Here is a 144,179-nt window from a genome sequence, read left to right as displayed (position 1 = left end):
CTTTTTCTTCCTCTGGTTCTGTTTCCTGTGACAAAAGCCCCACTTTGGGCTAGGCACTATCTCTCACTGCGTTTTCTAATTCATTACTACATTTTGGAACTTTCTAGGGACGACTGAGAATGAGACATTGTTGTACTCTGAACAACAAACACAGAGTAATTGAAAGCTAAAGCCTCAGCTCCCTTTCCAAAACGGTGTGAGTTTCTGCCTAGCTCTACAGAGGTTTCTCCCCACAGCTGCTCTAGGAATGCAGCTCCAAAACTGCACTGCTCAGATGGATAAAAACCTCCAACTATCAGTCTGAATATATCTGCAGCCATTTTATACACCTTTGTTCTTTATCTCAAACACTTCTTTTTCCTCTTCAGTATTTGCTCACTGTTGTGACTGTAAGTCACGTCTCCTCTCTGCCTTCGTTTTGTTACATTAAATGTGAGGAGAGCGGAGGAAAGGTGTGCCAGAAGCAAAGTGACCACGTGTTTGTGCAGAGCTTTGCACGGTTATGTTGTGCAATGCCTGGCACAGTTGTTCTGTTGTGATTCAGGGCTCCTTGGGCCGACTTTGTTGCGGAGGGCATAGCAGTGACCCTCTGGAGGATGATGCCAGCTTTATTCTGGATGGACACCATTATTCGTTCAATTGCATTGCAAAGCTTTAATACAAGAATTCTAGCAATTGATTATTTTTGTCAGTATTTTCAAAGAAATGAAGTAATGAAATGTACAGTATGTTTCAGTTTGCAATGATCATTTTGATGTTCCATTTGCAATGGAAATGAGCGTATAACATATTCATGTGTACAGATAAGGAAAATGACAAACATTAACAACCCTTGTTCTATTCATTTATAATATCCAGCAAAAAAAAAATCCATCCTGCCATAGTTTTTAGTTTTGTTTTAGCGGCAGAATGCAAAACTAAAAATATGAATTAATAGATAAAATAAGCTTAATTACTTTCTAAGTAAGTTTTACCTGAAAATGACTGTAATCCAAACCACAAATTCTTTGTAAATATATCTACTAAAAATAGGTAATTCCATGCCAATTTTATCTTCATACATTGCTTTATATGTGCTGTGTGATAAAATTGCCTATGGAATCGAGTAAATGCATGTGTATGTGTGTACACTTAAATTCTTGTGGTCAAGCAGCATCTGATCTGCAGCTCTCTGTCTGTTTAAGCAGACTGTGGTGTTTGCCTTATCAGTGTCAGTCAGTTTAATCGCCACTAAAAATAAATATTTTGCTCTTACAGATATAAAACCGCATGCTGAAGATAAATCATTGCAGCTTGCCTACCTTAAAATTTTAGACACAACCTGAAGCTGCAGCTCTTTTCTCCTCTCATCTCAATGGGATGCTAACCTAACACTCACAATTTTAAGGAAGATTGTTTTGAGCAGAAACAAATTGTCCTGACAGTATCACTTCATGGGGTGACATTAAGGCACATTGGGCCTGGGGTTAACAACTTACACCGGGGTCTGGAAAACCAGAGTGAAAGAACACATGGAGAAAGGAAAATAGGCACTAAGTTCTGGATGGTCCAAGTGGCTGGCTGAAGCAGTTTGGCAGCAGACATCTCAGAGCTTGCAAGGCAGCTCGCTGCTAGCTGCCTTCCTGCTGCAGCACTCCTGCCAGATCCTGGAGGAATTGTTAGCTGTGACTGTGAAGATTTCCTTCACTCCTCTTTTGCTGAGGTATCTAGAGAGACTGAGCTGATAGTTGCTGAACACTAAAGGAAAGCAATACCTGTTCTTCTCCATTGTCTGCAGCAGAAGGTGCATGTGCCAGAGAAAATGAGTCACCTCCTAGGAGTTGGGGGGGGGTCATAACACGGCTGGTTGGGGCATCTGGCGAGCTCTGCGAGCATGATCGCCATGCCACAGGTGGAACTGCTGCATGGTCAGAGGCTGCCTGCTGTGACCATCAGGAGCATCATCGTGTCCTGATGGTCCTTGCGGCCACGATAATTAATGTGGGTTCTCAAGGAGAGATGGAGACATCAGAGATTGGTCTTGGGGAGCCACTGCCAGTCAGGCTCCCGTTGGCTCCCATCACTGTGATGTGTGTTAAAAAATATTGTATGATTCAAAATTATACCTGTAAAACCTACAAGTAGAAAATTACTGTGTGCATTTATCTTTAATAACAACCTTGTGCATATTTATAGTACTAGTTTAGTAGAACGTGTTATACTAGTTTATTTCCCAGTCTGTTTTAAATGATATTATTCATTAGTAGTCATGAAGTGGTATGACATATTTTTTATGTTGCGTGTTTGTCACAAAGGTTCTTAATACCTTTTCATAATGAAAGGGGATAAATGCACGCATAGAATATTTGAAATTGTGCTTGTATGAGCATGGAACGTTGTCTTAGGGTATTAAATTAGCATTTGGTGCTGCTCTGTTTTGTATGCATTTCCAGCAACTGTTTCAGCTAGAAATCACTATAATACACCTATATTCTGCTTCCTCAATTCAATATGTCATTTAAATCCTGCCCATAGTGTGTCTTATAAATATAAATATGCAACTGAATTTAATTTTAAGCATACAACATATTATTTTCCTTCTAATTAAAGTGTGATATTGCAATGTGGTAGCTGCCTAGGGCAAACAGGACGCAGCACTTTGCCAAACCTGAAGGAATACAGGTGCTGGCTGAGAGCTGGCAGGGGAATGGGCATCAGGGCTGCAGTGGCTCCAGTGCCTGTGGGCTTGCCCGAGTGCCTGTGCCCTGCTGTCTTCTGGTCCTTCTGCCACTGTACTCAACAGCACAGCCACTGTCCTGATCCCCACTGCCTGCAGGGCCCTGAAGTTGGCTGACTGCAGCCAGACCCTGGCAGCTCTGGGATGGCAGGGATGGCTGGCTGCAGCAGTTCAGGAGTTCCTGTTGCGTGCTTTGTGGATTAAGCAAAACAACACACATCAGCCTTCTGTATAATGATTCAAAAACTGTTAATGGCCATTTTCAGAACTGTAGCAACAGCCAAACCCTTGAAAAGAGGAAGTTTTCATTGAAACAGCTTTCATTTTAAATATTGAAATTTGGTATAGTATAGAGTACGAAATAAGTTTTGAAAGGAAGCTGATGATTAAGAAGAAATGCAGTGGGCATTTAATAAATGGAGGAACCGCAAGATAATTAACTGGCATGCATAAAGATTCATGCTTTATACCAAAATTTTAATTTTGCACATAAATGTGCCTGATGTAGGCAGCATTTAATCACCTAGCTGACAGGAGTAACTACTTTCATTTAACCTTGACTGAAGATCATGAATTCTAACAGGTTTAATTGGATACATCATTTAACAGAATGAACAGAGCAAATTTTTCTCAATTCATAGGTTCTGATTGACATGCACCAGCAATAAGGCGTTGCACAATTAAAGCTGATCTGTATTCCTGGCCTGGGCAGCAATTGCCATAGTGATGTGACACTGTTTGATCACTGTGGCACTGAAACTATACTGAATTTCCCCTTGTTTTGAAAAGGGCAATGCTTTAAAAAAAGAGAGAGAGAGAAAGAAATTTTGGCACTTTAATTTTATTTTTTTTTTCACATTAATCACATTTACATGCACAAACTGTAAGGGAAGGAACTTGTCTTGTTATCAGTAACTCAGGGGAAAGAAGGAAAAATGGTATCTTTTTATCCATTTAGCACATTATTTATGGAAAGTCACAAACGTAGCTCATCCATTAGGCTGCAGGCCGCTCTGAGCTCCCACCTGGGCAGGGAGCAGAGCTGCACAGCCCCCCTGCCCAGGCCCATGCCCACCACAAACACCATGCCAAAGGAGGGGAATGAGGCAAGGTGTTCACATTGCAAATGAGCTAGAAGGAGATGGAGGGAAGGAGTGGTACCCAGCAGTGAGCAGCGTGTGTTTCCTGGCATGCACTGTTTCATATGACAAAGCCTTGAAAATAATTATGGAGGAGCGGACAGAGTCAGCCTCACAACATGGCTCCTGCCCAGCTGCACTCTGCCACTGTTGGCTCCCACAGGTCATGGTTTTGCCCAGTATGAACTGAAATTGTTCTTTCCCTGTTTAACCACATACATATTGGTTTTTATGTCTTGGTTGTCTACTTATCACAGAATTGTATCACAGAATTGTAGGGGTTGGAAGGGACCTCCAGAGATCATCGAGTCCAACCCCCCTGCCAAAGCAGGTTATATTTCACCCCAGATAACTAATTTTTATTTTATCCTTTTAGAAGGCAAAAAGCTGTTGAACAGTGAACGGGGAGCAGGGCACTGTGCTGTGTTTCAGTGAGAAGTCATTTCTGGTTCCTTGGGACCTGCTGAAGCAGCACCAGGTAGGTTTTGCTGCCTGCCCAGGAGCTGCAGCAGCCTCACTTGGTGCAGCAAGTCACTTTTTTCGCCCTTCTTTCTCTCTCCATTCCCTTGGATTTAGTGCCAGGCCCTTGATCTCTCTTTTTGTCCACTTGTCAGTCATCATTTGTGTATAGGTAGTGTAAATACACAGCAGCAAGTTTTGTGGGAGCGTGTTGCTGTGGAAGACCAAGATCTTAGGGGAAACTGGGATTCTGATGGGCCTAAGGACCTTTAACACCCGGAAGACTTTGGTCATTTTTGAGACCTTTAAAATTCAGTTATTTATAATATCTTTCTCTGTCTGAGGTCTTTCTGGTGTGACTCATTGTACAAAGCAGAGGTATTTGCCAGAGTAATTTATCACACGCTAACATTTTTAATAGTTTCAGGTAAATGGCTGGACCATGGTGCAGCCTCCATAGGCTGAAACGTGACACAGCACACCTGTGGTGGGCACAAGCCCTACCTCCCTGCTCTGCACAGGCTGTGCCTTCTGCAAGGGCTGTTTCGGGGCTGCTTAGAAATGGTTGTTCTGCCATTCACTGTTCTTCCAAACCACCTCAACGAAACAACTATCTGCCCCATCACCTAGCTCCTTCCTTGTCCCCAAGGCCAGGCACTCTGAGGAGGTACTCAGTATTACTCTGGGGAAAAGCACAGGGAGTCCCCAGGATAGCGCTGAGGGCAGTCAGGTGGCACAGGCACCTGCTGCTCAGGAAGGCCACCGTTCCCCATCCATTTTGTTGGCTGCGTGCTCTCTCTACACATACACACTTTTGCTGTGTGGGAGCCTTTGCAGCTGCCCCACACTGTATGTCACTGCCCAGCCACCCATGCTGCACTCCCTCATGCTCCTCCTGGGGACAATGTGGGTTGTAACCCAGTGGGACTGTGTGCATGCCTCAGTGCTACAATGCAGTGGGTGAGGGGCTGCCTGCTGGGGTATGGGGATTTCAGGCTGCTTTTAGTAAGGCTCACTGCACTTGGAAACCAGTCTAATTGAAAGTCAGCAAAGGACACAGACTTGTGCATTTGCAAGTGTTTTATCTATCAATCATCTTTAAAATTTCTATTCTCTTCAGTTTCCAAACAGACATCTTTGCAGAGAGCTTTTGATCACCTATACACAGCAAATATAGCTGTAGTAGGAAATACATTTTGCTACATTTCAAAATTCTGTGGGAGAAGGCGGCATTTCTTTTTTACTGATTGATACAAGATTAAGTTTGCAGTTTCGTTTTTAATGGTGCTGTGAAGAAGCAAGGGACATTAGAGGACCAGCCATGATTTTCCAGAGCTTTTCCCAAATCTGCCTTCAGAGCATGACCTAGACAAAAGCTCGAAGAGCGGTTGATGTTTACACATTTCTTAAACTGCGTAATTTAACTTCCAGAAATATAAAATGGGACAGCAGAAATATTTTTATGTGTCCTTACAATGCCCAAGTTGTTTCTCACTGTTTTTATTTGAAGGAACTAGACATAATTCTGGCTGCCTTAACCACTGCCTTTGAGAGCTACAGCTGAGAAAAGCCGCTGCCAGGAAGAAGTGAATAGAACTAACAAGGCTATTGAGCTGGCCAACAGATTAGTGAAAGGTCTGAGGTGAGGTCCTACAGGGCAGGCTAATGAAGCAGCCTACAGAAAGCACTTCTTTGTTATACACTACTGATCTGGCAATAACAGAGGCACTTAGCAAAGAACCTGATGAGCTGAAAAAATTATGTCATTATCATTCATTTTTTTCATAATAGAAACATGTTTTTGACCTTTGCATTTTCTTACATTTTGCCTCATTGTGGTATGTATTAACTGTAAGATTACCTGGTAACTAACCTATCCAACAACATTATGAGAAGAGAAATAGTCAATCAGAGATATTGACAATGAAGACAATTTATTAAATAGAATGACTGTATTTGCAACGATTAAACAATGCTAATGATACTGACCTGGGTTGAGATACACAGAATATAACACAATTTGCACTACTTAGTTAAGCAATATGATAATTCTCTAATTATCTCTCCAAGATTTGCAATGGGTATTCCAGGAGAGAATAAACAATGGCAAAGCCATGATTTATCAAAAATCCATTTTGTCTGTTGATCCAAGCTGGCTCAAGGGAATCTGTAGCACTGATGGATTTTTCATTTATCATTTGGCTCCTGATGAGGCTGCTTTTTGTACACATGCACACATATTTTTTAAAGATACTTTATTTTATTGTAACATTCATTTAGGAACTCTCTTGCGGTGCCTCTCCACCATGATAGGTGTGCTCTGCTACCGGGTACTTCCGAGCTGAGTTTGATAACCAAACATGTAACCAGCAAAAATAGAAGATCCATTTGTTATTAAGCAAAATTACATGGCTGAGCGTGGCTAGTAGAACTTAAAATATAAAACAGTGCTTAGAGTTATTTCCTGAATCAATAGAAAGGATTTATTGACTGAAGGGGAGGGAGGGCACTGCAGAAGGCCCATTGTTTCTGTTTTAAGAAGCAAGATGAATGCATTTAAAATGTTAACATCCTGGCTGAAAGTGTAATGTATTTTAGTGATTAATAATGCCTGTAAAATTAAATCATGTACCTAATACAGAATAATAAAATAAATAACATAGCAGACCTGTTTAAAATGCGATGATAAATGATTGTTCTAAGGCGGCTGATAATAATATTTTCTTCCACCTAACAGATCATATTGTTTGGTTCTACCATGTCCCTCCTGCTGTGGCTGACAAGTGCTGGAATAGCATACATATAGAGATGAAAGGGAAAGCATGTGTACGTTGGGGGGAGGCATAATGAAAAATAATCTAAAGGAGGAAACAGAGATGAAAGGAGAGAAGGAAAGTTGAGCCACTCACTAGATGAAGACGGTAAAATGAATTTTAATGCACAGCCCTTCAGCTGGTGCCTCCCAGAGCAGCAGCCCCATGGAGGTGGCCAGCTTGGCAGTCTGGCGATGGGAGAGTGAACTCATGGAGAAAATCTGTTTTGTTCCAGTTTTTGGTAAGCAACAGGTTGCTGTTTACCATTAGCAAACCACCACATTAATACCACCAGTAGTGGTTTCTTTGCCATATTTTTTTCCTGAAAAAACACTCTCCTATTTCCCTGGCTCTGGGGCTGTCATTGTCATGAGGAGAATTGCTCAAGATGTAAGAAAATATAATTTTCACAACATTCCTTATAGTAATTAAATAAGCAAAATTTCTTCATGAATACATTCGTAGCATGACAATGTTAACAAACATCCAAATGTAAAATGCTTTCCTCTAATTCTTAAGGAAAGCATTGCCCAAACAGCAGAGGAACTGAGTGACAGTCTCTAGCCAGAGCCCAGGAAAACCTTGCACTGAGTGTCATGCCCAGTCTTTCGCTGCCTTTATGGCATGAAAAATCCTGCCCCAAAGTAGAAACTCTGTTCGCCTGCCTTCCTGCTGAGCCCTGGCACACAAGCGCTGTTTTGGGGTGTCGCAGGAGTAGTTGTTACTCTGTACCAAGGAATTCTTTGTTTCTGACAGGTGCCAATTACACTGTGGACATCTGCCCTGGAGGCACTGAATCAAGCTGACAACTCATTTTATATCAATCAAACAACAACCACTTTCAATAATTTCCCATCCAGCTGGGACTGAATTTGCACAAGTGATCTCTGTGTTACAGACATTGCCAATCCACAGAGATATTCAGAACCATGATTATGTTCTGTTTTCCCAGAGAAACTCTCGCATCTGCACAAGAAAGCAACAACTTCTTCCACTATGCAAGAGGATGCTGACAACTCAACATTGGTCCCTGGCTGACAAACTCAACTTGCAACAGGCAACTCGTGGCAGAAGAATTTTTTTGGTGTCCTGCTAGCCACATGCAAATCCCTTCAGTTGATGTTATAATAGATGTGGATCCATAAGGTAACGCTGAAGTGTTCATTATTCTTTAGCCATAGTAGTCATTTTTTATTAACAATAGGTGAATGTGTTTTTAATCTTATTTTCTAGGTAGAAAATATGAGATGGGCGTATCAACAAAGCAGTATAAGGAGCAAGAGAAAACACAATGCAGGAACATATTTGATTGCAATTTTTAATTCTTCTGAGAACTCACTTTTAAAGTGGCATTGGCATGAGCCACAGCCTGTGGGTGCTTCACTCAAAAAGCACGGTGATAAGGGAGGGCTTGCATGTAATACCTTCCTCACAGCCCTGTATTTTTTTTTAAACACACAGCTAATCAGAAAACTTCTTGCAGCTGTTCCACTCCCTTTTTGACCTGTTAAACCACCATGTTGCTTATATGAACTTCCTTCAAATACTTTAATAGCACAGTATATTCGGAGGCAATGAATTGGTACAATATTCTTCGGGAAAGACCCAAAATGTGCCCCTTGCTATTGTTTGAAGTACATTTACTAGCTGACTGGAGCTAGAGGTGACAACTAACCCACAGACCTCAGGAATATGGTTAGCAAGCCAGAACAGTAGGCAGGCTCACCTTCTCCTTGTATTCTGTTGAGAGCTATGCCCTGCTGTTTGCATAAGGGGACTGGCTTTTATTATTCTATTCTGTTCCCACTACTGTGCACCAGGGCAGCACAAAGCAAGATTTAGTGCTTGGATATAGTATTTGCTTGCTGGCAATTGTTATAGCTAAGGCTTCACTGAGCCTTCCGTCTTAACCTGCTGTTCTCCCATGCTCATAATATTCTTTAAAAAAAAATTTCTTTTCATCTGAAATTTCTCATGCTTGTTATCAGCTGAAATATGGGGTGGTGGTTTTTTTTGGTGGGTTTTTTTTTTTTCTTTTTTCTTTTTGGAGAGACTGAATAAAATTCATTCATATTTGAAGTGTGCAAGGGGGGGGTGTAGGGAGAAAGGTCTCTTTTTTGCACATTCATAATTCACAAAAAAAGCTGCGCATTACAAGATGAAACTTACCAGGTGGCTAGCTTCAACTGCAGGATAGTCCTCATGCTAATTACAAAGAGAGAATGAAAGAAAAATGAAAGAGAAAAATTTTAAAAATGACACATATTGTGATTAACTCATTTGTTTTGTAGGTGTGTTGTATAAAAGTTCCACTGCTACCCACTTAGAGCAAGTTTAAAGTAACAATTTTGCTTAAGTTGCTATGAGCTACTATAATTACATAATACCAATGTTTTGTGCTGCAATTCCACTAAGAATCTCCCCATAGAAGCTGCATAAGCTTTTACTTATGCAAATGTAAGGCTCGCAGTGAAATCAGTGCAGAATCTTATGAATCATTAACTTCAACCAGAAAGCCAGGCTGGGGAGGTGGGGAATTGGCATGTGCCTCCATACTCTGTGTCTCTCTGCATGCTAAGCCGATACATAAAGTAACCCAGAGCTTTTGAATTTCATGCAGGAATCCTCATTTTTTTTTTTTAAACTTGATTTTTGAGTGAAGGGAGAAAAACAGTACTTTTCCACTGATGCTGCTCATTATCACAAAAATAAGTGCTTGAAAACTGAAACTTATCGCTAGGAATTTAAAACCCAGCTTTTATTTCTTCGGGTCCCAATCCAGTATCAGAAGCTCTAGAACCTTTCCTCACACAATGGATGATACAGTGCTTGCTAAACAGAACACTGAAGACAGTGCCTAGCAGACTGAGACCACAAAATAACCACTGACTTTACATATTGTCATTGCTGGCATATACTGACCACGCCTCAGCTCCAGGGCATCAAAGTTCAGATTTTAAAGTCAGATATTCTTTGAGCCAAAGAGGGAAAGGTCTAGTTGGTAGCCAGAAGCGCTAGTAAAAACATCTGTCAAGCTACCAAGGAAACTGGACAACTATTTTTTCCTGAGTTCTGGGTGTTGCACAGCATGTTTTCTTAATGCTCCAGAAACTATAACAGCTCTACTACAACTTACTTAAATCTCAACAAATAAAAAAAAAAAAAAAAAAAAGATACAGGGCGCTGGTGTTTTATCCCTTGTCTTTCTCCAGCCGTACACTGCTATGACTTATAGAGGAGCACATACTACAGCAGATATTTCTTGCCCTGTTTTGGTAGATAACTCAGAAGAAACTCTCAGTCCTATATTTGACCAGTACTAGCAAGTTAACATGTTCACAGTCATTTTTGACAGGCTTTGCTGCTTACCTTGTGGGCTATCTCACCAACTTGCAGGAATTCAAAGTATCTTCCTGTGAAAGCTCTCTTTCACCTCCGTGATATTTGGCTTAACTCCCAAGGATTGCAGCGCCCCAGCTGTGCTGAATCCAGCTGGATGTTCTCCATTTGATCCTTTCTTATTTACACCCTTGCATGCACTATAGTTCAGTGACTGCTATTTGAACACTCTTTTCTCTCTAGTTGAATAGTCCCCAACACATCACCTCCCTGATGTGTAATCACCCAGGAGACATAATCATTCACTCAGAATAAAAATAATTCTCCTACCGTTTGCTCCTTGCCTCCTTTCTGCTCTTTTCTCTGATTTATTACACTATATTCTTTATGGAAACATTTTGACATCCATCCCCTCTGTTCAAGTCTCATACCCACCCTTCAAGGGACTGCTTTGAACAGAATAAGGCCAGGATGAGTGGCTATCTCACATGCTCACTCACCCTTTCATTCCCATGTCATTTCCCCCACCTCCTCATTATATCCCTGAGCCTTTCCCCTCCTTCTAGTTCAGCTGTGCCTGTTGCTCCTCCTACAGCAACCAGCAGCCCTACCCTCCCTGCCCCCTCTACGAAATGACAGAAAACATCCCCCCCAGGCCTGTATCTGTGGCCCAGGGTCCTGGAACATCCCCTGTCCCCCCAGCACGTAGCCCCATATGGGCAACTGCAGGGCAGTGCTGACCCACGGCATAGGCAGAGAGCAGGGACTGTTAATGCAGTGTCATTGAATTCCTTCAGTTCCCACCTTCGCTGTTTAGCTAGACTGCAAGAAGTATTTAGTGAGCCGGAGCACTGAAATGATTGCTCTTTAAACTTAGTCAAAATTACTGTGAAATTCCTTAATTAAATAGTTCAAGCTGAGAGGCAAAACGCTTTCCAATTCAGGCATCACAGGGCCACTCACTGCCATACCTTCCTCCCGGTCTTTATTGCCACCTTCATTTTCTCCTGTTACTCAGTATGCTGCCCGTTGGTTTGCTTGTTACCAGGAGTGCCCCCCCCCCGACAGTCGACCCACCCTGCACTGACAAGCAGAAAGCTCTTTATGCTGAGTATTGATCTAGTGGATGCCCCAGCCTGGAGTGGAAGAGCATCTTTAATTTCTGACTCCCTTGGGGACATTTGATTCAAGAAGGATTTTCATAGTGTGCCTAGACTTGGTAAGTGGCTGCTATTCAGTAACTGCCGGTTGCAGCTCTGAATCTGAATGCATGCTGAGGCCTCGCGCTGCCTGTGGCAATAAGCTGTGCCCTGGGCGATGTGTTCCATGTGTTTCGGCAGAGGGCTGAGCCACAGGCACAGGATGTGCCCATATGGACTGTTGTGCTCTTGCGGTTCTAGGCACTGCTAGACCTTTTGCTATAGCTCCCAGAAAGCTTCCCACTTGCTGTCTAACTGGGACTTCTTTTAGACCTAAAGAACCTTAACCAGCTTCATTGTTTCTCAGGATGTGACAGGTCAGTTGGGAAACATTTGGAAATACCAGCTCAAGAACACTAGATGAGCATCTGATGGAGGCCACAGGCACAGCCCTGGCTGCGCTGTGCTGTCTGTGCTCAGCAGCCTGCGTCCTGCATGCAGCACTCTGCTCAGAGGGACACACAGCCCCACCTCATTCCTGCCATTATCATCCCAGGGAAACTTTCCCACAACCCAGGAGATCGCTCTAGACTCACAGCAGAGCTAGAATGCAAGTGCCTCACTGTTCCCGGAGGCCATTTGTCAGCCTGCACAATGACACCAGTGAGCAAGTCTTCTGAGTCTGTTAAACCTGGTTGTAAGCAGTGGATGCACACAGCAGATCAGTGGATGTTAGCATGCCCATGACAGGTATCCAATACTTGTGCAGACTTGAGAGGACACCACAAAATCAGCATACATTCGGTTTTTAAATTCACAAATGACTTCTATAATTACAGCATAATCCCATGCCTGAAACCATCGCATTCTGTGGTACCTGAAGCATTGCAAACAAATTTCTACTCTGGGCCTGAGGCCTCCTCCATCACATGCTGGTAGGACGAGCAGAAGGACACAAGGAGTCAGGGTCTGCTGCTGCAGGACATTGCCTTCAGCCACAGGTGAGGACTAATACACAAATCAAATAGCCCAGTAAAAGCAGGTACCATTTAAAGGTACAATACCATGCTACCATTCTGGATGTTCAATGTGCATTTGTTAGGGCTGAATAAGGAGTAGTTAGATAGCCTTTCTGTTGTAAACCTTGTACAGAATACACTTCATAATTTGACTTCTTTCTCTTTTTTCTAGAAATTGAACATGCAATTACTAAAAACTGTTCTTACAACAAAGTTTTAAGAAAGCAGAATATTTGAAAAAGAGGTATATGTTTTCTTTATTAATATGGTTTGATTTATCAATTTGTAAACTCACTGCTTCAGCATGAACTTGCAAGGCAGCTAAATTACTTTAGACTTAAGTTGACAGTGCATGAGGATGAATTGCTGATACTCTTTCTGGCTGCTGACAGCAATTTCCTACAGGATAGTCTCCTGGCTGAGAAGCTAATAAACAAGACTCACAGCAGCAGAGACAGAAATGAAGATGAACAAATGAGAATTAAATCAGCTACAATAATAATAATCTTAATGCTGATTTTCTCTCCTTCTGGTCTAAAACAAATATGCTTGTTTTTTCTAGACTGGTGTTTATTTTATTACCTGCATTTTTCAAATAGCTTATCTGTGGGAAAACAGAGTGTCTACTCACTAAGAGTCACAGTTATTCCACCTTGAGAAAAACAAAATGAGGCCTTTAAAATCATCATAAAACTCTTCAATTTATTTAGAGTAAAAGTGCAAAAGTGGAACTGAAGTGCTCTGCTTTGCGTACCATGTAAGAATAGCTTTGCTACGTTTTCCCACAGCTCCTTGCAGTGCTAATTTTTTAAAAACCTTATCGCTACTTTCATTATTCGCCAGAGCCCATTACTATATTGAGCTGCTGGCAACTGCTGTGTCGTGTACCTCAGAGAGCAACTAATGCACAGGCAGCGACAAAAGAAGGATTACAGCAGTGACGTTCAGGCGCACAGTGTGGACACCAGGCAGTCATTGCCAGCATGGAGAGGCCACAACTGACTGCGGTCACAACTCACCACTGAACGTGTACTTCTCTGCATGAGAGGTGGGGACATAAAACAGGTTAAAAAAGGGGATTTCCCAACTCCTGCTTCTCAGGATGTTCCTTCTTGCTATGGTGATGTACATCATCACGTATCTTGTGTAAACAGTCGCTGAACATCAAACCAGGAAGTGAATCTTAGAAATCATTGTGTTATTGAATAAGGAATCAAATCTAATTAAACTAAGATATTAATATACCCCTAACAGTAAACAAATGTTGTCAGGTGACATCAGTGGTACTTGCACACTTTTTCCATCTTCAGAGTGCTTTAAAAACATTCTCGTTTGTGCTCTATATCTCTCTGAAATTGAAAAACAAGGCTTTCTTCACTTAGGAGAGGAAACTGAATTCCAAGGACTTAACCAAAGAATACAGAAAGTCAGTATGCTCAAAATGTATGCTATCAATAACATCATTACATTGCTCTTATGGTTTTGCAGTTAGGTTGCAGGAATTTAATGGGCAGAGAGCTGAAAATTAGGACCCAGCTGGATGACACCTCCAGCTTCAGTCTCATTCTGCACTCTACATAAAGAATGGGGAAATGTTCTTGGAGGTTCAGGTAGTTACTATGAACTGTTCTGACTGAATGTCAGAGTGAGTAAGTAAGATGTTTCCAAAGAAACAAGTTAATTATGATCCAGATACTAACAGCATGCCTAGGTCTGCCTTCTCATGACATTACTATCACAAAGCCTTTAAATAACCTCAGACTCGCAACAAAAATTAGTGTTTGTGTTGCCATTTTAAGATTTTTTTACTTCAGTAAGTCTAAAGATTGCAAAGAAAGTATTGGAGAAGGAGGGGTTTGGAACTAGATGATCTTTAAGGTCTCTTCCAACTAAACCATTCTATGATTCATTAGGGCAATGTGGAGCTTAGATGAACTTCTAGAGAATTCCACAATAACTGCATTATTTTGTCAGAGAAACTATGGGAACTCAAATAAATCCCAGCTAGGGAATTTCCCTTTATCTTAGAAACCTACACATTTTAGACATATTGTTCCCTATTGCTGCATTTTGTGCAAGCATCTATATCAGCGAAGTAAAGGCTGGTAGCAATCCCACTGCTCACTTAGGACTGAACAACTGCACAAGAGACACAGGAAATCACCCCTTGATTTCTGAAGAGTTAAATTGCAGCTGCCAAACCCTGTCAAGATCCACTTGGAGTAGGATTTGGTGTCTAATGCATTTCTGCTGCTGGTTATTCTTTCTTAAACTTTCTTTTCCTCCAGGAAAGGCATACCTGCCTTCCAGCCGCTAATGAAAAAAGGGACAATTCTGAAATGTTTACTCACTTTTACACTGTGATTTTTACTAATGTCATGTAGGAGAGACAGAATTCTTCAGTTAACATAATTCAAAAGAGAAGGGGAGGAAAGGTGGAGAAAGTACGTAAAAAGGATTTATATTGCTTTTACAACTGAATTGTTTTCAGCATAATGTCACGTTCTTAGTGTGGGGAATTTTGCATGTGTCATGAGTCTACAGATGCTCTTGCACACTATGTGCAGCTGCACTGTTTGTCATGGGCAAATTTAATAGCAAGATGCTTGCTACGTGTTCTCTCTATTCTTAGTCCACAAAAACCACAGAGGGAAAAAACACTGCCTGCTAGTTTGCTTGCTTCCCCTCTTTACACAGTCTTTTCAAATATTTCAGAAACAAATTTGGAAACACCATCTTTCACACTAAATTCCATGACACCTGCAGTTGCAGCTCCACTGCCTTTGCTAGAGTGATTTTTAGACTGCTTTCTTTGTAATGTTTCTAATGGTAATGCAATCATTTTAAGCTCCTGAATTGGAACTGGGGAGATGTGAGGAAGAGTTTTTCATTTTAGTGTGGGGTTCTTCAAGAGTCAAATACTGCAAAAGGGAGAATACTTTCTGCCAAATATGACAATCCCCTGTTCTCACTGACTGCAGGGAAACTCAGACGCCCTCTGTGTCCGCACTCTGCAGAGCCAAATGCTGCCAGACATGTGCAAACTCAGATGAGCTCTGCTGCTCTTCTTATCTTAAATCGTCTTTGGAAATGTTCTTCTTTCTAAACTTGTCTGGTCTAAAGCCAGTGATGAGCATATCCTTGGATCCAGCTTCTTGCAAAACTATTCAGGCAGCAAAGCAACCTTTTCTAAAATTAAAAGAAAACAAAGTCTAAATTCTTCTCTTGCCTAGCCTATAATGTGCTGGTTAGCAGCAAGAGAAGAAAATGTAGAAAAGGCAGTGCTAGCAGAAATTTGGACTTTGCAGAAGGGAAACTCAAAGCTGAAACAGGAGCACATCCAACTGAACTGGCACAGCATAACGCTTGAGAAGAGGGTACAGCTGCAGAACAAGTTAAAAGCATTCCACTGTCAAGAAGCATGTGAACGAAAGTAGAAGCCATAAATGAAAATTACGAATTTAATTATGGTATCTCCTACAGTACAAGGCAGACACTGCCATACGGTGCTAGAGCAGAGCAGGCCAGGCGCTAGGCAGCGTGCCAGGAGAGGCCGAGGGAGCTGCGATTCCTCAGCCCTGAAAAGGCCGAGGGGATGGCAGGGATTTATTGCTGCCTAAAAATACATCATGGGAAGTCATAGAGAAATCAGAGCCAAATTTTTCTCAGAGGTGCACAAGGGCACGTGTTTAAAGAACATAAAAGCAAAGACAGTTCAACAAGGTACAAACATTTTTAGTGATGGAAAAATCAGAGTTCTTACATAAACTTGTGTACTACTGTATTGGAAATCTTTTGAAACATCCTGAACTTAGCACATGCTGCAAACACTACAGATATGTAAGCTATGTAATCGTGTACCAAGTTGCTGGAACAGTTCTTTTTGTACCAAGAGGGTGATCACATAATTTTGGAGATATATAAAATGAGTGTTTCTTGTAATAAAACTGTGCATCTGTGAACACAGACTATCGCAGAAAATGGAATATTCCAGTGAGACTTTCAGAAGAATGCTGGAAAAAATATTGAAATATGCAATATATATGTGAAGATATTAGTTTCCAGTCTTCACATGACTGCTTAGCTTGAAAGTTAACTATATATGATCATGGCACTTCTCCTTCTGCTTCTATGCAGTCTATAATCATATATGTGGGATCTAGCTGCGTTTGTATGCATTCCCAATTCCAGAAATTGTGAACTACCTCACAAACATTCCTCTGTGCATGTGTGTGAAGTTTCTATGTTAGATTGAAGTGTATGATTTTAATTATCCTACACCCTCACAGATTACACTATGGTCTCTCCCTGTCCCTGAAGGCATTCAAGGTCAAGCTGTACATAGCTCTGGGCAGCATGGTCTAGTGGTTGGCGACCTTGCACATAGCAGGGAGGTTGAAACTAGATGATTATTATGGTCCTTTTCAACCCAGGCCATTCTATGATTCTATGATTCTCTATAGCAGAAATGCTAAGTCAGGGCTTGAACTAGTGATTGAGCACCTGGTGGGTAAGCAGGGCCAACCGTGTTTTATGTTGATGTGACGGTACAGGGCCTTGGCAATTCTGTCTTGGCCTAAGTAGATTTTAAATTCTTTTGGCTGCATGTAGCTGTGAGGTACATGCAACTCGATTTGTTTCAATTTAACTTTAGTTTATAATAAAAACAAGTGGATTTTCCTTGTGAATTAAATTGCCTATGGCTCTACAGTAAGTCATGGAAATGCAAACACAGAGGATGCAAATCATAGTCTTTCAATCACAGTGAGCTTCTAGTGTTAAGAAAACATGTCAAATAAAATTCAAGAATACACCAGACCGAGGAAAAAAAGCTATCCCCCCACCCCTGAATATCATGCTTGTCCTGGTGATGACTCACCATATTCCCCCATTCCTTTTGAGAAATACTAAGATGTCAATCTTAAGACCCAAAGGCACACTGGAGGAGTAAGCACAACGCAAGAGAACAGGGAAATTTTGTCTAACAATTTCAACTCTATTTTATAACATCTTCCTGTATGGATTTGGTAATTTTTACTATCAGACTGTTGAAAACCTTAGACTAACAATAAATTAATAGGTCCATATATGCAGTATGTTCCCCTTTGCCAACAGGAAGGCTTTGAGTATAGTATCTGAAATAGACTGGAGGTGTTAAGATGAAGAGTTGGAAGGTAAAACAAGCACAGTAAGACGCCAAGGGTGAAGGACCCGACCACTGCCTAACGCCCCCGTGCACCACTGTGTGAAAGATAACAGCATGCCTTCACAGACCAGTACAGAAAGGATCTGCACAAACTCCATTTGTGGCTCTGTGTTTATGGCTCCTTCTGTACCTTGAAATGTTTACACAGCTGATTGCCTCTGCTTGGCCTCTGGAAACCTCCTCAGGCAATGGATGTTGGTCCGAAATGCTTCCTGCAAACAGAGCTTGCTGTCAGTCATTCCAGGCTGTGTTCTCATTGAGGACACAGAAGCAGGATTTCTCAGAAGCTGCTGTTGCTGGGGGCACCTCTGCAGGAACAGCTGATTTTCTCACTCACCATCCACACCCCAAATACTGGCAACTGCTTCTGCTTTCAAAGAAGCTCTTCATACCCCAAGTGCTGCTGCTGCATGTACATATTCCTTCTAGAGCAAGCTGAATGGGAAAAGCATTCTATAATGATCTCTGATTTAGCTTAAAGTGCCTTCTTTTCCTTCACTGCATTTTGTCTATGAGAAGTGTGCTGAGTCTTGTGCAGCTGTGTTCTTGCTCTTATTTGGCACAGACCTCTTCTGAGTTTTGCATCCATACCAAGAGTTTCCATCTTCTTTTTGAAAGGAGTGACAAATGGGTACAGAGCAGGGGAGCTCAAAGCCTGCAGGGATGTGAGTCAGGACAAGGAGAAAAATATTAAGCCAATGAAAAAAGCTGCCTTGGCTTCCAGTGCATGTGCTGTGAGCTGGAAAGTGAAAACCCAAATGGAGAATAGAAAAGGAGGACAAAAATTCATATTAAACTGCTGCCCTTTTTTGTTTTCAGAACACAAAATATCAGCTATACCAAGCCATAAATCTGCTGACCAGTGAATGCCTGCCCACTCTCCTTGTGGTTGCCTGCAAGTCACCTACAAGAGTGCTATGGAGGACATGCATGAGGTCTGCCTCAGGAAGGTGCTGAGCCCTTCTGCTCCTGCTCAGACCGGGATGCTCAGCATACTCAGCGCCACACCTGATTGCATCTTGGTCTTATTTATCGTATCTGGCAGCCATTTCCAACTTGGGAAAAACACATTAATTTTTAGTTAATTTTTTATGTAGAAATTAACTGGGGTTAAACCCATTTCCATTGTCAGACGTGCCATTCTTTAGAATAGATCTATGTTAAATCATGGATGTCTATGCGGAGTTCCCTTGGATTATTTGATCAAATTATGTACTTCAAAGTATGCTTCAAAAATGTCATCCCAGCGTAGGAGGAAAAGAAAGAAAATAAGGCAAAGAACTGAAGGGAAATTTGGAGAAATGAAATGTTGTCTCATGTATTTTGACAGTGTAGACATCAGTAGGTTTGCCAGACAGATCAGCTCCAGACTTCAGATACATCTTGAGGAATGCATGACTTGCACAAAAAAATCTAGTCTGAAACACAAGCTACTTGCTAGCCACTTTCTTGACTCTGTCCTCTTAAGCAATTTTTCTGAGTTTATTTACACTGTAACAGTCCATATTTCTCCCATGCCTGAGGTCCTCCCCTAGCCTTTGGAGAGCAAGCTGGGATCTGACAAAATGGACAAGTTCTGGTGATGAAAACACTTTAAGTAACATGGTGGGTAGGCAGCACCAGGAAAGGAGAAAAAGATGAGAAGATGAAGAAATGAGAAACATAAAATGATGGAGTATAGAAATCAAGAGAAAATACCACTGAAATGGTGAAAGAGCTGAGACTCTGAACATAGTGGTTAATCTTTACCTTGCTTTGCAAACATCGCCTTGTAGCTGCTTCACCGATGTCTGCTACTCCACCCATTACCTTCATTAGTAATAAACCAGGCATAACTGAGCATAACTGAGGGATCCACAGCTTCTTCGGCACCTGCAGGGAGTTAGGAAGAAAAGAAGTTTTCATTGTTTCTTTGGATCTCCAACTGACTTTGCAGGACTAGAAGGTGGAGGAGGAGGTTGATGTTGTGCTTTAAGTTAGAGAATACAGTAAATTTGACTATGAAGCATAAGATGCATTATACTTTAATACTGGTGGTCTAGCCTAACACAGCACACTCGATTTTGCATTATTTTGATGATATATTACAACACCAAGTAATAGAGACTGGTTTACTGAATTCAGTTTGGAATATCTAAACATCCTTCCTCTCGTTAGATTTTCTCTTTCTGACCCCAGCACCTAAATATCCTTCCATGTTCCACACCTTGACCACACGCCTCTCTACCAGGGAGCAGAATAATTCCAGGCAATTAAGGCACTTGCTCATATCCATTTTATCGGCAGATCTTGGACGTGCAAACAAAACATGCTGGATGGGGAAGACTTGCTCATGCTGTTAGTGCTTTAGATCACTTGATAATCTTTTTCCTGTGTTAGTTATTACTGAATGGGAATAAGATGCATGCATGTTAGGACTTGGAACAGATGGCACTTCTGTTGTGCAAGGAAGGAACAGGGGCAAAGGGGCAGCAAAGTTGAACCTCCCCCCTTCCCCGTCTCACCGGGATTCATTGTGTTGCCCTCCTGTTACAGTTGGCTGTGACTCTTTCTTGTTATAAAGAGATGTCAGAAGTTAGGGAGAGACAGATGATAACCTTAAATCCTTTGCTGCATTTTACCAGGATTCCTGGAAAAATAAAATAAAAGCTGGCTAAGGGAGTTGGAAAATGTCAGTTAAGCATTACACAAAGAAAGTGATATATTTGTTGACCTTTCCTTATCCTCCACCTTCTCCTCTAAGATGGATTTAGTAGTAGTGGGTGCTCTTCTGCTATGAGTGCTTTCTCAAAAATAATTTAGATGCTATTGTCTGTCTGCCACTTGGAAAACATCGCTGTTTCAATGAGACCCTGCTGCAAATGAAAAAGGAGGGGTTATTGAAATGCCTCCAAAAATGCAACACAATTTCATTCTTTTTCTTGTCCTCTGAAATGTGATGTGTTCTTGCCTTTATAGTCTTCTATTTATTTTTTTTTTTTTATTGTATTTTTGTATTCAGGGTCTTTTCATTCCTATCCTCCATTTTACAAATAGTGTGTGTGGTATTAAGAGCTGAAGGCAGAGATGAGAGGAGAAGTGTTTTGAACTGACTAATTTGCAGGCAAGAAATCAAGCTCTTGTAAGGTGGTCCCAGGGGTATCTTCGCCATGAACACTATTTGAAATGACATGTAATCTTGTGCATTTCAAAGGCAAAACATTTCCTATTCTAAAGTATCTTCATAAGCCAGGGTTGGTTTACCTGTTCCCAGAGAATAATAAATCACCAGAGACAAGGAAACTCCTTCCCTCCCCTCTCAACATTCCTGTTCTTTTTCAAAGGGGCAATTGCAGTCAATAGTTTATTTCTCTCCTATCTTTTGCTGTTCTGATGGCTTATAACTCTATGGTCGCTACCAGTATATAGCTGAATGCACTTCTGGATTAAATATCAACTAACAGTACAACCCTCTACAACACAGCAAATAATGGTGTAGAGCTCCCTTTTTGTTTTCTACAACAATGGAAAATTTACATCTGGCTATTACAGTCTTCTAAATTTTTAAGTCTTTCACCACATATCTTTGACCTGACAATTTCTTAACAGTAACTATTCCTCATCTAGAGAAATTTGAGTTCAGTTAACCTTGGAATATTGTGTTAATATCCTTTTTGAACACAATTTACTGGTTCTTGTCTTGTTGGCATAGTAAAGGCTTATACACAAAAATCTACATTTAATTCGTGAAAGTAGATATTTCAAAAGAGCCTCACATTCAGAATTTCTCCCTATGTTGGTGGAGGTTCAATTAATTGGTCTTTGCACCTTGACCATCTGGGAATTAAACAGGGACATCAGCTACAACTAAAATCCAAAGCTTTGGCAGAAATAAACACAGGTAAGTAAAGTATTAGAATTTTTTTCCATTAATTTCATGGCTATTCTGTCCAGTGCCCTTAGTTAGAAAAATAAAAAGAACTGAATGCTTAATAAACTCTCTAAATTGACGTTGACCACTATTTCATCAGCTAGCTGATCTTGTCACTCTGCATGGAGAGAAATTAGTGTGCAGCATGCCTTCAACCACTGAGCCATCACTATAATGAAGAAGATCCTACACAGTGTTTTTAAAAAATCAGGACCTGTGCTTATACTGATTTTCAGAATCCATATACTCATGCTGAAACATGCTGGCTCTATGTATTCTTCAACTGCAGATAACAAGAAATAGCTGTTGTGACTCAGACAGAGATACTGAAGGCTCCTAGAAAGAAGAAGCAGGAGTAGTGTGGTTACAATATGTCCTGAAAAGAGAAATTTCTGGAAGGATGAAAGGCAGAAAGTCCATTCCCAAACCTGATAATGACATGAGACAGCCGAGGGGCTGGCATGGCTGGGGCTGCCAGCTCACTTAGCAGCCTCAGCCCTCAGAAGGACAGGTTTTACATCGCGAGCGACCCTAATGTGCGTTGTACTTGGAGCTCTACCAAGTGTCAGTCAATCACGATAAAATATCATGCCCCAGAGGTAGGTCTTACACCTTACCTGTTGCTTTCCCTGAGGCTCTGTCAACTGTATTTCTTAATTTACAAGGTTTTTGTCCAAATGAAGCTTGGAGCATATTGAGTGACGAGGCATAGGGCAGCATCGGCAAAAAACTTTCTGAGAGGGTAGTGCTGCTCCCTGGCAGTGCATCTCCTGATCTGGTCCCCATGTCGACTATGAACCATGATATCAGACCCTATTACTAACAATCGTAAGGAAACACAGCATTGCCCATTAAAGAAATTTCTACCAAATTACTTAGTAGCGCTTGGTACTTGTGGTCTTTATTCTAACTACCACAAGCAGAGAAATGAGAGAGGCCTTTCCATTACCACTGAGTGCTGTCACATGTTAATGCACAGACGGTGTTACAGCTGGAACACACACTATCTCATGAAAGTTGCAGTGCTTGACTCCCACAGCTGCTGGGGAGAATCCTGCCCGCTTTCTGAAACAAGAGGTAGCTGTCTGCTCTTCTCCTTTTTGCTAGAGCAAGCTATCCACCTTGCTTAAGTGCGCTCGAGCAACAGATTTGACCCTACTGCTACACAAGCTGAGAACCTGCTACCCCTCCTTGTAGCAAACTACCTCTTTGTGTCAGCCTAAGGACTTTGTTTACTCCCTGCATGCTCTCTAGCTTCAGTGAGACACTGATCTCGTTTTTTCTTCAGATTAATCAGCCGTACATTTACAGCATATCCATTTCTGCATGCACTGAAACATTTATCTAGGCTATAGGTAGGGACACATTAGCAAGAATCAATTGCTCCACGTTCAGGTTGCTCTTCAGATACAGCAGCATTTTGCTGATACAGAACACCCAGCCAGAAAGCGATTCAATGTCCTAGCTCTGCTGGTTTATTGAAATTGTGTTTTTGAGGGGTATTTTTGTGTTACATTTAGTGCCTCATGTGCTGCATACCACTTACACAGGGTGTGTAGAATATGTGCTTGTTGGAACACTTCATTATCTGGCTGGAAGTAGTACAGTATATTGTTCTGTTTAGGGAACAAGTTTGAATTTACCATCGACTGGGGAGAAGTTCACAATGTATCATTGGGTCAAGGACAGGAAGCAGCAGCAGAAATAGCTATGGAAAAAGCATCAAAAGAAGGCCACTGGGTTATACTTCAAGTAAGTCAAAGCTCTTCATTACATCAGTGCTGCATTGCAGTGTTAAAAACCGAAGCTTTTCAAAATAATATGTGCCTAGATGAAAGAGTCCTAAATAGTGATTTAAAACTTCTTTTGTCTTCTCCACAAGAGAAGCACATAACTTCATAGTGAGGGCTGTTTATGTGAGGAGCACTGCATCTCACATAAAATATGAATTGCAGCTATCTTCTGCACAGGGACTCCGCTAACGTATTTTCCCAAGCACATGATATTTGATTTACTAATTTATTACCCATTAAAAAAAATCCTTCAGTAAATAAATGTGTAACAAAAAGAATTGTTACGCTGCATAATCAGATGAGTAGATACAAACAGGGAAGATTGCTGTCATTATGCAGTATATTGTGCTAAACAGATGCACATGATTTTTTTCAAATTTTGTGCAATATCAAACCGCTTCCTTATGGCTGGGTTTTCTTGTATCAATAAAACGTGTCGTATTTCAAATCAATAGCTCACTGGGAAGCCCATTTTCTCCTCCGTTCTCCCCCTCCTCCCTCCCCATCTCTGAATATTTATTTTGCAGCAAAGCGGTTTGGCACATTACAGAAATTACTGCAGGAGCCCACTGAAAGAAGGTACTTTGTGATCGGTCCAAGTGCAGGGAGCTGCCCCTTCTCCTGAAGAACATCTCGCTCAGGAGGGCATTCTGCAGCCCTCCTGCTAAACTAGCTGAGAAGGCACTGCCTGAAGTGCTGCCTGAGCATCGTGCTGCAGTGGATCCCTGGCCAGTCACACAGCAAAGAAATAAAACTTCAAAAACATGATTATTAAAACTTCTCACCACAAAGCCACTCAAAACAGTGAAGCCAGCAGCAGGATGACAAAGCAGAATGCATTCTATTTCCTAAAGATTGGTTTGCATATCCTAGAGTGAAAGAAAAACAAACAAACAAACAAAACAAAACAAAACAAAACAAAAAACACCAAAAAACAAAAAAACCAAACCACCAAGAAAATAGTTCTTTTAGTTCTAAAGCACCAAATACAGCCTCTGGTTAAAAGCACGTCTCTGTGCACAGGAAACAAAGAATTTACAGTCATCGCAGATAATTACTCTAGTGCAGAATAAGGCTTTATTTTGGGTTAGCCTGGTTTTAATTGGATCTTTCCTGCAATGCAAGACTGTGCTGCTGTGCCCCTGGAATGCTCACACGGTCTGAGGGTGCCCTGGGAAGGACCAAGTGGGGGAACCATGGGGTCATGTGTGAGGGGTTGGCCCCAGATGTCTGGATCATCTCACTGAGGGAGGAATGCATTGCCTGCTGGGTTTTTACATCTTCCTCTCTCCTCTTTCACCTTTGTTTTGGAAGGCTTTTAATAAAAACCATTTTTGTTACTGAGCCTTAAAGATACACATATGCAAGATACACATATGCGGTGATGACACGTGAGGTTACACCGACAGATGAAAGAATCAGGGGCTCTTTAGAGCACGTATCTGTGCTGCACTAACTGGAATTTAAAAAAACTCAACAATTACCAAAAAAGAAATTGTTTTTCGCTTGCCATTTCAACACCACGTTGGGAAAACCTCTGCAAAAATTAGGAAGGCTTTTCCTCTTCAATAGAATAAATTCTCTAAGCAACGCACACAGGTCAGAGCAGCCGGCCGAACGCGCTGAGCGAGAACGGTGTCGGGACGCGCTGCTAAACGCACAAAGAAACCCGCCGGCTGGAGCAGGGGCACGGCATCTTTGTCACCAACTTCTGCCGTCCCCTCCCTCAGCCCAGCTCCGCACCACCGTACCGCCGCAGCAGCCGCGCCTGCAGCCCCGTCCCGTCCCCACCCGCCGGAATGGGGCACGGCCGCCCCAGGCCGGTGGCGGAGGGGCCGGGGCCCGGGACGCGACCCGAGCGGCGGCGGCAGCGCGTTCCCGGAGCCAGAGCGCCCCCTGCCGGCGTCACGGGCCGAGGCGGGCGCCGCCCGGCTGGGCACCGAGCCGGTCCGAGCCCGGCTGGGCTGTCCCGCGGGGGAGTACTGCGGGGAGGCCCGGGAGCTCCGCGGGAGCCCTGCTCGTCTCGGCCGGCGCCGCCCAGTACCCGGCTGCCGCAGGGAAACCTTCAAGCAGGGCCTTTGCTCGCCCCTCCTGGCCTGGCAGCAGTGGGATCCCTGGTTATTCCCCCAGTGCTAGGACGCATCGTTGGAGCAATGCCAGCAAACGCCATTTTCTCCCAACCGGCACTTCTCGTCCAAAAGGCACCGGTGTGGCACGAGCAGGAACCAGCTCAGAGAAGCCACAGATTCGTGGAGGTGGCCGCAGCAGCTCGTGTCCGTGCCTGGAGCTGTGCCTGCAGAACACAGGGGCATTGAGTGGCCCGTGCTCTTGCTCATTTGTGGCCCCAACTGCACCACCTTCTTTGGGAAATTACATTTTAAATGCATTTAGCTATTCAGTAAATCAACCCCTAATGCACTGCAGCAGTGACCTCTGATCTCCCCTCAAAGAACTGAGACACTGTGTGATGCTGCCAGCATGGCTGTGGCACTGACTGAGTGCCCACAAGCAATAAAACTACTTTGGAATCACAGAATCACAGAATGGCCAGGGTTGGAAGGGACCTCAAGGATCATGAATCTCCAACCCCCCTGCCACATCAGGGCCACCAACCTCCACGTTTAATACTAGACCAAGAACAAGAAAAACGAGGCAGAACAGCCCTCTCCTTTCCAGCCCCACGGGGCCATTCGTGGCTACCACTGCCACATGCCTGCATTCAGAATTACACTGGATGGGGCCGGGAGGCAGGGTCAGCAGCAGCCAGCACACACATCCTTGCGGCACGGCCCACGGGTGCCTGACAGCCCCATCCCCACCAGAAGACACATCTGCCATCCCACCTCCTCCTTTCCCATCTGTCCCTCCTCCCTCTCTCCCCCAGCCCTGAGCAAGGCAGGTGCAGAACGCCGCAATACCATGCGGGCACCTGGTACGCACCCTGTACTTGGGGCAGTCAGGTGGGAAGGAAGGCCCTGCACTGCTCGGCCAGTCGCACCGGTGGGCAACCACCCGCCTTCCCTCGACCGCCGATGCCCGCAACAGCTCACCTGCCGCCAGCCCCACGTCCTGCATCCCCAGCTGCCGGAGCCCCCGCTGTGCAGAGAAGAAGCATCTGAGGAGGGAAAAGGAACAAAAGAGGGAGATCAGAAAGAAGCATAAAAGAAGGAAATGTGGTGAATAATAAAAACAAGAGGAGGAATTTTCCCGTGTTGGGGGGGGTGCTTTTTATAAAAGCTTTTTTTTTTTTTTTTTTCCTTCCCCCTCCAGTTTCTGCAAAAATTGTAACAATGCACGCACTCCTTTTCCCTTTCCCATCCCACACAAACCTGTTGTTATTTTACTTTCATCATTTCACTTTGTTCCGTCAGAAATGCTGAATCATAAAATGGGGGGTTTGTGAAAATGGTGTTTATCTTACAGGAAGGAGCCCCGCATGATTTTAAAGATCCCTGTGCTGCTGCTGTTATTATTATCATCATCATCCTCCTCGTGCATTTGGCAGGTTGAAAGGTATCTCAGAGCAGCAAGAACGCAGCAGTAATTTAACATCCCACAGCAGCACTTTAAAAGCATCAAATAACATTTTGAATTTTAAGTCAGTACAAGTGTAAATAAATGGAAGCACTCCCACATGTCTGTTGTTTTTAAACTCACAATGATCCTAAAATATTTGCCTCACGGCTCTGAGCTGCAACAGAATTTCAGCTCGCATATACACGTGCGTGTGATATTGAATTAAAGCATTTGTCATTCTTTTCCATAAAAGGCACAGTTTGGCTTTCGGCAAATCATTTGAAATAGAAATTATGATGATGATACCACAGCTCCATTTTATTTTACGGTAGTGTATTGATCGTCAAATAGACAATGTGTGTATTTTTGTAATAGTCTAAAAGAAGATATTCTGCCTTTTTATTCTACAGTCCTTATGCGATTACTCGCTTTCATTTCAATAAAGGACAGCATTTTGCAGAGATGCTACCATAAATTGCTTCATTTAATAAATTGCTACACAGAATAATAATGTTACACCAGAGAGCAGCACTTGGTAATTTGGAAGAAATAACATTTTTCTTTTAAAACATTTCTGTCTCTTTATTTTTGAATTAAAATCCTCTCTTGGCTATTTTCTGACTGAAGAATAATCTGATTATTAGCAAATTCTTTTTCTTGCAAGCATCGGAACTTGGGTGTGACATACAGAGGTTAATTAAAACGGGGAACAAATTAGATTAATTTCTATGGATATCAGAGTGATATAAAAGTCTTGTTCTCAGCAACGACTCCGTAACAGAATGATCTGATTTATGCCTAAGCAGGTTGCTATTCTGCCCGGTGAGGACAGCCACTGGTGTCGCAGTGATAGGGTTTTTATTATTTCTTTGACAGGTTGATAGGAAGTCAGTGCTTGCTTCTGGGTTTGCAGCCTTTTCAAACCTGGATTGCGAAGGTTGCCGTAAGAACAGGGATGAAAAGCTGCCTCCCCAAAGCCCCAGCCGTTACGGCCCACACCCCAACGCGGAGATTGCTTCTGCAGTAATAACTGCAGACAACCTGCTCCATACGCTATTAGGCTGCAATTCAGATACTTGGTCACTGGGAAGGAGTCTCCCAAGCTGAGGAAGACAAGGTCAGACACAACACAGAGCAGGCGGCACGCCTGTCACAAGATGGTGCGATCTCTCTGGTTTTATGGGGTTGGTTTGTCTGCATCTGTGGCCACAAATTTCAACAGAATTAGATACTTTAGATACCTGTTTAGTTTCGTTTTCTTTTTACAGTGATTTCAATTCAAAATTTGTAATGTGGGAAAATGATCTCTAGCATGCATGAGACATAAACACAGGTTATTTTATACTGCACAAAAAAGCTCTTGCTGGCGTGTTACAATGCATTAACAGGGCTGAGCCACCGACTGTCCTTTGTCAGGTTGCAAAATGCCACTATTTGCAAACTACAATGCAGTACTTGCTTCTCCTACACGGAGGTCTCCCACTTCTTCATCTCTCTCACACTGTGACATGAAGGAAGCAGAACTACTTACGCTACATGAAGTTAAGATGCACAAAGTTTAAACTTCCCATTAGCACAGAACTGGGTGCACAGTCGGTCCTTCCTCAAGGTGAGAGCAGACCTAAATGGTACAGTGAAAAAAAAACATTAAGGAGAAAGTAACATCAGATATTTTACCCAGACAGCAGCAGAATGTTACTTGAAATAAACCAAATTGTCTGCAAGAATACAAGGCTGGAACTGCTAATATATGAGGTAAAGCATTCTCTTCAAGAATTTAATTTGTGTCTGAAGATGCCATGAGGTGGGTAAAGCAAAGCACACGCATTTCTTCTTTCATTGACTTAAGATCCATGTTTTCATAAATCGCGTCCTCCAAACTTGTCTCCATGTGTCAAATGGTTTAATTTGTATGAATAAAGTTACTGCAGAAGTGCTTAGGAGATTGAAACTTTCTTTCTCTAGAACTTTGGAAGCAAAAAACAAGGCCCCCAATCATAGTGTTGCTCTGGTGTTTCAATGCAGAGCTGAAGGTAAGATGGGGATGCTCTCTGCTGCCATGTACAGCATGAGTTTGTACTCATGCAGGGCCAAACTTCCACAGTATCTAGCAGTCTCAAACAGCCAAATCTCAAACTGCTGTACTATCATTTAACATACATTCCAATCATGAAATTGGGCAAACAGCTTCCTACACGTCACCAGTGATTTGCAGAGACAATCACACTGCATGCACGCATAGCTGTGGTTAATGCATATGACTCCAGACTAGGCACAGAAAATAAGATTGTTTTTGAAGGGCTTTTTTTTTTTTTTTTTGGAGGTACCTCCTTTTTTTGCCACCTAAAATTACCTTCCTTTGGATCTCTAACTCAGAGTAATAAAACAGAGGCACTCAAATAGCCATTAGTGCAGGCAAGGCAGCAGAATGGTCACTCGATTGTGTGCACAATTTTCTGTGGGATATCTAAAAGCAAATCAGTCATTTGGCCCTTGATCATTTTCTCCTTGAACATATGCGTAGGTGGGTGCTTCTGTGCATGTGTGTATCAATTACTATATCATATAATTTCTTAATGCAATTAGAGTAGTATTAAGAAATACAGAAAGCCCAGAGCCTACACTCTTGCTTTTCTGACCATTTCCCCCTTTTAAAAAATAAATGACTCATGCCAGTTGCAAGAGCCAAGATATACTTTACACTTGACAATTTAGCTACCTTATGTGTTTTTACTGGAGAAAAAAAAAGCCCTCTATCATTTATCATGTCATCTTATCACAGTCTCTTTGTGAGACGCAAATAGCACACTAATGTTTTCTTTTGTTAGGGTGAGTTGGCAATCTCCTCAGAGATGGAGCAACTACAGACAGCTCTTTTTTTTTTTTTTTATAATCTTCCTGACACTTGGATGAGACTGGCTTATCCATCAACATACAGTTGCTCAGTGGTAAGTCACATGCCAACAGTCAATCAGTATGGATGGTGTTTCTTGTCCATCATGAAAAATAGAACAGAAACTAAAGATATTTTTTTTTTTGGCAAATACCTTACTGTCTTATGTAACCCAGAATAGCTTTATATCATAAACTGATACTACCATTGCTTTGAAAAGCAGAAAAAGCTTTGCATTTACCTCACCAATCACTGCAGAGTTTGAAAGATTTCTCTAAAATTTGCGTTCCTGCTTCTTCCTTGCTTTTTCCTCAAGCTGTGTGTGCTGATCAAATAGGTTTGGCAAGCATGGCAGCACGCTGTATCTCCTATTCAGAAGACTAAGCTTGGAATCTCAGGAGTGAGCACCAGCAGGAGAACCATCAACAGTGCAGCCTGCAGTACAAACAAAGAAAGAAGTTTTACAGCAAGTAACAGGGTCATCATATTCTGTTCATCTGGAACTTAATTTATTATATGCCCATCTATCTACTCTTGGTAGCTGCCTTGTAACTCCAAAAGTTAAAGAACAAACTGAAAAGCCATCCATCACCAGCAAATTAGTGATTCAGCTCACCTTGGGAGCTTCTGGGTAAGGCTAAGAGCCACTGGCTGCTGAAGTTTACCGGGGCTGAAGAGCTGACTGAAGAAGTTGTTCTGCTTAGCACAGAGATTGGTACTGTTAGAAGGCAGAGCAAGCTCATACTGTGGAGATCAGCTCAGACTCATGCAAGATCAAGAAAGGAGGAAGAAATCCTATTTGGCAGGAAGAAACACTGTGAGAAGTACCAGAGGTATGTTGCGGAAAAGATCAATCAAAGCTTCATGGAACGAAATGCTCTTTTAGCTTCCCTTGATGGAAAAATAAAGCACCATAGAGATCCTGTGATGTCTGTGATAAATGTATGTCCTGAAGATAGAAAGCGTTGCCAAGGGGACATAATGCAGTAATGCTAAATTACGAGCTGTTTTCATGAAGGACAACACAGCTGCTTTCTCTAAAAACAAAATGTATTGGGGGAGTCAAGCTGGACGTTATATTCATGTGTGGAAGAGAGAGGGTGAAAGTACCCGCTGATTGCATAAAAGCCATCTTGCAGAACTAGTAGGATTTGAGGTGACAGATTATCCTGTGCCATCATGTACAAAATGCAGTGAGTCACTAGGGAGCAAAAACATTGCCAGGACATGTTGTGTTCTGCAGCTGGGCTCTGATACAGCCTCCCTACTGGGATGGGAGGCAGATGGGGAGGAACAGAGGAGCAGGCGGGCAGGAGGAGGTCTGCTATCAGCACCAGGTCACACACAGCCATAGGCAGGGGACAGGCCAGCTCTGTTTGGCCACCCATCCTGTGGGCCTGGGAGATAAAAGGGGGAAAAAAAAAGCAAAATTTGGATTACCATCCACTTAAAATGACAGAAGGAATAGTTGTCCGTAACAGGAGCCGTGAGCTTCCCGCAGTGTAGGATGCCCTCTCTATACCACGCCGCTACACAGACTGCAAAGCATGAGGTGGCCTCAGGCACCTGACAGCCTTACCTCCCTGTCTCTTATATACCTACTTGGCATACCCCTGGCTGAGACATCAGAGACAAGCCTTGGATTTTTAAGCAGATGTCATTTCAAAGTAAGGCAAAGGAGTGAAGAGGTGAAGGGGAAAAAAAATTTAAATACATGCACAGTTTAAGCACTGTGGGCTCAAAAAATATGTCAGAAATAGCAGAAGTGAGTGATTAAATGCAGGATGCAATGTCAGATCACCTCATAACATCGGATCTTCAGTTTGCCTTCAGGATCCTTCTCCAGGTTTCTGAAATGAACACGGAATAAGAGTGTGGATGGAAGAGAAGGATGGGAATCCTGTATCACAGGTCATCCAGCTTTTGGAAACCTGCAAAAGCGCAACAGTGAGGATCTTAACAGAGGCAAATCTGTTAGGTTCTGTGCCGCTGCTGCATTGCCAGGCAATGGCTGGAGCAGGCTGAGGTGATGGCACAGTGCTGGAGGATTTCAAGGGAGACGTTACATGCAGAGGGGAAGAAGTGCCAAGGTTGTAAGCGATAAGGGACAGGGGAAGGGCAGGAAGTCATGCAATGTGTGAGCTGCCAGAACAGGGGATGCTCATTCTCCCTTTGGAATATATTCATAACACAGGCTTAGAAACTATTCCATGAAAGCTCAGGGTTATGGCACCAACTCCCTTGCAGGCTAGGAAAATGCACACATGAAAGGAGAAGGCCTTCAGGGTAAGAGGGTTTGTTATTTGGGTTTTTTAACTGACAGAATCCACCACTGACTTGTAAGGTGGGGAGGTATTAACTGCCGAGAAGAAGGAACAAAAGGCAGAGATTGCAATCCTGGTAGAAAAAGCAAGGAGCATAGCGAGTGGAGGTGGGCTGGTCTGGGGAAGGGGGGGGGAAAGATATTCATCGAGTGCTCTGAGATGAAACACGCTGTGTGTTCAGCAGAGGTGCCTGTCAGTCAAGTGGAAGAGCAATATTATGACATTCTCTCTTCCACAAGCAGCAAAGACCAAGATTTTTTTTCCTTGCAAAGCCAGCCAAGAAATTACCAAAACAGCTGTCTTAACAACCAAGGCTAACCAAGAGAGAACAAAAGAGCTCCAGATGCACACACACATCCCCCTGTCCATGTCCACCAGTCGTCTCTGATAAGCCAGCTTCTTTTTAAAGAAAGCTTCTTAAATTGGTCAGAAAATGGGTAGCAAATTATTTTGCTATTGTATAACTTGAAATGATGTAGGTTTCAGGGAGAAGTATGAAATGGATGTAACATACATGATATTTTCTGAGAGTACCATAAGCCTAATGTCTGTTGGACAGCAGAAAAGGGGTCAGATTTCTCCGGAAAGTGCCGCTCTCATCTCTTGAATACCCACTTGCCCTCTTGCAGGATACCTCTTGATGAGCAGCTGCTGCCAGGGCACTTTGAGATGCATGGGCTCAGGCTGCAGAGGGGCTGAGGAAGGCCCACGAACATGCAGTACTACTGCATTTGCTGCTGTACACTTATCAGCGCTTAATCAACAAATACAAGCACAGAGCTGTGCTAAAATCAAGAGAAGACTCTTTGATACGGAAAAACTTAACATGAGGAAGTTGCTTATTAAATAGGGGAATTTGTTGTTCATTGCTTATTAAACAGGGGAATTTGCTGCACTCAAAACACACAAAAAGGTGAAAAAGAACATTAATGTGTGCTGGGGCAAAAGTCTTGGCAAGAAGAAACATTTGCAAGCTTCAGAGTTGGTATTTGAATAAAGGAGAAGAGAATGAACCCAAAAATAAACTGCTTGATGGGCTGCTGGGCATAATCCTTCCCCCCACACAAACTGATTTTTGTGTTTTCTTACATCCAGATAAGATGGACTGATAGGACAACAAATAATATTTGACGCAAGTTATTAAAAACAACAACAACAACAAACCATCAAGTATCAAGAACAGCATTCAGAATGGGCTGAACTCTTTGAATTCAAAAGCAATCAGATAAGTGGCAAATATTAAGTCAACTCCCACCATTCATTTCAACTAGAAGACATTAGCTATTGAAAACAAAGCACTATAAGCCTTGTCATACAATTTCTATCCCAGTATGGAATGATACAAATTTAAACAACAAAACACAACAAAATCCAGAATGCCAGGCCAAAAATCCAGGTGAGAAGAAACCTTAAATCTTGCTGTCACACATCCACGTAATAGGTTTGCCACTGCTTGCTCAGGTCATTTTCTCTGCAGCTCTGATCTTTAGTAAATTGCTCCTAATCAGAAGTCTGCCCTTCCTCAGTTCTAGCCCAAGTTCCTAGCTGGCAACTCCTCAAGTTGCCATTAGTGTTTTGGAGCTTTCCTCACAAATTGCAGATGAGGGGCAGAATTTTCCACTGCTATGCTATCCTTTTGTATTTCCTTTTAATCCTTCTCCTACATGAGATAAATGTTTAGATGTTGCCTGCGCCAAAGTAAATATTTTAAAATGTATTATTGACTTGGGGAAGAAAGGAGGGCCGTGGTTGTCTGTGTTCCTGTAGCTTTGCGTTGCTGGATGGGTCCTGGAACAGCAGGCGCTGGGTCAGTGCGCACACGGCACACTGTGCCTCCAGGTCCTCCCCAGCAGCTGCCATTCCCCACCTTCTACTTGCTGTTTGCTGCAAAGCACTTTGAAGGCTGGAGCCACAGTGTTTCAGTGTTTGCTACATGGTACATTCTATTAGAGAGCACATTCACTGCAGGCTGACATCCTCAGGTGCAGATCATACAATGTGCCAGGACGCGTCGGCCGGGGGGAAAAAAGCTGTCACACATAGCAGGGCTACTGATATCGCTCAGTGTGTCACACCCCAGCAAAAAGATGACCAATATCAAAGCCAGGCAAGAATGATTTCTGTGTTTGAGACAAGTAGAATAAAATTTGTACTTTAACGAAATCGGTTTTTAGGAATACCTGACACAGGTTAATCCTCTATAAATATGTTCACAGAGTACATTAGACACCAGCCCGCCTACATGAAATGAATGCAGCACACACTCTGATGTATGACAGAGGAAGGATAAATGAGGGAACTCTTCTGCGTTTGATCTGGTTCTGCTCTGTAATTCAGAGATACTGGAGATGGGTGGTGAGTTTCTCATTGATCCCAAAAGAACCAATACCATTGAATCCTGTGAAATGTAAGCTTTGTAGAGGATCGGAGGCTATGCACGAAGGACACTGTAGCTTCAGGAGCACATTCTCTTCTCGGGAACGTATGTAACCAGCATTCAGAAATCATACACATCCTGGGGAAACAAGACCCCGCAGCTTAACAATAGCAAAACCGCACACCTAGCTCCGCAGGCAATTACAGCACACTCATTGCTGCGTCTGCATCCTGTTATCAAAGGCTAATAAATGAACCTGGGAACGAATATCTTGAGATTTTTGAAACAACGCTAAATTTGGCACTCGTCAGCATTTAAAAACGCAGCAAAGTGCAGTTACAGCATCAATCCAAGGCTGAGACATTTTAGACGGAAAGCACAGGGCTAGCATGGAGACGTGGCAATAAACGATTCTGTTCCCCCCCTCGCCCCCCATTCTTTCCAGCTTTTCAAATCACTTACACCAGTTCCCGCATTTCTGCACTGTATTTTACATACGGTGGAGGTGTTTAATGCACAGTTACTACACAATGGGGTTGTGAGTTTTAGTTAATGAAAGCTTTTAAAGGCACAATGAAATCCTCGGATGAAAGGCAACAAAGAAGTGTGAAGTATTATTACAGCCTAGACTAAGTTTTACTGAGAGCATTCTTACACACGATGGACACGGCATAAATATATATTACGGCTGGTAACTGCCCCGTAGATGCTAAGTCTCACTCCTGAGCCTGCTAGAGGCAAGGGGTGACACTCTCACAAGGCTTAATAACGGATCATGCTTTCATCCTTCTCCTACCCCCAGGAGCTAGAATGGACCTCTGCACAAATTCTGAATCCTTAATGAATAGCGTAACCATTCCACTGCCGTGCTGTTCGTTCAGCGTGGATATTGCATGCACAATTAGACTGCAAGCACTGCGCACCAAGATGGTACAGCATATACCTAGAGGCAGTGGCAAAAAGAGAAAGTACAGCAAGTGTCTCAGTGGTATGGTATAGTGGCATATGCTTATAGTATGCATTTTTCTGCTACACATAAAAGATGTAAGCACAGGGGCAGAAGTCTGCTCGTTTTTCCCTCAATGATTTTTGTTAAAATCCAGTAATTGCTTGTTCTTGTTAATATAAAGGAACAGGTAAGACCGTCTCTATCTTCCTAAAGTGAGAAAGGGCCATATGACACAATGTGGATGAATGCTGCAGCAATCCTTTTGGAAGAGATCTAGCATCAAAATAAACATTCGGCAGCTTACCAGGCTGAGAGAGGATGGGATCTGCTCATCTGAATGATGCTTTGATCTGTTATGATGGGTGTAAAATCTTCAGTTTGAAAAATACTGTTCTCCTGGGTCTGCAAGAGCTAACGTTGCTCTAAAAGCTACATCCCCTGATCAGCCGCCCTGTTTCACTGATCAGAGCCTATGTGATCTGCAGCCTCCTTTCTCTGCCTCTGCTCAGAGAAAAGATTGCAGCTTCATGTCAGTTATTTGCATGTTTTTCTTAACAGTGTACTCTCAGCAGCTTGATTTAACCTTACACATTCTGAAGATCACAAAAACCTGACAAATAACATTTAGATCGGCATCTAATATTTTCTAAGTATTAACAGGCACCTCTCACACACATCTCGTTTTCTACTCTTTTAGTAAACGTATTCTAACACTCTTAGCTTACCTGCTTTAAAAGGATGGGCACGTTGAACCAGCTGGCCTCTTCCCACTGCCATAGCTTTTCATGTTACATTCTGCTGTTCCAATTTCTGTATTTTCCCCGCACTTTGCAAGATGAAATGCAGAAGTTTAAAGTCTCATAATGTTTATGTGACAAAATCCTACTGCTAAGTACAGTATTACTGACGGATTAGTTTAGTGCAAGAGCATAATGTAATTTAATTATAGTAATAGTGCACAGCAACAATCTTACTACTTATGTCAGATTGTGAGACGTTCTCTATTAAAAGCTTCATCATTGTTACTTAGTTTTCAGGTTTAGTTCTACAGCATTTCCTCCCCACGCACATATTAAATTGATTTTATTGGTGTAGGCAAATTGCTTTCATTCTGCTACTGTAGGATTCTCTAAGAATTCACAATAACAACTTAAAAACCTGTTTTGCATCATGAGACAATAGCCAGCCTGTGAAAGCCTGTAGCTTTCCGGGTCCAAGTCCTCAAAATTGCACACCACTGTTTTAAAATAAAAATAAAATTTAAAAGCCCCCACCAAACAAACAAACAAGATAATTCCACCACTCTACCTTTTGTATTTACCTGAGAGCTTTTAAAATAGATTGATCTGAATTCTTGTGCCACCCATGAGAAGCTACCACGTTCATGTAAACTATTGCAGAGCAGGGCTGCATCATGATTTTCAGCCCACAGCTCCCACTGATTTTGGCTGGGGCTGACAGCACTTTCAGAAATCCAGCCCACAGTACCTTCTATTTCTAAAGTGCCTTCTATCTGGAGATCACCAGCGTTATTTTGTACCAGCGTTAATTTAGCCTCACGACAGCTCCAGAAAGACAGGATTATGCATCTCCATCCAGCACAGCTGTATGCAAAGTGAACATCTGTCCATCGCCAAATTCAGTTTAGCTAATAATAAAAAACCCACACTCTTCTCCTCTAGACAGGACCAGAATGCAAAGGAAAGCCTGAGGAGGATTTCCATGCTTTAAAAAGGGAGATAGAGACTGAGACGTGTGACAGCACTAGGGAAAGAGCCCAACACCCCAGCAGCCATGATATCACCTTCCTTGCCAAAAATGGAGGGTTTTTTTCCCTGCAGCAAGACTGCATTTGCTCTTTCGTGCTGATGTAACAGTGCAGACAGAGCAGGCTCTGCAGGTTTCTGATGATGCAGTTAGACAAGGTTAATTTCTGTCTGGCAGCAAGATGCTGGCTTGTCATAATTGCATTTAAGCCAAAGATCTCCTTGCCTTATTTTAATAACAGGCTAGGTGATGTTAACTAACTAAAGCACTGCAGCTCTTCCGAGAAGTTTTAAGACTCAGCTGCATGTATTTTTCAGCACATATGTTTATCAAGATGCAAGGCTATTACCACAAAGGGTCCAAGAACTGGCACTGCAACGCCCAGCTCTTAGCCAGAGGAACATATAGCTTCACAAAAGCCTCATCTCTGCACAGAACCTGGCAACACATTGCATGGAGCACCCAAATTTCAGCTTCTCTGAGAGGGCTGGGAAGTGACTAAAAGGCAGAGGGATGTTTCTCTCCCCTCTGGCTTCTCAATTGAAAGGATCTATACACCCAGTCATCCCTCTTCGTGCAACAGACCAGTGTAAGGAAGCAAAATTGTGCTGACTATCCATCCACTCCTTCAAGCCTTAAGATTATATAAAGAACAGTTTCTGTGCTATGAAAGGTTAAAATTCAATCTTTTTTCTACCTGATTGTGGATGGGTAGAACTGGAGACCAATCTTTTGAAGCAGACATTTGCCAAAAGCAGCCTATTTGCTGCTTTACAATCCTGAAGGCCACATCACCTGTACAGCACCTTTGCAAGCTACATATAGAAACATAATTATATGCCAATCCACTCGTGCATTAATTTTTGTTGCAGAACTATTTTTCTGGCTGTGCTCCCCTAGTACAGCAGCACCCTGTGCTCAGCAGAAACCCAGGCATTGCTAGAAGCAGCACCATTTCTACACCTTTATGCCTTGGTGCTATTCAGACTGTGGACGATTTGCTACCAAAAGCATTGTATTTCTTAAAGCTTTGTCTCAGAAGAAAAAAATCTGGGTCAAACTCTCCACATCAAAGCACGCTGGTGGAGGATTTCAATCTTTGTCTTAGCTCCGTGTCTTAGGTGACTGTTCTGAAGATTTGAGGGCACTAAAAAAGCATCACCTCTTTGCTGTATTGTTACAGAATTTCATGGAAAACAAGAAAATAAGAAAATGTTCCCAGCCTAAGATCTACCCAAGTAATTAGGTCACCCCAGCTGCTTTTGTAGATGAGGTGATGCACATATGACAAAGGAGTCTCTTTCCCCCATTGATGACATTGTTCCCCTGCCTATGCACAGAGACTTGGAAATGAACCTAGAGTTTAGTGTCTAGTTGAAGTGAAACTCCTGATCGTGAGCTTCTCTTTTCCCCCCCTTCCTACCATTCAGGTGCAGTGAACACCTTCCGCGCTGCTGTGAGCATGACTTCTAGCCTCCAGATCTCGCCCTCCCTCGTGTTGTCTGGATATCAGGTTTTTCAACCCCCAGTCCTTCCTCACAGGTAGGAAGCACATCACAACTCATTAGTAATTTACTGCTACAGTAATTTTTATAATTACTGCCAGGAGGCCTCATTAAATTTGATCTAATGAATAAATATTGTATTTTTCAACGTGATTACCAGAACAGCTTAAGCTGAGCGCCATAAACAATTATTTTCTTCAATACGTGGTATGTCAGTAAGTATTGATTTTTATTTTGTAAAGAATTTACTGCATTCCTATCTATGTCTAGTGAGTAATAAATAGCCAGCCCTCTGAAGCATCAATTGCCAGAGAGCAGATGGCAAAACAAAAATAGGAGGTATCTATTGCAAAAAAGTAGAAGAATGCATATTAGTGAAGACAAAGGTCTGGGAATGGCTGATGTGTGTCCCTTTCCCAGCCCTCAAGGAAACAGCCTGGGTTAAGCTATGGTCCTTCTGCTTTCTTTGCAAATCAGCTCTACAAGCTATAGGCTGTATTAGTAGGACAAAACAAAGCATCTTTATCTCAGAGAACTAACCTGGGAACAAACAGTAGTGCCCTGTGTTTCATTTGTTTTTAGATGCAGTTGATTATTTGAAATGAGTAGAAGAGAAATATACACTACATACTGAATATGAACCTACAGTACAAAGGAAACCTGTAAATTATCTTCTCAACATCAATTATGCCTGCTTCAGCAATTGCAGGTTTTAACATATAAACCTCTTTGAAATGTAAGAAGAGGCACAAACTGGCAGTATCTTAAGATACACATCAGAGGAGCTCAGCATCAGGACAAAAGCCTTGAAATATCCATCATCTGAGAGCATTTTCTGCACCTCCTATATGGTACCATTCTATATAGCTAATTCCAGAGCTCCTGGGTTACTTAAATAGCATTTTCTTCAAGTAAATTTCTCTACATTACCAAACAGCAGTGCTGCACTGTGCAGTCAGCTTTGGTTTTTAAGCAAGTCTTTCATTCAGGGTAAGAGCAAAAGGTGCGTAGGTAAACCCAAGGTCACTGAAGGCAATTGGTGTGACTAACAGGATCTATCCTTTTATTTTTAATAGACAGTTTCAAATTAGCTGTATTTTTTCTGCTTGTTGTCTAGTTTAAGAAAAGCTGGGGAAGCCTTGTGACTGTTAACTCTATTTTTTTCCCACTATCACCTTGCTGTGGTTAAGGTTTGATCTGCCTTCCACCAAATTTCACTAGAATAAATATGGTAATACAGTGTGGTTATGGACTTAGCAGTTTCTCACCAAAACAGCCTCACTGACTTTCACCAACATGCAGCTTTCTCCCCCTTCCCTCAGGGAACTAACTCTCCACAGGACCTTAACACTAGGTCCACCCTTGTTGCTGCTTCACTGCACAGTGTCTGTACATCGTGACAGCTAGCATTTGCTCTTTGACTCCCATTGGTACCCACATTGATAAGGTTGATGTGGTTTAAGTAGCCAGCAAATACAAGGAGAACATTGCTCTGATTCTGAAACGCACACAGAAAACGGTCATTGGTGTATTTAACTATGGGGAATAGTTGAGTCACTCACAAATCTGAGAATCCCTTTCACAAAACCCTTGTATCTCCTTGCATATCACACAGTGAGCCACAGCAGACAAGAAACAAGAGCACTCCAGCAAGGCTGACAGCTTCACTAGATGGCCAGCAGTCCAGCACGTTAAATGCATTGTGTGACCTCTATACAGAGAAAACCAGAAGCTAAACTTCAGGCAGGCTTAGTTAGTAAGTTAGCTAAGCCTGATACGTATTGAACCATTCATCTCATCTGTCACTTTTCCTCAGAACAAAAGGAACAGTTGCTAGACATTGCATTTTGGACCTTTTGGAAACTGGGAAATTGGAAAAAAAAAAAAAAAAAAAAAAATCAGAAGAAGCGGCACCTGATGGCTTGCAATACTTTCAACTACCTTTTTTTTTCCAGCTATAATGCAGAACCTAGTCTATGAAAACATACCTGATGCTTCTCATGACTAAGAAATAATCTGCTTGCGAGGAGAAAGGCGCCTTCAATCTGCGCTCAGAAGGTGAAAAGTAAAAGAGCATTAGTCTTGCTGTAGGGAAGTCTGCATGTCTTGATGGAAACCATCTGAAAACTTGGAATTACTTCTACAGGAAACTGGGATCATACCAAAGCAGGCCAGTACCTCACAACAAAACTCTGTGCTTGTTTCCAGTGCCAAAATTATAACATGACAACTTTTTCCACAAGAATTAAATGAAACCAGAAATAAAGGGGGAAGAAAAAGGCTTTAGAGTGCTAACTCTCTGCAGCAGGAGGCAGCCAGCATGGGCATTGAGTGCAGCACACTCATCCCTTCTCCCTGCTGAAAAGGACACAAAAAGAACTCTGGCTAAGCATTTATTTTTCTGCTAATGTGAAAGTTTTCTTTTAAAGAGGAAGCAGATTGAACGGCACACGAGAAAAGAATTTGACTCTGGCTTATTTCCAAAGGTTTTTTTTCCCCCTGATGATTCACTGTTATCAGTTGTGTTCACATTATAACCAGGCTCAAAAAGAAATACCCAAAAACCAAACCAACCCCACCCCCTACACCTAACAACAAAAAAAAACCGTGCCACAGAAGTGCTATGAAATAGGATCTTTCCCCACTGCTAAGTTCTGCTAATAAGCTATATGAGAAGAGCTCTTGCGTGATTCTCTTATGTTCATTCACCTTAGAGTGGTAACATAACTAAGCTTTTAGTTCTGGAGCTTCAGAACATGTCTAAAGATGGTGAGTCTTCATGCAACTACACCAGATGGTTGGCACTGGTTGGACTTGTTTGATCTCACCTATATGATTAAGTTGAAAATGTCTCCATATCTCTGAAACCTAAGGTATTAAGAGATAATTTTTAGTACACTCTGATTGTGGCTTTGTTTCCAAACAGGCTCCTGATTATATATTCAAGGAGAATATCTGAATTTTTATTTTTTTATTTATTTTTTTTTTTGTCAGAGCCTTCTTGTCCCCAGCCCTGGTGGCAGTCAGCTATGCTCACCCAGTTTATGTAACACTCACAAACATTGTGCCTATGAGGGAATTCAAACCAAAAGAAAGCAAGGCAAGGCCACCAGGAGTGCTGCTAGGACAGCTTTGTTACTCTGTATGCAATTACCAGAATATGAAGGTGCTTACTGAAGGATTCTGCTGCTTAAACCTCTTCATACAGCCTAGGGCACAATTTCCTTCTCCCTGTCTCCAACGATGTTAACATATAGATACAAAGCTAACATGAGCCCACATGCAGAGCCATAATCTAAGCAACACTTTGTTTCCAAGTTTTACCTAAAGACATACTCCAACAGGAAGATGAGCAGAGCTCAATCCAGCAGGATCTGCAGTTCAGCTGATGGAAGCTTTTCTGCTCCAAAAAGCCCTTCTGAAGTAGTGCTAATAAAGAAGCACCAATGCAATGCCCTCATACCTCATCCATGAGCATCCTGACCATATAGTGATTTAAAATTTTTCTTTTTAATTTTTAAACATAACCATCTGTCACCCTTGTTACTAGAGAATATTAAACTCCAGTCAGTAGAATGCCCATGCCAAGATCTTGTGTAGCATGACTATAGCTTTACCCTCCAGACATGCTTTTACACAAATTCAATATCCACAGCTAGTTACAAGCCACAGCAGCATTGCCATCCTGCCCTTACCTTGTAATTCTAGGACTCCTATCACTACCACTGACCATTACACCTTTGGGTTCAAACGTACAGTTCTCTTCCATTTGCCAACCCTCACTACAAAGCACAGGTGGGTTTTTTTTTATCTGTTCACTTGTTTTGGACCTCCACCTAGGAGTCCTAGGCTTAAATGGAGCAAGAACTACTCAAGTTCTCTTGTAACCTCTATAACTGAGTTATTCATGTATTTCTATATTGCCCAGAACTGCATGGGTGTTGGAGTTGGGATCCCACAAGACCAGCCAGCTAAAGCTTGACAGATAAAGCTCTATCTTGTTACTCACAATGATTTAGTTTCAAGGACAAGAACCTTAAAAAAGGGCAAGAAGTTTTTCCAAAACCCCCACAGTAGCTTCTGCTATCAGCCATGCAGGAGCTGCACTAGCAAAGAGCTGAGAAACAAACTGCTTTATGCCAGCAGAGGTCAGTGGGTGACTCCCTTGCTAAATGCATCAGATGCAGAAAACTACACCTTCACACTGCACATCACATAAGGTTTCAAAGCTAGCTGCACTCCCTCATCCTACAACAGCAACAGCCATTCTTCAACCAGATGCAAAGCTGGTTCCCAAAGCTAGTGTCTATTTTTAGTTTCCATTGCATTTCCCTACACAGATGTAACTGGTTAAGCAACAGACCTGCTTAGGAATGTACTGGGTTTTACTTTATCAGCCTGTGAAGCAACTCTTTAATGCTATTTCTGTAGCTTACTCACCATGAAAACATTTTGCTCTATAGGTAAGGAAGATAAAAATGCCTCTTTCAAACACTCCTTCTCTTCCCTTTTGAAGAGACTTAATATTTCATCGTAAGTTGCATAACTAGAGACTGCAAGGAACCAAATAAATATATATAAGAGAATCTTCTGAAAGCAAGAGAATTGGCCAGTTTCACTGGCAGACACTATATCACTGTAATAAGAAGTTGACTCATAAGCTATCTTTAGATTATATTCACACATTTAACATTAAACAGAAGCTATCCATCACTTTCAGTACCACTTCTCTCAGATTGTTACACAGGTACAAATGCCCCTTGCATCCATCCCCAAGAACACCCAAGGGAAAAAGAACGAAGTTCAAAGAGAATAATTTACTTATTAGTCCCTCCTAGCAATTATAAGATATTGTAACAGGTTTCAGGGAAAAAAAAAAAAAAAAAAAAAAAAGAAGCGATATCAGACCTAGATGAAGATCACCTGGCCCTAGAGCTGAGTAGTGAGGAAATAATTTAACTTGCACAGCATTTTTTAAGTGTTAAGTCATCCCACCTCACAAATGCGCTTTGTTCTGTTCTTCCTTCTACATGATTTCCTATTTCCAGGCATCTTTGTTTTCCAAACAATCTATCAGTTAGGTTTTTCTCTGCAAGAAGTATCTTAATTGCTGCCCATGGGCTGCAGATATAAACCACAGGCTCTCCATCAGGTTAATATCAACAGTACTGAAGTAACTGTAATAGAGAGGATTAGTAAAGAGATGAAGCGAGATGTGTCAAAATCATCATATAAACCTTAAATGTAACAGACTCCCCAAATTAAACACAAGTTTACTTTCATGTTACCAGCATGGTGAAGAAAGGCAAGCACCCACAGCCTTTAGCAAAAGTAATGCAATTGAGCACTTAACAAGTTCTTTGTGGGCAGCTCAAACACTGCTTCTCAGCAGCAATACAACAGTTCATCTGGAAAGCAGCAACGTTTTTTAAAAACAGTTCAGAGACAAGAATTCTAACTGAGAAAAAAGTTTTATTTTTAAAATAAAAACCTTCATACATAAATTTGTCAATGGGAAGAAATCTAAATACAGCAGTCTTCAGGATACAGAGCAAAGATTAGCTTTCAGCACAGTTCTTCCACACTCCAGCAATCAGAAGGGAAGCACAGCAATTAGAAAAAGAATCATTCTTATGTGTCAGAACATGTACTTCTAGAGTTCCTTCTTCAAGAGATGAACCTGGAAAACAGGGCACACTCCACCCAAGATTGCACATCTAGTCACACTATGGAAGCAGGAGATGGGAGATTCTCAACAGCACAGGTGATTTATAAACCAGATCTGCATGTCTGAGACAAATATATTCTGTTTGCAAGGTCCTCCTTCTCCCACACTGTTCTAATTCCCAGAAGGGTATAAAAAGGTACAAAAAGGTTCGTTACATACAGAGCGCAAATACTGTGTAAACAGAAGGGTCAGAAGCTGCATTTTGTTCTAGTGCTCAATAAACACAAGCTGACTCTTCCTACTACTCAACTGTGCATTACGTATAACACTGCATTCCTCCATGACCAAACTAAGCGCATGTATTCACCGTGGCTCTCCAGTTAGTTTTCATGTTGCCTTCTATTCTACAGCATTTAGAAGATGCTGTCCACACAACACCAGGTATTCTTCAGCTCAGTTCTTGCTGTACACGTGCTCCATTAATAACATCACACAAAATACCCTTCTACAGTCACACAGAGCCACAAATGAATAGAAGTATGGATGGATTGTTTAAGAGGAGACCACAGTGCCAGTGACATTTATAAGTGCTCACAAACTGCACGCATCTCCTCTTTTATTCATTTTTTAAAATCCTTTTCAATCAACTGTTCTTCCTCATCAAGTGGACATGCCACTTGAGAACATTATCCATGTTTGTGCTTCTCTATGCAAGCCAAGGAATAATTCATTTTAAGCTGGATTGTAGCTTAGAAAGCCTTTGCTTTCTATTTTTGCTCATAGGGAAAAGAAAACTGAATGACCATTTGTCACTGACCCTTCTCATGCTAACATTCAACAAGTCACCACACTTCACCCTCTTGCCGTTGGCCAATGACTACATCAGCTACTCCTCAACTTGGTTAATCCCCAGGCTGATTCGGCACAGAAGCATTACTGCAGTTGGCAGCAAGAGAAGGGAAAGGACAACTAAGAAGAGAATCCAAAAACCAGCAGAAATTTAGCAGAGGTCACTTCATGAGGCATACCCACATTCTCAGATCAGTCACCACTACATAAAGCGATGCTGGTGCAATAGAAGCTTCCAGCAGTGGCCTCCTCTTGTCTGAGAAAACACAAACACAAGAGCTTACCCCTTAATTGCTTCTGCTGCAATTTAAATCACTCAATCTCCTTCAAAATATCCAACGTGCACTTCAAGCGCTCTATAAACCTAAATGTTAATGCTTGGAGATGGCTCAACTGCAACCTTTAGACCTTCCTTTCTGAACTTATGAATGAATTGCTGCTTTGGATGATTGTTAGCTCTGTTTGATCATTTACGTTCAGTAAGAGTCAATCGCAGCAGAAGTTGGCCAGGAGTTAAGCACACACCTTTCCCCACTTGGTTCTGTGGGGAACAATGCCTTGAATGTTCTGAACATCCTTATCTTTTTGTCACCAACTTCAAAGCACAAATAAACCTGCAGTACAGATCAACGCATGAACAGAACTCCAATGGCTTAAAGCCCCATCTTCTTTCAGGATAAAAAAAGTTGCTGGCATAAAAGCAGGGACTGATGCTATCTCATACTTTGTTTTACAAAAGTTGTTTAAAAAGAAAGCAATGGCCCGCGGGCAAAGATCTCTATTAAACAGTTTCTCAAAGCACAATTTGCACAGCAATATGCTTTTCTTTTCTAAAAAAATCCAGAAGGGGAGGGAACCAAGCACTGGCTTTGTAATCTCACTTGATTAAACAATTCACTGGAGGTAACAATATGGCACTGGTGAAAGAGTATTCAAGTCAAAGGCAGCCACAGCTTCAGTCTTCCATTCCAAGTTCTTGCTTCAGACTGAAAGACAAGCAGAAACTCAAGTTAGTTTATAGCAAAACAGTTCAGAAATCCTTTAGACAAATTAGTGGAGATAATGACAACAAAGTTCAAGTTGAAAAGCAAGGAGTGGATATACCACTTACTTTGGCTAAGAACTAACAAGTCAGAAAAGTCTTGTGGAAAAAGAACAGACTCAAGAGACAATGTGGACTGATCTTGAGATATCTGAGCAACAGCTGAGAGCACTACTATCCCAGTTTTCAGCCACTATCCCACAGAGTAGAGCCACTTTACTGACACAATGGCATAATTACCCTTTCAAGTAGGCATGGACATTATCATAGCCGTGGTACTTGGCCAGATAGACCAGGACACCCGTAGCACATCTGCCATCTCTCTGTCTGCAGAAGCTACAATTGCATATTCCACGGCAAGGTGGGCACCTCCAGGTCTAGACAAAAGAAAAAAATAAAAACAGACAACATCCCCTTTAACTGAACTGCAGCATGAGGCACAATTCACAGTCATAGGTAAAAATAATCCAACTCTCCACTTAGTGATCACCAGTGCTGCAGAAGTTGTCTGGCTGGGATAGAAAAGTCCCAATTTCTCAGTCTGTAAGGTATTAAACTCTTCTTTACATGTAACCATAGGAAATACTCTACTCTGTTCAGCTCCTGAGCCATTTCCATAGTGCACAGCAGCAAGACTGTTTTCTCCTTGATACAATTCCCCTCCAGAGTACATTAAGCACTAATACGAAACTAAATAGTAAACATTATTCTGAATATACAAGAATATTCTGTCAGCTGCTCTGCTCTCCTAGTTTATTCCTGAAAATGAAACTGCAGAAATACTAACTACAAAGAGTTCTAGACAACAATGTTCTATCATTCAGTTTGACTCAAACTAAGACATGGTTTATTGGGCATGGTGGTGATGTGTTATGGTTAGACTAGATGATCTCAGAAGTCTTCTCCAACCTTCATGATTTTAAGTATACCTTATGTACTACAACACTGCAAGCAGTTCCCTTTCAAAGGCACTTTATCTATGAGCAGAAAGGTGCATCTGCTACTCAATTAACTTAAGGTCAGTATTAAAAGTTGACTTACTGGATCCAGCAATGCTGTTCTGACATCTTCCCCATACCTATTGCGGAGGCATGGCCCACAGAACTGGCCCCGTACTCCTACGCAATCAGGGTTACGACAGTTGGTCTTGGTGTCTATGGTTTTTTGACGACACTGATGACAGGTAGATCCCTGTAACACAGGGAAAGTAATTCAAGAAACAAAACATTAGAAGCAGCTCTCTAGCTGAGGGAATACAGCATTTAACAAGCAATCTCGCTGGCAGCTGGCAGCACTCATCCTGAAACAGAAAGCCACCTCACAAATTTGAATCAAGATTTTATCTTCTGTGCCTGTTAAAAAACACTCTCACAGACTGGTATCACCAAGTTACTACAGTTGATCCAAGAAGAGAACAAGTCCGCTGGCTTGGCAAACGCCACTCTGTTAACTCAGGGAAAGATGGCAGATGGTGTTCCAGAACCTCAGCCATTTTTCTCCCAGAAATCACACCCCTCCTTTCAGTGATAAGCAAGTCCACTCTATTTCACATCAGAGAGAGTAACAAATGATTTCACAAAGCATGCATTTCAGGAAGTTGGAATACACTTACCATGGTTCTGTTATACACTTTCTCTCTTGCAGATCCACAGATGTTACTCAGCTCTTCCTCTGTTATCTCCTCAACCGGTCGCACGATGTGTGGAAGAGCCATGGCACCACGGTGACCTCTCCTGGGAGTTTGGGCATCATGCTGGATAATGAAGACAACATTGGTAGGATGGGATTCAGCAAGAATTCTACACAAAGCAAGACTCTTCAAATCAGTGCCGAAGTCCCAAACATCCATTCCATATTTAAACGAGAGATAAATCTTTGCAAACACCTATGATGTGTATGCTGCTTTAGTATCTAAAGGATGACAGATCAAATGAAATGCCACTGGATTTTTCTCGCCTACAACTGGAGTAGAAGAGGAATTCATCTAGGATGATGTGCTCCGAATTAATTTTTATATTCTTGAAGGGATACAAAACCATCTTCAGTAGCAACTGAAGAACCAGAACCTCAGCATACCTCCAGATCTTCACCAGACATCTTCCTCCTTCTCACTAGGAGGTATCGGTCATCATCTTCCTCCTCTGGTAAAGGAGTAGGAGGGCCGTCAATCAGGGACCTGGATCTTGTGTGAGGCCGAGAACTTCGGTCTGGGTTCCTCCTCAATGCACTTCTGGGAAGTGAGCGCCTTGGAAGTCGTTTTGGGGTCTGGAAAAGTTTAAGAGAACCCAATGATACAACAACTTCTGTCCTCACAGTACAGGAATTCCCACACAGAACAGCAGAACCCATATCTATAGCAAGTTTCTGCTCTTACTGTTACTCACACAGCTTACAGGTAAATCAGCAGCAAAATCCATCACACTGCTAAATCGCTACCCTATTACTTTAAGGACCTAGTTAATCCAAAGGTCAGAGTCTTTTTTAAGGCTCTGAACTCAAACAAGATTCAGGCTTGAGCTTCAAAGCTTTGGCTGCCTTCCCTTATCTCTAGCCACTGTATAAATATCAGCATCTCGTTCAGTTTTATTGGCCTATGGAAACACTTAAGCCATTGTGAATTAATCTGATCCATTTTATACAGTGGAAAATCAGAAGAAAATTGCACAATGAGGATGTCCAGTTCAGTAAATGACAATTCTGAATTGGACTCTGAATTATGAGGTTTAATAAGCTTTGTAATCAAGAGTCCTGTATTGTAGTGCAATCATTCAAGGATCAGAAACCTTAAGGCAAATGCGTTAAATTTGTACTTACATTATTGGCCGTTGGCAGTGATCTTCTCCCATCGAAAATACCAGAAACATTTTGCAACTCAGCCATTAGTTTTGCAAGCTAGCAAAAGAAAGCAGAGCCTTAAGAGGGAGTTCACACACTATTACAGACTAGATTAGAGCAATTGGCTGGAATTACAATTACAGCAACCGCAGCCATTCTTTAACTTTTATGTCTCATTTTTATGTTCTAGTGACTACAGGTAATTTGAAAACACTCAAACTTAATAGACTTCAAGCCTAAACAAAGAATAGGCCTTAAACACACAGATTTTTTACTGAAAGACTTCTCTCAGATTTTCAAATACCAGTGAACATGAAGCATCTGATTCAAGTATTTGGAATGTAAATTCCTCTTAATGAATTCACATAACTCCCATTAGGGTTAATTTGAATAAACAAGGAGAGCCACCAAGAGTCAAGGGGAAGAGAGGGAAAGCAGGGGACAGGCTGAGTACTTGCCATCGCTTTGTTTTCCTTGATGTTTAAAGCTCTCTTTTCTAAAAACAGAGAGCCCTTTTCCTCAGAATCAGAGTCTGAATCTGGAGCAGGCATCGTATCTTCAGGAAGAGATTCCACCTCAGCCTTCCTCCTTCCTGATCTTCGAGGTGGAAACTTAATGGCTACTTTGAGAGGAACAGTGCATTTCCTCAGTCTCAGAGGTGCCTCTCTGTCAGCACTGACATTGTTTTCTGAATCAGATTCCAATTTCTGTTAACAAATCACAACAAACACATAAAACAGAATGAGTTGCTCTGCAATTAAATAGTCTGACTCCTACTTGTTCTCCTTACTGCTTTTTATAACTCAGACACGCATCTTCTCCCAGTCAGATGCCAACCTAGTTATTCCTCGGCAGGTTCTTAAGTTCTGACAGGAACTTATTAATGCCAAACGTGGTAACATTACATTTTTCACTACTCAATACTAATTCTCGGTATTTTTAAACAACAAACCTGCTCTTGCACTGCAGTTACAAAAAGCAGGATTCCATCATCTATCATTCCTTCTACACTGCACAAGTGCTACAGCATTCTCTGTTACACTGTGAGAGTGCGCATCCAACTGCACATCAGTGTAGGCAGATATTTTCCTCGGGTTTGCTAGGATCCATGAGCCAGGTTAACATTTTGTGCTAAAGAAACCAGAAGTGTTAGAGTCTAACAAAGAGCAACAAGCATCAAGGGCAATTCTACCAAGTAATAGGTTTTCCAGTCCATATGAGGACTTTACTCTGATCTTGCAAAGCTTAGGAGCTTAGGGGGATTTTAGGAGGACAAAAAAACAAAACAAAAAAACAAAAAAACAACAACAAAAAAACCCCACCAAACTATGTCTAGTTACATTTACTACATTAAATAAAGTCACATTTCTTTCTGACAACATTTGACTTGGAATCTGAAGCTGACATTTTTCAGTTATACCAAAGAATGTGAAAGGATTAAAGCTGCAAAGTGAGATCAGCCATCTTACCAAAGCGCTTTCAATTTTCTTTTCTGAAAAGCCACAGAAGGATTCATCATCAGAGGATTCGTGAAAGATTTTGGCCAGTTCTTTTCTAACATTCGACCTCAACGTGCGTTTCTGCAAAGAACAAAATACCCTTTACTTTAATTGGGCAAAAACAACTTGCATTTACAACCAAAATACAAGCAAATGGCTCTTTTTAATTAAAAAATAATAATAGTAAATGAATTTACAGGCAGTTTCAGAACTGCAGTTGCAACTACTAGGCACGTTCGTTTAGGTGATGTCTCAAAGGTTGCTCATCTGTTTCCAACACCTACCAGCTGGGAGCACAAGCAAGCAGTGATGTGGAATTACAGTACGTATCACAGATCTGTAACTGCTGTACAAAATAGAAGCAGCATTTATCACATGCCAACCTGCAGGTCTTCACTAACACTGCTCCTTCAGGTTTATTTGCTCCAGCCCTATACTCACTGTGTTAGCAAAGTTGTCAGAACCGAAACTGTCACAACTGTCATCAGAGGATGAGGACGTCTCCATGGGAATCAGCTTGGTATTTCGGAACGTGGTGAAGGTTCTCCTACCAGAGCAGCGGCGCTGCAAAAGAACAGTGCCAACCCCGTTATGGATGGGCAGCAGCCATAGTGCATGGCATTGGGCACATCCCTACGCTGCTGCCAGTGGGCTTACCCACTTCAGAATACACACCTCCCCCCAGCAGAACCAGCACCATTAAACAAAACATCCCCAGCGTTAAAGTGGGAACAGGTTCTGGTCTGATAGATTTCACATCCTTTTACAGGAGAGCTTAGCTTGCTCTTAACAAATAATTCTTTTAGCTCCACAGTGAAGCAGGAACATACACAAACATCATACGTGCCCCCACGCCTTACAGATGGGACTAGAAACGCGCACAAGAGCATCACGCCGAGATCTGCTTTGAGTAACGAGGTACTTTTAGCTTAAGACGAGCATTAAGCACACGGAGCACTGAAAGCACACCGCTCCAACAGCGATCAGCGCAGCTCTCCTCATAGAGTCCCACCACCGATCACAGCACACCGCGCACCACGGCCCGGCCAGGACCAACGAGCCGCGGGCCCGTTAGCACACAGAACGCGCCCCGGCCGCGCGCCACGCTAAAACAGAGGCCCTCAGCGAACCCCCTGCCCCGCAACCACGGGCTGCTTCCCCCGCAACAGCCCCAACGGCCTCCGGGACGGGAAGCGGGGGGAAAGCCGATCCTCTGCCCCAGCCCCGCGGCTGGGGATACCCACAGCCGCTGCCCGGAGGCCGCTCCTCCCGCCGAGCGTCCGGCACAACGCTTCCCCCCGCTCTAACCGGCCCCCGCGGGACAGCGCTCACCTGCGGGCGCTGCGGAGCCATGCTGACGGCGGGACGGGTGGCGGGAAATGAAGGTTCGCGCCAAAGCGGCGGGGGCAGAAAGGGGCGGAGCCCGGCGGCGCCTTTCCCGCGCTGCCGCCCGCGTCTTGGCAGATGAGTCCGACATACACGGAACCCAGCACCTCACGCCCCCTCCTCGCGCCCATCCGCGCACCCCGGCAGAGAGCATAGAGAGACTCTTCCGGAGTGCCCCAGAGGGCCCGGTGCGGGGGCCTCCTTTTTTTTTTCTCCGGGAGGTGCGGGGTTTGTGGAGCTGCAAGGACCTGATCGTGTGGCGCGAAAATCTCCTGGCCGGAACGCGGCGGGATGCGAGCGCTTGAGGGGCGGGGCCGGGGGTGCCCGCGTGGTCTGGAGCTGTGTTGTGCTTCCACTTGTAACTGCTGCTTTTTTCCCCACCGTTCTGGGAGAAGATAAACATAATTAAAAAATAAAAGACCGCCGCACAACTGCCGGTTTTCAAGGGCTGGGGAGAGGGGGCGAAGGGGTTCTCGTACGTGCCTTGTATCTCCGCGCAGGGAGGCGTGGAGCCCGCGGCCCTGCTGCCCCAGGGCTGACAGCTCCTGCGGGGAGCACAGCCTGCTTTGTGTAGGCGGCCGGCAGCATGCAGGGCTTGTGTGCCCTGCTGCCAACAGGTGGGGTGTTGCCTTAGGGGTGAAGCCTCCACGCCCTTGAGGGTACAGCAGTGCAGTGGGGTTTCAGAAAGGAGTTGGCTGTATTACTCCACAAACAGTTACTTGAAGCTGGGCCAGAGGAAAACAAACCTACAGTGACTGCAAACTGTTCTATGTAATGCTACAATCTCACGTTAAACCAAGCGCAGCCGTTACACACCACAACGTGCAGCCAGGATTTGGCAGCCAGGATCGGGTGAGGCCCTGAAAGCTGTGTGTGATTTGCAGCCCCGCTGCTTGCTGTAATCCTGCCTTTATCCTTTATCCTGCTCGGGTCCTCCCAGCAGCAGGCACGGCCCATGTCAGGCACGAGAGAAGCGGCCCCGCACACGCAGGCCCGCAGCCCAGCCCGGGCTGTGAATAGCTGAGGCACAATGGGCGCCAGCCCTGCTCAGGGTCTATGTTTTCTGTGGGCGAGTCTCCCCGTGCGAAAGCAGCTCCGCTTTCAGTCAGCCTGTAATTACAGCCTTACCTGCACAGAGCACAAAGCCGGGGGCGCTGCCCGGAATGGCCACCCAGGCAGCATCCAAGCAGCTGAAGACATATTCTAAGTAGCCACGGGCTCTGCTCCTTCCAGAAAAAAAATCACAAATACCATATGGTTTCTCAGTGGCAGCAGCTCTTGTTGACATTCTGAGCCTGGAGAGTCAGGATTTTACTAGAAAATAACCATCAATAACATGTAAAATGTTGTGGGGCTAGCCTGTGCTTCAGAGTGCAGCTTATTTCCCAATTAATGCTTCATGGAAACAGCGTTGTCCAAGCCACGTATGTAATCAGACAGCTTTAAAATGTATTGGCCCGAGCAGGGACTTTGCGGGGAAAGTGGCTGGGAGCTGGGAAAGCCGTTTGGCAGAGGGGCTGCAGCCCTGCTTGGTGAGACAGGGAAATAAATCGACGTGCTGAGCTCCTGCAGCCCCAAAAGGATGCTTGCTGTTACACACATGCAGGAGGATGGCTGCTTTTGTAGATTTACACCAAGACCTCTGCGTGCTTGCTGGACACCTCTGTCCCCTTGGCTTCTTGGTCCTCGTGTTCTACTCCTTCAGCAGAAGGGGAGAGTAGAGATTCTCGTGACCGCAGAGTACCTGTGGCACAAAGCAATAACACGTATCTTGGCTCCGCAGAAAAGAATAAGATTGCAGCCACTAATGACAGTAATTAAAAATTTCTCTAAGAGCTGTCCAATCACCTCTTCATCCGAGCAAATTATAGTGTGTTAGTAAAACCGTTAGTGCCACAAAATGAAGCTAAAAACGTCTTGCATTAAAATAATCAGGGCTCGATTTATGATGTAAATTGTAAATCGGTAACCTATAACATGCACTAATTGTTTTCCTCTCTTGTGAAAGGTGTGTTTCTGTAAAAGATCTGATCAGGCAAGTGCATTTGCTCAGCTGCTGCCCTGCAGTGGCTACTGCTCTGTACAGGATGCGTGAGGTGCACCACCAGCTCCCCTACCATTGGCTGCCACCCCGAGAAAGGAGGGTGGCTGCTTCTGTGGACTTCATTGTAATTGGACCTCCACATGTTTGCTGGACGTAGTTTTTTAGGAAGTGATTTTTCACCTTGGCATTGTGCTCTGAACTGGAATTTAGCATGGATAATTGGTTCATAGCCAAGGCCGCTGCTCCACAAAATACCTCCACAGTGCAATTAGTATTTTTTCCCCTTTTTTTCTCCGCAAGGAAAAAAATATTTTTTGCTTTTTAATTCATATCTCCTTGTGCTTTGCTGCAATTTCCTTGGTAGCACAGGCTGGGTGCAGACAGGTCCTGCCTGCTGAATTGAAGGTGGCCACGTCTGGTCCTATTTGACAGTGTGTTTCTTTGACCCAGACTGCTGAGGCCATAAAAATAGAAAGAATAAGAGAAAAGAAAGCCAAAGGAATAACTGCAGCCCAGCGAGAGGAAAAGTACATGTTGATAAATGCCTCTAGGAGCCTGCATTCATCAGTGCCCTTAGAGAACAGCTGAAATGTGGTCAGCTCTGACAGAAATCTTAATGATTATTCCAAGTACACATCGCAGCGAATCGTTTGGAGCCTAGGGCATTGTGATGCACATTATGGAGCGTAATTACAACACTCATTTGAGTATCCTGTAGCCATTCTACAAAATGCATTGAAAAAAAAGGTTGATAAAAAACCTGGCTGCTGTTGATATGCAGAGACCACTTTTGAAAGCTCGAGATCCCAGCCCTTTCACTCTTGGGCTTCGATTTATATTTCCCTTTGAAAACAAGAATAGATTAAGTCACATCATAAAGAAATTGCTTACAAAATGTTCTGCAAATGCATAATGGTGGGAAACAGGAGGCCATCAGGAAGTAATAAAAATTGCTCTCTGCACTCTGTTTTTCTGCCCTTTTATATACATTTTACTGTGAGGGCTGATTTGTGTTGCCTCCACCAGCCGCCAGGATGGCAGAGGGGATAGGCGGGGTGGGGGCAGGCAGGAAGCCCCCCAGGGTTCATGTCCTTCATGTGCTTTCTCACAGCACAAGGAAAATGCCCTGTCTCTGCTGCAGGAGCACTGACCTTTCTTGCTGAGGCAGGGTAAGAAATCTGTACGTTGAGCCTCAGGTGCATGAAGCTGCTCTGTTGTGCAGCGTCACCTACAGGACCATCCCATGGGGTTTCTCAGAGGAGGCACTGACCCTTGGGGCTGTCTGCCACCCCCTGCTGCTGCCGTCCTCTGAGAGGATCATCCCAATGCCCTGTGTAAAAACAGGATCTTGGCAGACCCTTATTAGTGTTATTGCCATAATAGACTTCTCCTCCATAACCTCTCACTTTTCGCAACAGACTGGCTTGAACTGCCAAGCGTTGGCACTTCATTAGATAAGAAAATTATGTAAAAAACCCTTATATGGTGGAAACATATACAGAAAATAATGCTGTCAGATGTAATTTGCAGAGGTAGCACAGCTATTTGGCTCCATTTTAAGTGATGCAAGATGTCAGGAGGTCTTCCGGTTTGTTTTTTTTTCCCCCCACAATTACAAAAGCAACTGCCTGTCTTTCCCAGCCTAAAGTAGTAATGAGAATAATATTTAGGTCAAAGTGCACTCGCTAGCACAGTCAAAAAATTCAAGTGCTCATCTTTGACACACGGCCCAGTATTCTTGGCAGAACGTTTGCATTAAGTCCTAAAATGCTCGGAGTTTGGTCCCCATTAGCATGGGGTCCACTTGGAGAGGAATATAGTTTGGGGAGCAGTGGAGGAGGCACAGAGGCTTTGGGCAATCTTTCTCCTTAAATGGGCTCAGCAAGCACATGGCGAGTGCACGGGGCCGTGGTGCGTGACCAAGGAGAGGGGCATTGCACTCAGACATCACCAGCTGCCAGAAAGCATTCAGTGGGAGCAGGATAGGAAGAGGTGAAAATACATTAGCTAATATTTTCTTTAAAAAGCAGATGATGCTGGGTTCAAAGGGCTGTGACTGCAGCTATCTTGTTGGCCTGTCCAAATTTGTCAGGACCTAGAGAACCAGTCTTGGTGTGTTGTTACTACTCACACAAGTGAGGAGTGGAGATCCATGGAAATAGGGTGTGGGGCTTGCTGAGTGCAAGGATGGCAACTCTTGTGTCTCCCAGGAGAGCCGGAGTCAAACGTTACCAAGTGAAGAAGCAGATCCTGTGTCACAACCTCACACATTCATGAAATAAATAAAGAAGAAAATTTGTATCTGACTTAGTAAACATGCTCCCTACTGGATGCAGATATTCACTCGCTTTGGACATCCAGTTTTGCATTTGCCTTCTTGAATTCTCTATTTTTCATAATCCAAGCCAGAAGAAGTCCCAGAGCTGGCTTCTTGTAACTCTTGTAATTGCATTTTACACTCTGGAAAGGGAAAATGCAGGTACCTCACAGGGACTAGGAACACAGCAACATCTATACACAGAGATATGAAGACCTAGGGAAAGGAGAGCTGGGAAAACAAGGATTGTCTCTGTTGCAGCAATAGGTTATGCGACTTGTAGGGTCAGCCATGCTGGTGAACAGGAGGGCAGAGTGTTCCATTCCTAGTGTGCGATTCTAGACTTACCAGTACTTAAATATGCTTGGTTTTGACAGATTTATGATACATAAATCAATAAATGAATAAATAAAAAAAAAACAAAACAGTATGGCTCCTTTGTAAAGAGCAGAGATTTGCTGGGGTATATATCCCCAAGATATTCTGATTTTCCATATTGCTGTGTGGCCTTTCAGCCAGCAGTGGTAAAATGTGGATATAAATTCCTCAGTTTCACAAAGTACTGGGGGTGAAAACGTGGGCACATTTGCTGTATAATGAATTATTACCAAGTTAGGGACTAGATATGGTGAGAGTGATAAAAATGAGATGGAAAATGAGATTTTGTTATGAAATTTTCACCTGAGCAAGTTTAAGGAGAAGACTGTATACAGAAGATATGAAGTGAATTTTTTACAATTAAAACTAAAGAAAGTTTCCACACTTGAAGCAGGAACTGTATGTAAATATATTTCAATGTGAGGATTTTTAGGGATTTAAAAATTGTTTGCCACTGAATTATGTATTTATTGCTTTTTTAATACAAGAAGAGCTTTGGTGCCATGGTTTAGGGCATGCACTGAATAATAAGATTATTTTTTTTCTCCACAAGATCAGTTACTCTTGCTTTGACCACCAATTCTGAAACAACAAGAGGATTCCTAATCAGTCACTATTGCATGAGTGTTTAATGTTAAAAGGAGTGATCAATACCATCCGCTCCTCCTTTAAATGCTAATGAACACTTTAATACAACAGATGTGGACAGACAGTACACTGCAGATTAAAATTAGGCACAGCATTAAATTGCTTACAAACAGCAGAGCAGTCCTTCTGGACATCTTGACAATCAACCACAAGCAGACAATACATCTTGAATTGCCACTGCCTTGGTGCCTACTGGGTAGGGCCCTGTTGTGCAACTACACTGCTGTCCTCATCACCCTGCAAGAGGAACGCACCCTTCCGAACTCTCACAGTTTCTTTCTAGGATTTCTGCTGGCCCAGTTGTTAAAAGGGGCTGGTGAGAACCAGAGGATGGTGAACAGCACATGGCCCTGGTTGGCATCTGTGTAGAGCAGGGGATGGTCTACACAGTGTGGAGGTCACTCCAAAAGTAATGCCTCTGATTTATTTACATGGAAACTAGAACAGACGCAGGAAGGTTCAACCTCAGCTGCCTGTTGTTGTGGGCCAACGTACTAAAGTAAGAGGCGTTACTTTCGGAACAGCCCTAGCATGCGCCCTTTTGACAATGCAGTGAGGGGGCAGTGGTGACGGGGGCTCATCAGGGGTGATGTGCTGGCAGCTCCTCCAGCAGTGCTCACAGTTGCATGCCAGTGAGCATCGCTTGGCACTGATGGTGTCTTGTACCTCACTCAAAGGCATGTCTAATTTACAGTTTCTTGGCTTTCAGAGGGTACCATGTGTTGCATTGGGTTCAGCTTCCTTTATCTGTTTCATTCTTTTTTTCCCTCTTGCATCTTGGGAAATCCTAACTTTTTTTCCCTGTTTAATTGTGTGAAATCAACTTGGAGTGAAAAGGCCAACAAGGAACTTTCTGAAGACAAGTGAGTCTACGGCTGTGCCTTTGTTCTCAGTGGAGCTATAGACCACATTAATCACAAACTTTGCTGACCTTGTCTTTACTGCCTGAAGACTGAAAGACAAAAGCAGCACAGCCTGGCCACATTTAAAAATTCAATTAAAAAATGCCTGCTGCCCAGGGATAAACATTATCACAGACCTCAGAGGGGATGAATCTATCCATTATAAAGGCAGTGCCTTGTTCTCCCTCTCTTTTTCTTTTTTTTCTAAAAGCATAAAGCCTATTTTTTTTTTATCCTTCTGATTACGACAACTGTATGTGTCGCAGCGTCTGCTCTGCAGTGTCAGATACCCGGTGTCTGGGTTTTAACAAAGAGAGAGGTGAGAAATTCCTGATAGGGGATGGATGGCTGGAAGTGGAGGAGTGAAGTTACCAGAGTGGCCCTGAAGAAAAACATGTATATGCTTCTGCTTTTTGAGATTGTGATGATCTGACCAAAATATTACCTTTTCCTATGGCCTTGGCAGAAGCAGAGTGAATAAAGTGTGTAGAAACAGTGCTCAGAACCGGAGGTGACAAAAGAGTTAGCAGCACAACTCCTCTGTAGATGAAAAGGAGAGGTTTTTGTGACAGCGCATGGCTGTGTATTACTGATTTTATTTTTGAAATATTAAGCAAATTAGTGCACATCCAGTCTGCTAAGAACACGAGCAGCCAAAGGGAGGGGAGGCAACCATATTAAATCCATCAGTACTGGGAGGGAAGAAGTCTCGTTGCTGAGGGCAGGCTCCTTCCCGGTGCCCACCAGCCAGCTGCATGCAGAGCGGTGCAGCCAGCCCAGCGAGGTAGAGTCATGGCTTCAGTGCAGTGCGCCGAGAGCTGGAGCACGTCGAGCAGAAGCATGTGTCATCAATGTTCAGTGGAATAAGAGGAAAGCTGGCTCCATCACAGCTCACGGCTGCTCCCCGTGTTAGAACGTCCTTCGGCCCCGCCAGCTGCCCTTGGGCCTTTCCTTACCCTGCTTGCCAGTGCTCTGCCTGTGGGGCTTCTTCACGTGCTGCACCTTTATCCACCCCCCCTCACTCACCCTGCCCTCCCCTTCGCTTCTTCTGGGCTCGCTGTCCCCCTGCAGCGGCATGCCCGGGATGGCCTTGGGCTGGGGGGAGTTGCGGGGATACCTGCGTTGCTCGTGGGCCGGGGGCAAGGAGGCAGTCCTGCCGGTCCTGCCCGAGGACCTGGGGGGCACCGGGGAGCTCGTCCCGCTGCGCCGCCCATCAGACGAGCTGCGGGAGTTGCCGCTGTGCCTGGCCTTGCCCGTGGACCTGTCCCTCTCTGAAGCGGTGTCCGATGCTGTGCTGGAAGTGCTGCTGCCCTTTGAGTTGAGGTGTAGGTTCGACAGGTTTCTCACCAAACTGTGCGAGAGGGGAGAGGAGTTCCTGGAGTGGCTGATGGAGGTGTAGTGGTAACTGACGGGCCCGCGCGTCCGCCTCACGGCAGCGGCGTAGGAGTCCTGGCTCTGCAGGTAGGGCAGGTAGTGTGAGATGGTGGTGGGGCTGTGCGGATGGCCGTGCTGCAGGGAAATGGCTTTGGCTATCTGGTGCATGCGCAGCGTCTGCATCCACTGGCTGTCGATGCCTGGCAGGGAAATGAAACAAGGTGAGCATTGTGTGAATTGCTGGGAAAATACATTCTGGTTCAGATACGGGGTGAGTTAGGTTTTCTCTCTCTGATAAACCTCTACAGATTGCAGAATCGTAGAATCATAATGGTTGAAAAAGACCTCTGAGATCATCTAGTCCAAGCATCACCAATGCCCACTCAACCACATTGCCAAGTGCCACATCTACTCTTTTTCTGAACACCTCCAGAGAAGGTGAAGCTACTGCTTGCCTGGACAGCCTGTTCCAATACCTCACCACTCCTTCTGAGAAGAAATTTTTCCTAGTTTCAAACCTGAACCTCCCCTGGCACAATTTAAGGCCGTTCCCTCTCCTCCTGTCACTGTTAGCTGGGAGAAGAGGCTGACCCTCACCCCGCTACAACCTCTTTTCAGGTCACCGTAGAAAGTGATAAGGTCTCCCCTGATTAAAATTATACCTTAGCAGCATTCCTGTACTCTTTCTGAGTTGCCTGCCCCTTCTCCCAGAGATGGTAAACCCTTTTTTTCCCCAGAGTCTCAGCAGATTCCTCCTCAGATTCCACAACAAAAGATCCTGCAGACCTCCAGAGCAGGCACAACATGGGCACCTGCTGGTGCCAGCACCACAGCTGCACCTGCTGGTGCCAGCACCACAGCTGCAGCCTGTGTTGCTCCCAGCCAGCACTGGCCATGCCCTTCACAGTGGTGGAGGTGGTGCAAACCCTAGCCAGACTCACCCTCTCTCTTTCCATTTTCTCACCACAACAGCCAGAGCCACTTAGTTTCTTATTATCATTACAAATTCAGAAGTCAACACATTTCACATAACCATTACTAAGACCCAGCTGCACCCCACAGCCTCCATCCAGCTTCAGGCATAAAGCGTAGCTTATGCAATTTTGCTCTAAAGAAATCTGAGTGATTTTCCTTAAAAAATGGTTATGTCACTCTAACAGAAAAGTGTGGCCCTAGCAGTTTGCAGCAGGATAAACACAAACAAGATTTTATTACCTGCAGCAGAGGACCCCAGCTCCTCTCTCACCTTTTGAAGGTCTCCAGAGAGAGATCCTCTGCTGCAAGCCCCTCTCTCCCATGGCAGTGCAGCATCTGCCTGCAGAATTCTGTGGGAGCTGGTAGTGGCTTTGTCCTTGCTAGGATTGCTCCTTCTTAGGATATAGTGGATGATCTCTTCCATTCCTCCTTCCCCTAGACTTTGCTGGAGTCTCTGGAGATTTCAATTACTTCAACTTAATGTCAAATATGTCAAAAGGAAATCATCTTTCCTGTCAAAGTGCAGGTCTGACGCTGCCACAGCAGAGAGCTCTGATAGCACTGAGATGAACCTCCTTTCAGAAAAAGGTGGGAAAAAAACTTCTCTGTTTCCTAACCTCCTTGAAATTCATTGTTTCAAAAGAAATATGCATGCTGATTCGAATGCATTTTTCAGACAGCCTCCTCTACCATTTCCGTATTTCTTCCTACAAAAACTCTGGATGTAAAACACAGACGTCATAAATCTGAAAGCAGCTGGCTCAGGACTTGAATTTGGGTCCTTGGTGCCACCAGCTCTCAGGGGGCAACCACACACCCTGTGGGACCAGCTCCCTCCAGTGCCCTGTCTAGAGAGCAGCTGCCCAATGAGGATCAGCCAGCACCAGCTGTGGGACAGGCTATAGGCCCAGTCCTCTCGTAGGCTGGGGTCTTCTCCCTCATGAGGTCTCTGAGCCACCAGTTCTGCATGCTGAATTAAATGCTCCACACAATAACCTGCATGGGCACCACCTTCACTGCCAGTTATTTTAGCCTCTTACACAGGTATTATTACCCTTACCTTTGTGCTTGGATTTGGTGTTGTTTTAAACCTGGGGTAGGTGATCTGGTAAAGAAGACAGGCCAGGAGATTTGCTAGAGCTGAGGCGCAGCTTTCACGCTGGCTGGTAACCCATTTCCTCTGAACTGTGCCTATTCACTTGGGTGCAGACAATACATTAGTGGCTTCGTGCAACTCCTCCATGTGCCAGAGGGACAGACAAGCTCTCCCACCGCTTGCCACAAAAAAATGAAAGCAGCTTGGCTTACTGCAGCAGAGCCAACCTGTGAAGATACAACACCACACTTGGGTATGGCTGTATGGCTCATCAGCCCAAGACCTGGATCACCAGAGCTGATCTGCAGTGAAAACGTCTTTCAGGACATGCTGCGTCCCACATGCATTACAAAACACAGTTGTTCTGCACATTGATAGATTACTTAGGAATATGAGCACCCATTTTAAATGTATCTGTTAAACCACCAGTGCTCAATTCACAAGGCCACTGCTCCAGATGCAGCAGTAGTGCCACGTGATTGAGGAAATTCCACTGACTTCTATCTTGTTCCAGCCCATGTATTTCTACAGCGCTACTGTGAACTGAATCAGAAAAAAAAAGAAAAATTAAAAAAAACACCACTTTGGCTAACAAACACCTGTACAAACAGAGTAACTTCTTTAAGATGCATAGAACCTTTTCCAAAGCCCTGTTCCAGGAGAAGCCAGAATGGAGTCAGGGCAGACCAGAATGGGCAGGCAGAGCTGTGGAAAAAGAATTCAATGAGAAGATTTCCACTCCTCTTTACAGCCATCAAGAACACGTTTTGGGTCTGCTCATATCTGAGACATTTGTTCAAAGCTGTCTGCGTGCTGGGTAGCCAGCAGCAGGAGGAAAGAACTGACCACAGCACTTTTGGTGAGTTTGGATTGCAAGGAGAGAAAGCAGAAAAACCTACTGAAAACACTGGCTTGCCAGGTTCCCAAAAAGACTGTAGAAAACCGTATTTCCCAACAGATGGAGGGAAGAGATGTAAGAGATTGTCTCCTTTCTCAGCAGATGCCTTCCTGAAATCCTGGTTGAGAAACACATCTTCCTCTATGGCACAGATATGTTACACAGATAATTACAGTATCCTGCCTATGCTCTCAGTCCAGTCCCAAAGCTGATTAGATGCACTGCCATACGATCGCATCCTTGCTGACAAGTCCCACCTTGCTGGTGGACTCAGACACATGGTGTCAGCCCTGCACTGGTGCAGCTTTGTGGTTCTCTCAATACTGGAAGATGTGAAGTACTGGGGGTTTTGGAGCAGAAGGATCTGAGCTACTGATAAGCTACTGCAAGTGATTTACAGTATACCACAGATTTGTAGCTAATTGCCCTGGACTATTTCCAGCATACTTTCTATAGAAACATGCAGATCACTCATCCTTAAATCACACTGTGATATAAAATGTGTCACTACCTAACTTTTAGCTTTAAGCTGAGTCATCCTTACATGCCAGGGTGCTCCTGCATGTGACCATGAAGATGTCACAGGGACCACAATGCTAGCTGATGCTGCAAGATGGTGCTCTGCTGTTAGATGGGAATAATAGCATTGTCTTGTTGCTATTCTCCACATAAACACTTTGCCCATGCCAGCAATAGAGGCAGGCAGTTCACACGTAGCGACTTACTTGAGTCAGACCTGCTCCGTGAATGCCCCTCTGAGTTGGGGAGCGAGGTCTGTATCATAAGCTGCACCGCCTTGACCTCATCCTGTGCTTTCACCTTGCTCCAGCAGATAGCTTGGACGTGCCTGGTGGATTTGGGAGCTCGAACGTCGCTCTGCTCAAAAAGGACACAACACACGTAAGGACACAAGGCATGTGAGGACATAGCAACACACAACCAACTAAGCTCTCCTGCCTGGGAACTTCCACTAGTGCCTGGGTGGCAGCAGCACTCTGAATAGACTTTGTTTTGCAAAACCACTTAGCCAGTTCTCATGTATTTTTAGAGTAGATAATTTTGGCTGGTATTTTATGATTATGCTAAAAATGTTGCAGTGAATAAGTGTTCCAATTCATGTACCATGTGGAGGAAAGATCTGAAAGCCTTCCTCTACAAATACAAAGAGTATTTTACTTGTCGTATAATGCGAAGACCAGATAGGCAGCACCTTCTGCTAAAAGAGGTAGGACTAAATAGGTATTTTGGCAAGGTAACACTCCAGATTTGCTTGTTTGGAGTATCAAGCTCTTCAGTTACAGGAGCTGTGCTGCCTGCAATTCTGAAAGGCTGAAAGAAACCTAGAGCAACAGAAGACTCTTGCTCTTCACTTCTGAGACAAACCAAAAAAGGTGCAAAATTTCCTCATCACTTCATCAGTGCTCAAATCCTTGCCTGTGACAGAGCTGGAATCTCAATTATTAGCCTCACTGTGAGGCACAGCATTGGTCTTCATAAAATCACTTCTGTAAGCAATTGCCAGCTCTTTTTAAAAAGGCTAATTTCTGTCATTTTACATGGCTAAATTGTCTTTGATATTTTGTTTTCCTCTTTTACTTTTGACTTAGAATTCTCTTTCTTCTCCTGTTGCTCCTCAGCTCTCCTAATTAGCACTTCACTGGAAAGGTAAAAAAACCTCAGCCTCCAAGTGACCTGAGCACACATTACACTTCAAGTAAAAGGAATTGTCGTCCTTGAGAAAAAAAGCTGTCCTGGGAGGCTGCCTGAGGACACAGTCTTTGTAAATCATATTCAGCTTTTGCTCCAAACTTTAGATTTTACAATTAATTACAGGGTGCTGAGACTTGATTACAGGATACAGCGGAGCTATGGGATGCTACTGCCACATCTCCCATACAGGTTATCTTAGATAAACATGTTGTTGTTTCTTAGAACTTACCTCATATGTAACAATACATTCTACAGACTGGTGTTCTTCGATCCCCACGATCCACTTCTCCATGACAAACGGTGGCTGAAAAGAACACGGCGGTGGTTTATAAGGTGCTCCTCATCTCCTGACTTGTCTCTGAAACTCCCTAAAAGTACTTGTAACTTTTGCCTTTTCTCATCCTTTTCCGTATTTTAACATCTAAAAATGTTATGGGACAAACGTGTATGGAATATTTTCCTGAGGGCATCGCCCTTCAGTTTTACACACATGCAATAAATATTCCTGGAGACGGTCCCTGATAGATAATACAGGTCCTAAAGTACGTGCTAATCCTACTGTATCTGGAGACTACTACATATAACTTTAAGCCTTTTATTCTTTTTTTCTTTTTTTCTTTTTTTTTCTTTTTTTAATGAAAAAATGGAAATGTCCAAGATGGAATTTCTGGAAATGAAACAGAAAGCTATTTTGCAATGACATAATAACAACAATAAAATTCCAACGGTGAAGAAATCCCTAGCTATAACAATAGTCTTAGCTGATTATGACATTAAATACAAGAATACTTTCTGCCAAAAACATATTTTCCCTAAAATTCTGTTGAAAGAATGATTTTCAGTTTTTCCTTCAGCAAAAAAACAGCCATAATTTTGCCAAAAAAAAACCCCACAGTTAAAGGCATTCAGGAGGTTTTTTTGGTTTTGTTTTGTGTTTCAATCAGTGCACATTAGAGAAGCGTGGTAACTGGTAATGAAGATGTATATTTTTTCATTTATGATGTTAGCTACTATTCTATTAAGTAGAGCTTATTAATAAAAACAATCAAAATAACAGCAAACAGAATGTTCAGTGCATTCTGTGCTTTAACAAACCTTCCGTTGCTTATGGTCTAAATGCTGACTGGTAAATACTTACAGGCAGGTTTACTCAAATAGGGTAAATGCCCAGTGGCACTGAACTGCAGATGTGCAGGGCTGTATGCCCATGATCAACAACATGTTGACGGGTTTCAGTCTTTGGAACCCATCGTTGCATGAAAGAGGGAGTTTTAAAAGCATGTAAAAGTTTTAGAACTATGCAAAAAAGAGAAAAGAAAAAAAAAAAGAAAAAGAAAAAAACCCCAGACAAATCACGTGAAGTTTCAAATTGGAACATTTAAATCAGTTTCTCCTCCTGAAAAGAAGCATAAGTTTTTAACATTCTCATCTTTAAAAGGAGTAATGATGCTATGACGTGGAATTAAAACAAGAAAACAGAAATTAGTTCCTTCTCTTGTTTTTCTATTGTTAACATTATCGTCAGCTTAAAAGAGAACCAAAATAGCTAACTCTTATTATGATACACATCTGTTTAAAATGTGCATTTTATTTAAAAGCTGTCAAGAGACTGAGCTTCTGCAAGCACAAAAGTCGACTGCTGTGGTATTTTAATGTCTTTGTTTGAGATCTGTGAATTTGTGAAAGCTGTAAGGCTGTAAATACCTTTGTCATCTTTAAAATCTCTACATCAGGTAGGTTAGTGTTGAATGTCACATCTTTTATGTAGGTTATTGCAATTTCATCCCCGTCCATCTCCATGTACATTTTCCATTTACAGTCCTATGAATAATAATAAAAAGAATGCTTGATTGTTAGAATACAAAAAATAAAATTCAAAGTATAAAAAAACAAAGACTAACCAAATCCAGCCTAGTTCTCCCTGTAAATGGAAAAAAATAAAACCAGAAACAGCGACGAAGGCAAGGAGCATATATATACATGTTTTAGTATATGCACATTTTGCTGTGAGTGTTGTTAATGGAAAACCCTCAGGTTCTCTGGCTCACTTCCCGCTCAGGTCCCTCTGAGAGACAGCAGACACCTTGGCAGGTCTGACTGTCCTCAGTGGTCCCCTGGAGGGCCCCAGGACGGCAGCACTTCCCCCAGCAGCACAGCTTGCCCATATGAGCAGTGGTGGTGAGGCACAGCCCATGGAAGCCATCACCTGGAGCCACAGGCAGAGCCCTTGGGACATCTTCCTGTTGAACCTGGGAATGAAGGACCAGAGGGTGTGTGCAACACTTTTAGGACAGTCACTCTAATAGTGGGCAGGAGGATAAGCTGATTAGTGCAGCTCAGTTCCTTCAGATCCTGAGTGCCCAGTGAGGCACTGACCATCCTCAGCTCCTCTCATCTCCAGTAGCACCGGTGATTTTAAGGGAGCTCAGCTTTGAAACAGCAAGTCTAATAACTGAAGCAGTGAAAGTTATCCTTAAATAATCCCATGGGCTGAACATAGCACCAAATCCAGCACTTTGAGTGGGTGTAAGCCTGCAAGAGGTTGTGGTTCTGCAGGGCTATTAGGTGGGCTGAGTGCTGGCCAATGGCCAGGGAGGATCCTGCGGGGGACAGCAGATTTGCTGCAGACCACAGCAGGTGATTTTGGGATTTGATGCTGTCCAGCTCCTCCAGAAGTCTGTTCTCTGAAGGACAAGGTGGGTGGCACCAAGCAGGGCAGCTCTATCTCTGTGCATCCTGGACGGGGACTGCCCATGGCAGAGGAAGAGCCCTTCCAGGTGTGCCTGAGGATCAGGAGCGTCCCCACATGCTGCTGGCCATGCAGCTGCCATCTTGGCATTCGCAGGAGGCAGTCATCTCCTCAAGGTTACTCAAAAAATGCAAAAACCTTCAATGGGGACACAGATGGCCGCTCAGGGCCAAGGGCTGGCATAAGCAGTTATTTGCACACACAAATGTACAGCAGCCCTAAGAAATACCCATCCCTACATGCGATTATCTGCTAGTGTTTGCACGTGCATCTCTCATAAATGTAACGCAGGAGCTCAGCCCTCAGAAGTCTCAAAGCTTTCAATCAGGCACTGAATTGGCAATTCCAAGATAAAAGAAAACTGGAGTATAATCATTTCCAAATCGCGGCAACAAATGACGCTTATGAAAGCACGTGGCCCCATGTGTCCATCTGTCCCCATTGAAAGCTCACGAGTTTTATGAGGAGAGTGGACATGGGAGTTGGTTTTAGCTCCGCCACGGGCTGGCACTCAGGGCACTGGCCTGAGGCTCACATGCACTGAGCTCAGCTTCCAGTCCTGGCTTCATTTTCCTGAGTGATCCACAAAAGGTACAAAGTCGCTCCGTGCCTCCATTGCGTAATCACAGACTGTATCACTCCATGGCCTTTTTCTATCCTGTTGCTTTGGGCTGTGGGCTGCCTCTTGTAAGGTGGGTGCAGCACGACATGGCACAGGCTGTCAGCCGGGGACTGTTCATGCTGTGTGACTGAGCTGCAGCAGTGCAGGAAGTCAGCTTTGACTACTCCTCGCCTCTCAACCTGTGCTCCTGTCGCTGCCTGCATTTTTCTCCTTGCCTGACTTTCTAACAGGATTTCCTAATTTTGTGCTACCTGAGTTCTCTGTTGCAGACCTAAGCTGAGGTTAGAGACAAAGTGCTTAAGGACAAAAACACCTCAGACAAGCAAAGACCAACATGTTGACAAAAATTAGTAGCACCCAGCTACTTTAGTGGATCTCCTGTCATGAGCCTGGTGCCACGCCAAGTGCCAAAGCTGTCTGCTGCCCTATGCTAGGGCTCCTGCACCTTCATTGCTCAGGGTTTTCTGCTTCTCCCATACCACATCTGAAAAGCATGAGCTTGTCTCAATAAACCCTGTAAATCAAACTCCCGTATCTACAAGGCTGACAGACTCTGTCAATATGGGGTCCAACATGCAGTGGGCACTTGCCAGCACCCAGCCCTTTGCCAGATCAGCCTCACACGCAGGAGTGCTCTGTGCAGGAACAAATCAGGCTGCCCCACGCAGCTGTGGATACGCAAGCCCAGCATGAACACCACCTTGCCCTGCTTTGAGCCACAGCTTTAGAAGCAGAAACATGCTCGCCCATCCTTAAAATCCATCCCCAAAACCTTCCATCCTCCTCAGGGTCCTCTCCAGGCACACTGTGCAGAGACCAAAAGAGAAAATAACGGCACTGAATGTTTGCTCTCTGGTCATTCAAAAGCCTGTGTCTTATTCGGAAAGGCTTTCATTTTGTGTTACGGTAAAGGAATCAGCAGAGTGGGGGGAAGACAGAGAAATAAAAATAGACAGAGTGAGGAGAGGCTGGGAGGAAAAGAGAAAAAAACCAGAAAAGATATAACAGACGAAAAAAGAAAGAGAAGAAAGGAAGAAAAGGAAGGAAAAAGCACGCAGCTCAGTGACTTCAGAATCAAGGTCCTTGGGAAATTTCTAAGAGAAGTGGCTGGCTGATTTTCTTACAAGCTTGTAACCCCCCATTCTGCTCTAACACACAGTAGACAAAGCTAGGTTTGTAACCACAAAAAGGGACATATTTCCCTGTTTTCCAATTGATTTTTAGGTTCTTACTTTCAAAAGAATAAGAGAGGTAATAAGAGAGAGACGTTCAACTGCATAACCAAAAACGTGGCTAGAAAACCAAGAAAATGTAATTTAAATCTTTGATGAATTGGAGCCAGAAGATTTCTTGGACTGAGGCTATACTTAGTAACAGCCTTACTGAGGGAAATAATTTGGAAATGGCTCATTTGAAATGTCTTGTAGACAAATATATTTACACAAGGTGCTTCAAAGAGATTTCCCGAGGCATCTTGCAATTCAAACATCAAACTATCTCTCAATATTTACCAGTTCAATTTTGATATAAATAATTTCAGCTTTGTGTTAAAAAATTTAGTTTTTGTAACCAGAGGCACAACCAGTACAACTTTGGTTGGAAAGCATTTCTGAATAACGTTTTGACAAAGCTACTAAATTGGCAACCTGTGCAACTGATAGCAGAAGCAGAAAAGCAAATCACAAATGTATTTTGAGCCACTTCCCAGCTTCAAAACAGAAAATAAGAACACTTTGAAAATTAAGGCTCCTGCTTAGTGCAGCGACGATGCTCCTTTAACCCCATGTGTACTAACATGTTAAAAAAAAACAACAGAAAGGGAAACGAAAAAGCTCAGGTACAGGCTTTAAGCAACAAACATATCTCCTGCAACAACTGCTTCAAACTCTCTGGGATGACACCTCCTTTCCCAAGGAGGCCCAAGTTCAGGATTCATTTCAGAATCAGCAGTTGCAATAAACTTTTTTTTTTTTTTTTATGATTCAAGCAAAAAAAAAACCCATGCCATTGTAGCAGGCAACTGGGTATTAGAAGGAAAGTAAGATGTAACGTGAGATGAAACAAATATGAAAAAAATGTTGGTCATGCTGGCACTAAAAGTAGTAGCATGTTGGTGATTTAGGTCCCCAGAAGCTCCTTTACATTCTTAGCTATTATCTATCTCAGCTGCTGAAACCTGCTGTTTTAAAGGCATTAGAGTTGAACATCTAGTGACAGCACTTGGGTTATTTATCATTATGTATCACCCTGCTACACTATATTTTATTATTCTGGATTTAAAGGAAGATAACACAATTACGGTTAATTTGCTTCTCTTCTTTATATATATAGTGTCATGACCCACCATGGCTTTGTCCCATGAGATATTTTTAACCAAAAAGAAATCCACAAGAAACTCTCCCTAAAAATTCCATTAATAACCTCTTGTAGCGTGTATAGGTTGCAGGGTCTGGAACTAAGAATGTTTTAATCTCTTCAGCAAAACAATGTCTCATAATGATGTACAGGACTATTGCTGCACTGATGAAGAATCATACATAATTCAGCACCTTTCACTTGGCACCACTGTGATATCCTCATTAGCAGTGGCTCACAGTGGCTGTCAGATGGTGTCCATGCGAATGCAGGCATTATATTGTCTTTGAGATGTGCAGCTGCTTCCATGACACTGCCAGTATATAAAAACATGACGCCAGTTTGTTTTATTTAGTGCTAAACCTTCCAGTTTGTAAAAACAAGGCTGACACAGAGCCTGACATGAGGCAGTGAAAATAATTAGCTCTCATTTTCTCAGCCTCCTATTTCCTTCTCCCCGCTGTGTTCTCTTTCCACTAAACCACCACATGTCAGTCGAAATGGGAGGCAATTAGTGGGCTCATTTCAGTCCCCACAACTGTGCTGAAAAGAAAGTATTTATGATGGCACAATGAACAGCTGAAAGATTAAATAACATTTGCCTTTTGAAAAGAAAATGACTTCTAGCTAAATGGGCAATTTTTGATTATTCTCAAACAAGCTTAGAGTAGTTGGTTTTTAAAATACAAGAAAGGAAAATGAGTCATTTTTAGGTGAAAGAATCAAATAAAACTTGACACAGTAATGCAAATAACTGATGTTTTATTGCAAAATATGTAAATGTGTTATACCCTTAACAATGGCTCATGTCTCAGGTCAGGGCAGGCTGTTGCCAGCCAGGCTCCAGCAAGGCAAGGTGGCTGCGCTGCCGGTTTCTTTCACTCGTGGGGGACGAGAAAAACACGGGTGGAGGGAAGGCCTTGTGAGAGAGACGGCCTTACAGCGCGAAGAAACAAAGCAAGAGGTGTGTTGGTGGTACCGGCTTGTCTCCCAGAAAGCCAGAGCCCTGATGCTCCTCCACGAGGCACAGGCTGTGGCAGACTGGGATCCAGCCTGGGCAGGCACGCGGCCTTGCACTTCTCCATTGGATGCAAGGAAAGCATGGGCCCTACGGCGAGCATTGTGCTGTGAGAGCACCTCCCGCCTAGTGCTGGGGAAACATGACAGAATGGAGCAGAGCAGCACAGGCATCGTGGCCCCGCTGACATGGGACTGCCTCTGTGCACGTCCTCCTGCAGAGCTGGGGCATGGCCCATGAAACCCTCTGGGAAAAACACATCTGCACTGAAGGTCTGGCACTGCCACCAACCTGCTGCCTTGGTGGACTGCACTGACAGCAATTACTCTTGCTGGTTATATTTAAATATGGCTGTGGAGTTAGTTTACATCTTAGGTATTGTTTTTTAGCCTTCACAATGTATTTCCTCCTATAACAACTACTTACTGGAGTCTGAACAAACCAAACCTATGAGAATACCACTCTGCTGCACACTTTAACTCAGCCTTTAGTATTGAGAGCATCATGCTTCAAGGTAATTAAAGAGAAAGCTTTGAATAAGGTTTTGAGGTAAAGCTAGATGACTCCACACTAGAAAGCCAAGCTACTTGCAAGTATCTTGGCAAAGGAATGGTAGGATAAAGATAGTGTAGTACAACTGAAAAACATATAAACTGGAATTTCTAATTTGTGACCTAGGCCACTGCTTTATTTGTGCCATGTTTGTAATGTGCTGAATACCTTAGTAAACTAAACATGCTATACCACATCTGTCTGAACCGGGAATTATTTTTAATACAGCAAAGAAAGGTTTTATCAGAGTCAACATATTGGGAGGCTGGAGAGGGAAAAGTAGTAGAAATGGTCTCAAGTCCTCATGAAACTGTAGCTCAGTTACAATGAGTGTTATAGCACTGTTTTGTCTGGTATTTCCACATTTTGCCAGCCAATGTTTCTTCACGTGAAGAGCTGGTCACAATTTCTCTATAAAGTAGCCTTAATATTATATTCAGTTTTGCACTATGCGTTTAAATAACAGCATTAAAATATAAGCCAGTCTGGTTATTTGAGGCTAGAAAATAGTTCACAGAGATAGCAGATGTTTTTGACAAGGCTCTGCTCCTTACCTTGTCAAATGGAGAGAGAGGGGGAAAAGACAGCAAAAAATGGTAAGCCACCCTCAAGGCTTTGTGTTTGGATGTAGGTCAGACTGTGCCACACTCGGTAAAAATGAAAACATTCAAAGGCATGGTGAAATCTGCCTTTCTGATGACCAAAACTAAGGAATGCATCAACAGGAGACAAAAAAGACTGTGAACCATCCTTCTTAAGGGGTTGGATGATTCATCCGTGTGGAGCCGACACAGCTCAGACACCTTCCCCTGATTGGGAAATTTTAATGAGCCACCTAGGATAAGAAAACCATCAGAAATTCCCTCCGCAGTTCTGCGAATCAGCTCAAGCCACAATTGCCAGGGTTTGTTTTTTACCCTCTTTGGTATCCTGGAGTTAATTGGTGTCCCCCCACTTTTTTTTTTAATTTGTGGAATAAAAATTCTTACAAAATGTCTAAAGCTATCACCTTTTAGCTCAGTGGGAATTGTGTACAGAAAGGTCATTAACAGGAAGTAAATGGAAGTAACCACATAACTTGAACTAAAAGAATTGGAAAAAAAACCTCTAAAAACCAGGTTAGCTTTGCAGCGCTCACTCCTGATGCTTTCGGAGAGCACAAAGGTCATTGAGCTTTCATCACCTCTAAAGATGCAGCTAAAAAGGGAAGGAAACTGTAACAAAATGACTGCGCCTATCAGCTGGTGGAAACCAACATAATCTCACTAGATGCGTTTAAATTAGATAACAAATCTGAGGATGGTAAGGTCGCATACTGGGAAGTCAACATTTCATTTAGTGTACAGACAAGACCGAACATCTAGTGTATAGATAAAGCTACCATCCTGAAGCATATTCTGCAGGTCCCTTGTTAAAAATCACTGTGACTGTGCCACATCAGTGCTTTAGCTGGGATGGGGGAGCACACTCCTGTTTCATGTGTCTCTATGCCAGGCTTTGGCAGAGCACCTCTGGGCACAGGGGCTGGTTTGCTTCCAAGTGCCAATACCCTTACCCCAGCAGATGTGCTACAACCACTGGTAGGAGTGCAGCCCAGGGGACCAGGGCAGAATCAGCTGAGGCTGAACCTCCAGCATTAGCAGTTCTATGGCACAGCCCCTTCCTGCTATGCTGCACCAGCTCCTGTAGAGCCTGACTTGTAGGTTTGATTTGAGCTTATTGCCTCTTTTCCCTCATGGCTGAAACAGGAGAGATGTCAGGTAGGTGTTAGGTAGGCAACCCGTTACTGGGGATTATATGGGCCAAGTTTCTTTCAGAAACTGAATTTTAGACTGATGTAGACCAGCTTTTTCACTATAAAGCTGGCAGAAGGCATGTTCTGAGTGCTTCTGTTGACCCAGTTTTACAGGAACAGGTGCCACTCTTACACAAAAATGGGACAGTAAAGGAAATTGAAATCCTTCGATTCTTGTTTTTCCAGTGCCTCCATTTCACAACAAATGTGGGTGATGGCAACAATAGTTGCATAGTTAAGGCAGCCTCTAGGGGAGCTAGAAGATTATATTCAGGGGTTTTCAAGGAAGCAAGCTAGCCAAATTTTTTGTGCTGTACGTATAAGAGCATGCTTTGCTGGTGTCATGTTTATGCACAACTCACTCAAACTACTTGCTCACAGCAGCTGTCCAGCTAAAATATCTACTTGTCCTCAAACTCAGCTGGCAAACTGAATTTCCTGTGGCTGCCCACCTCCCTGCGCTATGGCTCATAGACCATACAGGAAATACAAGTGAGACAAGAGGTATTGCATAGCCTTTTAGTTCCTTGTGGAGTTGCACATGGCAGGGAAAGATGTATGCCTACAGAAAAGCAGCTCTACAGCTCATAAGAGCATTCAAGAACACTGAGAAAGTCTAAGTAATTCACACAGCGATAAAGAAGATTTTCATAGGAAAAATGTGCTCAAGATAAAAGAAACAAACAAACAAAAAAGGAAATCGCCAGACAAAAAGTAAAATGCTTTTTTCAAATTGATGAAATGATTTCAGTACGAGTCCAAGTTCCTACTAAGTACAAACCTAAATGCTTTCTCTGCAAGCACCACTAAGTACTGAAATCAAGAGACTTCTGCAAACAATGTGCCCTGAAAGCAAAGCAGTCAGATAACACAAGATGAAAGTCAGCCACCCACAAGTTTGGGGTGGACACACAATGCAGATCTGCCAAATACAAAAAGAAACAAATCCTGCTGTCGCAACCCCTGACTTCAACTCAGAAATGCTTTGCACACCATTTTCACATAGATAATTAATTCTAAAACCCTTGAACTCAAAGTCCGTGGCAGGCTGGATAAAGAAAATGAAAGGCATGGGATAATCCTTGCTCTCAAGAACAGACAACGTGGTGGAAACGCTTTGCAGGAACATCTGGGGTCATCAACGCTCCCACTACACAGGGTGTGCCAAGAGGTACCTGAAGCAGTGCAGAGCCAAGGTTTGGTCAGGATGCGGCCCTCTGGCAGTCGTGTGACCACCCTGGCACAGCGGTCTCGCTGTCTGCAGTGGGCTGCACTTCCCCACTGCACTGTGAGGGAATACAGCCACACCGGGACCTGTCCTGTTCTCCCCAGCCATGCGTGCCACATGCTGTCCATCTCTTCGCAGCTGCAGGGCCAGACACCACCTTTCTGCTGAGGCACAACCAACTCATGTCCACAGATACCATGCACATGCTGCTGCCCAACTGTCTCTCACCATCAAACTCCTCTGTCTGAACAGGCTCTTCTGCATAAATGGCTTGTTACTGCACACTCATTGGGATAAAGGAACAAAGCGAAAGCCCAAATTACAGAAATGACAGTTAGAAAAACTGTTGGTAAGGAAACAAGAGCTTTCATTCAAAGCTTTCTGCATCACTGTGCTCTCCCATGCTCGCTCTCAGGCATGGCTGCTTATCACTGCTCAGCCCTACGTGCTACCTTGACATTAATTAGCTCTGCAGTTTCCAGAACAAGAGGGTTCATTTTTTTTTGCATCCAGAAGACACGGGACACTCTGGGTACCGACTAAAAAGATAGCCAAGCTGATACAACACGCCCAGATTACCTTTGGACCATTTCCCAGCTTTAAGTGATAGCCAAAAACGAGTTCAAGATTCACTACTTTCTCTATGTTTTCCCCAGCTTCACCCGCAGAGTCCTGAAAAAAAAAAAAAGGAAAAAATAAAAATAAAAAGGTGAGAGCTCGTAGCTACTTCAGCCCTCTAGGAGGCAGAAGCAAGGCCTTTTCTGGGAACAAGGATTTGCCTTTCCTATGTCATAAGCCTGCTGCTCACATTGTCACCTGCAGCAGAGTGCTGTGGTTCTGCTGGGAGATACTGGCTCCTGCTCCACAGTTTCATGACACTGCAGCAGCCACCAGCACTGCAATCACAGCACGGCAGTGGTGTTCAGGTTTTCATTTCCCTTTTGGGGTTTCCTCCAGATCCTTTATCATCTTTGTCACCTTCCACTGCACTCTTTCTAGGAGATGCCTGTCTTTTTTGAACTGGATCATAGAACTGGACACTATATTCCAGATGTGGCCTCACGAGGACAAAGGGAAGGATCTCTTCCCTCAACCTGCTGGCCATGCTTGTTTTAATACATCCCAGGATACCATTAGCCTTCTTGGCCACAAGGGCACACTGCTGGCTCACAGCCAACCTGTTGTTCACCAGGACACCCAGATCCTTTTCTGCAGAGCTCCTCTACAGCAGGACAGCCTCAAGCTGTACTGATGCATGCAGTTATTCCTTTACACTCTACACTTGTTTTTGTTGAACTTCATCAGTTTCCTTTTTGCTCAACTCTTCGGTCTGTCCGGGTCCCACTGAGTGGCAGAACAGCCTTCTGTCATGTCAGCCACTCCTCCCAGCTTTGTATAATCAGCAAACTTGCCTAGGGTGGACTCTATCCCATCATGCAGGTCATTGATGAAGATGTTGAACAAGACTGGACCCAGCACTGGTTTCATGACAACATCTGAGATCCTCTTTGAAAACAACATCTATTATCATACCACTTGTTCTCATGCAACCCATTGCTGCTGGTGACCTTCCACATTTGTCAAAAGCAGTGGCAGAGCTGCTGTGTAAGCAGCTGCCTCGCCCTCCTGCCAATGGCAGAAAGTTGAGACGTGAAAGCAGTGAAGTATTTATACCAACATGAGAAGCACTTCTTCTATAAACAATGAGACTTGCCTTAATTAATGGTGGAAAATGAAACAGATTTAGGTAGTCATGGGTTAACTTCTCAATAGCAGTCTATAAAAAAAAAACAAACAACAAAATCCAATGAGCGTTATTCAGCATCAAATATCACAAATACCAGCATGAAAAGCAGAGCAGTTCAGCATGTGCTGTGCTTTTCATTGCAGCTACATCAGGGCATGTGACTGCAGTTTAAAATACAGCTCAGCTCTGGAAACTGTCTCAGTAGATCGACCACATTTCACATTCAGAATCTGAGCTGCTTAATCAGAAAAAAATAAATGCTTGGGGGTTGTTTTTATTTATGCTCAATCAACCCAGGAAGCCAAAGTCTTTCATTTTGGGCATTATTGACTTTATTAAGTTTCAATAATTTTCCCTGTAGGAAATGTAAATTAAAGATATCAGCAATGGTATGTGCTATGGAAAAATGGCTGATGAGCAAAGAGGAATAAATCTGTGACTTACAGAGATGAAGCTAAATTTGCAGGACTAGCAATTACGATAAAAGTATCTCTTTACTAGTAAATTGTGGTATAAAGTCACTGAGACCCAACAGAATCCCAGATGCTGCTTTTAGAGAGATCATTTTCCAAAGCTGATAGCCAGGAAAATGTAACTATCTCCTGTGGATACATTATTAATACCATTATTGCTGTTGTGATCACATTTTCCAGACCATAATTGTCTGAATTCATAACAAACATTATATATTCAAAAGACCAGGAAACAAAGCATTACAAGCAAAGCAACCTGGCCATCAATCAGCTTAAAAGTAGTCTAAGTGGGGAAGTTTAGAGATTTCAGTTCAAAAAATTTCTCCATACCTGATCCTCTCTTAGCTAAAGAAAAATCTTATGGGACAGCACTCTGAAGATATCCAAAGCTTTTTGCTGGATAAATGGCTCTGCCCTATTACACAAATCTCCAGCAGCATTGTCAGTCCCGCCCTCAACAAAATTCATAGATGAGGAAGAGAATGAAGATCGTGGCACATTTCACACCTCACAGAACGTTCAGGGTTCTTTGGGTTTCAGAGCCATATGAACCTGTAACTCTGATTCTTTTTGTACCAAACAAGCTCTCTATTTTGCTTTGTAACTTACAAGTAAAAAATACTTAATGCTACTATAAAACTGTAAAATCTCTCTCAATACCTACACTATAATCTACTCCGATGTTCAACATATACTATTAGATACCTTTAGGTGGATGATGTGTCCTCTGGAAATGATTCCCATGTCCTTTAAATCTTCTTCTTCTAGAAGAAGTAATCGCTTTCCAGTGATATGATGTTCTTTAAACAAGCTAGCATATGCATTCATTTCACCAGAAGCATCGCCTTAAGGTAAGAGAGGTTATTCAGAAATCCATAAGGCTTTTCGATGAGGGAAGAAAAAGACAGATAAACGTATTTGTATTCATTAATATGAACATGAAGGTACATATGAACAGCTTTTACCTTTTCTAGTAAGTTGTTGCATCCAGAAAAACTGCAAAAAAAAAAAAAAAAAAAGAATCAATCTTGGAAGTTCGTGTTAGCAAAATTTTATATTACTTCGAGCTCACAAATCACTCTTTTAGAAAATTAATGTTAAGAATATTTATAAGCTTTCATTAAAGGATTCAGGATTCTCCAATGTTATTTATCTTTTTCAGACTGCCTTCTACTTTGCAGCTCCATTCCTTAGCTTATCATTATGAAGAACAACCAAAATGACTGAGGCAAACAGTATAGCAACCTGCCACACGATAAATGGGATTTAGTTAAGCCCTTAGAAGCATCAAGAGCTATCCTGGCTTTTGCACTGTCTTTACACGGAGTCCTTCAATAAGCCTTAGCTAAACAATCCCATGCTGCACCATACAGAAGAGTGCTAAATGGGACATGAGAACCACTGTGACACAGTGACATGCTAAAGATGAATAATTGGTTTTACTGGTTTAGCATTTTAATTAGCTTTTAAATAAAAGCGCAAAAAGAAGGCTCAATGCCTTTTTTTTTACTACGAGATAGCCCACACCCCTTAATATACCCTTAACTTTCAGTTAATTTCCATTCCAATAGCATACAGCAAGATAAAACCTTCAAACCCATTTTAAACTCTCCAGGAAAAGCCTTGCTCAGACAGGTCTTCCTGTAGCACTTCCACATTTCCTAAATGATTGCTGAGGAATGCAGTTCTGGCTGCTGAAAACTCACAGCACAGATTATTTTTCCGGACATTGAAGAATGTATCTGTTTAATCAGGGTCACATAAATTCTTAACTTATGTATGGTCATTTTAAAAGCCTTTCTGGGACACAAGTTCCACTAAGCAAATAGCAGTAAAAGCTCACCTAGATATTCTGATCCAGGTCATATTCCCTCCATACCCACCGCAATTGGCAGAGAGCTCCAGCAGCACAGCACTGGCCAAGTTAACACAAGATACTCACCACATCTTCTTCAGTCCATGCACAAATATCAAAGGAGGGCAGCAACTGTGTGAGAGATACGAATTGAAAAAAAAAAAAACATCTGACTGTTGCTCTCCCCTCCACCCAAAACTCACTCCGGTGGCTTTTATTTGGTTCTTTTCCTCCAGTGAAGGGGAGGACTTTAACCCGCGACTCCCATATGGGGCACCAGAGCGTACTTCCCAGACCAACAGAACAACCCTTCGGATTCAAACTGATTGCGGGCTTACTCCAGCTATCTCCCTTCTTGTTTGATACTACAAAAAGGCTTTTGCTTTTGTTATGGATTCGATACCATTTCTGCAGGAAAAACAATGCTGTGATTATGACACCATCCAAAATGATGAGGAATATTTTCTGCAGAAGGAAGTAAAACTGCCACTAGACAGCAGAGAAAACAGGATTTGGAGTCAGGCTGCTGTGGCCAGTCTTCCTGTTGGGACAATTCTCCTCTGGTTTCTGCCAACGCTCCATAACAGGCTCTGTGAGCACAGCACTTCCCAGCCCCCTCTGGCATTGCAGCCGACATGTGGCATGCTTTGTCGTAGCTCTTGAAACCACAAAGGACAGATGTGAAATTCTGGGATGATTTGTAAAAGCTGACACAGTAGAAGACCTCATTGCAATACTGATTGCTGTTTTACTCACACAAGCATATGCTACCCAGGCTTCACCTTATTTGCATTCTTATCCAGAAAAAGAATTAATATTAATTTGTATGTACACATTTGGACAGTCAGAATCTCCTGAAGGCTCCATGCCATGATGCGCTTGTAAGCTTGATGTATGTAACAGTGACCTAAGAGAGTGACAGCTCAGTTACCCACTGGCCTCCAGGCCCTTCTTACCTCCAGTAAGTGAGCTTTGCTGGCCTGCGAGCACCCTAGTCTCCAGGCACAGGCCAGGTCTTCACCCTGTCTGTGCCCAGCTGAGCCCACAGCAGAGCTGTCCCTTCTGGCCCAACCTGAGCACATCCCCGGATCTCCAGTACCAAGACCAGGCTCTAGTATAATTCACCCAAAACTTCCAGCTGTGCCCATCACAACATTCACGTGAAGCTCCCACTGGAGGATTTGTGATTGCCCAACGTTCCTTGACACGTCCTCCATAACTTTGGGAGGCTTTTGACATCCGCTCCCTGCTTTGAGCTTGAGGACTCTTCAGACCCTCTTCCTCCTACCATCACCATTACAGTCTGCTGTGCACAAATCATCCGTGAGATCTGAAAGATCTGAAAGACCTCTGCAAGAAGGACCTGGTGGGCCTTTACACCTATCCTCCTGCCCACTGCAACCCCAAAACGGACAGTGCCAAAGGCATCATAGTGAAATGTCAGATGGGAAAATGTGCTTGCTAAAAAAAAAGACTCGAATTTCTTACTGAAAACATGGCATTGTAAAGACAATCTTCTAAATCTACTTACTGCTAGTCAGTCTTATCTTGTGCTAAAAGATACCTGCTGCCTGGGCAGCAGCACTGAGGCAACAACTGAGCCCAAGGAAGGGCAAATGGCCACCACAAAGACCCTTGCGAAGGCAGTGAGTCGTGCCTTTTGAGGGTACTTATTGTCAGAAGGGCTGGTGCTGTGTGAGGAACTTGTAGAATAATTGGTATGGTTAAACCACTCACTGCAGAAGTCCAGTACTGCATTTTTGATTGCATAATAGATGTTTTCAGGCTTTCCCACATTCAAATATAACCAGAGACAGAGTATATCCCATATTCTTTCAAAACTTAAAAAAAAATGGAAAGAAAAGATGGGCAGAGTAAAGTAGAAATGTTACACAGTGAGTAACATAAAAATGACTTGAACCACCAGACAGTAAGGAACTCTTCAAACATCAGCATTTTACACAGGGACACAGATGCATAAAATTTACTGTCAAAATGTTTATTGCAAAATAGAGTTTGGAACAAAGAGAAGCAAAGGAAAAAGTTCACATCAATAGAAAGTTCATGACACCAATTGAGGAAATTGAATACATTGCATGGTTTCTTTTTGGTTGTATGCTATGTTTTTACACTGGAAAATCAAATCCACAGTGTGAATAAAACAAGACATCATATGTCAAGTGCAATAAAGAGAGTAACTGACGCTGCAAGGTTTTACCACACAGAAGTGTAACATTGCATGTTCCACACAAATTATATATTCAGTTTACAGCACAAGAGTTTTGGCACAGGCACTGTGCTCACCATTTTCTCAGAAGGGAGAATGATTATTTTGAAAATATCTTCTATCCAAATTTCATCCGTTCACACCTGAAGTGTAAGTGGCATCAATTTCTATAATTCAGTACAAAACTTTTTCAGTAGTGCAAAAGCAAGAAATGCAGTGGACTATATCTGACTTTCAAAGGCATATGGATAGTTAGCACACAATACAAAATGTTTAAAGAAGGTTGTTGGTTCTACATTTTCAAAGTTAAATCTTCACACATCAGAAATCTCTGTGCAGATTTTACAGTGTATACACCAAGTCGAAGTCTGGGGAAAAGGAGAAAGGATTCTCCTCCAGATTCCTACTAGTGCATTTTAAGGGCTGTGAAAATTACTAAATGAACTTATCTTTTTACCTGAACATAGGACTGTAGTCAAAACCTCTGTCAAGTTAGAGGTCCTATTGAAAACCTGTAAAAGCTGCCTGATTACAGAAAAAGAAACTACAGTATTAAAGACACGGTGACTCTGCTGCATACTGAATAGCAGTATGCACACTATAGATTTACTACTACTGCTGAGAGCAAAATGACTTGTTATTTCAACAAATATTTAATTCTTAATAACTGTTTCAACATCTAGAAGGAGAGGGAATCAACATCTAACAGAATTGCTCAAACAATAAAGACAAGTCAAACAAGACTGTGAGACAAAGAGCTACTCCAGACTTCACCTCCCCAAAGCCTCCATAGCTAGATGGGACAAACTCCAGGCCAGGCCTCCAGCCAGCTGGGGATGCACCACCTACACCCCATACACGCAAGGAATTAGTGGTCACAAAACTGGTCAAATCAAGTCACAAAAAAAGACCAGATTAAGAGTTTTACGCCATTAATTCCTCCCCTGTTTTTTCTCCCAACGCTGAAGGAAAAGAAACAGAGTTGGGAGTTAGGACATCCTGTCTTGGTCCCAGCTCACTCTGTATCTTTAAGCGAGCCAACAGACAATCCTCACCATTCTTCTCTTGAGCCACCCTAGTAAATTTTGGCAGAACAACAGCCTGGTGAAAATGAGAAGCTGAGGCCCAGTTCTTGCATTTCCCCTCTGTCAAGTACAGCAAAACCATTCTGCTGCAGATACCTGCAGAACTTTATGAAAGGCAGAGAAATCTGGGACCCCAAAAGGACCGATGGAGATGAGTGTGCTTAGAGGTGCACGAAGAATGGGAAGGCTTTGGGTGATTTTGCTCACAGCCCAGAGTAGCCAGAGAAATACTTCTGGGGTTTGATAAATGCTTTCCTAAGATGGCACAGCAAGTGGCTGTGGACTTCTGTGCTGCTGACACAGGCAGAAAGCAGGCCAGACTACATGGCAGAGTAAAATCAGGTCTGGAAGATGAAAATATTATGATCTCCTCCAAACAACACACCTGCCACCAGAGATGCTTCCAAAATCTTTATCTAGCTAGGAGATTGTCAGAGGCAGAAACAACAAGCTGATTCTCACATGCAATTTTTGGCTTGTAAACTGCAGACATCTGTTATGAAAGCCATCACAGAAAGTAAAAATTCAATCAGTATCGTTTCTTTCTTATAAGCATAGCCAATATCCTAAGTATAATACTGTGATGATAGAACTGCACCAACAGAGCCTATCATATGTTATCTGTCATATCTTAACTTTCTTTACAATTCAGAGATATTTGCTACTTTAAGCATGAAGCAAGTTGTTTTAAGAGAGTCTAAATTTTTTCTTAATACAGCTAAACTTGCTTTGAGAAGCAAAGTGTGTACAAGGTAAAGAATAAAATCTTTTTTTCTTTCTATTTTTTTTCCCCATAAAAGAACTGGAACTAAATAAATAGCCAAAACTCCTAGGGGCATGTTACCAAATTCTGATAATATTCTGCTGAAATAAGACACACACATGGGTGGTAAGTATAAAAATTTGAAAAGAGACCCAAATTTGGGTATTTTTTAACTAAGAATTCCTGTAGTGTACTACTCAAGGACTATTTTAAATTCTGTAAACACTAAGGAGTGAATGTAAAAAATTCAATTAAAACTTACACAAATATAAATATGTATAAAGTGCTCTGAGAGTGTCAGATCCTAAAAAAAGTGCAAAACATTAGTGCTAGGGACAAGTAATTTCTGAACGCTAATCAAACTGAATGAAATTTTGTTTTCAGTTAAAGCTGTACAACACTGCATATGTGGTACAATAATCTACGCGCAACAACACACATCTTAAGTGTACATATTAGGTCAAATTTTCCTGTGTGCAATGTGGAAGTTAAAAAAAAATAATATAACTGCTCTGGGTGTTAGCAGACATAAACTTATAGAAAGAGTGCAAATCTGCACTGGAAATAGCCTATTTGTTCTTATTTCCAGTTTATTCTTTCAGCATCTCTTCTCTCTAAAGTCAGATTGCTTTGATGGACCTAAAATGCCATCCCTACCTGTGTCTAAAGAGCATGTTGCCTCCAGGATATAGAGTAAGCTTATCACATCATGTATATTACAATTCAGACATGAAAAAGCCTCCTGATGCTTGAGGGTTAACTTCAAGCCAATGAACCTGCAACTGTTAGGAAGAAGGGGAATGAGGAATGATATCCTACTTGAAAGGAAGCATTCTGGAGGGCCAAGACTGGTGAAAACTGAGTGGAGCACGCCAGCTCCGGCTGAAGCACTCACTGCCTCGCAGGCTACCAGACCAGCGCTGGCGTTTCAGAATAAAACAATTCTGTCTCACAACGCAAAGAAGTTCCCCACTCATCACTCTGGGAAAACTCCTTCAAAGAACTTTCTCTTTTGTTGTCTGAACATGCAATGATTTCAGGCCTGCTGTTATCTAATGTATCCATTTTTCTCTAAGCAATCTACAAAAATACTCATATAATACATAGGTTAGAGCTGTGTAACAGACAAGCCTATAATTAAAGAAGCTGCTCAAAACCAGAAGTTTTCATAAAAGAAACCCCTCCAGTAACAGAGAATGGAATTTTGACTGTATTCCTTATGGAATTTCCCACTGTAGCTGAACAAGACAGTAACATATCCCTTTTAAAATGCTGTCCTTCTTCCTTGGGCAAATATTTTACATCAGCTTCCTTTCTAACCTGCATTTGTGTTTGTGCCGGTTTCCCTCCCTCCTCCTGCATTACTGCTAAAGGGGTCATCAGGAGAAAAATACTCACTGCTCTCAACACAAGTGCCTGGCAGGCAATTATTGCAGCAGATTGTTACATGCCGAGTTTTATGGAAAGTCATAACAGTAGTGGCAATGCTTTAGAGGTGATTTAGCTGCAAAAAAACCCCACATACTCAGGGACTGTAAATATTCCTCATATTGCTGCCACCACTGAGAATTTCACATAAGCCACGGAAGTAGGGTCCAAGCTGAAATGTCACCATGACTTTTCCTTGTCCTTTTGTAAGGATAGCACACGTGCCTTAAGAGAAGCAACAGAATCAAAATTTGCTAACACCCATTTTTACTCTCAGGTACCCGAGTAAGTACATCAAAGTTAATGAGGCTTCCTGGATTTACATCAACATAACTGAAAATTAGCTTCTAGATCACAATATCTGATAATGGATGCAGAAGTCTGATTGCGATTCGCTTTGCTAGAGTGAATTATATACACATGCACACACACGCAAGGGGAAAAGCATTTATACAAACCATCTACTAATAGGGATTATCTGGATTCTGCTGCTACTTGGTTTTTAAACTGTGTATTTAGCTTACCCTTTTATTTCTCTCAGCTAAGCTTCTCTTTTCCTAGAAACATATTTGTGACTTCCCACAACCTCACCTTGAAAAAGCTTTAAAATAGAAACACAGCAAACCCCTTCACTGCAACAGTGAGAAAGATTGGATTGCGGAGAACAGCAAATCTGAAAGCACAAGTATATTCATATGATTGACAATTAAAGGGGTAAAGATAGTGACAAACAACAACAACAAAAAAAAAACCAGAAAAATTTGCAGTACATTAATTGCATTAAAGGCATTGAAGTTTCCCCCAGTGTTTTCAGTTCTTAAGTTTATCAAGCCATAGTTTCTGTAATCAGGCATCAAGAATTACAGACATAATCATATTTCTTAATAGTAATCTCAATTACTTTGGAAGTTTAGTACTAAATTTCATCAAAATAGAAATAAGTCAACGCAGTCTAAACAAGAACAGTGTCTTCCTACACACAAACATGCTCGGCCTGGAAAGTGTCTCACTTTTTTTCTTTTACAGGATTTGAACAGACCAAACTGACAGGATTCTTGTTCTCAAACTTTATTGTTTTGCTTTGCTAAAACCGATTTCAGATTTAATTCTGTAACTGATTTCATTCGCTGCTATCATCTGTGTCATCAAAATCATCATCATCATCATCGTCATCTGACCAGTCGAATTCACTGAAACCCAAAGCCATGTTGATTTTCTTTCCTTTTCTCATAGAGGTGGTTTTAGAAGAATTCTTTTTGGCTTGCATGTTTATCTGCATTCCAGAACGCAGGACAGATCCTGCTTGGTTCAGAGAGAAGACATCCCCAAAGCCCGTCATCATCAAGGCCTTCAGACTTTGGTTCATGCCAGCTACCTCCCCGTTACTTGTTGCTGTGATCTGACATGACATCTCTGCACTCTTTGACTCCTCTGTTTTAGATTCAAAGTAAGACTCCTCAGACATTCTTGCAGCAAGAGGTAAGAGAAACTATTTGAAGAAGGAAAGGACAGAGCAAAAGTGAAAGTTAGAACCAATTTAAAAATCAAGGAAAAAGACACCACCAGATTAGTTGGCAATAAACAGAAAGCATAATGATTAGTGAATCTGAACATGGAGTTCAAGAATTCATTACAACTGCTTAATTCTGTGCTCACTGTTCTCAAAAGGAAGCGCAAAATCACAGAATTACATGGCAAGAATCACAGGTAGCAGAGCTTTCATGATCAAAGGAGGTTCAGGCTCTTCAATCCTTCATTTTGTACAGCATAAAACAGATTGTAATGCTTTCTAACCAGGTCAACTGACTCCTGGGTCACAACATAAGTCTGAGTTAGTTGCTTAACTGAACCTTTCAGGATTGAAGAATCAATCATATTAAGAATAGAGAACCCAAACAAGTTCCTGAAGTTTGGTGCAGAAGAAGCAGCCCTCAAAAATATTAGAAATAACAGTAGCAGTATTATCTGTGCAAAGACTCTTTTTGAGCATATACTCAAAAGAAGAAAGGGTCATCCTGCTATGGCCACAGTCAGAAACAGGCCTCTCACCAATTCAAAGGAGACAGGAACCACCTTGAGCTTGACAGCACATTGCTTCTGGAAACTGTTCCAGAGAGAAGCAGGCATGGGATGAGGGGGCTGCTTGGTCAGATTCTTCAGCTTGGTTGGCTTTCTTTTTTTTTTTTTTTTTTTTTTTTTTTTAATCTTTTCAGTGGTATAAAATTCTAGATATCTCTCATTTGGTTGCACATGATATTAAATCTCTACTGATTTAATCTTCATCTACAGAAAATTGTGTTTTCTTTTGTCAGTCTGCAATTACAGAGTTTTACAAATTGAAACCATTCCCAGCTAAATAACAATGCCTCTTCAGAGTGCCACAGCAAGTAACTTCAGTGAAACACCTGCCTATTTTTCACAGGGAGCAAATCCTCAGGTGTATGGACCTAAATTAAGCTACCAACTAAAGCAAGAGCAAAGGAGCTACATGTGAACAACTGAAATGGTCTTTCTTTTCAAAGTTGCCCCAAAAATGACCTGCCCCAAAGTCATTTTTTCTACATCTTTCTTTTAAGCTAATCAGAAAACTGACTGAAGTGTTGACAACAGTTGATCGCAGCAGGTTATGAGAGGATTATGCTGGTGCCATGGCCATACAGGAGGCTTCATGGCCAGGCTGCTCAAAGTGTGCCCATTTCTTTTCAAAACCACTTTCATTAACTAACTGTCTATGATTTAAAAAGGAGAATATCTGTCTTTTGTTTCTTTCAGGTTTTTCCTACTTACATTGGCTTTCCATTTGCATTGTGGTGACAAAAGTCAGTGGTTGTTGTTTAAGAAATGAAAGTAAAATTAACAAGGGAGCTCTTAACACTCTCTTGTGTCCTACGGCTGTCTACATGATCCCCAGCTAAGCCTACATACACCTGGCTGTACAGGAAAAGATGATCACCAGAACACCACTTAAATCAAGAACACCAATAGCTCCTAGAAAAGGAGAAAATAAATAGCTCCTACTGATATAGAGGAAAAACAAGAAATAACCACAGAAACAAGATGCTCAGCACACTGATTGAGTGCCAGGTAGTTCTTTAATCCGCTATCAGCGTTTTAATTGCTTAAGAACCATGGAAATGCATCCCCTGAAACATGGGAAGAACTCCTTCATAATCAACAAAGCAGAAGAACTCTCCTCTGAAACATATTTCTGTGTCACTATGCAATGTTTGTCAAGAGGTTAAGGTGCTAGTAGGCCACAGCTATGGTACATTTTGTGGGTTATAAAAACCTAACTTCCTCCACATTTTACCACGTCTTGTTATTTTGAAAGCTTAGGAGTTCTTTGTGACAAGACCCATATTTGTTGTCACATTACATGTGGTGACCATCATCAAGGCCTTTTATAGATCGCTGGGATCCTCTGTCTCCATACAAGTCACTGTTCTTAAATGATGACCTGCAGGTGCATGACACCACAGGTGAATCTTCAGATTTCATGTCTTGCTTGCTGTCCTCCTCTATACGAAATTCGGTTTAGCTACATGGACCTCCCTTGTTGAGCCAGGTTGTCTTTCAAAAGAGAGCTGTGGACATATTTTATTCCTGCAAAAAGCTCCGTATTCCCTTGTGCAAGACACTCTGCACAAGGGAAATTTGCTGGGATAAGACCTGGAGGTGTCTGTTACATGAGTCACAGCAGAAACAGTCAAAATGAGAGCAGGGAGAAACACTACTGTCACAGAAGTGTTTGTAAGGTTTGGCCTTATCTTTCTCTCGTGCTGATTTACAATGCTGACGTGTACAAAGACATGCTTTATTCTTTGGAATAGGCACAGTCTTCTACTACTCAGAGCTACCTACCATGTGGGATTCCAGGATGAAGCTTCTACCAACTCTGTGGCAGAGTCAGCTTCCCTGTTTCCCTTTCACTTGGTTTGAGTTTCTCCTCCCGCACACCACTTTAAAAGTGTCTGCTGGCCTCCTGTCTTTGCTGCAGAGCAAAATGAAGAAGTGACTGCAGAGTGCACAGCAGGGACAACAGTACCATCTGAGACAGAACAGGGCCTAGAGCTGGCTAAAAACCAAGCACAAGCCTAGTGGGCACTCTAAGCTGTGTTATTAGCTCCAGGTTGCATGTCTTCACAACTGTTCTGACAGCCAAGGTAGCTTAAAATCAAGCAGTGCACCTCTCTGCTGCAATCATATGGTTTGGCATTGCTAAGCAGACGTACCCTGAACTGAGGGACGAAGGGAGACACCTGACTCCAAGGATTACAACTTGCAGAGAGAATGCCCGGGGATGTTTTCCAAATGATATATAGCTATGAATTTAAGAAAGAGTTGAAATTCTACATGGCACTGGTTACAAATACATTCGCTATGAAGAAACCGATCCTGCTAGAACAAGTCAATTTTTGTCAATATGTAATTTTTTTTTTTTTCTTTTTCTTTTTTAAAGCTGTTCCATGCAACAGTTCACTAGAGATCTATGGAAAAAGAAATATATCTATTTTTCTGTTAGAAGAAATTGCACTTAAATGCAATAGAAGAGTTGCGTTAATATTATGCAGAAAAGATAGTTCATGCTCTGCACAACAGGCCATTGCACAATGCTTCACACTTTCAGCAATACCAGATACAAGTAGAAAATAGAAGTCATAAGCAGGTACAGCATAAAAACCCTACGGCCTTGCCTGCAAAAAAATTTGCTCATTAAAGCTGTGTCTCATGCTGTGAGCAAGACAGACGACAGTCCACAGCTCAGTTACTAGAAGTTTGCAAGCATTAAAGCAGACACAGGGATATCTAAGAACACACAGTTTATCTGCACATATGAAAACATTCATTCTTCATTGTTTCTTTACATGGTCACAGCTGGAACATGAATGCAACTTCATTCAAACAGTAGGAATAAGCTCTGCCTTAAACACAAGTTGTATGTAAATGGCTCTGATCAGAATCAGTGATATAAGTGAGATACAATTGTGCGTAAGTACATAAGATGCTATTGCAAACTCAATTTCATACTTCTTTTGGCTAGTACTTTAAAAACAAGCGGGTTAATAACAGTATTTTTCTTAGCAACAATTCTGTCATAGTATGCTTTTATTCAGGCACTAACCCTGTAGTCTTCCTTCTGCCAATCAGTCACTGAGGATATCATACTTCATTAAGAAATTCAAGATGATACAAAGGATTTTTTTGGTTCAGTTTATTACTAAGAATGTGGAGGTCCCACCAGCCAGCATGAGCACATGCACTCTAACTATGCACAAAGTCCCAAATTAACAGCTCTAATTTTGACCTTCTTCCATGGCATGGAAATTTGCTTCTTCTCATATTAAAAGAATATTAAAAAAAAAATACATAGGCATCTCAAGCTTTCTTCTGCAACAAACAATCTTACTTTTAAGACCAAATGCTGTGTCCATTTAAAGTCAACAACTTTCTAGTTGAAAATGACTTTACTGAATGCAACCAAATTTTAATGCTGAGAACTGAAATTAAATCAATGGGAAACTACTCAAAAGCCCAGGGCACAAAATGAACTATAAGCAATATCTGATATCCAATGTATTACATTAATTTTTTTTTTAAAATAATATAGTTATTTGCAGTGATATTACAAAATAGACCCAACACAACACAAAGAAAACTGGAGCACTAGTCCCTTGGTGTATCCCTAGATTTGCATAGGCAAAGCTTGAAATGCTTTCTGAAGTAAAATGAAAGGATGAATTATTGTCTACTTACAGGAGTATTGGACTGCTCAGTTAACTTCTGCTCCCACATCTTCAGACGCCGCTCCCGTTCCTTTAGTTCCTGCTCTTTAAAGCTCAGATCACGCTCCAGTTTCTTTAGTCTTTCTAAGGTTGCCTCAATTTCACATCTGCACGGAGACAATTTGTTACGTCTTGTCTTTTCTTGACAGATATAAATTGTTCATAATTCCCACTTGAATGTTAATTAAATGTGAAAGGCTAAAAAGTACAATACTAACTCAAGCAGTTCATTTAATTACCAAATGCAAAGCCTTTCAAAGCTTTAAGAACAACTGGCAATATTTATACTTCAGAATAACCATAATACCTCCAACTGAAGAAAAACAGAATTTTAAAAAGAGTAGGAATGCCATGTTATAATAAAATTCTAAAAACGAAAATGCCATTTTTCCAGGAAATATATTATCCATAAAGCACTGTACTAAGTAAAGATAATGGGACAATCATTAGCAATACAATGTGACTAGTCTGGAGAAGCCCATTTGCTTAGTTTTATAAAATGGCCATAAATTTTACTTGATTCAAGATTCCAGTATTTTCACTGCTAACCCTCCTGTTTCTCTAGGTCAAGATAAGAGCATGTAAATATGAGCAAGAACATAAAGCATATGATCCAGCCCTCCAAATGGTCACCAGCTTCTCAAGTTAGGAATAGTTAATTAAAGGATTTGGTTTACATTTTTTTTCTGCTTTTTACCACACAAGCAAAGGTGAGACAAACAAGAAAGACAGGAAGCAAAGGCTGTATTCAAAGGAACTTAGATATGGTCTCTGTTGGGTTACATTGCATGTACTTCATCCCTTAAACAAGTGGTTTCCTTTGACATGATTTCTAATAGTATCTTTTAAGTGTGTTCGTGAACTGGTCTGCTTCTGGAAAAGAATTTAACAAGCACTGCAAAGGCATGGGTGTGTATTAGAACACAGAGAAAAGTAATTTCATCAGTAAATGCAGCTACATTTTTTTGCTTGTAAGATAACCAAAGGAAAAAAATTCCATCAGATGCTTCATTTGTATTGAAGTTATTTAGCAAACAGTTACTTCAGTTACTTCTCATTCACATTGTAAGAACAGTCCATCACAGTGTTCTGTTTTGCTTATAAAAAAAGAGAGCAAGCTTCTAATGAGACCGATCCTGAAGAGAGCTCTTAAGATAGCTAGGAAGAATTGGCAATGCCAAACACTTCCGCTCAAACTTTCACAATATTTTCTTCTGTTAACATACTGCAGAAAATCTGTTCCTTCTGATATTTACAATAAGAAAATAGAAGGTCTACCACAACGGTAGCTGTCATTTCTGTTTGGTAAAAAGTAAAGTGCTTTTTTTTCCTCTGTCTTAATACAGACTGATTTAGCTATTCTCCTCTATCACACTAAAGGAGTTCAGGCTCTTAATGTGGGAAAGTACATACCAAAAGAGCCTACTTAAGTAAATGAGAGAATTTAAATATCCTAAATTCTGTACATGCTCTACTATATTAAGAAATCTCTGACAGAGAGCAGTGTTCACAGAAGTCCAATGAAAAGACACAGAGTGTGAAACTACTGCAAACTCTACCACCACGCTTAATTCCACTGCAAAAATCAGCCACCTGGGGCAAGGGCATTTATCCCACTTAAACCATGCTGAGTGAGCTGCTCAGTGCGGTGGTCAGAACAAACGTCCCTCACAATTATTATGCTTCAGATTTCAAGAAAAATTCTCTCTCTTTTTTAGGCATGTAAAGGTCAGGGCTCATCTCTGTGATGGATGGAAAGTCATCATATATCCTAATAAACAGCAAATTCAACATTTGTTTTAAAACTCCTAGAAAATACTGAAAGCAATGCTTCAGACAGATCTTCTGATACATACATTAGGCAGAATTCCTGACTAAATCTTGTGATTCTCTAAATTGAAAAGCACTGCACAGAAGGTCAGAAAGCAACTCTTTTCCCAGCATTCGTTTCCTTGTCACAAACCCTTCCTGGTCAGCGCAACATGTACGCCTCAATCTACTACAGCAACTACGGAGCAATTACAGGATTGCTGCACACTACTTTTCTTAGGTCTCAACATCACTGCAACATACATGCAACTCTGTAATTTTTTAAATACGTAAATTAAGGCTCTCTTTTAGATAACATTCTGCACTAGCAATGTCTTGGTAACAATAGCTTTCTATATGTCAAAAATCTATTTTGTGCTGCAATTATCTCTCTTCATTAACTAGAAACTTCTCTTACAATAAAAGGTCAGTCTGCAAAAACAGTTGCATTCCAGAAAATAATTCCGCTGTATAATAAAACTGTGTAATTAAAAGAGAAAGCTACCGTACATTGCCCAGTTAATGAGTCTTCCTTCATAAATGAAGCAGCTTGAAACATTATGCATTGCAGGGAGCGTATATTTGTTTGCATCTACAGTTTCAGCTTGCTTGCTTTCTAGAATAATCTCATTCTGTGACACTGAAGAATGTGTATACTGTTACTAGAGATTATAATGATAAACAGCCACAGATTAAAAACAATGAGTGGTATTTGTTTGTATGTCTTGAATTGTTAGTGGTACACTAATATAAGTATCACTAATAGACTGCTTTTAATCATTTGAACAGTTGCTTGTAGGGAAAGGATGCAAGTTCAAGAAACGCAGTTAGTACACGTGGCTAAATGCAGACAAATGCGATTTCTCAATGAATTGGAACATCATTACTTCAACACCAATTTTTTTCTACCATAATAAAAGTGACTTGGGAAAGAGCTCCAAAGATATGAAAGAACATGAATGTAAACATAAGGCAGATCTGTGCAACTCAGTCATAGGACAGTGTGTCAATGCTGCCTTATAAAAATGTAAGGCATAGAACAGTAAGGAAATAAAATAAGGACATTATAGAACAGGGAGATTGAATCATTATTAATAATAAACGTGAATACCATTACATTTTGCCAGTAAGACCACATTAAAGAAATGATAAATTACATTTTGACCTTTCACCTGCACAGTTGTGTATGGACTCAGCACATTCTGCTCTAATGCCAGCTGGTCAAAGAACACATTATGGAGTTGCGAAACAACGCGACCCAACTTGTCCCAACTTTGATTCACTTTGGTAAGTGCAGCATCATCATGAAAGTGCAGTATCTGTATTACTAATTTGCAGGTTAAGCATAACCTTCACTTTTCCCTCCATCATTCTCCAGTGCTCTGACAGCCAGGCTTTATTAAAAATTTCTATTTCTTGGTAACATATCCAATTCTTTCCCCATTGTTATTTCTTTGCAAATGATGATGGGATAGTAAATAAATGAATAAATAAAGCCACGAGTAAAAGGTAAGATTTTTCAATGCAGAAGATAAAGCACATTAAATTTTTGCACAGCTCTTGTAAGAAATGGTCTTAGTCTGTTTTGGTTTACCCCTTGGGATCACTTTATGCATACAAGCCTTTAATCTGTTTTAACTTGCTTTTTTTTTTTTTTTTTTTTTTTTTTTTTCATACTTCCTATTAATTTGTTTTAACCTTCCTGTGTGTCTCCATGCAGACATGACTTCCACCTCAATTACTAGAATTCACGTACAAGAGAACCACTCTTATCCCAGTGTCTGAACGAGTCCCCGTGCAATTTGTGCACTTCTTGCAGTTGTGTTTTTATTTTAGCTTAATTCAGAAGTCATCTTTGCTTTCAGGCAAGTCATGCCCAATCCCAAATTCATCTTTTCTCTCTCACATCTCCTTGTCTCCACGTTATTTGTTCATCCAGAAACAAAATTTGCCAACTTTACCATTAACACAACTCTCCATGGTCAAGAAATGTTGGCATGACTTCACAGAAGAAAGATTTTTGTTCCTACATTGCATTCCTTTAAGACCTTGTCAACCATTCCTTATACAGCAGCTTAGGTGCATCAAAATAACTTTTTTGGTGAAAACTTGAATATTTGATCACACTCCAAAAAATGAATCGACTCCATAAAGTTTACTGACAACTACAGCATCTTTTACTCTGCTGTCTTGGTAAGAACTAAATAAATATTTGTTTCTGCTAAAGGATTTTGAGTACTTGCTCATCATTAAAATGAGGTTTCATTTCCACAAACCCATTCTGGCAAATTTCGTTTTACTGGCTGCTTCTGCGAGATCACGAGCTTCCTTAGTTTAGGCAGCAAGCCTTGAAATACAGAACTGAGGGGAAGACAGTGACATTCCGCAAAAGCCGTGGCACGGGCGGAGCCATTCAGCACCACACCGGAGCCAGCGCAAGCGTGAGCAAGCAGCGAGGCGGCGGGCCGGGCCGGCGGGCCGGGTCCGGGGCGGCAGCGGGCACAGGGCGGGCGGCCGCCAGCAGGTGTCGCGCTGCCGTCGCCGGTGCTGGCGGTGCGGGGGCCGCGGCAGCGCGCTGCTGAGTCAGGGCAGGAGCCGTCCCGGCTATTTATACCGCTGCCATGTGACCGGGGAAGCGTCCCGGCTCCCAGTCACTTTTTCCACTTCTTCCAATTAAAAGCACAAGTCTCGGTTTTACTGGGAAGTCCGCGAAGGGGATACGGGATTCGGGTTTTGCTGCAAGGCCCGTTTCCCTGCTCCTGTCCCCGTGCTCTGCGGGCTCCTGCCGCAGCACGGTGCAGGTGGGGCACCTTTAATAGCTCTGCTCCCTGCTCAGCTGGAGGGGGGCCAAGCTGCTTAATATAGACCGAGTGCAATCGGCTGGTAAAAGTCTTCTGCCTGTGCAGATCTGTTTTCAATTTGCTTTTCCAAACACAGGATGTACTGTGAGGCTGCAGGCTTTCCAACTGACAAATGTGCTCTGGGGACATTTTTTGAAGTTTTGGCACACTGGTAAAACAAGCTGGCACTTTTAATGTAAAAATAGGGCTTGTACTGCTATTTTCTCAAATCTCATCTCCATTTATAATCACGCTTGACTAGAAATTATGATCGGCAATAGATAAAATTCCGTATCTGCAAACGCACTTTGCAAAAGCAGGGCTGGCCTGGATACAGGGCTACAACTATGACAAAACACAAGTGAAGACAAATAAAGGCTTAACTTGAAAAATTATTCCTTTATGTCCTTTTTTTTTTCTAAAATAAACACATACTGTCTATATGCTTCCTGTTAAACCTGCATCAAACAGTACATACACCTGAGTTGTTTGGCCCTCACTGAAAACATGTTGCTGGTTTTAAGATGTGAATCACAAAACCATAAATAATGTGATACCAAAACCAATGCAATAATAAACATAGTGTACTGCTAAGTGTATTGGCTCTTAATACAAGTTTCACAACATTCTGAGCATTCCTGAAAAACAACAAGGTAAATCGTGTTCTAAAAATAGAAATTTTTCTGCCAATACCTCATCAGTGCCTGATGTCCATCTGAAAACAGTATGGACTTCTGCCACTAAAAAGGAAAACCATGTCATTTCATCCTGGGAGGCAGGAAGCTTACCTCCACTCCGCCTTGTTATGCAGGAATGAATTGCACTGGTCTGGAAGGTTGCTGTCGTTTGACATGGATTCCAGAATTGAAATTATCTGCTTGAAAGATGGCCTTTTCTGAGGAAAAAAAATAAAAAATAAGAATCATCATTTGCATTCATATATGACTATTACTATGCAATGTCATTCATTCAGCTGAAAGTGATGGACTACAAGCAATTGAAATTGGGATACTACTTTTGGACAGAGCATCTACATCAGGAATGTAAAGTTTTAATTTTTTTTTTGTATGCTTTTTTTTTTTTTAATTTGTTCAACTGAAGAAATGTTAAATTTGGAAAGAGTCACACAAGCCAGTAAGACTCCAACCTTTGCTTATTCTCCTGTATCTACCTAAATAACCATTTACTACTTCCTGGGATAGCAATAAAAACATTAAACAACATTAGTAATAATAATAACTATAAAGATTCTCTATTCTATAAATGAAGTTTGCCTCAAGCTAAGAAGGAAAATAGCACCTCAGAGAGAAGGCTGGACCAATCAGCAACTGGTCATTAGACGGATGGCTTTTACAGGAACTAACATAAACTCTTTAATGCATGGAGATGCTATTAGCTGCCCATCACAAATGGTCGCCTGACTGCAGAGCTTGGTTCTTGCAGAAAAGGACACTTTCCAGAAAACCCTCTACTTGGTTAGCTAATGGGTAGCCTGGGCAGCTGCAGAGATCTGGGCTAAATGATGCTGCCTTCCCTTTGCCAGCAGGGCTCACAGGAACAGTACTGCCCTGGACTCATTTGTTCAAGTTTCTGTCCCCAGCTCTGTGCCCAGCAGCCACTGTGCTGACAGCACAAGCACACTCGCCACTTACGGAGAGCAGTCACAGCTTCTCTGCGTTTTATGCTTCCCCTATAGTCCCGAAATGAAGCTATGAAGTGGGAGAGTAACTGAAAAAGCCAGAGTAAAACGTGTTTCTTGAAAGAACGCTGACTCTGTTAGTCTGTTTGACAGACTCCAGACAAAGTTGAGACAAAAGGTTGAAACAAAATGTAGATATATAATAAGGGAATGATGCGCATTCTCTCTGTATCTCGCCTCTAATTATACCATTCCTGCTAAAATTACAGATGCCGCAATTAAAACGTGCATTTTAATTTGGGAGCACAAAAACAATTAGGAACAATGCTGAGGTGTCTCTCCCAGGAAGATCCAAGTGATTTCCACATTGTAAAAGAAGACAATTTCTTTATTTTAAATGTCAAACAGCATGAAAAAGTGTCAAATGCATAACAAAAAAAAAAGACAAGCTATCTTATATTGTAATGCTGCAGTGACTGGAGGCTTTGTCTGTCGCTTTTTGGTCCATTTCCATGAATTTGGGCAAATGGGCAGTGGAGTGAGCTACGCAGGTTTCTTTGTGGCACCTGCCCCAACCACTTGTGCCTGTACAGTCTGGCCTCCAGCCCACCATGCAACAAGCCTTTCAGCAGCACAGTGTGCACTTGTTAATGTGCTCCCAGTGTAGAAGCCCAATGGGGACCCTTGCCCTCAGAGATGGGCTCACAGAGGGGCGGGGAAAGCAGCAGCCCCCCTGCATGCACGATGCTTCTGGACCCAAGAATGAACCAAATGAACATCATCAGCACTGCCATCAGGCCTGCCTAGAAAAATTGGAGTTAAGAACAGCAATGGCAAGAGATCAGGGCTTTTAGCAAGGGAGGCTGAAGCACCAATAGACTGATTGAGAGTAGCAACAACACACACTCTGTTGGACCTACACAGAGCGGACCAAGCTGGTGTGCAGCAAATCTTTACAGGCTGAAAACAAGCTGTTCTGTTTCATGACTGCAGCTAGAATAACTGTACAGTCACAGTACTGACAAAGCTTCTCTGGCTGTGCAATTTCTGTGAACAGCTGTCAGCTATTCTGCCAGCTTTACAGATGCCAGACATACAGGTAATAGCTTTTTCTGGAGGTGCAGAAAACAGCAAGACACAGACCTACATTGGTATTTGTTTTTGTCAGTTTCTTTCCCCAGAGGCAATGAAGACTTTATATTTAACACGTGCACTCTAGGTGTAGACTGATAACCTGGATAAGACTGGCAAGAGGTGATTGCTGAAGCTGGGAATTCAAGCTGAAGAGCTTTATTTTTATTAAAAAAAAAAAAAAAAAAAAAAAAAGAAGAAGGAAAAAGTCTTATTTCCAGTGGACAGCTGCTTGGTACTTCCCAGGAAGCCAGGCATCATAAATGGTTCCTTGTAAGAGACTCAAAATGTCAAGGCATGAGTCACCTTTGAAAATTGTTTCCCTTCATATCTGTATGTATCATGCAAAAAATCTTTAAAATATATCTGCTTCTCCAGAAATAGTTCTGGCTAATGCTTTCACTGTTTCCTTCCACTCGGTATTTCTCACTAGACGCATCTGCCTAAAACCAGGATATTTAAACCATATGCCTTTCCTTTATTGCTGCTTCTCTGTTTCTCAAATTTCTGAGTTCCATCAAAACATAAAATAATTTGTAATAATCTTTGAAGTTAAAGTGGGGATAAACAGAGGGAACAGAGGAAATTACAAATATGCACTCACCTGTGCTTCCAAAGCAGGTGCCCCCAGTAAATGAAAGCATTAGTGATGAGCAACATTTGTACAATTTTTCTAGTACCAACGCAAAGGTTGCTTATTTCATAGAGATTTTACATTTGGTAGTAGTTATTTAAGACACTCCATTACCACAGAAATTATTAAATAATTACTGATTTAAAGTAATTAGTAATTAGCATTTTAGTAAAATACTTTGAACCCACCAGGGACTGTTTCACCTGCACAGCTTAAACTGCGTGAAGACTTTGAATATACATCACCTGGAGCAGCACACTATGGTCATTTTTCTCCAAGAACAAGCAAACTTTTAGAAATTCAAAGCAAGTGAATAGCCATATTCATGCCCACGAGGAGGTTACAGTGTGAGCAGTGTCTGACACTGCAGCTGTTTGCAGCACCTAAGAGTACTCCTTAGCCCCACAGTAAAAGCACATCCCTCTTTTCTCAGGGCTAAGTCACAAAAATGCCTCAGGCTTTCTGCGAGCTGAAATTATGCATATGAGCAATTGCTTTTGAGCAGCTGACACTCTCACTTGACCTTCAGTAACTTGTTCATACATCTACCGCTGATTTTCTTAAGCTAATCCTGGCCAAAGGGAAAGCTGCACAGTACGGCATTTTAGAGGAATGTGCTCCATCTTTTGGCTCAAGCAGGCCTCACAGTCTTTTATCAAGGCATTCTGATAGCTGTAAGTACTGATCCGTTCCCAACACGTGATCGAGTTTGTCAGTCACATGCCCAAAATGTGACCAGAGATTACTTCATTTCACTCATGTGAACAAGGCATTTATAACTGTTTAAAAAACAAGAAGCTGAATGAAAAAGAGCAGTAAAGAGCAGACTGTCAGAAAACTTCACCCAACCTTCTATTTGCTCTTTACATCTCTGATGCGTGTATCCGGGAACAACGATCCCAGAAATTCAGTTCAAACCCAGGCCAGGGTTTGATGCTCAGGCATCCCTTTTCCTATGTGCAGATCCCTCCCTTTCCTGCAAATACAGCAACAGACTTCCAGATTCTCATACATCTGGCTGGAGCAATCTAAAGAGCAAGTATGCGCTCTAGTATGTGCAGCAATGCACACTCTAAAAGATCCAAAAATTCTTCTGTGGCCTTTAATAGTGATGCTAATTGAGGAGTAGTTATTAATAAGACATGTAGTTACCAATGGGAAGGGCTCTTCAATAATTACTGACCTAGAACTTGAACAGCCCTATTACAGATTCAAAGATTGAAAACATTTTTCTCCCCTCGCCTTGTGGAGAGAAGAAAGAGGACTATCATTAAGGGAGTAGCATTTAAATGGGCATTCACTTAGAAACCATATTGCTGATGATCTCAAGCTTCCAGATCAATTCTGTAGGAAGCAACTCCTTGCTTCAAAAATAAAATTTAACAACAACAAAAAAGGAAAAAGAAAAGGAAAAAGAAAGAAAAGGAAAAAGGAAAAAGGAAAAAGGAAAAAGGAAAGGAAAAAGAGCAAGGGAAATCTCCTTTCTCACACTGCTCTCCTGTGACTACTTTCCAGTGATAATCCATTCTGGCGTTAGACCACCTAAGTGCTATAATTCATTTTGGGATTAATCTTGGAGTCTCTGAAGTAGCAGTTCCCTTTCTTCAGAGTTCAAAGTAACTAAGAGGTCTTCCTGGTGCATTTACTTGAGAAAAAGTGAAAAATTTCCTATCCTTAACTGTCCTTTCCTCTCCTAAGTACCCTCATAGGTAAAACAAAGTATCTCCTGACACTTGGTTTCAGAACTGGTATGCCCGCAGGTTCTTTCCAGCGAGTATGTAAATACAACAGGATGGTAGCAGGGCCAATTTAAGGAAGGTAATTGCCAGGATCTACAAAAGTATTTAGTGAGCAAACATAGTCTTTCATATCTCTTTTGATTTATTCTTATAGAGGAAAGTTAAGCGGTATGCTACAGTACTTCTATTACTATTCTAGTACTATTACAGTATAATTGTCATAAAGTTCGTAATTCAAAGTCCTAAAGGAGAAGACCAGAACATTTTAAAATGTTAATCTTGAATGTGTTTCTGCCATTTCTACCCATATTCTGTGGATTAATTTATTCTTTATACATTTCCAGCACAAGAAAGAAATCAGAACTGGACTTTGAAATAGTTATTTGAAACATATTATTCAAAAACATTCAAGAAAGATTAACTACTGAAATAAAAGCAAAATGATTTTTCACTTGATCAAAAATGGCAGCATTCTTGCTCTCTCTCTCTATTTACAATCTCTGTCTTCAGTAGTGAGGCAATTTAGAGTAACAACTCTTGATTAAAGGGACAGAAACACATTTAAGTATAAATACGTAAATATATATGCATTTTGAAAAGACATCCCCAGCTAATATTTTTGTGAAGCAAATATTTTTGATAGCTCAGACTTGTCCTCTGAAAACAGTTTAGCATACACAGAGAAATAAGAGGTGGAGGATATAAAATATAACAGAAATTAAATTACCTTTGAGTCAGCTTCCCAACATTGATGCATCAGTTCTGCAAAACTTCTGGGACAACTGCTTGGAATGGTTAATCTCTAAAGGAGAAAGAACGTAGGTAGCAGTTATTAGAAACATTTCCCTTTGAGGTGCTAATAATAGATTTCCTATAAGAGCAGAGCAATTAAAATAAGCGAGACACACTCTTCTTTCATTTAAACATAATACAAAACTGACAATTGACATAAAAAAGGGTAACAGTAGTAAGACGTACTATTAATTAATAGATTTATAAAGAAGGAAAGGAACAAATAAACCAATGGAGTTGCTCAAGAAAACTAGGAGACAAGGAAGTAAAAAATGAGGCAAAGAGATTTTAATACTAAAATATCATAGTTTGTATAGGTAACTACTGCATTGCACGATATTTAAGATACTTATCAAAACAGGCATAATGTACAGTCTGGTTTAATTCCTTTCTCTCATACAGATCTACAACACTATAGTCAATTTTGATATACCAAATGGGTGAAATACAGACTACACTGAGTTATAAAAGAGTTAACTGAAGCTCTACATGACACAAGAGACATTTCATAAGCCTGTGGTCAGAACGATTAATGAGGACATGCAGATCTCAGAGAGCACTCACAGAGCACAGGGAACTCATATAAATATTTTCTGATGACGCAAGACAAAGACTTGCTGGTTACAGCCAGATCCACTAACTACAGAGAATTACTTTGAAGCTGGCTTGGTTTCTTTTGCAGAGAGTTTTAAGCCATGCCATGAAAAGTATTTGTTCAGTGAGTCTTAAGCAACACGTAGCTTAAAGACTTTGCCTCCAGACTGCAAACACTAAAAACAATTCCATTGTCAAATACACACGAGTACCCAAGCCTCTCCAGTTACTTGCAGGCGTATCCCAACAACATAAAACTTAAGAGGTGATCCCTTTGCTCTCACTAATGCAACTAACTTACTTCAGACGCTTCATGCTAAGTTTAAAAAAAAATGTAGATAAAAAGCAGTTCTGCAGTGCATAGGAGACCAAATATGAGGAAATCAAGCTGGAAAAAGAGCTCCCTGTCCTACAGCAGGTGAGAACCTGAACCTGTTCAGTCCAACCTGCCAGGAAAACCTGTTGATCAGTCCCACTCTTGGAATTTCAGAAGTAAATCAAAGCAAGTTCTGTCAAATTTTGTACCATTGTATTACTATAGCATGACCTGGAAAGCCTTACAAGCTAAAGAGTTAACAAATTCTGCTATACAAGTATTTGAATACCATGAAAATTAGAAACATGACATACAGAATCAGGCCATTACAGGAATTTGATTATTTTAATAATGTAAATACCTTAAGGTGCAAAGCTTTCTATGCAAGAAATACACAGAAATTTGTACAATGCATAAACAAACTGTACTGGCACTTGATCTTTGGTTGAGTCATTACTCTAAAAATACACTGCCTCATCTTTCTGCAGTATTTGTCTGTAACCCTCACAGTTCCAGGAGGTAGAAAATAAGTTGTAGTCTTCATTTACAGCTGTCTCACTTGTGCAGAATGTTATCTGTCATGGAATATAGAGGTAGCAGGTTCCAAAGCTTTCGGATTGTAATGGAAAAGACATTTCTCAATCGTAATTTTGTATGGGATTATCCCTAGTATATCGTGAATTCATGTGTTTTTCTCTTCTGAATTTAAATGATAAACTTATATAAAAATTGTACCAAAATAAAAATTACATTGTGAAATTATGCAGAGCCTTGGAAAGGACCCATATGAAATCCTTAAAACCCATTTTATTTCTTACACTCCAGATTTGCAAAGCGGGACTTTTCAACCTAAACAATTATGCTTTGGCCTCAGTCCCACACTGCTTTTAACAAGAGACTTAGAGTGAAAAGAATGAAGGCCTAGCTCAACAGTGACTCAATTCTGTTGTGAAGTAGATCCATGCAAGTCTGTTAATGTCAGTAGATAGAACTGAGAACAGAACCTGATCCTCATACTTGTTTCAGAACATAGAAACTATGGGGGGAAAAAAAAAAAAAGTAATGCATTCCAACTCTTACAAGGCATACACTGGATATGGTCCCTAAGTCATGGACAGAGAAAATAAAATCTATATTAGCAAGTGTTAATATTCTCAAGGCTTCCTGGCACTATTACAAAGAAGATGGTGGCAACAGGCTAGTACTACCTGGCAGATAAATAATTGACTTTGAAAATCTCAACACTAAAGTTTCTCCAGCCGTTAATAAAACAGTTGTCATGTCCACATTTTGTTCATACTGTATTTTACACAGTTCCCTGCTCTGGAAAACTGCAGAGAAATGTGCATCGTATCTCCATCATCTTTCAGCATAGGACAATCTCTTTACAATGCTACCAGTGTCACTATAAACCACTTATGTAAAACTGTACATAATAGAACATAGCGCTGTTCATTGGTTCCACCTTCTTCAAACTGATATATAAGGCTTTTCCTAAACTGGGAGAAAGAGTCCCATTGTACCTCCTGCTGTGATAAACACTGTAGAAGACCATGGTCATAATCTTCAGATTGGTAATGTAGCATTTCCAACTATTCAGTATATCAGTGTTGCTTACTGGAATTAATCCAGTTCCCAAACTGAAGTTTAAAAAAAAAAAAAAAGCAACAGAAACAAAAAAAGTCAACAACAAAAAAATATTAAATTAAGAGGAGGAAACCTAACTCCACTATTTAACTCCGAAGCATTTTGAGAAACAGTTTATGTAGAATAATAGAAATCTGTATTACGCAGTCACTGCCTCACCATTGTAATGTTTCCCAAGCTTCCACTGTGTCTAGATAGAGGAGGTTTCATCTTTGTGGAGGATTTCCATGCTTGTCTGTGTGTGGTACAGTCACAACTTTAAATGTTTTTTAAATGTAGTTACTCTCTTTGATATCAAGGGACTATGTGTTCAGATATACGCTCACATGTCCAACTAACTGAAAGCCTCAATTTGTGAGAAGAAGAAAAGCGAGGCTGGGGACACTGTACAAACGGTGTTTACACCACTGAAGTGCTTTTGAAATGGAAAGACTCTGCATGAGGAGGCTTGCAGCTATGCCGCAGCCTTGCCGATACCAGTGAGGAGCTCATCTTCAATGTAGTGTTGAACGTAGGTGGCAAAACTGTAATTTCTCTCTTTTTTTAAAACTATTTTTTCTTCTTTTATTTTTGAAATTTTCATCTAAGCGGCAGTTTCTTGTACTATAGTGACTCCTGCTGGGAGAGTTAAGTTGAAGTAGCTGAAGGTCTCTTACAGATATATCAACTCCCGGCCAGTAAAAAGATGTCCTAAACGCAGGAGATGGAGTTAAACTGTTCCCCTACCTTGGACGCAATGGCTTCTTTCATCACTAAGAACAAACCCCTAGGTTTTACAATTGAGACTGAGAAACTAGTACAGTACTTGTACAATTTTTGATCTACAGCATCACGACGTGAAGCTGCAACAATTAGATGTAAAGGGTCCATTCATGAGGAATAACATCACTTTGACCCTTTGTGTTAGCTCCTACTGCTAATCTTTCCATACGCGTGAACTTACTTTCAATTTGAAGAAGATGAAAAAGTCTTTTGCAAAACCCCAATACTGTTTTCTGATCTATGTACCTGAATGTAGAAACGTAGTCTTACCTCGTTTTTTTCCACTACAAGCCAAGCTACTTGTAATCCTTCCAAGCCTTTAAAGGGGACCTCCCTTGTTAGCATCTCCCAGAGAACCTGGAACAGAGAGAAAGAAAAGAATTTTTATTTCTGCACTTTGTATTTTAAATACATTATTAAACCTTGATACAGCACTATTCTGTATCCAATTATCAGGCAACCAGTTTCCATTTGCAGGAACTTGGACCAGTGTTTGTGTGCAAGATCCTCTTGCTAAATTAATTTGAATGTTTCTGATTTTTCCTCTACAGTAAAAACTGGGTTGTGTGGGGCCTAATGCCTGCAATTTTATGAGAGCCACAGAAAAAGCTTTTTTACTTTTTTTGTACACTATAAAGTTCATATTTGGCAGTTGAGACTTGGGAAGACAGAGAACTCCTCCTATCCTTCTTAGCCCCAGCTAGGCACATCTTCGCCTTGCAGTCATCTTTCATTTAAAAATATTTCTATACAATTGCAACTAGTGCTTTTTGGTAGTCAGGATGTGATCCATAAGGTATTTTATTCCTATTATATGCCTACAAAAACAGTAAATATAATTTTGCAAGCAAAACCATAACTGTCTATCTCCAAGTACGTGATTATATTAAGCCATACAATATATAGCATATCAACAATAATTCTGTTCTCCCCCTATATCTTATAGACACACTGTCCTTACATACAGAAAGATGTACTAATTTTTTAGCATAAGAACCTTAGGTACTTTCTAGAGAGAGTTTGGCACCACTAAATGATTCATGTCACTGAATCCAACTTGCTTTCTGCCTCAAGGACTACATACTGGCATTCAATTAAATTAACAAGAACTTTGTACCTTCGCTTGTGTTTGCCTCTATTTTTATCAGAATCTTCATACTTATCTCTTGTTACCAATATCTACATAGAAACTTCTTCCATTTGTATACCAAGCACAACAGCAACGAAAGACATCAATAATTTAGCATGTGACCAAATGTATTAAGATCCTTAGGCAAGTCTCTATATCCTCACCGGCTGGGTTAGTACCCAGGCTCATTGCAGCTACATCATTCTGAATGGATTCTGGCCAACTATGAAGATAATAAGAAGAAAAACACAAGGATATTGGCAGATGCTGCTCAAGCAGAAAAAAAATGCATTGAAGCAGATTTGGGCCTTTAATCAACTGAACAGGGTTCCATCAATAGACCTATTTGAATAATTCTGCTTCAGTCAGAAAACTGATCAGTAAAGGTAAGCACATCTTGGAATAATAAGTAAAAGAACATTTTACCATATATAAGAAATACACGAGGAAGGCTATTCACGGAGGCATTCAATTCTGCTGTTTTCCTCAACTCACCCTCTTCAGAAAAAAAAAAAAACACCAACATTTTGACTTCTAATTCCAATTATCACCTCTCTACTGGTAGAGGTAGGAAATTTAATTGTGAGAGAATGAGTGAAATAATTTAGCAGCCTTATGTACTTCAGTGCAGAAAGCAGTATACAAAAACAAAAAACGCTTGGACCAAATCAAACACAAGCTGAGTAGCCTTGCAGAATCACCTCATCTGAATGGTTCTAACAGGAAACCACAAAGAAATCCAAGTTTGCACATCAGACAGAGAAGTATCTAAATACATCTCTCAAGAAAAGAGCACAATGAAGTACAGTTAAATGTCTCCAAGAACCTGGAGCTGGAAAACTACACTGTTCTGCTATTTTTCTTTCAGAAGGCTGAATTGTCTACTTTCATTCATGCACGCAAGTCTGTGTGGAACATTTTGTACTAAACTCTGCATCATGACACCTTTAGTGTTTATTTCCACTGCCTGTATGGATCACTACTTTCCTAAATGAACAGTGATTACTTGAAACACTTCAAGATTACATATAGTTTGAGTGAACAGCAATCTCACAAGATACAAAATTTTTTTCTTAATGCCTCATTTTTCACTAGTAGTATCAGAAGACAAAAAACAAATCCTTGCATTTATTTATGCAAGTTTAAAGCAATGTTCTTACAACAAAGCAAATTTCATATCCAGGCTACTGCTGTAAGCTTAAGACTTTTCTTCTGAGGGTGACATGTAAGTATCTTAGAGAACTTTCATACCCCACTCATTAATTAGATACTCTGAAATATCACCTAGGGTGAACGAGAGCATTTTTAGTCTTACAAAAACAGCAAATTTTATCTTCTGCCTTACCATTTGATGCTTCCTGTCCCTAGGTTCATACAGCCACAAAAAGTGCTCCTGAATCTGACTTGCCCTGACCTGTTTTGTTTTTTTTTTTCCCCCTCAAGATACACACTGATCATTTTCAGAACTAAATTCTCAGCTCACCTTATATGGAAATTAATCTGTCTTCCATTTCTGGTATAATTTAATTGGGACACTGACATGATTCACTTCCCCTCCCATCTTTGATGGTAAGGATCACCAGCTTTCCTGATCACATAACATCCCTATGACGACAGACAGCAGGTGTTCACAGTGAAATAGCCATGCCAGACACAATGATGGAAAACAAAGCAAGATCATTTAATGCAATTGTTTGTAAGCTGTGGCCTCTGAAGATTTTAGGCTCTTCTTTGCATGCAGAGAAACAGGTTGAGACTCAAAGATGTGAATGCTCATTCCATATATGAAGCTGAGAATAAGATTGATATGTCCTCAGTTCTATTAGCTGAACTGTGCATTTCAGTTCTCATCCTGTCAACTATGTGACAATGATCTAAAGAAAAAAGAAAAAATATAGTCCTATCCCTCAACCCCAATTCAAAACCAACAAAAGCCATAAAAGACAGGAAACACCCAAATAAATGATTTGAAGAAACAAACTAATAAGCAAAAAAAAAAAAAAAAAAAAAAAAATCCTCCCACTCTGAAAATGCTTTCTCCTGGTAGGAAAGTGTAGGCAAGTGCACACAGACGAGTCTCAGGAGCTACAATTATCAGAAGTAAGGCATAAGCAGAAAGTGTTGTTCTCTTAGAGGTACTGCCCTTGAAAATTAGGTCAGTCTCCTCTGGATTGATCCAAGTGGAAGTTAAAGATCTCATAATTCTTTTCAAAAAGAGTAAGGGATAGCCCCTGGAGCTGGCCAACATTCCCTCTATAAATAACCTATGTCCTCATAGCTAAAGCAATGCATGAACTATTGCTAGGAGCACAACAGCTGCTACATTGAACTTCAGTCTCAGTGTACCAATAGTCAATTAATGCTTTTAATTTTTTGTTCTTGCATTTAAAAATATTCACCTACACAGCCTTCTGTGATTAAATGTACTTACATAACAAACACACTGCAGTCCACTACAAACAGTTTTTCCAGGTTAACATATCCCAAGCATTTATCTTCATGATTTCAGAACAGTTTTTAGGGGGAATGTTGTGATTCCACATACACTTTCATATGTGGAAGAGGAGCAAAGGATCATTTTTGAGCTCTGCACACAATGACATAAGACTGTTACTGATCTAAATGGATTTGTGGGTTGATCATTTGCAGCGCTTGGTGTCTGTTGTTTAGAGTATGCATTTTGAAATGGATTAGAAAAGAGAATCAGAGCAAGATCCATGTTTGTATCACAATAAATCTGGAACATTTAGATTTAGCATTTACTATGCTGTATTATAAATTACTCGCTATTTATCTCAAAGAGAATTAATGGAACTGTTCCTCCGCCCACAAAGAGCAGGGCAAACTAATATGAACATTATCTACAAACACATATGTAACTGTTTGCAATGAGGGAAGTTCATTCCAGGTGAAAAGCAACTTGGACCTGTATGGTGACAGAAAGACTAGTACTTCATGGACAAAGTGCTCACAAAGCTTAAGCAGAACATTTAAAATCACAGACTCAATTATAGAAAGCAAAGTTAGGAAAAAAAAGAAATAGAAATCTTACGGTATGGTAACAAGTACTGTGAACAGAATATCTATTCTTAGCATCTTACTAGTTTACATTTGAAATGATTCTGTTCTTTGTTAACAAGACTTTAACTTAAGAAATGCAGATTTGTCTCTCCAACACAAAAGCTGCTGGCAAGTGTTACACTTCCAAAGGCGATTCTTTAAATGTTGTTTTTACAGATGACAATCAACTTGCTAAGAAAAAAAATACTCCTTTGAAGATTTTTGTGTTGTTGTTTTCAGTCTCCTAACAAATTCTCTGGTAGTCCAACACTTACAATAGGGAGATTCCAGCTTTCAATGTTATTTTGAAACAATTTTCTGCTTCCTGACAGCTCCATAACATCAGTAACTTTATCAAGTGAGAATCTGGGCTGTGGCTATTCATCATTTCTCCCCTTGCACCTCCTATGAAAACAGTGGTGTTCCAAGATGTGGCAATGGAGTTATCCAAAGATGAATTCATTCCTAAGTGCTTCAGAATTCATAAGCTTCTATCCACACTAGAGCACATTAGCTCAAAAACAACATATTAAACATGTGGGTCAGATATTATTAGGCATACTGAAGTAGCATTATACACCTGTAACCACATTAACATATTCTACTGACAATGAACTGTTTTCATACTGAGGGTAGTTGAGTTTTGCCTCCAAGCACAGGGCTGCCAAAGGAGGTTTACTTTTTGGAGAAGGAAAAATAAACTCAATACAACATACTGTTCCTATGGCTCTAGTAATACTTGACATGAGAAAATATTAAACAATTGCTTACTTTCTCCCAGTTCTAGAATATTACTTGAAGTCAATCACACCAAGATGATGATGAGAGTAGTTCTGAATTGTAAGACCATTTTTAACATTTCTCTTCTAACATTTTTTCTTTATTTTGGAATTGGAATGTTATCATTCAGTGGATAATATGCGATTGCTTCCAGTAACGGTTTACATTAACATTTACATTTGTTAGCTTATGTTCTATTACTACTTGTGACCTAGCTCTGTTAAGCAAGCAAATACTTTAAATCTGCCAATACAAGCTTCTCTCCCATTACGAAGTCTCAGTCTTTCATTGCTAGGATATCTCACATCATCTTTTTAATTTTTTTACACTATGAGCAACTGCTTGACAAAAAGTTTATGTAACCATCTATTGGAACCATCAGCTTAGCTATACATGGTCACAGTCACTTAAAACCAACAACCTTACATCTCCATCAACTCTTCAAAGAGAAGGAGGCAATATTTTGCAGGTACTGAAACAATTCCTCACTGCTGAAACCAAAATCAAAAAGCTATGTATGCAGATCCATACGCAGAGTAGGACCCCGCTTCCTTTCTCTTTTCCCCTAAAGTACTGTTGTAATAAGAAAGGCTTTGGGGCCTGGCTTAGAACTGGTCTGACCAGGAGAGTAATTTCTAGTCTATTTCACACTGCAGAGTAAAAACACATCAGAATCTGACTGCAGGCAGAATGAAATACTTCACAATTGCACCTGCAAACCTGACTCTGTGATGCATTGTAACTGGTTATTTCCCTTTTGCATAAAAGGTAGACCCATGCTGTATTTTTAGATTGGGCCTCAACTTCTATTCTCTCAGCTACCTGCTAATGACAGCATGGTCTTTCAAACAGGTAAGCGAGGAAAAGTGGCCTCCTTTTTCATCTTAACTCAGTGACACCCTGTTTTATGGAAAGCCCTGGTATATACCTATTACAACTTTTCCCTCTTATTTCACTAAAATATAAGCAGAGATTAATGATGCAGATTGCTCAGTAGCTCCTGCAAGCCTTCTGACATATGCTAAATACTTGTGGTAAAGCTTGCATTTCCCACACTGGCATGCTGCTAATCTAATCAGATAAGTGTCTTATTAAACATGCAAGACGCTGCTCTTCCTATCATTTTCAAGCACATAATTATGAATTATGGGTCAGTCTTGAAAAAGTCTGATTTTTTTTTTGTTGTTGTTGTCCTTATTCAGAACTGTTGTTCATGCATCCCATGATTTATGTCACACTGGAGTTCTGCTTCTGTGCATAGAGAAATAAAAGGCACTCACCACTCCGTATGAATACGTGTCACACGTCTCCGACACTGGGAGACTCTGAATAACTTCTGGGGCCATCCATGGAAAAGTACCAACTAACGACATGTGTGTTGTATGTGAATGGAACCTTGAGGCACCAAAATCACAGATCTGGCAAAGATAAAAAGATAGTAGAGCATGAACCTCATTTACTAGTCATCAAAATATCAAGTCACGCAGCAGGATCTCTCACATAATTAATATAATTGAAGTGTTCATACCTTTAACACGCCATCAGCAGCTATAACAACTACAAATGAAAAAACAACAGATTACAGGAATGCTATTAAAAACAAATGCAATACATGTTCACAGCAAAACACAATACATTTTCACAGCAAAAAGAAATCCACTTTATCAAGAAAAATGATCCAGTCGGCACAGGATGTACAAATATGCATGACTGTCCTGGTTTCTTTGAGCATCTTTGAAGAACACCTGCTGAATCCATGCAAGCCTCTGATCAACTTCAAAACTTTTCAGGTCCTACTGAGCTCAAAGGTAGAAAGATGACTATAACTAAAATGTAGATAAGCTTCATTATCCCCAATGTAGCAGTTAGGCTTAACAACAATTAAAAAAAAAAAAAGGAAAAAAGGAGAGAAAAGTTAAAAAAAAAAAAAAAATAGTGCCATACAAATAGGCTTTTTTGTGCCTATTATCACTCTGCATGCATTATTAATATCTGTACTCCTCCTGTCCCATTACTAGTTCCTGCTTTATTTCAAATCAGTATTTCACAAGTTTCGTTAATGGTTGTCAACTGCCAGGTACAGTCTAAAACAGTGCAGCTCCACACTGAGTAGTTATTGCACAAAAGCAGGCCATGATAGTGACAAGATTTTCAGACTAGAAATTACAGGCCTTATCCAGTCTATTACGTCCAGTGAACAACAGTCCTTCATGGCACTCAACATTTTCAAATAGAAAAAGCAAGTGAGGAATGTCCAGGCAATGTCTGACAGCTGGTAAGATGGACACTATTGTGGTCAGCCAGATACAACTTGAAAAGAGCCCTCCACAGTGCACTAAATGATGCCAGGACAGTAACAGAGACAACAGTGTCAGGATGTAGAGGAGGAGTGACACTCAAACAGGCTTTTCTGTGCCTTAGCAATGGCCAGTGTAGCTTGATGACAGCCAAGGTGTTAGTTCTGCACATTCACAAAGCTCAGGTACAGACTTGATTGCAGCAGTAACAACTAAAAGTAAATACAGAACATTTTATTGTTTTTACTGCTACTTTACCGTTCCTGGACTTCAGATCTCTGTGGATTACTTTGACTGGAGCTTCCATGTGTAAGTAGTGCATGCCTACACAAAACAAGCAATAGTCTAGTTAGGCAGGCTGAAGGTAGCCATTACTTATCAGCAGTCATGTTTTTTAGTTCCAATTTCTTGTCCCCATTACAGGCTGGCATACATACATGAAGGCCAGATGCAGGAGAAGGAAAGGTCCGCATAACCTACTCTGAGTGAAAAAAAACTAAGCTATGCTCAAAACACCTACGTGGGTATGCTAATGCTTCTTAACTTCACATTTAATTACTTTCTCTAATGTATTTTCTGCACTGGGAACCTAAGATAAGAATGCACTGTTCATTAGTTTACACTATTTCCTGTACGGCCACAGAGAGCACAAAGGCTCTGCATTATTCTGTGAAAAATGTCAGCATGTTTGTGAAGAACCAGCTTCCTTAAATATACCAATTCAAATAAAATGTAAGGATAATTATGCCTTATAATTACACTACATCAAAATTATCCTCTTGGGGCTTAGGAGCAAACCAGAAGTATAAAACTAGCTCATGGAAGGCATTTTCACTCCAGAAATGATTTTGGATTTAGAATAACAAAGAAACATATTGAAAAGAACAGTGAATGAGTTTGTTGTTGTTGCTTTTTGTGTTAATTACAGTTGTTTTCATTTGTTTTGCTTTTCCTTCTTTTGCCTTTTTTTTTTTTTTTTTTTTTTTTGACAACTTGAAAAAAGCAGTTTATGAAAGCTTTCCTGACTTAATAAGGAAAGTATCTTCATTTGTTTGCTGCGTAAAATAAAAGACATCACTGGTCTGGTCTTGCTTACCTTTAGCTATGTCAGTTGCCCAGGTCATTATATGATCCATATCCATCTCTTCACTTTTGTTACTATTAATGTAATCAAACAGTGAGCCAGCAGAAGCATACTCTGTTAGAAAAATAAAAAATAAAATAAATAAAATAAGTGCATATGACATTTTAAAACACTGCACCAGAACTATAAACCTTAATGGAAACTCTGCCAGTTCCAAAAAGCAGCTCTTTGAAGCTTGATGACAAAGAATTTGGGTTCAGCAACTAACACTATTAGTAACACAACAGGAGAGTAAAAGTCCGTTCTGACTGTCCCAACACAGACATACCTACTGCTAAGGGAAAAGAAACGTGAAATCATCTATAATGACGGGATTTAAAATGAAAAGGCATCAGAAAGCTCTGGTATAAAGAGAGCTCAGGCCAGGCAGTTCCAATTCCAGAACGAAAGGTTCTGGTGATTATTTTCTTTTTTAAGATTTATGAGGGTCATTTCTGTTCAGAGAGAGAATGCTGTAAAAATGGTAACATGCCGCTGAGCAATTCTGTCCACTTGTGACTTTACAGACTGTATGCAAATAGAGGCATGCTTTCACTGCATTACATTCCCTCAGCTCAGGACGAGTCAGCACAGCTAAGAAAGCAAGATGTTTTCTTATGCTCCTTGTTCAGCACCAATAGTTGTTTTTCTTAACTTTTTCCACCTACATCTACAAACCTGCAGCAGGATCCTGCAGGCAGAAGCAAAGGCTTTTTCTGCCCATCAGTGTTTGCAAGCATGTCAGACAGAACACAATCTGACTTCCAGAGTCCACCGGGCTATGAACTGGAATACCAAGCTCATTACATTTAGACTCTGGGAAACTGGAAACAACTGAAATCCCCACAGCACTACTTTTATATAACTTAAAATTCTTCCATATTTGAACAGTGAAGTTGCTTCTCCCAGTCACAACAGCAGTTAAGAGATGAGAGACTGGTGATACCAGATCCTTACTGCTGTTTCCAAAGAGGACAGTCATCAGTGGTGAGAAGTACTGCCTTTAAATTATGCCCCATAACAAAAGACAATTATTTTATTTTTTATATAGTAAAATCAAGTATTAAATATATAATATTCTGTTAAGAAAAAACAGTAGTAGAAAATGAAGACAAAATTTTATTTTTCTACCTCTTCATGCAGGAACAGAGAAGATAAAATCACTTATTAATTAAAAAAAAAACAAAAACACAAAACACACAGGAAGGAAGGAAGAAACTAAAGGTCTAACTTTGAAGCAAAGTGGGGCAAATTTCCATGAGCAGCAGGGCATGAAGCAAACCAGCTGGTTTACAACTGAAATGCTTCATATCTGCCATTTCAAAGCAGCAACAAAATCATTCTCCTCTCAGACTACAAAAAATATATCCAATTTGCTGTTTATAATAGTATTAATCAAAGAACAATACATCATAGGCTAAATGCATAAAAAGTAAACATTGCTCCTCATCAATGAGATCAAAACCACTGGGAGAGTACCGTGTGGGTCAAGACAGAATCTGCAGCCCAGAATATGGTACATCATATGAGAAGATTCTGTTGCTAAATGAAAGGAATGAGGGAATAAATACTAAGTCCCTTGAAAGTAAACGCTCTAGTTGCAAGTTAGTTTTGGTTCATTGCTGCAGGACCTCCTGCTGCAAGGAGGCTCTGCAGGAGACAGGCATGTTGCTTCTGATGTCACTGAAAGAGGACTAAGATGCTGACCTGCACATTTCCTCAATTAAAACATCAGCTTTTTTTACCCATGAAGTCATCATGTGTCTTATAAATGGATTCTTCAGGAATAGTCTGCCTGCATGCTTTGCATGCCTTTACAATGCATAATTTGATCCACCAGAGTCAGGGATAACTGAGATCCCCAAGCCCTTTGCTGCTCTGTATGAACAGAGGCAAGCAATCTTCAAGCGATATAGCTTGATTTTTCACTATTTCTCCTAGTATATATTGTGCCACAGGATTCTACCATGAAATTATAGATTTGGAAATTACATTGCCACGGTAACTTCTTTCAGTGATAGAAAAGAGGTATTTGCTTTAGAAAGTAAGGTTGTGAATGCAGAATTGGACTCGCTCTACCACTGACTGGGATACATTGTACGCATCTACACAGATAGGATACATAAGCACTAAAAATCCTTTGGGAGGAGGCAGCAGTGATCAAAACCTAGACCTGAAAGCTACACACCGAGACTGCTGTTTGCAGTCTGCAACATCTAAAACAATGTGATTCACGTTAGCAGCTCAATGGGCTCAACAACCAGTTGTAACATTGATAAAAGAGCTGCTCCAAAAATGTTTTAACTACGTTGGTCCTCAATGTCAGAGGCAGACGGTTGTAGAGGTTGAACTTTCCTGCCAATATTCCATTATGTTGTGTTGCCATGTGGCAAATGGCAGCAGAGGAGGAATTTGACAAAATGGCCTTTGACATGTAAGTGCATACGGAGCAGTGGTTTGTTAACGAATTCCTCTATGCGGAAGAAATGGCACCCACTGACATTCATAGACACTTACTGAACTTTTACAGAAACCAAATGGTGGATGTGAGCGCAGTGAGCGATACATTTCAGCAGTGGTGACAGAGAAGGTACGTTCCAGACAGTCACACAGATTTTACAAGCATGGCATACAGGCTCTTGTTCATGGCAGGCAAAAATGCATAGCTAGCGGTGATGACCGTATTGAAAAAAAGTGTTTTGTATTTGAGAATTTACTCTATCAATCAGTGCTATTGTGCTCTTTCTATCTGTTGTAGTGGTTTCCACGGAAATAAATAGGAGGAATTACTTTTGGAGTGACCTACATACATCCCTGTACATGTTTTGACTGCAGATGTAGCTTTTATCATTTGGACAGAGCAGTCCCAGAGAACTCTCTGACAATCCCACATAAGATGCTATGTACAGCCAATACTCAGTATATGCTTGGCTGAATGTCCTCATCTCCATCATTCTGAAGAATCATTAGGTTCTCGGGATTTTCTTCTCATTTGGGTTTTTCCCTGGCAGGACATAGATCTCTGAATAAACCACAGGATTAAGACTGCTGCACTGAAAACTACATAGAAGATCAAGGAGTAAAAACCTCTCAAAGAGAGAGCACATACGAGAGAGATACGTCAAGCACAATTAGCATTTTTTCCTAAATCTCCATTCTCTCATTTGAAAACAGCTGGAGAAATCAAGCCTTACTTCCCTTTCAGCCCGAGGAACTCAAGTCTGGAAGCTGCAGGGAGAAGCCAATGCTGTTTAAAAATCAGAATGCTTTTTTTTTTTCTTCTTTTCTTTAACCAGAATAGATTCAGACCTCTTCCAGTAACAAAGAGGACTACAGAATAGTCTTCTTCACACAGATGGTCCATATTCCCAATGACATAATGAACTATTTCAGCTGTTCTCTGTCCAGTGATGAGCAAGCATGTCAAATGACCTTCTCCAAACACTGACCTTCTGTGAGAGCAACTGAGGACTTTCTGAGCCAGACATCATCATTCTGGATGATCTGATCACACATCTGCTTTGTTAGTCTGCTCTCTAGTTCGCACTTATTACCTCTGCATTAGAAATTATAGCTATATTACTTGATTTATTAAGATTTTTATTACATAAAGAAGGTATTTAATTTCCTGTCTGATAATGATATCATCAGTCTAACCTCTGAGCAGTATAGACTAAGATCATCCTTCATGCATCTCTGGAGTACTGGTGGTACTGGTTTCAAAACTGCGACATCCAATAGGCAGTGAAGCAGTTGTGCATCTCAGAAGTGCTACCACAGGATTATGCTGCCATCTATGGTGTTAACATAAGGTCTAAGAGACAGGCAGAAGTAAGTGAATTTCCACAGGTTTTGTGCACCACTGGAGGGATTTCTACAGCTGATTAGAAGCTGTGTTTTTTCCAGCACACAATCTGGGGTGGATCCTCTCCAGCAGATGCCTTCGAGATAACTAACACCAAAACGAAACCTTGGCTAGGGCCAGCATTTGCAAAGGCCGACAAGCAGAAGATATTGCCTACAGTTTGGAGATACCTACACACAAAAAAACAGGTTCTGGATATCTTCATATATGCCCAGCAGGTGACAGATTACAGCTATACCCACTTCGTTATCTTTGTGGTACAGAGTGCCTTGTTTTGGCAGCTGCATCTACTCAGCATCTGATGCCACCCAATAAACAGAACCGTAGTGCCAAATGTTGTTGTCTCTTTCGAGGCCAGCAAAATACTGAAATCGGGTGTACTCATAAGACCAGACTTTTACAGAGTCATAATGAAAATCAAATGAAAATCCTTACCTGTAACTATGCCGTAATTTGGAGGTTCGATGACAGCTCCATAGAACTGAATGATGTTTTTGTGACTGAGCACGCTGAGTATTTCTGCCTGTTGAAAATAAAAAAGGCAGACAATTAAGAATGGTGCCTTTACTGTGGTATTTTAGACTCCAGCGGAAATACACAAATATTTAACATATATATGTACGCACATACATATACATGTCTAGGAAAGACTACCCACAAATGGCTAGAACGTAGAAACCTTATGTGTGAGTTCGGTAGATGAGTGCTTAGCTTGTTCAGAAAAAAAGATCATACTATTCCTTCATATCAAGGCACAGATGTAGATGCTAGGTCTCTGTAAAAAACTGAAGGCCTAGAAAATGCAGTTCAAAGACAGATCTGCGATATTTGGCAGGGCTGTAGAAGTTTAACCCAAAAATTGTGTTTGTGTACAGAGCACTGTGAGATCAGTGAGCCCAGAGCTCCAGGCAGTTGAGAGCATACTGTGCACCATACAGCTCAATCTGATGTTTACTGGAGACATGGAGTTTGCTACGCATGCATTGCAGGACTAAACAAACATGCACAGCAAGCATGCTTGAGATTGCCAAATAGCCAGCAGTGCGGTTGAAACTGTTTTTCAGCGCAGGCTCTGATGATTAGAAGATGTTTAGAAATTCTGGATAAATATACAGAATCTTTGAATTCCACTTGAAAAATGTTTTTAGGTATGATAAAGACTGAAGGATACTGAAAATGTATCCACAGCCATTAAATCACACAGTCCACCAGGCTTTTTGAGGGAAAGTAACAGATATTACCTTTGAGACCTCACAGTGGTTTTGCTTTAGTAGTATATTAAAATAAACACTCAAAAGATTTTGCAAACAAATTTTTAAACAGAAGTATGTATTGTACAAATACAGATAATCACAGAATCACCAGAGTTGGAGCATCACTTACAGACTAATAGGTCGAGAGTATGCTAACTTCATACCAGTCGTGCATTTAAGAAGGAAAACGTTACTGTCAGTTACTCTGAACTTAGCAAGTATCCCTTCTAACAGAGCACTTCTCAGATCCTTTGACTGACTGTAAGAGTGTTGCTGTTTATCTGAAGGTGAGTCTTCGCAAATCTGCATAGAGAGCTGCCAATTACACTCCTTTGTGGCTTTCACTTTGTATAGATTTGTTGAAATCTAGAAAGACTAACAGCTTTGATGCAGCAAAATATGTTAAAGTAGCTAGTGCTACTGTAAAAAATGTAAAGACACTGCAAAACAACAATTTTTTACCTATGTTTTATAGCTGGAACAGTGATACATGGGTAAATAAACAACCACAGATACAAACTTCAGAGGGTTCAAATATTTTTAACTGTTGTTTAAAGTTGCTGTTTAAAGCCTTTTCTGAGTAACTTCAACAGTTTTGAATTCACATCTCCAGCTAATGCATGAACATTTATGCATACTCATTTAAATCTCAAACTATAGCTTTGAACTTGGGTTGCACCAGTCTTCTGCAAGCTAGTGAAATGGTGCTACTATGAAGAGAGAGATCTCTCACAGTATCAGAAAAGTCATTTTCAAAACAGATGGCGTTTTCAGCAAATCATACTGTAGTAGGCCATAGGACACAATTCATCCACAAGGCAATCAAAGAACAGAACTGGCAGCTGTGTAAGCAAAGGTGGGAAGCCTCAGCTGCTGATGAACACTCCCACAGGCAGTGGCAGGATGTGACGGAGGATGTGTAGGGCCAGCCAGGGCTTTGGCAGCAGCAGCTCCACCCTCCAAGCTGCCTCCCACCAGCCTTCCTGTACAGCTGACCTCTGCAGCAGTGGCAATGCCTATTTTACCAGCTGTGCCCTCCAATATCTTTGATAGCATCCTCTGGAATGGACATGGCAGCCTACTCCTTCAAAACTGCATCTCCACATGCTAGCAGACCCAAGGCCACTGTGCTTCAAAAACTTTTGTATTATGCTTAAAATTACTTCAGGAAATACTAAACTGCGGAATGTCCTCTATCAGCATTCCCACTACATAACCAGGAGACCCAGTAATCCTTGACTATCTACCTGAATATTGCTATAAACAAGACAGGCACACCAGGCCCCAATCACCTTCGGACAAGCCATTTATGCTGTATTTTCTTGAATATGTAGGTTAACAAGGATAGATAAAAACTATCTTCTTGTATAGTACATAAAATCCATGAATTCAATACAGCACACCACCTGCTACCAAAATAGGCTGTTCGAAAATTAAATGACTGGCCCCACATGTAACATTCCTGCAGCATTATGCATTTAGAAGCAGCACCAGACAAATCTTTTGGAGAAGGATTGCATCACCACACGACGAGCACATGCAAGGAGGTACCAGACCCCATGGGCACAGATTGCCTGGTGATGGGCTGCTGGGCCACTGAGGGCCTCACTGGAGCCACAGGGCAACAGGAGGGGCTGCACTGCTCTTATTACTTAAAGATTCAGTAAGAACTACTTTCAAAGATTATTTTATTTACAGTGTATTGCACACTAAGGTCACATTCTAGGAGTTTGAAGAAATGCTGTGTCGACTGCAGCTATTATAATCATATTAAAAATGATGTCCAGATTCTAAAATGGGATTTAACAGATGCCAAAGCAAGCTTCCATCTAAGTATTAAGAAAAGCACCTACTAATTGCACACAGATATCTCAAATTAAGAATCATAGGAAGAAAAATTGCCAACTCTTCCTAAGGACCATTACTTTTAAAATAGATCCTTTCTAAACACTTTTAATCATTCTAGGCTATTCCTTTCATCTCCTGTTCTTTTCAGTTGCTGTAGATCAGCTGTGAAATATATTAGGCAATTTAAGGACGCTTTCTCCTTGCAGTGAGAACCAGATGCAAGTCAGTCCACACCTTTGAAGCTTTTGTACTTTTTGAGAAGAAGGTACCATATTTCAATGAAAGACTGTAACCTTCACATAGCAAATTACAAAGTACTGGTTAAAGACTGGTGTTTCAAAGGCACTTAGAAGAATATCTGGAATTACCTTTAAGCATCAGACTCATACTTAAATCCTAAATGCCTAGATGTTTGGAATAAAATCCTGCCAAGCACATATCTCTCCAGAGGCTATTTAAGAATGGCAGCTCTCACTGGCTTGGATATCACATGCTCACTTACTTTGGTAAAGCTGCTATCTATCTTATACAATCTAAGTGAGCAAGAAATTCCTTCCTAAAGCCACCCTGATGGCAAGTAGCAAGTTTTAGTTACTTCATTATATTACTTATTTAATTTCTTTAAATGTTGGATTGAAATAGAACTACAGGAGGCTCAACTGAAGGAAAAGTAGAACCTAAATATGCCAATGCAAACTTCTGAGAGTTCTTCAAGCATACAAGCCGATTGCAATGGAGCTGAATATTGTTCTTAGTCTCATGATAAACTTAGTCACAATCTGGTACTGATTTACTGATCAACAAACCATGCTAAAACTACCTGCCCTGTATTTACACCACAAGTACAGGTAAAATTATATGCCTCTCCTGAGTGTTGCTGACAGACTTCCCTTATGACAAACTTGATGTCATTTCTCAAAGGCAGAGGTATTCAAGAGTCTAAACAAACCTAATCCACTATTTATAACATTCAACCACTATCAAGAAAGTCAAGGTCAGAACAAAAGACGTTAAAAACATTCTAACTGAATACTCACTTACTGGCTCTTGTAGTATTACTGTAAATCAAACCCACCAGATATTCACAAAAACCTACAGTATAAGTAGAAATTAAGATAAACCCTAAGTGTACAAACTAATTGTGTCCTATGAACCAGTCTGGATTACGCACTGTAGTGCTTAACGGATAATTTATTTTTATACCTGTTAAATCTCTCCTTATTGACGTATGTGAAAGTGTCAATTACCTCATCTATGGCTGACATGCCACTACAGCTGCCTCGAGACCTGCTAGTACTGCTCTCACGTTTTTAGTACAAATAGCTATGCAGAAATACTTGCAACTTCAATGTTTTCTGCAGGTAAAAATACAATGCTGACAGGGACTGAAGGAGCAGCACACAACTCAGCTCTGACAACATCTCCAAGGTTGTGCTGACTGCAGGTGCAGGCAATGGCCATCCAGTGCTGATTTGGCACTACCCCGGAATGCAGAAAAGGCCTTATCGTCAGATCTTTAATTGCAGCCACGTGTGAGAGGATGCAGACCAAGGCACTCTGCATACAGCTGTGTTGTCGCCTGCAGCTCCTTGCACCAGCTGCTCTCGTCAGAGTTCCTGGTCCTGATTCAGCTGAAGTTAGCAAAGACCAAACTTCTCGCTCTGCTGGAGTTACTCTGCTCTGAAAGTAGGCTAGGAAATTTTTAACTTGTGCTTTTAGTCAAGACAATTGATTGAAAGCTTGGCTAGGAACCCATTCCACCAGCACAGCTTGATCTGCAAAACAACATCTGTCAACAGTGTTTTCTCAGCATCAAAAGATGTTTTTTTGTTCAAGTCTGGACAAACTGGTCCCACAGCAAATTAATCGCTGTTTCTGCTGGGTACCTGTGGAGTGGCTGGCTGGAGAGGAATAAGTACTGCCTGTCTTCCACCCTGGTCTTCCACTGTGGTTTAGGATTAACATGAGAAATAAATGCGAGACCATCAGGGTAGCCAGCCACCAACCAGCTCTGCTGCTAACAAATCAGTTAATTGCACAGTAAGAGGCACCATCATTCTCTGCAAAATTACAGGGTTAGAAATGGTTAGCCACTCAAGGAATCCGATTAATACAACAATCCTTAAGAGCCTTCTAATATTTATTATTACGTTGAGCAATAGTTTGGTTATTTACTTTTCCAAATAAGTGTTTGTCACATTTATTAAGAAGGTATTTAGACACACTTAAGGCAACTCTGAAAACATTTTTTTTAAGTCTTTAGCAGTTTAGAGGCTTTGACCTCTGTCATGTTCTCGGGAGATTTGCAACATAGCTACTCTCACATCTTTACAGTCTAATAAAAGGGCATCTGGAAGAGCTGGTGCTTCATTAAAATCATTCTATTTACTGACAATCAAATTTAAAAAAAAGAATGCTAGCACAAATTAATCCTAAACATTTATTTAAAGATCTCTGATGAAAAATACATTCATTCAGTGCACATTAGAATTGCAACTTCCCAGTACCTCAGGAATGCATTTCTGTGAAATGACTGATGTATATAGTACATGACGCTGTTCCTTACAAGACTGTTTACCTCTTGGGTGGAATAGGATCCCCTCTTTCCTCTGTGACAGCTTTTGTTTTTGTAAGCAAGGTGAGAACAAAGCATTGCACAGTCCTTTGTTAAAAAACAGTTGACAGTGAGAGAGAAAATCAACTCAAAAGTTATTGGAATAATAAGAGAAGGAGTGATCATGAAACTCATTTCTCTAGATAGAGAAGCCCAAATTTGTTTTAGATGCACAATGCTAAGGTAATCAGCATCTAATGCTACAGTTCAAATACAAAACACAAATAAAACATGCATCTTAGAATCCTACAGGCTTCCAATTTCTCATATGCAATGCTGACAAATCATCCACCCCAAAAAAAGAATACTTTTCCACACAACGTTTAAGTTTTATATGCTTTGACACATACATTATACAATCACATGGGAATACTTTTGCCAGGAGCCAGATAATGATTTTTATTACCTCATTCTTTCTGTTCTTTCTAAAAAGCTAAACTTAATACAAATCTTAATGAGCAGGATACATAAACAGTTTATCTAACTTAGCTCTTTTGGATAATTATCATGCCACAGTCTTGGACAGCTATCTATTACTGGAAACAAATTTTCAAGTCAAAATAAGTAATTAATAAAGGAATACCTAAAGAATTTCAGCAATATGAAATTCTTAAAAAGAATCATACAGCAGGGATATTATGCAATTACTACAGTTCTGAACACTAAACAGAAAATCCAAGTAGATACAAGCTAAACATTCATGAATTTGCCTATAGTTTAGACTGCTTTCTCATAAACTTTTCTAAGAAACTAATACGAAAGTTTTGCACTTTAGGACCCCCCCAGGAAGAATGTTCTTCATAAGCAAAGCACACTGATAATCCCATTAGGAGAAATTTTGTTAGATCTATTAAACTGTCGCTGATAACAAGAAAGCAAGATGAAAATTACATCAACATGGCAGAGCCAAAGAATCCTCAGTGAGATCTTCTAAGTGCAAATAAAAGTTATCACTTGTTCTGATGAGTGTGGGCATTCTCCCAACTGAACTGAGTTATCCCCTATTTTGAAAAGCACTCGCATTACTTAAAGCAATTCTTATGTATTACAGTTGTGAGGCTGGGGTTCTTTTCACGTTCATTTGTAGGATCACTTATCCCAGTTAAAAGCTACTCCCTATAGCTTATTAACAAGAAGTTTAAACTCTATCAGTATTTGTTCTTAGAAGACAGTCATATATGCAGTCTACTGGAATATTCTTTTGTAAATCTTAGAAAACAAGGATAAAATTATGTTCTCACAGTGACACCAACAGCAGTGTTATCAATAGCAGAATTACATCCTCCTAAGTACATCTATTATGACATACAAAACTCATTTTTAAAAGCATTTTGACTGAGCAAATGTTTGAAAGCAGCAAATTTGCACCCAAAATCATGTCCTACAATGTTACAAGTCCCAGAAACTCTAAGAAATATAAAGGAAAGTAATACTCATCTTACAGTAAATCTGTTTTATCATCACACCTTTTAAGTGGAGTGGCAGAAACAGACAATTTAATATAGCTTGCCCTGACTTTGAGGTTGTAGCCTCAGAGGGGGAAAAAAAGAAAAAGCACATTACCAAGATACCACAAGTCTGTTAAACTGTCATAGCATAATGCACTGAAATGATACGGACATAAATTTATTATGTGATATTACAGGCTCACACAATCTTATGTAATTTATTTTAAAACATTTCATTTCTACCATGTATTAGAAAATGTATACGAGCCTCTCAAAAAGAAAACTGAGCTTTATAGTCTTCGGTAACTTTTTACACAAACCTTTGCAGTTTATTTGCATTAAATTCAGCAGTTTCAAGGATAATTTGAGTATTACAACTTTAGATGTACTACCGAATGAGTTTAGAACATGTCCTTCAAACTACTGCAAAATAAAGGTTTGCTCAGTGTATGGAAAGCAGGTTGAGCCCTCCCAAAATCACAGGGAGATCTTTTTCCTAGCAACGTGGCAGCAGACCCTCTACCTTATGCAGTTCAAGGGACTCAGATGAAGCTAACCGGCTTGGTGCTGTCACTGCCACACAGCAGCCAAATACAGCACACTCGCAGAGCCCATCCAGCAGTTACCAAGGCATCACAGAATCACACGGTCTTCTTTGTGACAAGGTTTAAAAACTTGCTATCAGTCAGAGAAGAGACAAAAGCCGCAGCATTTAAGATAAAATTAAGTGCACTGTCTGCAGGATATCCTTACAAAAGGCTTAATAAGCTTGAAAACTGCATTCTGAGGTACAGCTACACTGCAATTTACAAAAATAGCACAGAGATCATGAGCAAACAACTAATTTCCACACAGATTTCAAATAAAAATTTGTTACACCCAGACACAGCCCACAGGAACAGCACACATCAGACATTGACATCAGACATCACACATTGAGTAGCATCAGCATTCAGTACTATTAAGGCACCTGATGAAGACATGCTGGGAGCAAGAGTAGTTTTCACAGTAACTCACAATCCCTAGAACCTTCATAAACAATGTATCTGTAGTGGTCTAGGAGTTTAGAAATGAGGATAAATATTTCATTCAGGCCAATGTACAGTAAAAAGCTGTCTCCAACTGCAACACAACACTGGCAATTGAGTAGAAGCAATCAATTAGCGGACTCAATGGCACCTCTGAAATTCCTGAGCTCCCACAGAGCACTTGGTTTTCAGTAGTTGTCACTTCTCCTCTCAATGTCAGGAAATTTTGGCATTTACTCTCAAGCACTCTGAACATAAGCCTGCAACAAACCCCATAACATTTCTAAAATACTAAGGAATAATGAAATACGAAAACTTTCTGGCCTCCTGCTCACTTCATCTAAATTCTCACTCCTCAGCCAAAAATATCATGGTTATCATGGCTAATATGCAACATAACCTTCTGGTTATGAACAAATGGAAAAATATCAGCGGAAATTATTTACAAGATCAAAGTCACTACAAATCTCATACGGGCCTCGTGGAAAAATGTTCTGGTACAACAGGGATGGGCAAAACCGAGCCCCTCTCAAGGAAATTCTGGCAGTGCTTAGAAGCAGCAGAAGAGAAGATAGTATCAAAGAGGTGTCTGGATAAAGTCCGTGTTTATCTAACTAGAGCACTGATTTTCAGCCTGAGATTACAGAGTATTAGTAAGGGATCTGGATGAGACAGTTTAAAAGAGAAGTCTGATCTCTATACAGCATCTGCTGTACAGATAGCACTAGGACTCCAACAAAGACTGCAGCAGCTGTAGTCATGGATCCTGCTCAACTCTTCTGAACCAGTTGTATTTACACTCAAGTATTTTCTCAAACACAATTTCAAAAATTGTAATTTGACTAAGAAAAATAATGTCAAGCTCTTAATAAGCACTCACTTTACTCCTACCTTAGAGTTATTTAAGGTCAACCTACTGCAGTTAGATAGCAACAGTGCTTAGACTCACTGAATCATAAAGGTTGGAAGTCCAATCATCCCCCTAGCACCAACACTGCCTGCTAAACCATATTCCTAAGTACTACATCTGTCCTTTCCTTAAACACCTCCAGGGATGATGACTCCACTACCCCCATGGGCAGACTATTCCAACACCTCGCCAGTCTTTCTGAGAAGAAATTCTTCATAATCCAATCAGAACCAAAGCCTCCTTTGTGTAACTTAAGGCCATTCCCTCTAGTCCTATCATTGTTACTCAGGAGAAGAAGCAGACACTCACCTCGACACAGCGTCCTTTAAGGGAGTTGCAGAGAGTGATAAGGTCTCCACTGAGCCTCCTCCAAATTAAACAATCCCAGCTTTCTGAAACCCTAGTGACTGTTAAAATTCCAGACAAGTTTCCCCAAACAGGACAGGCTGAGCTGACATTAATGAGAACAAAAAATATATGATACTTGCCCATTACATTTTAACAGCAATTGCTGGGGAGCCATGTGAGGTTTTGCTATCCAAATGGACTGAGAGCTGTGTAGAAAGCACCCCCTCAGTTATCACTCAAAAACTATACCCCCTTAGAGACTACAGAGAACCAAAGAATCACAACCCACCCAGGGACCACCTACTTTGCAGACACAAAACTTCCAGCACAGAAATTCTAGCAGTGACCAGCTGAAGCTGACACAAAAAGAAAAAGTAGTCTCCAGTTACAGACAAAGCGTCAGAGGCTCCTTCACAGACAAGATGTGTTGCTCGTGACACATTTACTTACAACACAGCACAAGTTTGCAGTATCTCAAGAGAACAAGACTCCATTATAATCTGGATCTCTGACTGCTGTACATTCCTTTAAAGCATTATTGGAATAACGTACATCAGCAGTTTTATCTGCAACTGTACAAATTTCTCATACATAAAAGCCTTCCCTGTGACTCTGCTTCCAGTTTCGGTTTTATCACGTAAGAACAACAAATCAACTTTCCTCCCAAGCTCAGAGGAACAAACAATCTCTGTGACTTCCCAAGTGTTTTTCCTATACTTAAGCAGTAAGCATCCCACCTCAGGTTACAAACAGATCTATCTCCCCTTCACCTTGCTTAGATTAACAACAGCCTCTGGGGAGACACAACAGAAACTCCACAAAAATATCACTCATTCCTTCTCAAGTGAGCATCACTGCCCTTCAGTCAGCGCCTTCCCAGCAAGCAACAGCCAGACCCACAGCCCTCTCTGCAGCTCTCCAGCTATGCCTGCACCTAGACCATGACAGGCACTGTTCCCCACAAAAATGAAGGCTTCAGGAAAAATTCTTCAACTGCTTTCCAGAAAAGTCACTCTTCTTTATTTAAGATTGAAAATTTGAAAATTACATTGTACTTAGAAACTTGGCTCAAATGCTACCCTTACTAGGTAGTGATGGAAAAAAAAAAGAGCCGAGACAAAAATCCTGAAATCTGAAGTTCTCACCATTATGTACAGTACATTCATTTTTATTTTACTGCATGCTGCCTTCATGAAATTTCCATCTTTTGCCATTGAGACTAAAAATATTCAAACAGAACAATGCCCAAAATAAACACTGCGAGAAGAAACTTGCAATATTTATAAATCAGGCTTAATATCATAAAAACACATTTTTTACAACACTGTTGTACTTTATATTTCTCATGCAGGTTCAGTTTTTCCCTTCATTCTCTTCAGTACATTCTTTATCTTATCTAGACTTCTCCATAGCCACCTACTTACAAAGACATGTCGTTAAGAACCATTCCATTTCTACTGTTTGTTATGCAAAATTTGTTTTCAGAAAATAAACCTTTATTTCTTGTTTGTTTTCCTTTTATTTTCATTTCTATGTTACAACAAGTTTCAAAATAGTTTTAAAAGATGTAACCTGAATACCAGTATCTTTGAACTCTGCAGAAACTGAAAATCTAGAACATTCTACCTGGAGGAGTGACAAATACTATTTACAGAGTGATCCTGTACCCTGTGAAGGCAGTGGCTCTAAGTTTTATATGCAGCAGATGTACAAGGTGCAGGGAAATCACACAACTTAGTGCATCCAAACATGAAGCCGAAGACCAGTGCCTTCGTGATGGCTTGATAAATGAGAACGCATGCAAACCAGATGAATTTTCTCTTAAGAGTTACAAGGAAGAATCACAGCATCACATCTCCCATTACTTTTCACTCTCTGACACTATGGGTGTACCAAATGTTTTTTGAGAACTGTTTTAACTTGCATAGACAAACAGTCCACAACGCAAAAACAACAGTACTGCAGTAATACTCCACTATGTAACCACAGTATATTATGGGGGTAAATGCGCAACGGGAAAGAACATCTTGCAGTCAGCTTTGCCTTTTCTCCATTTGTTTCTATTTCCAGTAATCTGCTCCTCCAAACTTCATTTGAATTTTGTCTTTCATCGTTTTATTAGAAAAAAATCCAGAAATCAGAAATAAATGATGCATACAAACCCAATGGGAAATACGAATATTTAAAAAGCCAGCGAAAAAATTCAGATAATCTGTTTTGTGATTACAAAACATTTCACTTACACTACTTCCCCTGCCATTCTGACCTGGGCTTCCCGAGGTCTTCTAATAAATTAAACAGTAAAAAGGTAGATGGAATGTGGTATTTCATGAACTCACTGGAACTTCAGGACCAGGGTCACGGTATGCATTGTAATAATGAAACCCCCCTCTCACATGGGCTGTACTTGAAAAGCTGAGGAGGACGCCACATGCTGCAGCTATGTAAACAAATGCAGCAAAACCAACCTGCATCTCCAAATAATTGTCCCTCCTCCTGTTCAGCCAGACAGGTCTCAACGTGTGACATTTCCTTCATCTGTCCCCACATGCTTGCTGTTTTGTTTTGGTACTTGGAGTACCACAAGGATGACAGGTCCAGGGCTCAGGAGCTATGTGCTGCTTCATTGATAAAGAGCTCATTCAAACCTGGAACGTGTCTTCTGGGGTAGAAGAATAAAAGCATTGCACATACCACTGCTTCCCACCTTCCAGTGCCAGAGGTAAACAACTCCTCCTCTGAGGACTGCTCTAATTTACAAGCAGAGGGAAATCAACCCCCCAGCAAGGAATGACATGAGCATGTACAATTCTCCACACCACTATCAAGACAGACAACACTTAAAACCTTAAAGATTCTTCTTCAACCAAGAAAACCATGCTTCAGCAAAGCTGATTACGAGACACAGCTCTCCAGATGGCACGGGCAGAGCTCTTTGGATCGTGCCATCACCCTGCCACAGTGCTGTACAGCTACAAGAATTTCTCCACCTTTGCAGTATGTGTTGCAAATGTGCTGCACACCATACTGGCAGCACAACTGCTCTGGTGTTCACTTCTATGACACGTGTCCCTGATTCCACAAAAAGTCCTCTCTTCTGCACAGAAAAGTAAGAATTGGACTTCAGGATGAACTCTCTTACAGAAAAGATGCAGTCTGGTTAGGAAAAAAAAACACCCAAAGTAACATTTCCTCTTCAAACAGTCAGTGACATCTTGCGATCAGTCTAAGTGTCACCATAAAGAGGGTTTGGCTGACCCTGTGCACCTAGAAGGCACTCAGAATCCTTCTGGCTTTTCCCCTTCTTGTGTTTGAATTGTTGCAGTTGAGAGGGCTGTGATGCCTCCTTTCAGTGCCAATTTCTTCAACTATCTTTGTCTTTATCAAATCTGGGTAAAATTACCGTAGTTGAGTCTGAGGGGAAAATAGAAGACCATTTGGAAATTGCTGTTGTAAAGAGCAAGTATGATCGCATTACTGCAAATTTGGAAAATATAACTTATGCAGTCACTAGTGAGTGAAATCTTAATATTGCATCTTCAGGGACTGCCCTGTGTTATCAGTTTCAGGGGCTGTTTGGCAAGGAAGTATCATAGTCTTAAATGGATAAAGATTAGATACCTATCTCTAGCATTTAGAGGACAAACAGTTTTGCAATTAACACTCATAACTTTCATTAAAATCTAACTATGTCAGTAGGTAATAAACCTGTTAGCAAAATAAAGATATTTCCTGGGGAGGGGGGGAAGAAATAAAATTGTACTCCTATTCGGCAAAATTTGGAGTTCTAATACAGCTAAGCATTTCAGTTGGGTAAATGGTGCATCTAACTTTAGCTTATATTTTCAAATTATCATGACATTGCTTCAAGATCTTCATTAATGATACGCTTTGTTCCCATTACTGCCAAACCACCAAAAAACCAAAACCATTCTTCTGAAAAGGAAATCTTGATGAACAGATGCTAAGCCTTTAGAAGTATTCTGCATGTTTCTGTATGTAGCCACTATTTAGTTCAGACTAATGTACCTTTATCATTTTGTGTACAAAAAGAAAACAGACGGTATAACAGCCTTCTGAACAGATCCATTTTTTGCTCAAAGGCTGTACTGAATTCAGCATTTTGACAGGTTGAAGCAAATGGTGGTACCAGAAGTATACTGAAATTATATAGTTCTGATCCAGTTCTTCAAAATATGTATTTTAAGATGGATGGCTTCTTTAAATTCTGAAGGAATTTCATTCCTCATTCTTTTAAAAGCTGTATACAGGGATGGATTTTTGCAACAATGAATAGCCTAATCAGGGTGAAGAAACCTCAACCGAAAGCTCACAAAAGCACCCCTCTATCCCTTCTCCATTTTTTCATTTCCACTTTTCTCTTGAAAGGGGCATCTCACCAGAGAACCTAAAGAGTGAAAGATTTTAAAGTATAGGACTGAAATCCATCAAAACCAGGATTGTGGTCCAAACCCAACCAGCTGTCAAACCCAGAGATATGAATGTATGCTCACTTCTGTCTAATAAAATTTGAATCAAACACTTTGCATCTGATTCACCATGTGAGCTTTTATGCAAACTTCTAAAGTGCAAGGAATCCTGGGGTGGAAGAGCTATTCTGAGAGATTTCACATAGTTCATGTAATTAGGGAAACCACTTCCTTTGATTGTAAGTGTTCAAAACAGCTGAATTTCTTCTTTCAAAGGAACTCTGTGATTTGGGTCATCTCTTTTACTTGCTCTTTCATGTTTCTCAAGATGAGAGGTGAGACTGTAGAGCACATTATTTAGAAAAAAAAAAGATTCCACTTTTTGTTTTAGGGATTGAACTTGGACTATTCAAAAGGTTGTCATTTGGAAATCTATCTTTCTTTCCCTCCCTCTGTTTCCTTCTTTTCCTGATAAGCACTTCAGTGGCTCCAGTGAACATAGTCCAAAATGCCAATTTAAACCTAAGGGAAAACTGAAATGTGGTACATAAAGAAAAAGGGACTCTCATTTTCCTTTGTACTGTTGTGGCCGAATATGTAATTATAGAGGAGCTCTAGCTGCAGGATCTCGGTCCTCATGTCACGTTTACTTTTTTAATGGTTCTAAACACTGACCAAGCAAAAAGGCAGAAACAGAGATTTTAAAAGACAAACAAAGCAACTGCCCTAGTCTTTGAAGGGGTCTATGGGTTTTTTCTTTCCCAAAAAGGAAACTTGGGTCACAGTTTCAAGGCAATGAACATGTCACTCGTGCTAACAGCCGACGCCAGTGTTGTCACAGAATCAAGTGTCACTTACCCTGAAAGAATTTATTAAGGCAGGCACCCCGTTAGTGGCACTACTCATTGCTCCTCCCAGTAACGGCCTGGAACAAGCAAGGAATTTCTCCCTTTTTACTACATTTCAGATAACATAAGAATAAAAAGACAGGAGGCTTCACACCACACATTTTAAGTTTATTAAGAAACAGTGGTATGCTTGTTTACCTTGGGAGGACTGAGCCTTACTACCCGTCAGTGAGAAATTATAGGCCTCCATCCAGAAATACAGCACCAACAGGGAAGTGGTTTGCAATGTGACCAGAGCAAAATTAGTTCAACAGCTCTGGATTTTATCCATCTGTTGCTACATACTTTATCCAGCGCATGCAGACACATCGCCAAGAAATCAAAGTAAAAAGTCTCCTCCTCAGTTTAGAAGATTAAAGGTGCACAGTTCACTGGAAAAACAGCAACAACTATTCATAAGCAACCATGGCTGATAGGATCATCTCAAACACACCTAGCATTACTAAAACAAAGGCTATTATATGATTAGACAAAAAGTAATTCTGCGACGCTTCTGCCCTGTAAGTGCACACTGGCACGCATTACATTTTCATTGTTCTGTGACTCTACAAAGGAAAAGATATTATATTGGAAAATGCCAATCACTCACCAGAAGGTGCAGCAATTAGATTATCTTAGCAAGTTTCCAGAACAACAACCTACGCACATCTCATCTCCTGCCTCTGCCAGATAAAAATCCATGTTCTCATATAAAAGCTGATGACTGCACAGCCCGCATGTTTTTTCCTCACATTCCAAATGTGAACTCAATATCAGACAACTGAATCCTCTGTCCACCAACAGCTTCCTTGCCTCTCCTGCAGCAACTCAAAGGTTAGTTTTCAGGTCTTTTTGTTTTAACAAACTATGCTTGTTTTTAATATACCTACTAGAAAATCACATGCCCAGCACACACGCAAAAAAATGCAATCACAGTGTGCATCACGACATGTTTCTTTCTCTCCTTTCCTTAAAACATACAGCCATCACAAGCCTCAGGTTTTGGGAGTCTGAGAGTAGAACACAAATACAGGCAGAGGAGGAAGGGAACACACATGGCACACTCCCCTCACAGCGAGGCCCAGCGCTGCCACATCCCGTGGGCCCAGCTGCCCTGAGCCCCTTGGAGGGGACCAAGGTGGCACAGAAATGGTTGCTGCCACTTTTGCTACCTGGCTTCCAGGGGCTTTCAGAAACAGAAAATTATGCAGAATGATTGCAAACAGTCTTTCTCCCCAGCACTTCACCTGGGGACCACAAAACACACAAAAGATAGCACACAGGGCATCCTGGAGGCAACTGGACCAGGACAGCAGCTCCTTACTTGCCCTGCTGATCAACTGTGTGATCAATTGAGTGTGAGAAGGGTTAATCCAGAGCTATTCCCTGGGCTTCTCAGCAGCCGCCTGCTAAAATAAACAGGCTGCAGTGCTCCCTCTCACTGTTTATACTGTCCTCTTAAAAAGGAAACTTTCTCTATCAGCACCTTAATAAGTTGCAATAGGTAAGCACGCAATAAGCTTTACAGGCAGAGCTGCATCATTTACAATTAAAATCACACTGATTTTGATGCTTCACACAAAGTTAGAATCTATATACTCTTCAACTTCACTTTCAATGAAATCTTGTGCCCCCTCATGCAACTCATGTGCAGCCAGGGAAAAATTAAAGACAAAAAAGACTAGGCAAGAAAAGGAGGGCATACTTAGTTTTTACCAAGACTCTTAGTGGCAGGGGACAAAACCCAACAGTTCAGAATGGCACTGCCACAATGCACGTAGTGGGTATTTTGGGGTACTCCAGTCAAGACCACAGCTGCTCTGCTCAGCTTTGACTAACAAAGAGTGGGAATGGGCCGTTGGCTCCACAGTGCAGGGCATAGCACAGCTCTGAACTGCATTTCATCAACCACATGCTTACATACAGCAAGACAGAAAACTTACAAGAAATTTAAAATACTTTCTTATACCTCAGCAGCAACTCTGGTATCGTCAGAAATGGTAACGTGCCATTCCACACGTGGCAATGCATGTGGATTATCTAATGAGAGCTCCCAGGGACTGCAACACCAATGGACTCCAGAGCTGGTCACAGATATTTGATTGTCACCTGTCCCTCAAACACAAGCACTTAGCATAAAGTTATTAATAGACACCACTTGTACGGTGATTTCATTATCTTAAGTTTGCTTTAAGAAAATAAGAGCTAGATAAATGTAGAGATAAGACTAATCTGAACTAACTCTCAATTGTTTGTATCTAGTTAGCAAAGAGCCTAAAACAGCACACTGAGAGAAAAGGAGCTCTTCTAAGTCTGTGAGATTCCTACACTGACGCTTCAGTACAGCTTCAGCATCCCAAAATACCACTGCACAGTTGTTGTTCACTTCAACAGAAGCCCAGGGTCAGCAAATGTCGTGGGAGGGGACATAGAAGAGCACCAATTTGATGTCAGAGGTTACTGGCATAGAGAAATAATCACCACAACCTCTCCTCCAAATTGTAAATAATAACTGAGCCCATGCAAAAAGATGACAGAAAAAGGAGAAATGTATTTAGAGAAAAACAAACAAACCAGCCTTAATAGAGACCAAGTATCTACTGGCAACACCAGCAGTAACAAAAATTTGCAGCAGAATTATTTTTGAGAGATTATATAATGGAATTAAATTAATTTCAAATTGGAAGAACACTTAAGAATAACAAGATAGGCTGGATATTGTGAGTACAAAAACAAAAATGAAGAGTGCTATTCAAATAATCAACAGAAACACATTTTTTCCCTTACAGAAAGGCTATTTACTGACAATTTGTAGTAAACTGGTGTTAACACTTGCCTGCAGATGTTGCACCTTCTGAAAATGCAAATGTAAAGACAACCAAATTGAAAGGGTCCTAGACCCCTCACAGATACTCTTGGACAACGCACGTGCATTAACTGAGCTATGAAAACTGCCTGCATTTGCCTGGCCAACAGCACACACACAGTAGCTTTTCTTTACCCTGACAAATTTCAGGATAATTCAAGAGAATCAGGAGAAAGGCAGCAACACAAAAAATCCAATGCATTTTTATTTATTTAGCTGTTCATCAAGTTTGTGAAGTTATTGTTCACAGATGTCTAACGGTCAGCAGGAGAAAATGTGCACTTCACTCTTTACAATTTCAGTACAAAATCTGGTATTTTAGCTGATACACATATATATATATAGGATAACTTCTTAACATGAGTCTATAGTGAGATTCACCAGTGCATAAGAGTTTTCCATTTATTGCAAGCTCAGATGACAACACTGACGGTCACTGTGTCTCAAGTGAACCAAAATAACTTCTGAAAACGCTGAGTGCCAGTCTGAGTCTTCCATGCCAGTTTCATTGAAGTTAATGTCTAAATCAAATTAAGCCATAATTGGCTTGATTTAGAACAACTATGTATACACCAGCCAGTAAGAAGCTCAAATTAAGCTGGTCAAAAAAATCTCAATAAGCCACACAGCTTGTACTACAAATATTCATTATTCACACGAAGTAACTCCAAAAGATGTTAGTCATCTAATGAAAACCTTGCCATAAAATGTTTAAACACATAAATAAATAATAATAATAAAATCAGTACAATAAAACTTAGCAAAATACAGCCTCTCTTTAAAACAGGCAAAATGAAAGCCATGCCACTTCTTCCCAGGAACAGACGTATCTGGCAACGTTGAATGATTTTTTCATTAGACTGTTATCTCCCAAATACCAGGGGGCTTTGAATTCATTTTGGTTTTAATGCATATTCTGCTTCATACTTACAATATTCTTACCCAAAACATCCACTAAGAAAATCTCCTAATGCACTGACTTTCCTGAGACCTGAGAACATGACATTCCTTTACAAAAACAAATAGTTCTCAAGAAAATCTCTCTTGAATGAAGGCCAAGAGTAGGGTAAAACCAAAAACAGACACAGCCAGAGATGTTTTGCAGAAGTCTGTCCTATTCACCATGGTTTATTTTGTGAGATGCAAAGTATAAGACATAAGGAGCACCCGAGCCCATCCTCACAGCTGCCACAGAGCAGGCAAAGGCACCAGGTATCCTTCTGATATCTTTCTGGGAATACCATAGCACTAAGAGAAGCACTCTAAGCCATTCCCTTTAACAAAATATAAAAAAGAAACAAAAAACACCAACAAAATAATCACTGTATTGGAAAAAAAAAAAGAAAAAAAAAGAAAGCCTACCTTCAATATAATAAATACAACTGCAAAGAAATAAAACGTTTGACAAAATACAGAAGCATTCCTTTAGATAACTATTGGGCTGGATATGTACCCACGAGATCCTTAGACTGGGGATATTCAACCTTCAAAAAAAAAAAAACAACAATAAATAGTGAACTCTGTAATTTTCCAGTATAGGTGCAGATCTCTGAGAAGTCGGACTCCTGTGCTTATAGGAAATACTTTGGGTCACCTTTCATAGCTCGTTTGCAACGCTACGAGCATGCAGGGAGCACAGGTTGGGAGCCCTGAGTTTGCTGCCCTCTCAAGATGTTCTCTTGAATCACTTCACAAACTGACCAATTCAGAACTGAAAGGGCTAATATTCGTGGAAGCTCTTGGAAAGATCTAATAAAATATTAAAAAAGCATCAGTATTGCCCTTCCTTGCAGCTAGAGTCCAGAAAGAAGTCATCATTCAAGACTGGCACCCAAGCACCCTCGATAACTATAAACTGCAAGCAAAAACATCTAGTATTTTAAGTTTTGTCTGGGCTTTGTATCAATTTCAGTTTGGTTTTGCTTGTTTTGCTCTATTTTACTCTGTTGTTTTTCTCATATTACTCCTGAAAGCCATTCCCAGTCCTACTCTTTTGACCTACATTAAAATTACCACGCACTCTGTTATGAGTACAAACATGAGTGAGGTAAGGCCAGAGACATGCTGATGATTAAACTTAATTCATGCAGTTTGAAAGTTACAGGCACAACCAACATCTTCTGGACAGTCCCTTCCAAAAGTGCATCATAAAATAAAAAGAAGAAACCAGCTGCATTATTTTCCATATGAAAAGTTTTATAGAGTAGTTGAAAAGATCCCCTAAAGCTTATTGTACAAGTGTGTTACATGCGAGAAAATCTAACAGCCAAACTTCCAGCAACATGGCACAAAAACCAGCAAAAACATGCTTTTATTCTCGAGCCTCATAAAATCCATTTGCATCGCACAGACATGACTGAACAAGGCAGGCACTGTTCATCAGACCCGGTTAACATGTTTTCTGCACGAGTGGCTGTTAGTTCAGCAGCAGCACTTTCCAGTAAGATCTCAATTGCATTTTACTGGTGTTCCCATCTCCCCCCGCAGCTTGTTGAGGCCACTGCCAGCCCCGGGACGGGCTCCAAGGGCAGCCATACTGCATGGAACCCAGCAAACCTACACAAGTGCTACAGTTTCAACAGCTGAAGTAAGCAAGCCAGATGTAACACTACTGCTCAATGATAGCACAGGGTTCCCAAGCCACAGAGCATTCCTAGAGAGTGAACACATTACAATTCAGAGCAAGTTTCAGGTAAAACTCCAGCAGCACAAAGCTCACAGCGAAGAAGCACGGTCCTGATCAGCAGAGGCATTTCTTCTTGCTCTGTATGCATCATAAACATCATGCTGGTAATCTGATTTCCCATAAAACAATCTCTTTAAAACCAAACGTTACCAGAGTGCTCATACAGGACAGCAAAACTGCAATTTAAATTTGTTTTTGTCATTACTTAATCACTCAGGACACACTTAAGGTTTGCTTAATCAGCAGAAGTTCTGCCCCAAGTCTTGGGCCCGATACTCTAATCAGGGCCTTGCAGAGGGTTGCTCTGTCCATGCATCTATTTAGCTGTACTCATCCACAGGAACATGCACCTCTTCTTGGGCACACAGACTTTACTACCCATCCATAAAGAGGCAGTGCTTTGCAGAGGACTTTCCACATTTGAAAGAATTTTGAAGAGAACTGATTGAGCTACACTCTTTTAAGTATTTATCAGCTTTGCTGAGAATGTGTTTTAGTCTGAGATGCTGCTACGTACTGGAACAAAAAATGCTCTGTTTTACATGTCAGAACTTACTAGCCATTTGGCTAACACAAAGCCTGGTTTAGCTGGGATTGTTTAATAAAATGAAGCACAGATACAACATATTTGCAGAATGACACCACAGCTCTATTCACTTGGCTTGTGCCCCTCAGACTCGGCAAGCATGAAATTCCTCTGAGCAAGCTTTTCCCAACTCTGCTCTGTTTTCTCTTTATTCAGTTGTTATGGATTATTGGCAGCAGTTAAGAGAAATAAAAAACAATCAGTCACGGAGTTAAAAAGGACATTTCCTTTCAAAGAAGTCAGAAAGGGCAACAATTAGTTTTCTGGATTAAATGCAAGCTTTCCAAACATCTACATACAGTTAGAGCAAGTTATTTTCCTACCGCTATCACAAGAGTCATTGCCTCACCATGACTTTCAGCACAATGAAGTCACTGACATTCAATATTGTCATAACTACAGATAAACATACTACAGACAAACACTGTATGTAAACAGACGGACAGCCATTAAGGTCAGAAAAGACTTTTAGACCACTGAGGCTGGCCTCCAGCATTTCACAGGACAGGACACCTCACCAGGCTCTGTTCTGCTGAGCTCAACAACCTGACACAAGTAGTTGTCCAAACAGACATTTCAATGTAAAGGCATGAAGAGATGGGAAGGATTCTCAACTCTGTTCCTTCTCTCTGTAGTCTGTTCCAAGTGTTACTCATCCTCACTCCTTATAATTTGTGCTTTATTTCCCATTCTAATTTGTCTGGCTTCAGATCCCAACCTTTAGTTCTTATAATAGCTTTTTACTTTACCTTTTACTAGATTAAATGAGCCCAGCATTCTCTTTGTATGAAAATGCAATTGTTGTAAGAAAGCTCTTGTTTTTTTTTAAATTAACTCTCTAAGGTTTTTGACAGACTGATTCTCACAAAGCTTTCTAGGCACATTTAAGGTATCAGCAGTTGCCCGTATCCTGCCTCTCCTAAGAGCTCCCAAGAAAAGGTGTCCACACCAGCTGCTTCCAACTACAACTCAGCCTTCTGTTTAAGTTGCGAATGGTAACCAGTCTGAAGGAAAACACACAGATCTTGTACTTGAAAGCACTCGCCTCCTTCTGTCAACACTCCTAACTGTCATGTCCCCCTCACACCCTTGCATCCCTATACTTTCCACTCTCTCTGTGTTGCAGTTTCCCAGGGCTGCCTCTCCAGTTTGTCAGCATTCTTGCAGGAACAGCACAGCCAGGACTGCACCTACTGCTTAACATCCTCTCCCGGTGCCATTTACCCAGACAAAAACCAGTTCTGAAAAACAAGACTTGATCCTCATCCATATATGCAAGGGCATTAACTTCACTTGTAACACCACCATGAAAAGGGTGCAGACCTTCATTAATATCTAAACAAATCCTCAAATGATACTAAATTCTTTCCAGCATACAGTTTCCTTTTCCCAACCTGTATCCCTCATTACAAGCTGAACTTTCCATTTGGATGTTTACAGAAAATATGTTATTTGAATAGTCTCAAACGTATCAGGTGATACACAAGTGATAGATAAGTGGCTGTCCTACTTTCTTCATTACCTCCCATTCTGTTATAGTTTATGACATCATAAGTGCAGTAATACTGTTCTAAAGTAGTCTTTCAAAAGCGCTTGTAGTACATAACAACACATCTAAAACAGATGAATCTATTCAATAAAGATGCTTCACTGATTGCTACTGAGATCTGCCAGCGGTCTGACTTTGAAGTCGTGCTTTACAGACGCTGCCCAGCACTGATTTTACTTATCTTTTGATTTTTAATATTTGTTAATGTCAAAAAGTACACAGAGAGCAGTGCAAATTGACATTGGACAGAATGCATACACCTTTCACCATCGTCAACAGGAAGAAACATGAGATCCTTCCACACAATTTTAGACAGGAACTTGCATAATCATGATCAAACACGCTTATCACATCACTAAGCTAACTCAGTAACTGCAACAGTAGGTGAATTCAAGTGTCTGGTTATTTCCTGAGCATGTCATCCTCACAGCCGCTTTGCTGTCCTTCCACTTCTAATTATCTTTCTAAAACGCTCTAATGATATTGTGTTATAAAATGATATCCCGTATAAATGTAAGATTATACAGAGTTTGGTGCTGTCCATTGCTGCATGGAGCAGCCCCGGTAGTGACCTGCACACAGTCCAAGGTTCTGCGAGGACGGCAGGCACCGCATCTCTGCTGGGGCTGTGCAGAGCTAAGGGTCAAGAGGATTTCCAGGTAAACCTCTTACAGACGACTAAGCTGCAGTAAGCAGTCATTCTGCCTTTTCCCATAGAATTGCTAAAGGACCCGTCTGTCTTCCCAGGCCCACAGGAAGCCACTGGACAAGGTGACTGGTGTGCCGGTTAGCCTTAAACCACACTGCGAGACAAGCGCAGCTGTGGGCAGCTTGGAGCCCACAGAGTTGCCCGGGAGCTCCTGCAGCAGCAGGGCAGAAGTACCGCCCGGCAGCACGTGCAGCACCTGTAGTGAACGTACAGACACCAGCCACAGTGCTTGTGACCACACATACGGAGGAGAAAACCAGTGCATGCAGAGACAGGAAACACTAGATACTTCCACCTAATTACATGGTCAGTGTCATCAAATTAGAATTATTGGGTCCATTGGTGCAGTTTTCCTCCTCCTCTGGGTCAGAACAGAGAGGAGTTGCTGCACCAGGAAGGCAGAGGAGGGTGGTAAAAAAAAAAAAAAAAAAAAAAAAAAAAAAAAAAAAAACACTAACAGAAACACCTTAAATCAGAGACAAATGCAGACTGAGCCCCGTCGGTAGGTATTTGCTGTACCAACATGCACTTACATAATGAAACAAATAAAAACCAGGGTAAATTGCTTCAATTAACAAAACAGAAGACAAAAGGCACTTATGTCCTTGTTTTCACAGCAAAGAAACTAGAAGTAAACTCTTACCTCCTTTTCTATTTTGAGCAGCTTCTTCACAGCCACCTCCTTGTCCTGAGAAATCCATCGGGCTCGATAGACGCTCCCAAAACTTCCTCCGCCGCAGTTTTCAAAAAACTGCAAGTCATCAAATCTAATTTGCACAAATGAAGCACTGGTAGACGACATCTCATAATGACAAAATATACCACAGCGAAACCTGCAAAGAGAAAAGCTGTAATCATTACACACTCACCACAGATTTATGGACATTCTTACCTACGTTCAGACACCCCAAAACAAGAACCTGTTGCAACAAGCACGCTGCAGCAAAAATCTACTGTGCATAAGAAGAAAAAGCCTACAAGCTCACTGCCCAACAGGCTGTGCAAATGTTTACATTATTTGCACAAGCTACTAGGAACAGCTGGGAGACAGAAGAGACTAAAAATACTCCTCCCAAGCACCTTGGAAGGAGCCGCGCAGAAAGCACACATGCCTCCGTGTTGCCAGCACCAAGCTTGCTGGTGAACGGAGCTGTGCTTTCAGCTCCCAGCTCACACAGCAGCTCGGGCATGCCAAGCACACACACAGCACACGGCGTGCCCGCTGCCAGCCAGGTACAAGCACTGCGCTGGGACGCCCAGAAGCCTGGCCACAACAAATGTCTCTTTCCAAGTGAGTCAGTTCTGTGCACGTTACAGCGCAGTGCGAGCTCACAGTAATTTATCTAAGTTACAATATGCGGAATTGTGAAGCATGTGCCAAGACCGGCTTCGGCAGTTCTGAGAGACAATCCATTTTGGCTGCCAGAACAGAACGTCCTTCTCATAGATCTCAACGCAGTAAGTAAGCCACGTGCCTGCTGCAGACTTCAAGCAACGCTATCATCTAAGTGAGTGGACAGCATGCAATTTTAGGATCCTTTTTCACTGGTCATGGATTGGCAAGCTGTAAGGTCTTCAGAAGAGAGCAGAGCAGGCAAGGTCCTCCAGAACCAGAACCATCAGACTGTGGGAGAAATCTTCACCTGCTTCCACAAACCTGCCAGAATCACCACCGAGTTACTGCACAGGCAAGCAAGAAGAGTGAGCACACAGCATCTGATGAAGAAGAGATGGGTCTGAATAGAGCAAACACACAGAGGTCTGGTTTTGCTGATGAAAACCACATCTGCAGTTATACCCACCTATCTACTTTGTGCCAGAAAGCCCTGCAGGCCAGAGGCTCCTGGGGATGGCACCAGACTTCATGTGCTGTCTGGGACTTGGAGCTGCACGCTTCACGTACCACCTGCCTCTGCTCACCACACAACCAACAGCCCTTTTGCAACACAAACACACAATTTTCCCCTCCCAGTTCTCCAGAACGTGTGCGCACGTTGATTAACAATTTGAGGTATCATTTGACCATAAATTTGTCACTCTGTCCAAACAAGCCATGAAGACACTCGGATTTTTTTCCATGTTGTATAAAAGAGCATACAGTCTTTTCTGGAACTGCCTGGTGTGCTGTAAATCTCCTCACTACCCACAAGGCTGGAGGCAGCAGCTGCTGGGCTGTGACAAGGAGGCCCGGTGCTGGCTGCAGCAATCCCTGCAGCAGGAAACGAAGGCTGCTCTTCCATTATCTATCAGCTCCTCTGCTGGTAGAAGTGCCCGGACCCTTCTGCTGACCTTTCATTCTTGTTTCAACCTTGCTGTGTTCTCACTGGTTTTTCTTTCATCTCCTGCATTCCTACGGAAGATCAGGGTCATCTTCTGCACTGCCCAAACACACACTTTCTCTGAGGAAAAGCTCAAGGGGAAGGAAATCGGTCACTCCTGCAAATCAGGAGCATAATGAAGGCAGCTCTGACTTTATGCTTCTCTGTCCGTGCTACTTAATAACCTGCTCTTCAGAAACAAAAGCCCATTTGTCATTTCTAATTCAGCCATCCACCCACACCAACAGTGTGTACCTGTGCCTCAGAATATATATCACCTTGCAGGCAAATAAAACAGGTGAACTTCCCAATGTGAACAACTTAAGGCATGGCCCTGAACACACTTATGCAGGTGGGTAACAATGGTGAAGAAAACAACCTCCCTACTGACAGCAGGATTATTCAGAAGGGTAACACCACTCACAGACAAAAGCTTATGCAGCACAGTGGGACCATCCATTGAACAGTGTGAGCAGCTGACAGCAGGTGGTTCTGCTGGAGATGGCAGAAGAAGCAGAAGGCCAAGTGAAAGGAAAAATGCATCAAAGGAAACAAACATTTCTGGGCTTTACTGTAGGAACTTGATTACTCTGAAAAACTGTCAATTATTTTAAATTACTGTCCTTCAAAAAAAAAGGTTATCAATTTTATTAAATGATTTGACTTCTAAAAGTTAGAACAAGCTGTTATTCTGAGATTTCACTAAAGAACAGACCTCAACATTTACTAATATGCAATAACATCCACATCAGACATTTGTTGAATACAAGTGAGCAGCCACCTGTGCATCCTTCCTGCTGCTTAAAAGCCCACCAATTCCCAAATCTTTCTGCAATGACAACGTGATGCCAGCACACAAGCATTTCCAGAAGCTTTCATCCCTTCAGCACCTTTTCAGATTTATCTACAACAGTCGGCTGCTAATGCTACAGTCACCAGCATACAATAAAGTAATTCAATCTAAAGAACAACTTGTGGGTTTTTATTAGGTTCTCCAATACGTTTTTTTCTAGAGAAAGTGGAAAAGAGTCATAGCTGGGACAGTTTTCATTTAGAGATCTATAATTAATGACAGCCTAAGGTAGGCGCAGGATTTTCTTCTAGATGAAAGAACAAACCTGTTTCAATATTACCCCATGTTTCTGGATACAAGGCAGTTAATCCTCAATTAGACAGATCAATCCCTTTGTTATGTTAGTGAAAACAAGTGTTTAGAGCAACAGCTGCATGTGACAATTACACACACAGTTATTAACTTGTCATCCTGTTCTAAAAGATACTTAACAATCTGAGTTTACACCACTGGTTAAGAGAAATATCTGGTATTTCCTTAAACTCCAGATTCTTATGTTTACCCAAAGCAAGTGCATCACTTGCAACACGTTTGCAGACCATGCGTTTCCAGGCCAGGAGAACAGCCCCGCTACTGGCTTGCAGGCCTGGGGCTGGTTTTTGGCAGTAAGCATTTTGGGGGAGCGCTGCCTGCATCTCAGAGTACCAAAATAGGAAAAACCCTGCGTGGCCACCGGCGCTCCCTCCTGTGCCCCAGAAGGGGCTGAGCAGCAGGGGGATGGCCAGGAAGCAGCACGCTGCCTCATTCTTCACATAGAGCCAGGGCCCTGCTGTTCATCACTGCTGCTCCCCAGCACTGACAGCTTCCCCTTCGCGGCCTGCGAGCAACGAGCAGTGGGAAGGGAGAGTCCAGCACAAGCAGCACTGTGACTGCAGCTCAGCACGTCTGCAGACTTTGAACCGCATCTCGCAACTTGCACATGCACCTGGATGCTTCAGATATTTGATGGCTCCAAAAGCACAAAAAAAAGGCCCCAAATGAAAATGCACCTTTATGTCTACGCAAGGAAACCCCTGTGTAATTCACTGCTTCTCCTCAGAGTATGGCTCCTCAAAGCCAGATTCAGTGTTTCTTTTGGGAAGGCATCCTGCCAACAAATTGCCAATAAAGTAGTAGCACACTACACTTGCACTATCTTAAAATACACAGCAGAATGTGCCAAGTTTCCTTATTTGGCAAAACAGCCCTTTTGCTTCCAGGATCTTTGACCACCCATTTTTAGATCTCAATCATCCTTTGTATCCACCAGGCCCTACGGGGTGTGGAGACACCAACCTGGGCTGCTGCAGCTTTATTTGGAATTTAACAAAAAAAAAAAAAGAAAAAAGAAAAAAAAGAAAAAAGAAAAAACAGAAAGCCACAAAAATGCAAAAACAGAAATGTGCTGAAGTACGGCTACCTGTCACTTAATGTAAGCAGGAAACAGAGAAGGAGCTGTAGCAATACTGAGCTACAGGAGATACTGCAGAAGGAGCTTCTGTGAGACCCTGTAATCACGCTGCGAACTGCTCATGGGACAGATGC

The 144,179-nt window shown here is 41.5% G+C and overlaps 2 protein-coding genes across 2 annotated transcripts; both read right to left on the bottom strand.

Annotated features, from left to right (window-relative positions):
* Positions 1-46,336: 46,336 nt before the first annotated feature.
* Positions 46,337-52,110, bottom strand: CDCA7 (cell division cycle associated 7; the record flags this gene model as incomplete). The annotated part of the gene is made up of 10 exons (XM_079539289.1): positions 46,337-46,367; positions 46,664-46,800; positions 47,465-47,614; positions 48,036-48,176; positions 48,500-48,688; positions 49,238-49,315; positions 49,717-49,965; positions 50,728-50,838; positions 51,199-51,321; positions 52,090-52,110. The coding sequence occupies 10 exons, from the start codon at positions 52,108-52,110 to the stop codon at positions 46,337-46,339; spliced, it is 1,230 nt and encodes a 409-aa protein (XP_079395415.1).
* A 7,231-nt stretch (positions 52,111-59,341) lies between these two features.
* On the bottom strand, positions 59,342-140,445 carry MAP3K20 (mitogen-activated protein kinase kinase kinase 20; the record flags this gene model as incomplete). Its single annotated transcript, XM_079538952.1, has 20 exons — positions 59,342-60,006; positions 63,501-63,651; positions 64,715-64,789; positions 66,190-66,306; positions 75,384-75,476; positions 76,519-76,581; positions 77,730-77,869; positions 77,990-78,020; positions 78,967-79,011; positions 90,137-90,272; positions 95,603-95,709; positions 100,685-100,759; positions 104,339-104,425; positions 110,318-110,455; positions 110,566-110,594; positions 111,593-111,658; positions 112,431-112,532; positions 116,758-116,845; positions 140,128-140,317; positions 140,405-140,445. The coding sequence occupies 20 exons, from the start codon at positions 140,443-140,445 to the stop codon at positions 59,342-59,344; spliced, it is 2,439 nt and encodes an 812-aa protein (XP_079395078.1).
* Positions 140,446-144,179: the final 3,734 nt, after the last annotated feature.

The sequence above is a fragment of the Tetrao urogallus genome (assembly GCF_951394365.1).
Source record: "Tetrao urogallus genome assembly, chromosome: 8".
Taxonomy (NCBI): domain Eukaryota; kingdom Metazoa; phylum Chordata; class Aves; order Galliformes; family Phasianidae; genus Tetrao; species Tetrao urogallus.
Note: the sequence above shows the minus strand (reverse complement) of the source record. Positions and strands in the feature narration are given on the sequence as shown.